Consider the following 129827-nt stretch of genomic DNA (forward strand, 5'->3'; position numbering starts at 1 on the left):
ATGATATTAATTTGGATTAACCTTTCCCGCACAACAGTCAAGAGCTAAAGGTTAACAAAATACATAGAAATAAAGAGCAGTAAAATATTAACAGGCTCCAGCCGGCCCGAGTAACCATTTTCCTGAGGAATGGATAGCACCATAGAGTCATAGAGTCATAGAGGTTTACAGCATGGAAACAGGCCCTTTGACCCAACTTATCCATGCTGTCCTTTTTTTCAAACCCTGAAGCTAGTCCCAATTGCCCGCATTTGGCTCATACCCCTCTATACCCATCAGACCCATGTAACTTTCTAAATGCTTTTCAAAACACAAAATTGTACCCGCGTCTACTAATACCTCTGGCAGCTTGTTCCAGACACTCACCACCCTCTGTGTGAAAAAATTGCCCCTCTGGACACTTTTGTACGTCTCCCTCTCACCTTAAACCTATGCCTCTAGCTTTAGACTCCCCCACCATTGGGAAAAGATATTGACTATCTAGCTGATCTACCCCTCATTATTTTATAGACCTATGTAAGATCACCCCTCAGCCTTCGACGCTCCAGAGAAAAAAAGTCCCAGTCTATCCAGCCTCTCCTTACAACTCAAACCATCAAGTCCCGGTAGCATCCTAGTAAATATTGTCTCCACTCTTTCTAGTTTAATAATATCCTTTCTATAATAGGGTGACCAGAAATGTACACAATATTCCAAGCGTGGCCTTACCAATGTCTTCTACAACTTCAAAAAGACTTCCTAACTACTGTATTCAATGCTCTAACCAATGAAACCAAGCATGCCGAATGCCGTCTTCACCACTCTGTCCACCCGTGACTTTACTTTCAAGGAGCGATGAACATGTACCCCGAGATGTCTTTGTTCTGTAACTCTCCCCAACGCCCTACCATTAACTGAGTAAGTCCTGCCCTGGTTCAATCTACCAAAATGCATCACCTCGCATTCATCTAAACTAAATTCCATCTGCCATTCGTCAGCCCACTGGTCAATTGATCAAGATCCCGTTGCAATCCGAGAAAACTTTCTTCACTGTGTACTATGCCACCAATCTTGGTGTCATCTGGAAACTTACTAACCATGCCTCCTATATTCTCATCCAAATCATTAATATAAATGACAAATAACAGCGGACCCAGTACTGATCCCTAAGGCAAACCTCTGGTCACAGGCCTCCAGTTTGAAAAACAACCCTCGACAACTACCCTCTGGCTTCTGTCATCAACCCAATTTTGTATCCATTTAGCTACATCACCCTGGATCCCATGAGATTTAACCTTATGCAACAACCTGCCATGCGGTACCTTGTGAAAAGCCTTGCTAAAGTCCATGTGGACAACATCAACTGCACTGCCTTCATCTACCTTCTTGGTTACCCCTTCAAAAAGCTCAATCAAATTTGCGAGACATGACTTTTCACTCACAAAGCCATGCTGACTGTCCCAAATCAGTCCCTGCGTCTCTAAATTCCTGTAGATCTTGTCTCTCAAAATACCTTACAACAACTTACCCACCACAGGTATGAGGCTCACTGGCCTGTAGTTCCCAGGCTTTTCCCTGCAGCCCTTTTAAAACAAAGGCACAACATTTGCCTCCCTCAAATCTTCAGGCACCTCACCTGTGACTGTCGATGATTCAAATATTTCTGCTGGGGGACTCGCAATTTCCTCCCTAGCCTCCTACAATGTCCTGGGATACATTTCATCAGATCCCGGGGATTTATCCACCTTGATGCGCTTTAAGACTTCCAACACCTCCTTCTCAGTAATATGTACACTCCTCAAGACATCACTATTTATTTCCCCAAGGCCCCGAACATCTATGCTTTTCTCAACAATAAATACTTCGAACATCTATGCTTTTCTCAACAATAAATAATTATAGACCGGTTAGTCTTACTTCGGTGGTTGGTAAATTGATGGAAAGGGTCCTTAGGGATGGGATTTACGACCATTTAGAAAGATGCGGATTAATCCGAGATAGTCAGCATGGATTTGTGAAGGGCAAGTCGTGCCTCACAAATTTGATAGAATTTTTTGAGGAGGTAACTAAGTGTGTTGATGAAGGTAGGGCAGTTGATGTCATATACATGGATTTTAGTAAGGCGTTTGATAAGGTCCCCCATGGTCGGCTTATGATGAAAGTGAGGAGGTGTGGGATAGAGGGAAAGTTGGCCGATTGGATAGGTAACTGGCTGTCTGACCGAAGACAGAGGGTGGTGGTCGATGGAAAATTTTCGGATTGGAGGCAGGTTGCTAGCGGTGTGCCGCAGGGATCAGTGCTTGGTCCTCTGCTCTTTGTGATTTTTATTAATGACTTAGAGGAGGGGGCTGAAGGGTGGATCAGTAAATTTGCTGATGACACCAAGATTGGTGGAGTAGTGGATGAGGTGGAGGGCTGTTTAGGCTGCAAAGAGACATAGATAGGATGCAAAGCTGGGCTGAAAAATGGCAAATGGAGTTTAACCCTGATAAATGTGAGGTGATTCATTTTGGTAGGACTAATTTAAATGTGGATTACAGGGTCAAAGGTAGGGTTCTGAAGACTGTGGAGGAACAGAGAGATCTTGGGGTCCATATCCACAGATCTCTAAAGGTTGCCAGTCAAGTGGATAGAGCTGTGAAGAAGGCCTATAGTGTGTTAGCTTTTATTAACAGGGGGTTGGAGTTTAAGAGCCGTGGGGTTATGCTGCAACTGTACAGGACCTTGGTGAGACCACATTTGGAATATTGTGTGCAGTTCTGGTCACCTCACTATAAGAAGGATGTGGAAGCGCTGGAAAGAGTGCAGAGGAGATTTACCAGGATGCTGCCTGGTTTGGAGGGTAGGTCATATGAGGAAAGGTTGAGGGAGCTAGGGCTGTTCTCTCTGGAGCGGAGGAGGCTGAGGGGAGACTTAATAGAGGTGTATAAAATGATGAAGGGGATAGATAGAGTGAACGTTCAAAGACTATTTCCTCGGGTGGATGGAGCTATTACAAGGGGGCATAACTATAGGGTTCGTGGTGGGAGATACAGGACGGATATCAGAGGTAGGTTCTTTACGCAGAGAGTGGTTGGGGTGTGGAATGGACTGCCTGCAGTGATAGTGGAGTCAGGCACTTTAGAAACATTTAAGCGGTTATTGGATAGGCACATGGAGCACACCAGGATGATAGGGAGTGGGATAGCTTGATCTTGGTTTCAGATAAAGCTCGGCACATCATCGTGGGCCGAAGGGCCTGTTCTGTGCTGTACTGTTCTATGTTCTATGTTCTACTTATAAGAAATATTCATTTAGGATCTGACCCAGCTGTTGTGGATCCGCACATCGATGACCTAGTTGATCCTTAACAGACCCTACTCTCTTCCTTGTTACTCTTTTGCCTTTTATGTATTTGTAGAAGCTCTTTGTATTCACCAGTAGTTCACAATGTAGTCAACTTACTGAAGGGAGCAGTGACAGCTGTGAGGATTGTGAACTCGCAAACTGGGACGTTGTGCTTTTTTCCAAAAGAAAACTTATTCATAAAGTATCTGAAAGAACATTACAAAATACTTCAAAATGGCCATAACAGCAAGTGCAATAACATTCAAGGTTTCGACAATAAAGCTATTGCACTCTGTGTATAATTAAAGGAACATTACAGAATTTTTCAGAACGGTTTTTACAGAAAGTGCAATAACGTTTAGGTTTCGGACACAGATAATTTTGCACTCTGACGCGCTTCAACGCATTCAATGAAACATTACAGAACGTTGCAAAATGGTCATTTCAGAAAGTGCAGTGATACTGAAGTTTTCTGCAAAGATAATGTTGCACATTGAAGAGCTTCAGTGCAATCAATGGAACATAATACATATTTCAAGATCGTCAATACAGGAGGGGCGATGTTATTTAGGTTGTCTACATTGAACAAGTTACACTCTCAGGTGCTTCAGTAGAATTGCGAGACATGTAATATTCACTGCATTCATTCAATATGAGTCCAACAGCACGGGGCGTTCATATAGAGTTCTGCTCCCCTCAGATCACAATGGCCGAAAGGTCGCAGTTTTCCCCATTGCGCCTTTGCAGCAACTGCCCCAAGGTTTAGTGCGTCCCTCAATCGGTAGCCCTGTGCCCTGGAATGTGTTGTCTGCAACACTCGATCGAGGACAATTCTTTGCACATGAAGATCAACTGGTTTCGGGAAGGCAAATAGTGTATTTTACCGAGTTGAAAATTCTCCAACAGCAATTGGTGCTTGTCTCGGTTTGTCCCTGGGAACAGCCCGTAGACATGATGAGGAGATGCCGGCGTTGGACTGGGGTGAACACAGTAAGAAGTCTCACAACACCAGGTTAAAGTCCAACAGGTTTATTTGGCAGCAAATACCATAAGCTTTCGGAGCGCTGCTCCTTCGTCAGATGGAGTGGAAAGCACAGAGTCCTTCGTCACGGAGTTGCTTAGGATGAACCTCGACCAATAAAAAAAGCTTCTCATCACCTCGGGATATAAATGGATAGTTTATCTGCTACGTTCGGGTTTTGTGTCTGACTCACTGACACAGTAACACACCCCAGCGCCTGATACCGATGTGCTGTCTCCATTAGGACTGGACAAAGGTCTTATTGAGTGAATGAAGAGTTTGAAGAGTCTGTGGTGTTTCTGCTAACAGATGAAATGACAAATTTCAGGCCACGGTTCTGTTGCATGCTGAACGAGCGGATGCTCTCAGGGCATCAGGTGATTGTATTTCATTGGATTTCAATCGATTGACACTTTTGTGTTAATATGTGCTGTGATTGAGAGATCGCAGACACTCCACCGATAATTGTCCATGCAAAAGAAAGTTGTTTTTTATGGTCAACACTCTCCTTCAAAAATTGCTCGCTTAAAATCAAAACGTGAAGCTGCAATTCCACTAATTGCCGTTTCCTGGTTTCTGCATTCTCTCGATCCAGAATATTAAAGGAGAATGACGTCAATGGAGGTTTAATGGAATACGTAATCATATATATTACTTCCATGGTAAATATCTTTCATATCGTCACCGAGGACAAAGAAGAAATGCAACACTGATGTGTGGTTTTCGATAAGTTGCCTTGGGACAGAATTTTCATATATCCTTTTCAGTAAAAGGCAGAATTATCTCCTTTGCTCAGCCAACTCGGAGTTTCAAAGTCGCAAATGTTTAGCTCAGTTTCTCTCTCCACAGAGTCTTTCCAGCAATTTTCTGTTTTTATTTCAGATCTCCCCTATCATATGTACACCTAGACATCCATTATTTCATATTGGCACCGAGAACATTCCTGTCGGTTTAATGTTGCAATTCCTCCTGTGTTTCGTTATATCCAAGGAAATGACTAATAACGGCATTTGGTGTGGAAACTAATATTTGATATTAATGCGGGAGTGTTTGACATGTCTGTCGATATGTTGGGCGTTGGATATACATGATTTGTACTATGTGTATTGGCTGCAAGTTGTTGATTAATCTCACTCCTTACAACAGCAACATGCATCACATTCTGGAGTACTTCCATGGAGTGGAATGTAAAATGACCACTGGGATTTTTTCAAAGTATCAAAATATTACGATGGACCTGAGCACCAGCTGATGGTCCATTATGCGGGATATCTGTTATTGAAACCTGTAAGGGAGAGACAAGGGAGAAATGTAGGTGGAGATATGGGAAGAAAACAAGAGGGATTGAATAATTGGAATTGGAGGCGAGACCTGGAGTTAAGCAGAGCAAGAACCGGTGATATAAATGAATGAATCAGGAATAGATTTAGAGGAAGATACAATCAGAGAAACAGCTGCAGCAAAACAGACAAATACGAACTAAAACATGGGGAATATTTGTTCCAAGTGTTATTTTCACTCCCAGATATTTGATGCATTCTGTGTTTTGTTGCAGAAATAGTGATGATTCTGAATGATCAATCTGAATTAAGGGTTCTCCAAGCACAGAGCATAATGCTGGATTGTAAATACTCTCCCTACTCTGTTCCTGTATCCCAGCGAAACTCCGAGGTATTTAATGAGGATTTATAGCGCGGAGGATGTGGAAAAATATTGCCTACTTTGTACAAGGGAACACTGTTCCTCAAATGTCACCAGGACGCTTCTCTCCGATACCGCCTTGTGTTTCTGGTGCAGAGATCGAGCGGATCATCGCACTGATAGTTCCAGTTAGTGATCAGCAGAGGGCGCGCTCACCCGAGAAACAGGAATAATAAGTGAGAGTAACAGAAATGTATTATAATTCCGAGCGAAGGCACTCACCAAAGTGAGTTAGTGGTGCGTCAGCTGACATTTTGTCTTTGGTGTTATTTCCTAGTCTGTATCAATTATTGGCCAGCCCTTTCCCATCTCCCCTTTCCGTTTCTCGGTCCATTTGATCACAGTCGGTACACAGCGTGCTTTGTGAATGCTTTTTTGCGAATATTACTGAATTTCCCCACAATGCCACTGTCATTTCGGGCGTAATTTTCGAGCTTTGTTGTTTCCTGACACCTTTTACGGACCAGAATCTCTGCCTTACCATAACTAGATCAGGATTTTCTTCTGATGTGAATATCACCAAAGGACACCTTGCCCCGATAAGGACATTAATTATATCCCAGTTCAGTGTTCTTCCATTTACTCGCAGTCACCTCACCAGACTGGGAATTGTGGACAAAACATGTCGCACATTTTCTCTCTGTTCGCAAGCATGGTTTGAATCACAAATTTAAACTCACTACCGTCCTGTTTCCTTTTTTCGGGTTTGAACCTTGGAGATTTTGTCATTCAGCCACTGTCCTTTGATGTTATCAGTGATCGTTGGATATGTACGTCGAGATCTCTCTGCTTATCAATACTCCTAAGGGTTCTACCTTTCCGATATAATCCCGACATGCTTTGGACCTTCCAAAATGCATTATCTCACACTTGTCCAGATTAAACTCCATCTGCCATTTTTCCGCCCCAGTCTCCAACCGGTTTATCTTTTGCTGTCGCTGTATCCTCTGACAATCCTCTTCACTCTCGGCAGCTCCACAAATTTTTGTGTCGTCTGTGAACTTACAATTATACCAGCTACATTTTCCTCCAAATCATTTACATATACTACGAACAGCAAAGGTTCCGGAACTGATCCCTGTGGATCATGGCTAGTCACAGCCTTCCAGTCAGAAAATCACCCCTCTACCGCTACCCTCTGTCCTCTTTTTTTTAGGTCAAACCAAACCAAATAAACAAACTCAGATTAAATCAGGACAAAGTAAAAGGGGCAGCTCCCCAAAAAGGAGGGGGAACAGCCCGAACAGAAATCAAAGTACAAAGGAAACTTAAAAACATCAAATTAAAATGTGATTATTAGGGTCAATAATGCACCCCAACCCCTGCCGTGCCCAGCGGGCGCGGAAAGCGTCAACCTCGCCCGTGGACACCGCATGCTCCCTCTCCAGGGACACCTGGCCGCGAACGTAGCCGCGGTAGAGGGGAAGACAGTCAGGATGGACGGCCCCCTCGATCGCCCGCAGCCTGGACCGGTAAATGGTGCGTTTCGCCAGGCCCAGGAGCAGGTTCACGAGGAGGTCGCCATCCCGACCCTCCCCTCTCCGCACCGGGTGTCCGTAGATCAGGAGCGTGGGACTGAAGTGCAGACAAAACATCAACAAAAGGTTCTTCAGGAAAACATAAAGGGAGTGCAGCCGAAGACACTCAACATAGACATGGTCCACGGACTCCACAAGGCTGCAGAAAGGGCAGTCTTCGGAGCCCGTGAACCAGTGAACCCTACGGTTGTGCGGAACTGCTGCATGCATCACCCTCCACCCCAGGTCCCCGACGTAATTGGGGGAGATCCCTCCGTAGAGGGACCTCCAGCGGGGACCTCCGCTGCCCGGCGGCAACAAGGCCCGCCAAGGTGTATCCGGGCGACAGGCGAGGAGGCGGTAGTGGAAGGTGTGCAGCAGCAGCCCGCACAGGAAACGCCTCCGCGCGGTAGAAAAAGGCACGGAGGGCATTTCCGCGAGGCGGCTCAGGCTGTGGGGCACCTCACCCAGGGAGGGGGGCTGAGGCTTTGGGCCAATGTGGAATTCCGCCCGACCTCTTTTTAGGTCAAACCAAACCAAGTAAACAAACTCAGATTAAATCAGGACAAAGTAAAAGGGGCAGCTCCCCAAAAAGAAGGGGGAACAGCCCGAACAGAAATCAAAATACAAAGGAAACTTAAAAACATCAAATTAAAATGTGATTATTAGGGTCAATAATGCACCCCAACCCCTGCCGTGCCCAGCGGGTGCGGAAAGCGTCAACCTCGCCCGTGGACACCACATGCTCCCTCTCCAGGGACACCTGGCCGCGAACGTAGCCGCGGTAGAGGGGAAGACAGTCAGGATGGACGGCCCCCTCGATCGCCCGCTGCCTGGACTGGTAAATGGCGCGTTTCGCCAGGCCCAGGAGCAGGTTCACGAGGAGGTCGCCATCCCGACCCTCCCCTCTCCGCACCGGGTGTCCGTAGATCAGGAGCGTGGGACTGAAGTGCAAACAGAGCATCAATAAAAGGTTCTTCAGGAAAACATAAAGGGAGTGCAGCCTAAGACACTCAACATAGACATGGTCCACGGCCTCCACAAGGCCGCAGAAAGGGCAGTCTTCGGAGCCCGTGAACCAGTGAATCCTACGGTTGTGCGGAACTCCTGCATGCATCACCCTCCACCCCAGGTCCCCGACGTAATTGGGGGAGATCCCTCCGTAGAGGGACCTCCAGCGGGGACCTCCGCCACCCGGCGGCAACAAGGCCCGCCAAGGTGTATCCGGGCGACAGGCGAGGAGGCGGTAGTGGAGGGTGTGCAGCAGCAGCCCGCACAGGAAACGCCTCCGCGCGGTAGAAAAAGACACGGAGGGCATTTCCGCGAGGCGGCTCAGGCTGTGGGGCACCTCACCCAGGGGAGGGGGCTGAGGCTTTGGGCCAATGTGGAATTCCGCCCGAACAGGGGAACGCTCGGGCGGGATCCCACCGCACGCCTGCGCCGTCTCAAGTTTGCGTGCAGTTTCGGGGCCGAGCACGACCGTCCTAAGGTCTAGGATGGCTTTGGTCGCGGCATCTTCCATATTAAATTAATAATTGTATTTTTATTTACATATAAATCACCTCCCGGTGGCCTGTCTGGTTCAGAATTTCAGTCACTTTCTCCATTTCTGAATAGTCGTTTTTTTTCTTAAAATAAACGGCGGGTGTCGGGGCTGGTGGTGACGTCACTGGAATAGGACGGCCAGTCCTTCCCCACCACTGGCTCCTGATGTTCCGCCAAAGAGCTGCAGCTGGTCCAGGGTACGGCCAAGATGTGACATTGTGAGGAGCAGCAGCAGCAGCTGCAGGGAGTGTCCCAGTGACCCCTGGCGCCAGGAGGGGAAACAGCAGCAAGCACAGTCTCTGCCCAATGACTTCCCCCAGGTCACCCCCATCCATCCCTCCATCCATTGCTCCCTCCCTCGATCGGTCCCTCGATCCGTCCATCCCTTCCTCCCTCCATCCGTCCCTACATGTGTCCCTCCATTCACACAACAAGAACTATTCAGTCTGCACAGCAGCTTCAGTCTCATTCCCCAAGTTTGTTTTCCACCCTTTATCACTCCAATTCTTCTCCCACATGTTTCACATCATTACATTATAATACAAACTTGATAACCTCTCCAATTTGACATTTGTTCAGGAGTACAGACAGCAGATAAATGATCAACTACAACCCCACCCTGGGCTATGGTGATACATTTATACATTATCTCATCACACAATAAAACCCACACACCGGTTTTAAGTTTGCTTCCGTTACCCAGCAGGTTGAGTAAACTGAAATTGACATCAACACTTTATGGTCTCTGTCTGTCTCTGTGTTTGTGAGACTGTCCGTAATAGTGTGTATGTCTGTGTGTGTGTGTCTCTGTGTGTTCTTCTGAGAGTATATGTTTTTGATTTTGTTGTATTTGATTTATTATTGTCAAGTGTATTAGTATCCAGTGAAAAGTATTGTTTCTTGCGCGCTATACAAAAAACCCATACCGCACATAGAGAACAGTAAGAAGGCTCAAAACGCCAGGTTAAGGTTTATTTGGAATCACGAGCTTTCGGAGCGCTGCTCCTTCATTACGTGAGTGGAAAAGTAGGTTTCAAAAACACGGCATTACACGCACATAGAGAAGGAAAGGAGAGATTGCAGAATGTAATGTTACAGTCATAGCTAGGGGGTAGAGAAAGGTCAATTTAATTAAAACATTGTTATCGATTTCAAAAGAATTAGAATAGAGTTTTAGAAGCAAAGACCGAGAGTAAAAGATAGCATTAGAGAGATGCGGGGCACAGCATGCAATAAGTCGCTATGGTCCGACGCCATCTTGATTTATTTTGGTTTGTCTCTGTGTTTATCTGAGAGTGTGTGTGTGTTTGCTTTTGTCTGAGTATTTATTAGTATGTGTCCGTATGTGCGACTTTGCTTGTGTCTATTTCTCTGAGATCGTGACTGTTGTTTCCTGAGTCTGTGTATGCGTGTGCTTGTGTCTGTTTGCTTGTCTGTTCATGTGTGTGTCTGTGTGTGTATTATGCTGAAAGTGTGGGTCTGTGAGTTTACAACCTTGCCTATGTTGCTTGACTGAGATCATATGTGTGCCTATGTTGGACTGTGTGCGTGTGTTTCTGTGTACGTGACTGTGTTTGCCTGGGTGTTTGTGTGTGTGTGTTGGTGCCTATGTGCTTTTCTGTGATTGTATGTATGCCTGAGTGCTGACTGAGTGCTTATGTGTTTGTCTCTAAGTGTGTGTGTTTTGTGTGAGAGATTGTGTGTATCTGTGTGTTTGCATCAGAGTGAATTTGTATGTGTGTGCCTGTGTGTTCGTTTGATAGTACAGCTGTGTGTGGGTCTGTGTGTGTATATTTGCCAGCGAGTGTGTCTGTGTGTGTGCATGCATGTCTGAGAGTGTATGTTTTCTTTGTCTGTTTGTCTGAGTTTTTCTCTATATATTTCTGTGTGCAAGCGTTTGCTTGTGTGTGTTTGTCTGAGTGTGTTCTTGTGATTGTATCTTTGTCTGTGACTGTGTGCCTGTGTTTTTCAGAGAGTGTCTCTGTGTTTGCGAGTTGTCCTGTGTCTGTCCGTCTAAGAAATACGTGTGCCTGCATTTGCCTGTGTGTTTGCGTGTATGTTTTCTGTACTTGTCTAAATGCGTGTGTGTGTTTGTGTCTGTGTGGTTGTCTGTGTGTGTGTGCATGTATTTGTCTGACAGCGTGTCTGCGTGTCTGAAAGAGAGAGAAAGTATGTGTGTGCGTGTGCGTGCGTGTGTTTGTCTGAGCGTGTATATCCGTGTATGGGCCTGTGTGTGCGAATTTGCCTGTATCGGTTTTTGTGAGATCCTGTGTGTGTGTTTCTGTGTGTGCGTGCTCGTGACTGTTTCATAGAAATCATAGAAACCCTTCAGTACAGAAAGAGGCCATTCGGCCCATCGAGTCTGCACCGATCACAATCCCACCCAGGCCCTGCCCCCACATCCCTACATATTTACCCACTAATCCCTCTAACCGACGCATCTCAGGACACTAAGGGGCAATTTTTAGCATGGCCAATTAACCTAACCCGCATATCTTTGGACTGTGGGAGGAAACTGGAGCACCCGGAGGAAACCCACGCAGACACGTGGAGAATGTGCAAACTCCACACAGACAGTGACCCAAGCCGGGAATCGAACCCAGGTCCCTGGAGCTGTGAAGCAGCAGTGCTTCCCATTTGTCTGTTTGTGTGTGTGTGTTTTTCAGAGGTGCGTGTGTCTGTGTGTATGCGTTTGCGAGTTTGCTTGTGTCTGCTTGTCTCAGATCTTGTGTGTTTTTCTGAATGTGTGTGTGTGTTGTGCATGTGTGTTGGTCTCGGAATGTGTGTGTGTGTGTGTGAACATTTGAAAAAAAGGATGATGTTGTTGCGCAGAAATATATCAAAATGTATGATATACTTGGCATTATGGTGACATGGCTCCAAGGTTAGCAAGGATGGGAACTAAACATTGAGGGCCATTCGATGTTGAGGAAGGACAGACAGAAAGCAAAAAAAATGGAGTACATTGTTTCTTAAAGCGGGGCGGCACGGTGGCAGAGTGGTTAGCACTGCTGCTTCAGTGACAGGGTCCCGCGTACAATTCCGACCTCGGATCACTGTGTGGAGTTGGCACATTCTCCCCGTGTCTGCTTGGGTTTCCTCCGGGTGCCTCGGTTTCCTCCCACAGTCCAAAGATGTGTGGGTTAGCTTGATTGGCCATGCGAAATTGACCCTCGTGTCAGGGGATTGACAGGGTAAATAATTTGGGTTCCGGAAATAGGGTCTGGGATTGTGGCCGGTGCAGACTCAATAATCCGAATGGCCTCCTTCTGCACTGTAGGGATCGTATGTGATATTGAAGAAAGATATTAGCACAGAGGATGTGGAAGACTGGTAAGGGAACTGTGGCCAAGCCATCGCTTACAAGGGAAGAAGAAACATACAAATTGGCAAATAAATACATAGACCTGAGAAATTGGAGCAGTTTCAATTCAGCACAAAAGGACCCAGGAATTGATTAGGAAGGGAAAAAATAGAGTATGAAAGTAAGAAGGCGGGAAACATAACAAATAGCTGATCCATTTGTGGGCATTTTCGAAAAAATATTTAGACTCTAAACTGGTCCCTACAGATTGGAGGGTTGCTAATATACGCCCGTCATTCAAAAAGGGAGGTAGAGAGAAATAGGGTGAACCATAAGGCAAAGAGCCGAACATTAGAACTAGGAAATTGCTCGAATCAATTATTAAGGATTTCATAACTCAGCATTTGGAAGGCAGTGGTAAAATCAGACAAAGTCAACATGGATTTGCAAAGGGGAAATCATGCTTGGCAAATCTATTGGAATTGTGTGAGAATGTAACTAGTAGAGGTGACCAAGGAAAACTGGTGGGCATGGGTTATTTAGACTTTAAAGGGCTTTCGGCAAGGTCTCATAGAGCGTACGACCATAAAAGTGGCCTGGATAGTGTCTTGAGCTGGATAGAACGCTGCTTAGCAGGTAGGAAGCAAAGAGTTGGCAGAAATGAGTGTTTTTCCAATTGGCTGGTAGTGACCAGTGGGGTACCGCAGGGATCCATGCTAGGTGCCCAACTGTTCATGTTATGCATAATTGATTTCAAAGAGGGAACTAAATGTGTTTTCTCCAATTTGCAGGTGACGCAAAGTTAGGTGAGAGGCTGAGCTCTGAGAAGGATGCAGCGATGCTTCAGCGTGATTTAAACAGGCAGAGTGGATGGGCATATGCATAGAAGATGCAGTATAATGTGGGCAAATGCGAGATCATCCACTTCGGTGGCAACAATAGGACGGCAGATTATTATTTGAATAAACTGAGAGGTGAATATTCAGCGACAGCTTGGCATCCACGTGTATTGGCGCTGAAAGAAAGCACCACAGGTTCAGCAGGCGGTAAAGAAGGCAAGTGGTATGCTGGCCTTCATAACGACAGCATTTGAGTATAAGGATAGGTATATTTTACTGCAATTTTATAGGGCGTTGGTGAGCCCACAACTGGAGTATTGTGTGCAGTGTTGGTGTCCTTATCTGAGGAAGGATGTCCTTACTGCAGAGCGAGGGCAGTGAAGATTTACCAGACTGATTCCTGGTCTGTCGTGTGAGGAGAGACGAAGTCAGTTAGGATTATATTATTTGGAGTTTAGAAGAGTGAGAGGGAATCTCATAGAGACTGATAAAATTCTAAATGTATTAGACAGGGTAAATTCAGAAAGAATATCCCAGACGGCTGGGGAGTCGAGAACTAGGGGGGTCATAGTTTGAGGATAAGGGGTAAAACCTTTCGAACTGAGGTGAAGAGAAACTTCATCACCCAGACAGCGGTGAATCTGTGGAATTCACTACCACAGGAAGTGATTATGACCAAAACGTTGCGGGATTTCAAGAAGAAATAGAACATAGAACATAGAACATAGAAAGCCACAGCACAAACAGGCCCTTCGGCCCACAAGTTGCGCCGATCACATCCCCACCTCTAGGCCTATCTATAGCCCTCAATCCCATTAAATCCCATGTACTCATCCAGAAGTCTCTTAAAAGACCCCAACGAGTTTGCCTCCACCACCACCGACGTCAGCCGATTCCACTCACCCACCACCCTCTGAGTGAAAAACTTACCCCTGACATCTCCTCTGTACCTACCCCCCAGCACCTTAAACCTGTGTCCTCTCGTAGCAACCATTTCAGCCCTTGGAAATAGCCTCTGAGAGTCTACCCTATCCAGACCTCTCAACATCTTGTAAACCTCTATCAGGTCACCTCTCATCCTTCGTCTCTCCAGGGAGAAGAGACCAAGCTCCCTCAACCTATCCTCATAAGGCATGCCCCCCAATCCAGGCAACATCCTTGTAAATCTCCTCTGCACCCTTTCAATGGCTTCAACATCTTTCCTGTAATGAGGTGACCAGAACTGCGCGCAGTACTCCAAGTGGGGTCTAACCAGGGTCCTATAAAGCTGCAGCATTATCTCCCGACTCCTAAACTCAATCCCTCGATTAATGAAGGCCAGTACGCCGTACGCCTTCTTGACCGCATCCTCCACCTGCGAGGCCGATTTAAGAGTCCTATGGACCCGGACCCCAAGGTCCTTCTGATCCTCTACAGTGCTAAGAATGGTACCCTTCATATTATACTGCTGCTTCATCCCATTGGATCTGCCAAAATGGATCACCACACGCTTATCCGGGTTGAAGTCCATCTGCCACTTCTCCGCCCAGTCTTGCATTCTATCTATGTCTCGCTGCAACTTCTGACATCCCTCCAAACTATCCACAACACCACCTACCTTGGTGTCGTCAGCAAACTTACCAACCCATCCCTCCACTTCCTCATCCAGGTCATTTATGAAAATGACAAACAGCAAGGGTCCCAGAACAGATCCCTGGGGCACTCCACTGGTCACTTACCTCCATGCAGAGAAAGACCCCTCCACAGCCACTCTCTGCCTTCTGCAGGCAAGCCAGTTCTGGATCCACAAGGCAACAGCCCCTTGGATCCCATGCCCTCTCACTTTCTCAAGAAGTCTTGCATGGGGGACCTTATCGAACGCCTTGCTGAAGTCCATATAGACCACATCCACCGCTCTTCCTTCGTCAATGTGTTTGGTCACATTTTCAAAGAACTCAACCAGGCTCGTAAGGCACGACCTGCCCTTGACAAAGCCGTGCTGACTACTTTTGATCATACTAAACTTCTCTAGATGATCATAAATCCTGTCTCTCAGGATCCTCTCCATCAACTTACCAACCACTGAGGTTAGACTCACCGGTCGGTAATTTCCCGGGCTGTCCCTGTTCCCTTTCTTGAATATAGGGACCAGATCTGCAATCCTCCAATCCTCCGGAACCTCTCCCGTCTCCATCGACGATGCAAAGATCATCGCCAAAGGCTCCGCAATCTCCTCCCTCACCTCCCACAGTAACCTGGGGTACATCCCATCCGGTCCCGGCGACTTACCAACCTTGATGCCGTTCAATAGTTCCAACACATCCTCTTCCTTTATGTCCACATGCTCGATCCTTTCTGTCCACCGCAAACCAGCAGTACAACCACCCAGATCCCTTTCCACCGTGAATACCGAGGTAAAGTATTCATTAAGCAGCTCCGCCATTTCTAACGGTTCCGCACAAACTTTTCCCCCTTCACCTTTTAAGGGTCCTATGCCTTCACATCTCATCATTTTACTCTTGACATATTTGTAGAAAGCCTTGGGATTCTCCTTAATCTTACCCGCCAAGGCCTTCTCATGACCCCTTCTCGCTCTCCTAATTTCCTTCTTAAGCTCCTTCCTACATCCCGTATACTCCTCTAAATCCTTAACACCTCCTAGCTCTCTGAACCTTCTGTACGCCTCTCTTTACTTATTCACCAGGTTCATCACAACCTTCGTGCACCACGGTTCCCGTACCCTACCAACACCCCCCTGTCTCATCGGAACGTTGTCATGCAGAGCTCCAGACAAACATTAGAAATTAGACATAGCTCTTGGGGCTAAAGGGATCAAGGGATTTGGAGGGAAGGCACGATCAGGACATTCAATTTGATGATCATCCATGATCATAACGAGTGGCGAAGAAGGCTCGAAAGGCCGAAAGGTCTTTTCCGGTTTCTTTTTTTTCTGTTTCTGTGTGTGTGGGTCTGTGTATGTTTTTTGTTTTCCCTGAGCAACAGTGTATATCTTTCTCTGCATGTTCTTTTGATACTGCATGTGTGTGTCTGTCTGGGGCTCTGTGCGGGTGTATCCGTGCGTATGATTTCTGAGATTCTGTTTGTGTGTGTCTGTGTTTGTCTGAGTGTGTGTATTTAGCTGAGAGGCAGCGTGTGTGTATGTGTGTCTGAGTTTGTCTGAGCATTTGTGTCTGCTCTATGAGAGTGTGTGTGTTTCTTTGTGCTTGTTTGAGTGTGTGTATATTTGTGCTGTCTGAGAGTGTGTTTGTGTTTGCTTGTCAATGTGTGTGTGCGTGCCTGTGTGTGTGTTTATCTGACAGTGTGTGCATCTATGCGTGTGCTTGTGTGCATGTATGTATCTGTGTGTGTGCGTGTGTATATGTGTGTGTTATTTTGCCTGAGGTAATCTGTGTGTCTTTGTCTACGTCTGTGATTGTGTGTGTGTCAGCTGTTGTCTCAGAGAGTTTGCATTTCTGTCTGAGTGTGTGTGTATGCCTATGGGTGTGTGTTTGTGTGCGTGTATTTGTCTGAGCGTTTGGGTGCGTGTTTGTATGTGTGTTTGTTTCTGATTGTCTGAGTGTGTGTGCGCGTTTACCTGAGTGTGTGTGCATGTCTGAGTGTGCGTTTTCCTGTGTGCGTGTTTATTTGCGTGTGTGTATGTGCGTGTGTGAGAGTATGTGTGCGTGAGAGAGAGTGAGAGAGAGAGAGAGAGAGAGAGAGAGTGAGATTCCTCACTATACTCCATGACTGCAAGGTTCTGGTCTTACTGATGGGGCTCCCTTGCACTGAAGCACTTACAGTAGCTCCTGCTCATCGCATGCTCACTTTTCGATTTACTCTTTCAGCGCTGAGCAGTTAGGTTCAAATCGACAGCACACATAAGAACAGATTAATTTCCATGTCCTGAAAGCGTCGAAACAGCCCAGAATGTGCCTTTCTTTCTGCTTTTGGACTCTGCAGTTGTACTTTTGGTTCTTGCCGTTTGCAGCCTAATGTTTGAGTTGTATTATTTTCTGCACCTCTGGTCATCCAGAGGAAAGACAGAGAGAATCGTGGCATCCGCCTGTTCCCGCTGTGCAATGGACAGTCAGCAGGGGGCGGACGTAGGGCGCATCTGGACACTGAAACAGAAATGTTCATGCATTCATATAGGTTGCTCAATAATTAATTCAAATCTGAATAACATATTTGGAAGGTGCAGATCGTAGGACAATGACCATGTCACTGGAGAGTCCCAGACTAATATTCTGGGCACACGGATTCAATCCAATTCCCCACCCAGCACCCTCAGTGCACCGAATGCAATTTGAATTTTTGCATTCAACAATAACTTTTAAGTTTATTTATTTGTGTCACAGGTAGGCTTACATTAATACTGCAATAATGTCACTGTGAAAATCCTCTAGTCGTCACAGTCCGGTGCCTGTTCCAGTACATTGATGTAGAATTTAGCTTGGTCAATGCACCTAACCAGTACATCTTTCAGACTGTGGGAGGAAACCGGAGCACCCGGAGAAAACCTAAGCAGACACGGGGACAACATGCACATTCCGCACAGACAGTGACCCAAGCCAGGAATCGAACCCGGGTCCCTGGTGCTATGATGCAGCAGTGCTAACCACTATGTCAATGTCCCGCCAATCTGGGTTTAGATAGGAAGGCGAGAAAGAACATACTTGTTATAGATGGGGTGCACCAAAAGTTCACCAGACTGATACTTGGGATGTAAGCATTGTCCTTTGAGGAGAGATTGAGGTGTGCATTCAATTAAATTCTGAAGAGGGGGATAGAATATAAAAGCAGGGATGTCTTGATGCACCTGTACAGGGCATTGGTGAGGCCGTAGCTGGAATACTGTGTGCAGTATTGGTCCCCTTATATGAGGAAGGATATATTGGCATTGGAGGGAGTGCAGAGAAGGTTCACCAGGTTGATACCGGAGATGAGGGGTTTGGATTATGAGGAGAGGCTGAGGAGATTGGGTTTGTACTCGTTGGAGTTTAGAAGGATGAGGGGGGATCTTATGGAGACTTATAAGATAATGCGGGGGCTGGATAGGGTGGAGGCGGAGAGATTCTTTCCACTTAGTAAGGAAGTTAAAACTAGAGGACACAGCCTCAAAATAAAGGGGGTCGGTTTAAGACAGAGTTGAGGAGGAACTTCTTCTCCCAGAGGGTGGTGAATCTCTGGAATTCTCTGCCCACTGAGGTGGTGGAGGCTACCTCACTGAATATGTTTAAAGCGCGGATGGATGGATTCCTGATCGGTAAGGGAATTAAGGGTTATGGGGATCAGGCGGGTAAGTGGTATTGATCCACGTCAGATCAGCCATGATCTTATTGAATGGCGGGGCAGGCTCGAGGGGCTAGATGGCCTACTCCTGCTCCTATTTCTTATGTTCTTAAGAATGGGAGATCTCATTGAAAGATATAAAATTCTGACAATTCCAGGATTATGACCTAGCAGTACTGAAGGAACTGCCGATATATTTCCAAGTCGGGATGGTGAGTGACTTGGAGGCTGAATTTCCTTTTGATGGTGTCCTCAGGTATCTGCTGCCCTTGTGATTTTATCGCGGTAATGGCTGTGGCTCGTGGAAGTATTGTCTGGTGCTCTGGAAACACGAGTTCAAATCCCACCAACGGTAACAGGTGGAATTTAAAATTAATTAATAAAAATGTAGAATTGAAAATTCGGCTGAATAATAGAGAACTTAAGAAAACTGCCATCCGTTGTTGCAGAAGCACATTCTGCGCACCAATGTTGTACCAATGCCCATTGGAGTTTGGAAGAAAATGGGGGTTCTTATAGAAACGCATACAATTATGAAAGGAATAGATAAGATAGAAGCAAGGAGGTTGTTTCCATGGCAAATGAAATTAGAACTAAGGGACAAGACCTCAAAATAAAGATGAGGAGATTTTGGACTGTGTTGAGGAGGAACCTCTTCACCTAAATGGGTGAATGTGTATAAATTCCTGCCCAGTGAAGCAGTTGAGGCTACATCGTTAAGCGTTTTTAAGGTAAAGATAGATTTTTGAGCAGTAAAGGAATTCAGGGTTATGGTGAGCGGGCGGGTAAGCGGAGCTGAGCCCATGAAAAAATCAGCCATGATCTTATTGAATGGCGGATCAGGCTCGGAGGGCCAGATGGCCTATTCCTGCTTCTAGTTTTTATGTTCTTTCAGAAAGGAAATCTGCCTACAACCTGGACTATGTGTGAGACAAGACCTAGAGAAATGTGGCCGACATTTAGCTATCTTCTGAAATGTTTAGTGAGACAAGCGGCGAGAGGCTGCAGCAACCACATAGGGCGGAAGAATAAAAATAACTCGTCATCTCTTACATCTTCCAGCCCTCATGCAAAGACATCAATCTGAAACCTTAACTCGGTTTCTCACTTGCACAGTTACTGGCTGGCATGATGCAAGCAGCGTTTCCTGTTTTTGTCTGAAATGCTGCACTTTGGCCTCTTACGTTCACGCTGGTTTCTTCCCTGAAAAGAAATGTGTGGCTCATTTCGAGAATTCCAACGCGCAGCCTGTTTTCATCTTCACTCTTCCTGCCTACGAGTCCCTCCTTAGCCTGCTGCAATGCTCCAGTGAAGCCCCAAGGGCACTCTTTAAAAATAAGGGGTCGCACGTTTAGGAGAGGAAGAGTGGGGAGGTTTTCGTCTCAGAGGGTCATGTGTCGCTGGAAGTCCCTTCCTCAGAAGGCAGTGGAAGCAGTCTTTCAATATTTTTAAAGGCAGAAGGAGCTAGATTCTTAGTAAACAAGGAGGGTGAAAGGTGATCAGTGTTGGCAGAAGCTTATAATAAGATCAGCCATAATCTTATTTACTGCAGAGCAGGCCGGAAGTGACCAACTCCTACTTCTCAGTAGCCTGTATGTTACTGTATACATATTAAAATTTCGCGGTGGCTTGGTAAGGTGCACGTGTAAGAGACGTAGCAAGAACTGTTCCTGGAATCGAAGATGAGCAAGTCGGGTTTACATTGCCAATTGTTAGGGTTTGGGATTCATTGTCTCAAAGACCAGAGTAAACATTTTCCGTGGTGATTTTCAAAAGAGAATGATTACAAAATCCAAAGTATAACATGTCGAGGGACATGTGCCAACGGCAAATGCAGTGGGTTTTTTTTTAGCTCATTGAGATAGCAAGCATGCGCTCGTTAGGCCGAATTGCCTCGTTCTTTAATGTATGAACCGGATGAGTGACATGATTGACTGGAGTGCAACACTTTCATTTGATTCACTAATAGTTGCTGCCTGAAGAATCGGTTAAACAGATACTTGTTAATTCTTGGATTCTTTCTCAATAATTTTCATTCATTGGGCGATGAGTATTATTCGCAAGGCCAAAAATTGTTGCGAGTCCGAAACGCAAATTACTGCGGATTCTATAATCCAAAACAAAAACAAAACATTCTGGAATATCTCAGTGGGTGTGACAGCATCTGCGGAGAGAGAATAGAGCCGAAGTTTCGAGTCTCGATGACGATTCGTCAGGGCCATCCGGACTCGAAACGCTAACACTATTCTCTCTTCACTGATGATGTCAGAGCTGCAGAGCTTTTCCAGTATTTTCTGGTTTTGTGTTGCTCTTGCTAATTGCCCTTGAACAGTACAGTTTGCTAATGGCCATCTCAGATGATAGTTCACAGTCAACCAGGGGAGGGAATGGCGAGTGATATTATCGCTGGAGTATCAATCCAAAACCTCAGCTAATGTTCTGGGGTCCCGTGTTTGAAACACAATCCAATAAAATTATCTGAAATTTCGAATCTACTGATGACAGTAAAATCATTGCCAATTGTCAGAAAAAACAGTTGGGTCACTATGTCCTTTGGGGAAGGAAATCTGCCGTGCTTACCTGGTTTGGCCAACACGTGAGTCTAGAGCCACATCAATGTGGTTGACTGTCAACTGCCCTCCAAGGGCAACTGGAGATGGGCAATAAACGCCCATGTTCCATGAATGAATAAACAATACTGCGTGTCAGGAGTCTCATGAAAGCCAGACGGCGTAAAGACCGCAGATTTTCTTTCTTAAGGCGGGGAAGCTCGACTGAATTGGGGAGTTGGAATGGGGTTATACGAGGAAAGATCGGACAGAGTCCATTGGAGTGCAGAAGATTGAGTGATGATTTTTTGAAACACATATGATCTTTTTTGGGCGGGGGGGGGGGGCGGTTGTTGTGGGGAGGTGGGGGTTCGGAGGGGTAATGGGGCCAGCGGTGTGAGGGTGGAAGCTGACGGAATGTTTAACCTTTGCGGGACAGATAGGAAAGAGGGCGAAGAAAATAATTGTTTCTTCTCTCAGATGCCTGTATGCCTTTGGAACTGTCGTCTGCAGAAATCTACTGCAGCTTCAGTCGCTGGGAAAGTCTCTGAAAAGATTCATGCTTGTCGACAGTTGGCAACATCTGGCCTCTCACCCCTCCCCCCGCACTGCCTAACTGCCACCTCGCTGCTGGAGTTTCCAGTCCCGGGTGATTAAACCACACGTTCTGGTCTTTGAGTAAACTGAGAGGCTCAGCGACCTCTTGACTGAAACCGCACACTCGGCCCACTTCCTGCTGCCGTTGGTCGCCTTGTCAACCAGACCCTGGTTCCCCCAATCAGCAGTGAACGCATGTATCATTTTATCTCAACAGTTTCTATCAAAATAAGCAAGCCAAAGTCGATTAACCCCCCTACTGCCGAGAAGCAAAAGAAAATCAACACCTGATAGGAAATTCAGAGCATGGACTTCGAGACTGAGAAGTGTAATTTGTGCCATTCCTGTTAGAGAGCTGGATCATTCCTCTTAAAATATCAAGTACAGGTTGAGAAGTCACACGAAAGTTTTATGGGTTTGTTGCTCGGGGGAGCGGTCTCTGGGCAAGTCATCCAGAGTCCTCGGCACAGTGGTTAGCTCTGCAGTGCCAGAGGTACGGGTTCGATTCCAGCCTTGGGTGGCTGCCTGTGTTGAGTTTGCACGTTCTCGCCGTGTCTGCGTGGGTTTCATCCGGGTGCTCTGGTCTCCCTCAGTCCAAGGATGTGCAGATTGGGTAGATTGGCCATGGCAAAATGCACCTTTGTGCCCACAGATGTGCAGGTTAGGTGGATTGACCGTGGGCAGAGGGGAGGGTCTGGGTTGATTTCTCTTTCGGAGAATCAGTGCAGACTCGATGGGCCGAACGGCCACTTTCTGCAGTGTATGGTTTTTACGATTCTATTATTATATTCTATGGTGAACACGGGCACAAAACCCATCATGATCAATTGTTCCTCCCTCCCCCTTCAGGGGTGTTGTAACGGCATGACGATGAATCCAGAAAGCCAGGGCTAAAGCTTTGGACACACATGAGGATTGCATTCCTGCCATGGCAGTTGGAGAAATCTGAATTCAATAAAAGCAACCTGGAATTCAACAATCGAACCATGAGTCAATTGTTGTTAAAACCCATCTGGTTCACTGCATGAGACTTCAAGTACAACACCATGGTCAATGCAAGCCACGCGGTTCAATGGTGATTCGGGATGGGAAATACATTCTGGCCCTGCCGGAAATGCACGTACCGCTGGGTGAAGCAACAAATACGTTGTGTGTGGGAGTCTCTGGCCTGGCTAACGTTTATAGCCCATTCCAAATGGCCCTAATCACTGCTGCAGCCAATGTAGTCAAACCAGGCACAGGAGCAGCGTTTCGCTTTGGGTATTGGGAACATTTTTGGGTTCTTCTCGCTTCCAGGTGACCAGTTAGCTCTTCAATTCGTTATTCCGATCAGGAATTACCTTAACTTGCATTGTTTTTCGTTGTTATATTTTTCGGCGGGTTGGGGAGGGGGGTGGGGCGGGTGGGGGTGGGGGAGGATGTGAGTGGGGGGACGGCATTATAATGGTTAGACCACCAAAATAAAAGCGTTTCTGAATGGAGGGCTGTGACAAGTGGCGTTCCTCAGGGATCAGTGCTGGGATTTTGCTGTTTGTAATATATATAAATGATTTGGAAGAAAATGTAACTGGATTGATTAGTAAGTTTGCAGACGAAACAAAGGTTGGTAGATTTGCGGATTGGTAGACCTGCAGATAGCGATGAGGACCATCTGAGGATGCAGCAGGATATAGTTCGGTTACAGGCTTGGGCGGAGAGATGGCAGATGGAGCTCAATCCGGACAAATGTGAGGTAATGCATTTTGGAAGGTATAATGCAGATAGGAAATATACAGTAAAGGGCAGAACCCTGAAGAGTATTGATAGCAGAGGGATCAGGTGTAAAGGTCATTGAAAGTGGCAACCCAGGTGGAAAAGGTAGTCAAGAAGGCATACGGCATGCTTGCCTTCATCAGCCGGGGCATTGAATTTAAAAATTGGCAAGTCATGTTGCAGCTTATAGAACCTTAGTTAGGCCGCACTTGGAATATAGTGTTCAATTCTGGTCGCTACACTACCAGAAAGATGTGGAGGCTTTGGAGAGGGTACATAAAAGATTTACCGGGATGGTGCCTGGTATGGAGGGCATTAGTTATGAGGGGAGGTTGGAGAAACTTGCGCTGTTCTCACTGGAACGACGGAGGTTGAGGGGTGACCTGATAAAAATGTGCAAGATTATGAGGGGCATTGACAGAGTGGGTAGTCAGAAGCTTTTTTCAACAAAGAACAAAGAACAATACAGTACAGGAAGAGGCCCTTCGGCCCTCCAAGCCCGCGCCGCTCCCTGGTCCAAACTAGACCATTCTTTTGTATCCCTCCATACCCACTCCGTTCATGTGGCTATCGAGATAAGTCTTCAACGTTCCCAGTGTGCCCACCTCCACCACCTTGCCTGGCAGCGCATTCCAGGCCCCCACCACCCTCTGTGTAAAATATGTCCTTCTGATATCCATGTTAAACCTCCCCCCCGCCTCTCACCTTGAACCTATGACCCCTCGTGAACGTCACCACCGGCCTGGGAAAAAGCTTCCCACCGTTCACCCTATCTATGTCTTTCATAATTTTATACACCTCTATTAGGTCTCCCCTCATCCTCCGTCTTTCCAGTGAGAACAACCCCAGTTTACTCAATCTCTCCTCATAACTAAGCCCCTCCAAACCAGGCAACATCCTGGTAAACCTCCTCTGCACTCTCTCTAAAGCCTCCAAGTCCTTCTGGTAGTGTGGCGACCAGAACTGGATGCAGTATTCCAAATGCGGCCGAACCAACGTTCTATGCATCTGCAACATCAGATCCCAACCTTTATACTCTATACCCCGTCCTATAAAGGCTAGCATGCCATATGCCTTTTTCACCACCTTCTCCACCTGTGACGTCACCTTCAAGGATCTGTGGAATTGCACACCCAGGTCCCTCTGCGTATCTACACCCTTTATGGTTCGGCCATTTATCGCATTGCTCCCCCCTACATTAGCTCTACCAAAATGCATCACTTCGCATTGATCTGGTTTGAACTCCATCTGCCATTTCTTTGCCCAAATTTCCAGCCGATCTATATCCATCTGTAGTCTCTGACAATGTTCCTCACTATCGCCAGTTCCAGCCAATTTCGTGTCGTCCGCAAACTTACTGATCACCCCAGTTACATCTTCTTCCAGATCGTTTATGTAAATCACAAACAGCAGAGGTCCCAATACAGAGCCCTGCGGAACACCACTCGTCACAGGCCTCCAGCCGGTAAAAGACCCTTCCACTCCCACCCTCTGTCTTCTGTGACCAAGCCAGTTCCTCACCCATCTAGCCACCTCCCCCTTTATCCCATGAGATCCAACCTTTTGCACCAGCCTACCATGAGGGACTTTGTCAAACGCTTTACTAATGTCCATAGAGACGACATCCACGGCCCTTCCCTCGTCAACCATTCTAGTCACTTCTTCAAAAAACTCCACCAGGTTAGTGAGGCATGACCTCCCTCTCACAAAACCATGCTGACTATCGTTAATGAGTTTATTCCTTTCTAAATGTGCATACATCCTATCTCTAAGAATTCTCTCCAACAACTTCCCTACCATGGACGTCAAGCTCACCGACCTATAATTACCCGGGTTATCTTTCCTACCCTTCTTAAATAACGGGACCACATTAGCTATCCTCCAATCCTCTGGGACCTCACCTGTGTCCAGTGATGAGATAAAGATTTGCGTCAGAGGCCCAGCGATTTCATCTCTCGTCTCCCTGAGCAGCCTTGGATAGATTCCATCAGGCCCTGGGGACTTGTCAGTCTTTATATTCTCTAACAAACCTAACACTTCCTCCCTTGTAATGGAGATTTTCTCCAATGGTTCAACACTCCCCTCCGAGACACTCCCAGTCAACACATCCCTCTCCTTTGTGAATACCAACGCAAAGTATTCATTTAGGATCTCCCCTACTTCTTTGGGCTCTGAGCATAATTCCCCACTTTTGTCCCTGAGAGGTCTGATTTTTTCCCTGACACCCCTTTTGTTCCTAACGTATGAATAAAATGCCTTGGGATTCTCCTTAATCCTGTCTGCCAAGAACATTTCGTGACCCCTTTTTGCCCTTCTAATTCCTCTTTTGAGTTCTTTCCTACTTTCTTTGTATTCCTCCAGAGCTCCCTCCGTTTTTAACTGCCTGGACCTAACGTACGCCTCCCTTTTCTTTTTGACCAGTCCCTCAATTTCCCTGTTTATCCATGGTTCTCGAATCCTACCCTTCCTATCCTTCTTTTTTACAGGCACATGCCTGTCCTGCAGCCCTAACAACTGTTCCTTAAAAGACTCCCACATGCCAGTTGTGGATTTACCCTCAAACAGCCTCTCCCAATCAACAACTGCCAATTTCTGCCTAATCCCACTAAAGTTAGCCTTCCCCCAATTCAACACCTTACCCTTGGGACACCACTCATCCTTTTCCATCGCTATCCTAAAGCTAACAGAATTGTGGTCACTATTTGCCACATGTTCCCCTACTGAAACTTTGAAGACCTGACCGGGCTCATTCCCCAGTACTAGGTCCAGTATAGCCCCCTCTCTAGTCGGGCTATCTACATATTGTTCCAAAGAACCTTCCAGTACGCATTTTACAAATTCCTCCCCATTCAGAGTCCCAGCTCTAAGCGATTTCCATTCTATACCAGGGAAATTGAAGTCTCCCACTGCAACAACCCTATTTTTTCCTGCACCTATCCAGTATCTCCTGACATATCCGTTCTTCCACTTCCCTTGGGCTGTTGGGGGGCCTGTAGTATATCCCCAACATAGTGACTGCGCCCTTCCTGTTTCTGAGCTCCACCCACAGTGACTCGTTACTCGACCCCTCTGAATTGTCCTCCCTCTGCACCGCTGTAATATGTTCTCTAACTAATACTGCTACTCCCCCACCTCTTTTGGCCCCTCCTCTGTCTCGCCTAAAACACTTGTACCCCGGAATATTCAGCTGCCAGTCCTGTCTCTCTTTCAACCAAGTCTCTGTCACCGCAACTACATCCACATTCTTCGTAAGCATTAAGGCCCTAAGTTCGTCTGTCTTACCTGCTACGCTCCTTGCTTTGAAGTAGATGCACTCCAGACCTCCAGGCCCAGTGAGTTCATCCTCCCCCAGAGTGCTCTTCTTCTTTGCCAGCCTTGTCCTGGCCCCAAGCTCGTCCCCAGCCTCTACACTTGTAGACCTAATTTTTTGGTCCCCACCCCCCTGCCATATTAGTTTAAACCCACCCGAACTGCACGAGCAAAACTCCCAGCCAGGATATTCGTGCCCTTCCAATTTAATTGTGACCCATCCTTCTTGTACAGGTGCCATCCTCTCTTGAAAACTTCCCAATGATCCAGGAAAATGAAGCCCTCCCTCCTGGACCAGTCCTTTAGCCAAGCGTTCAATTGTATTAACTCCCTATTCCTAGCCTCACTGGCACGAGACATTGGGAGCAGCCCAGCTATTGCCACCCTGGAGGCCCTACCTTTTCGCTTATTTCCCAACTCCCTGAATTGCTCTCGTACGATCCCCCTGCTCTTCCTATCTACGTCATTTGCACCAATGTGTACAACGACATCCGTTTCTTTATCTTCCCCTTTTAATATGCCTCCTATCCGCTCGGAGACATCCAGTACCCCAACACCAGGTAGGCAGACTACCATCCTGGAGTCCCGTTCGCACCCACAGAATCGCCTGTCCATGCCTCGAACCGACGCATCCCCCACCACTATTGCTCTCCGAATTCCTCTCTTTCCTTTCCGGGCCACAGAACCTGATTCTGTGCCAGTGACCTGGTCACTGTGGCTTACTCCTGGAGAGTCATCCTCCTCCACACTATCCAAAGCAATATACTTGTTTTGGAGGGGGACAACCACAGGTGACCCCTCCATTAATTGCTCACTAAGAGCCAAGCCTTTCCTGCTATGAGAGACTTTAAAAAATAAATTGGCTCCAATTGGCGGGATCTGCCATGGGGAGTTGGTATCCTCATGATGGGCTCAGTGGCCTCCATTTGTGCTGCGCGACTACAAGAGCTCTCTGTCAACCAAACCAAATGCATGTCTTGCCATCGCTTTAACAAAGAAGCAGAAGACACCCTTCATTAAAGACTGCAAATTTATTCAATATTATAAGCGATGCATATGAAAAAATAACAAGGTGACAGATATGCACAAAGGTGTGATTAACGAACCAGAAGAGCATAAGACGGAGGAGTAGAAGTAGACCATTCGGCCCACAGGAGCTGCTTCGCCTTTCAATGAAATCATGGTTGGTTTGATATTATCCTCAACTCCACTTTACCACCTTAGCCCCATAACTCTCGCTTCCCCTGACTAACCGGATGATCTTAAATGTGTACGAATGTCCCATCTGTAAAATAACTTGAGAGCAATAACCTGATTTTAGGCTAAGCTCATGGCGAGATGTTCAAAAACTCTTGTTCATCTTACTAGTGAAATGCCGTGTCATGATAAAGCTCTGCACGGTGGCAAGTGGTTGCTCGATTATCTCTAAGGGTCCAGATGTACAGGCTGGGGTTTGGTGCCTCCGTGGCACTGGGAGGAAAATCTGGAGTCCAAGATTAAGTACAGGAGAAAGAATATCACCTTGGCAACAATCTAAAAGTTTGATGAAAATCCGATCAGACCCTTGCTGATTTAATGTATCTTACGCTCTTAAATTGCATGCATTAAAATGCAATGTTTAAAATAACTACCAGAGTAAAACAACCAAAAGGAACATGTGACGTGCCATTACCTAGATTGCCCTGTAAAAGGGCTGCCATTGTCACTATGGGCTGATTGGCTGCTTTCTCTGGAATAGGATTCTACTATTCTAAGCAAAGAATATAAAAATCGAAGTTCTATACGTCCTAAAATTGAAAATGCTGTTTTCAAAAATGTCTCCGACACTAATGCAGGCAGAAACCATATAAATGTTAGCTCCACGCTGTTGCTGAAATGCATAATTGAAATGTTTATGTAGCATAAGCAGTAGAATTCACGCAGAACCGCGAGTTTCAAATCAAAATAACAGTGGAAAAAAGTTACCGAAATGAGGGTCTTTTAAAGTTAAGTCGCCATTTAAAACAAGCGAGATTGAATTGCTTGAAGCGGAACTTCTGATCAGGAAGCCTCTGGATTTTGATGCCCCAGTCAATGAGTTCACACCTGAATCTATTTCATCGTCCAATGCAGTTCTGTTTGGAATGGAAGGAGCAACAGTAGTAGCACATCAAAGAGTCAGCAAGCAAAGAACACTTTGTATCTTTAGGGTCTCCATTAACATTCTCCAATAATATTCTCAGAAGCCACTGCAATTGCACAAGAACCCCGACAGTGCAGAAGGATGCGATTTGGTCCATAGAGTCTGCACCGACTCTCCGAAAGAGCCACACAGCTCAAGACCAAGGGATGGGCGTAAAACGTTAGGCTAGTCAGTGACACCCATAATTAAACAAAAATCTGCAGAGGTTTAAGAAGTCAAGGCTGCGATTGGGAGCGGGGATTGGCAGGTGGGGGCAGGGGGGGGGGAGGTGGTGCGGTGGCAAGGGAGGGATGAAAAGCGATGAGGATGGGGCACTGGAGTAAGAGTTCGTTTGTCTAAATGCATCCAAGTTTATGCTCACTCCACGGGTTAGTTTCAGCGTCTGCCTTAACAGTGGCCTCGCGAGATCCCGTCAATGGTCATTGTTCATCACAGTTTGTCTTTCTTGGCATGCATTCAGGTGACCGACCTTACCTCAAAATAGCCACACCCTGGCCGTCATCATGACATTGAAGACAATGCTCTTGAAAAACAAAATTCTTAGCCCCATCACCGTCAAAGACAGAAAGTTCACCCTCAGTCGATCTGCCAAATAAGAGAAACAAATGATAGATCTGGTTTAATGGATATATGATTTTGAATTGAAAAACAACTGTATACCTCTAATGTGATATTTTTTCCATTATCTAACAGCTTGGCTTTCGTCCGTCTGTCCATCCCTGTCCTTCCGTCCGTCTGTCCATCTCTGTCTGTCCGTCCGCCCGTCTGCCTGCCTGTCTATCTATCTTCACCTCTCTTTCACTCTGAATTTCTCTCTCTCTCTCCCCGCCTCTCCTCCTCTCTCGCTTTCCCCCTCGATTTATATATCTCTCTCCCTCACTCTGTGTGACAATCTATATTTCTCCCCATCTCACTATATGTCTATCATTCGATCTCCGGGTCTGTATCCGTGCCTATTTGTCCACTTATCAATCTGTCTATTTGCAAGTATTTTACTTTGATAAATGTTGAATAAAGCACATACCGTTTTCCGTGTCAGTTGATTCTGTCAAGGGATCATTTCGACCTGTAGGGCATTTAGGTTTACCTGGAAGGGCAAAAAAGACATTTGACTTATTAAGCAAGCAAGTGACATTACTGTAACCATGTTTGTTCTCAATGTCATTTTGAATAATGTTGTTGTCATAACCAAAAGCCACGAAGAAAGTAAGAATCAAACAGCACGATTGGACTTGTTCACTTGATTATTCACAACGGAGAAACATTGGTAGCTCTGCCGTTTAGTTCGGCCCAGATCTGAGTTCAAAGAGTGCAGGATCGATTCCCCATCAGGGATTAAAACCCAGGATCCAGGGCCGTTCCATCAGTGCAGTATTTCACTGTCTTCCGAAAAAGTCGTGAAACGGAGGCCTGATTTGAGCTCTGCAGTGGATTAAATGATATCAGGGCATTTCTCCAGAGGAGCGGGGTTCTCCAGTACCCTGGTTAGTATTTAATACTTCCCTAAACTCGGTGATGCACCAGTAGCTGCGGCTCCTGGACACTGCCCTGAATTATAATAGTTAGCTCTTATTATTTTTATTCATTTACGGAATGTGGACATCGCTGGCAGGTCAGCATTTATTGCCAATCCCTAATTGCCCCATTCAGAAGGTGGTTGTGAGTCTCCTGCTTGAACCTCTGCAGTCTGTCAGGTGTACGTACACACACAGTGCTGTTAGGGAAGAAGTTCCACCATTTTGACGCAGCGACAGTGAAGGAAATGCCGAAACATTTCCAAGTCAGGATGCTGAGTGACATGGAGGGTAACGTCCAGATGATGGTGTTCCCAGGTATCTGCTGCCCTTGTCCTCCGAGATGATAACGGTCGTGAGTTTGGAAGATTCAGCGGAAGGAGACTTGGAGAGTTACTGCTGTGTATATTGTGGATGGCACACACTGCTGCCACTGTGCATCGGTGGTGGAAGAAGTGGATGTTTGTGAATGGAGTACTTAATGCTAGAACGGCACAGTGGCACAGTGGTTAGTACTGCTGCAACCCCCCTCACCCCCTCCCCGCCCGCCGCCACTCCCCCACCCCACCCCCCCACCTCCCCGCCCACAGCGTCAGGGACCTGTGTTCGATTCCCGGCTTGGGTGATTGTCTGTGCAGAGTCTGCACGTTTTCCCCGTGTCAGCGTGGGTTTGATCCGGGTGCTCCGGTTTCCTCCCACAGTCCGAAAGACGTGCTGATTAGATGCATTGGCCGTGCTAAATTCCCCCTCAGTGTACCCGAACAGGCACAGAGTGTGGCGACTATGGGATTTTCACAATAACTTCATTGCAGTTTTAATGTAAGCCTACTTGTGACACTAATAAACAAACTGTTAATCAAGCGGAGCTGCTTTGTCCTGGGTCGTGTCAAATTTCTGAGTGTTGTTGGAGCTGCATTCATCGAGGCAAGTTGCGAATACACTACCACAGTCATGATTATGTCTTGTGGATGGTGCAGAGAATTTGGGGGATGAGGAGATACGTTACTCACCACAGGATTCCCAATCTCCGACATTCTCTTGCAGCCACAGCACTTATATGGATAGTCCAGTTCAGTTTCTGAGCAACGTTAACCATCAGGATGTTGATAGTGGGGGTTGACCTGATAGAAGTCTACAGGATTATGAGAGGCATGGACAGAGTGGATAGTCAGAAGCTTTTTCCCAGGGTGGAAGAGTCAATTACTCGGGGGCATAGGTTTAAGGTGCGAGGGGCGAGGTTTACAGGAGACGTACAAGGCAGATTTGTTACACAGAAGGTGGTGCGTGCCTGGAACTCGCTGCCGGGTGAGGTAGTGGAAGGAGATACGATCGTGAGTTTTAAGGGACACCTGGACAAATACATGAATAAGATGGGAATAGAGCGATATGGTCCCCGGAAGGGAAAGGGGTTTTAGTTAAGTCGGGCAGCATAGTCGGTGCAGGCTTGGAGGGCCGAAGGGCCTGTTCCTGTGCTGTAATTTTCTTTGTTCTTTGTTCATTGTTTCAGTCATGGTAATGCCATTACATGTCAAGAGCCGGTTGTTAGCTTCTTTCCTGTTGGAGTTGGTCATTGCCTGGAACATGTGTGGCGCAAATGTTACTTGCAGCTTGTCAGTCAAAGCCTAGGTATTGTCCAGCTATTGGTGCATTTGTAATGCACTACTTCAAGATCTGAGGTGTCATGAATGGTGCTGAAAATTGTTCAGTCATCAGCGAACATCCCAACTTCTGACCTTACAATGGATTGAAGGTGATTGATGAAGCAAATGAAGCTGGTTAGGCCTGAGACACTGAGGAACTCCTGCAGTGAAATCCCCAGACTAGGATAATTGACAGTCAATCATTAGTCAGCTAACCTTTCAAGAAGACTACACTTTGAGTGACGATGACACCGAGAGTCCTTCGGTCGTTAAGAGGATGGATAATATTTAGTGCAAGTTCTTCCTGTCATAAAACATTCTCAGAGGAGGCAGTGGCGCAGTGGCATTGTCACTGGACTGGTAATCCAACGACCCAGAATGCTGACCTGGGGATGGCAGCTGCGAAATTTGAACATTTTTTAAAAAATTGGAATTAAAAGTTTCATGATGACCCTGAAACCATTGTCGATTATCGTTAAAACTCACTGGTTCACTAACTTCCTTTAGCGAACGAAATCTGCCGTCCTTACATGGTCTGGCCGGCAAGTGACTCTTAAATGTCCTCTGCTGAAGGGCAATTTAGGACGGGCAATAAATGTTGGCCAAGCCAACGACACCCACATCACGTGAACGAAAATAAAATAAACTTACCAATTTCAGCTGTGGGCGGGATGTTTACTGAGTAATTTCGATTATCGTGAAATGCCTTGCACGTGATGTTTGGCGATTCCTCGGATTGGGTGAAAGAGAGAAAACCCGAGCTCCTGTAATTCCCGCCCTCCAATAGGACACTGGGTCTTGTCACATTGACCTCCTGGCCCGATCCCGTGTACAGGGAGAGCTTGATTGTCTTGGGCGAGAAGTCCGAGGCCAAGCAAACTGCAGCTGTGTCGATGCCGGTGGCTCCCCGTGGCACTGGCGGGTAAAAGACGCTCAATTTTGGTTCTACCAGGCCTTTCGCCTCTGAAAATTTAATAAATAAAAGGAAATAATCAGAATCCAACAGAGTGACCTCCTCAAACCTGCTGAGCCATTCGATTAGACCCGCATTTTTTCTGTGTCTTAACCCTATGTGAGTTTCTCCATGAATTTACCGAATGCTGAGACTGGATAATTAGGGCTTTTTCGCTTGGCACAGAGAAGGCTGAGGAGTGACGCCTCTCTTTCTCTCTCCCTCTCTCTCTCTCTCTCTCACACACACACACACACACACACATTCACACACTCACATGCACACGCACACATGCCCAGGCATATAAGCAGATAGACGGACATGCATAGACACATATGCACACAAACGCACACACACATACACACACACGCGCGCGCACACATATACATACACACACACACACACACACGGGTGAACATAGAAACATAGGTCAGTACAGCACAGAACAGGCCCTTCGGCCCGCGATGTTGTGCCGAGCTTTATCTGAAACCAAGATCAAGCTATCCCACTCCCTATCATCCTGGTGTGCTCCATGTGCCTATCCAATAACCGCTTAAATGTTCCTAAAGTGTCTGACTCCACTATCACTGCAGGCAGTCCATTCCACACCCCAACCACTCTCTGCGTAAAGAACCTACCTCTGATATCCTTCCTATATCTCCCACCACGAACCCTATAGTTATGCCCCCTTGTAATAGCTCCATCCACCCGAGAAAATAGTCTTTGAACGTTCACTCTATCTATCCCCTTCATCATTTTATAAACCTCTATTAAGTCTCCCCTCAGCCTCCTCCGCTCCAGAGAGAACAGCCCTAGCTCCCTCAACCTTTCCTCATAAGACCTACCCTCCAAACCAGGCAGCATCCTGGTAAATCTCCTCTGCACTCTTTCCAGCGCTTCCACATCCTTCTTATAGTGAGGTGACCAGAACTGCACACAATATTCCAAATGTGGTCTCACCAAGGTCCTGTACAGTTGCAGCATAACCCCACGGCTCTTAAACTCCACACACTATAGGCCTTCTTCACAGCTCTATCCACTTGAGTGGCAACCTTTAGAGATCTGTGGATATGGACCCCAAGATCTCTCTGTTCCTCCACAGTCTTCAGAACCGTACCTTTGACCCCGTAATCCACATTTAAATTAGTCCTACCAAAATGAATCACCTCACATTTATCAGGGGAGATCCTAAATGAATATTTCTCATCAGTCTTTACTGTTGAGAAAAGCATGTTTGTTAGGGAACTTGGGGAAATAAATAGTGATGTCTTAAGGAGTGTACATATAACAGAGAAAGAGGTGCTGGAAGTCTTAAAGCGCATTGAGGTAGATAAATCCCCGGGAACTGATGAAGTGTATCCCAGGATATTGTGGGAGGCTAGGGAGGAATTTGCGGGTTCCCGAGCAGAGATATTTAAATCATTGTTAGTCATAGGTGAGGTGCCTGAAGATTGGAGGGTGGCAAATGTTGTGCCTTTGTTTAAAAAGGGCTGCAGGGAAAAGCCTGGGAACTACAGGCCAGTGAGTCTCACATCTGTGGTGGGTAAGTTGTTGGAAGGTATTTTGAGAGACAGGATCTACAGGCATTTAGAAATGCAAGGACTGATTCGGGACAGTCAGCATGGCCTTGTGAGTTTGAGTTTTTGAAGGGATAGCCAAGAAGGCAGTTGATGTTGTCTCCATGGAAGTTGGCAAGGCCTTTGACAAGTTTCCTCATGGTAGGTTGATTGTAAGGTTAAATCTCACAGGATCCAGCGTGAGGAAGCCAAATGGATACAAAATTGGCTTGATCACAGAAGCCAGAGGGTGGTTGTAGATGTTGTTTTTCAAACTGGAGGCCTGTGACCAGCGGAGTGCCTCAGGGATCAGTGTTGGGTCCAATGTTATTTGTCATCTATATTAATGATTTGGATGAAAATATAGGAGGCATGGTTGGTAAGTTTGCAGGTGACACCAAGATTTGTGGCATAGTGGACAGTGCGGAAGGTTATTTCGGTTTGCAATGGGATCTTGATCAATTGGGCCAGTGGGCTGACGAGTGGCAGACAGAGTTTTATTCAGACAAATGCGAGGTGAGGCATTTTGGTAGATTGAACCAGGGCAGGACTCACTCAGTTAATGGTAGGGCGTTGGGGAGACATACAGAACAAAGAGATCTAGGGGTGCACGTTCATAGCTCCTTGAAAGTGGTGTCACAGGTGGACAGATTGGTGAAGACGGCATTCAGCATGCTTGATTTCAATGGATATCGGAGTTGGGACGTCTTGTTGAAGTTGTACAAGACATTGTTAAGGCCACACTTTGAATACTGTGTACAGTTCTGATCACCCTATTATACAAATGATATGATTAAACTAGAAAGAGTGCAGAAAAGATTTTCCAGGATGCTACTGGGACTTGATGGTTTGAGTTATAAGGAGAGGCTGGATAGACTGGGACTTTTTTCTCTGAGGGGGCTGAGAGGTGATCTCATAGAGGTCTATAAAATAATGAGGGGCATAGATCAGTCAGATAGTCAAAGGTAGGGGAGTCTGCAACTAGAGGGCATAGGTTTAAGGTGAGAGGGAGAGATACAAAAGTGTCCACAGGGGCATTTCTTTCACACAGAGGGTGGTGAGTGTCCGGAACAAGCTGCCAGAGGTAGTAGTAGAGGCAGGTACAATTTTGTCTTTTAAAAAGCATTTGGACAGTTACATGGGTACGATGGGTTTAGAGGGATATGGGCCAAATGCAGGCAATTGGGGCGAGCTTAGGGTTTATGAAAAAGGCGCCATGAAAAAGTTGGGCCAAAGGGCCTGTTTCCAAGTTGTAAACCTCTATGATTCTATGACGCTATGACACACACATGCATCTGGAAGCATGCATACCCCCGCCCCGCCCCCCCCCCCCCCCCCACACACACACACACACTGAGACATTGAGAGACACACACACCCAGCACCACACACAAACACAGAGAGACTGGATTTGGGGACCAAATAAAATATTTCCAATCTTGCTGATGAGCACAACTAATGGTGAGGAGGATACAAGGAGGACTTGAAGGGAATTGGGATAGGCTGAGTAAATGGGCAAGAACATGGCAGATGAAATAAAACTGAATATGTGTGAAGTTATCCATTCTGGCAGAAAGAAAAGACATCAGAAAGGCAGAGTATTTCCTAAACAGTGCGAGATTGGACAGGGTTGTTGCCAGAGAGAGCTGGATGTCCTTGTTCATGGGTCAGTAAAAATTAGCATGTAGGCACAGCAAGACATGTGGAAGGCAAATGCTACATATTTGTGGAATCAAATAGGAGCGCGAGAGCGCGAGAGCGTGTGTGTGTGTGTGTGTGTGTGTGTGTACCATGATCTGTTTGAAAGTTGGAGCATTATTTTTGGGCCAAATGGCCGACTCCTGCTCTTATGTTCCTTTGAGACTGAAATACTTTTGCACGCCGCAGACACACACAGGCAAGCATGGACGTACAGGCACACAGGCGTACACACACCCACACACACACATACAAACACACACACGCACAGATCGAGAGACAATCAGACGGAGGTATTGAGAGACAGACATGCCCAGAAACAAACACAGTGACTGGAACACACCCAGAAACTTGATGTGGGGACCAAATAAAATAGGTAAAACCTTGCTGATGGCACAGACATAATGGAGAGGAGGATGCAATGGGGGCTTCAAGGACATTTGGACAGGCTGAGTGAATGCGCAAAGACATGGCAGATGGAATAAAAAGTAACTAAGTATGAAGTTATCCACTATGGTTGGGGGGAAAAAAAACAGAAATACAGAATATGTCCCACATGGTGCGAGGTTGAAAAGAGTTAACTTCCAGAGAGACCTGTTCACTAAAAGCTAGCATTCAGGTACAGCTAACAATGAGGAAGACAAATGCTACGTTTATGTGTCACAAAATATTAATGTGAGTGTGCGTGTGCTTGTGTGTGTGTTTGTGTGCATCTGTGTGAGTGTTTCTGTGTGCTTTTGTATGGGTGGGTGCGTGTGTGCACGTCTGTGAACGTGTGTGAATGTGCCATGATCAGTTTGAATGTTCGATCAGTATTGATGGACCAAATGGCCTATACCTGCTCCTATGTTGATTCGAGATTTGAATACATACACACGCCGCAGACACTCACACAGACAGGTATGGACATACAGACGTACAAACACACTCACACATAAACGCACACACACACGCACACGCACGCACGCACAAATACGCACGCACATATATATCTATACAGAATGATATGCAGTGTAGTCGTGTTTATTAAGACAATGTGATAAAATGTGATAGAATGCTGAATATGCAAATGACACAATAAACAGCATTGTAAGCAGCGTAGCTGGAAGCATCAAATTGCAAAGAAATATTAATATTTTGTGAATGGATAAAACTAATGGATGTTTTCAGTGCAGGGAAATGTAAGTTAACGCACCTTAGAATTAAAAATCAATGAACCATGTTGTTTATAATTGTCCATATGCTAAGACTAAGCATTGATCAACGAATGTCTTTATTCAAATTCTTTAGACAGGTAAAGAAGACAGAATGCATAAACACTGAGAGACCGAAAAATATATTCGGAGCTTAATATTCATGTTTGAATGTGAAGATCTGAGATCAGGATTGAAATAAAGAAGAGTCCGCAATCAGAACCGGCAACATTTTTGTTCTGGTTTTCATAAAATTAAAAATCAGCATTTAAGAATTCCTTGAACAGAGCAGGAGGAGAAGAAATTTTACTCTGTAAGCTGTATGTATGTTCAGAGTACCCGATTAACAGTGTAGATGATGTTTAACTCTAAAACGTTGGAATTTAGTTAAGGAGTGACTTAATCATTCCCAAACGGAGAGGGTTGATAAACAGGAACATTTGCTGCTGGTTGGGGAGTTCAAGATTCAAGCAAATTGGATTTTAGACGATGTTTAATGTTTAAGACTTTCAGGAGCGAAATCAGGAAACATTTTTCAACTTAATACCTCACTTTCCTCCATTAAGACATTTCCTAAATCCAATCCTTTTTTGATGAAATCTAATATCGTGTGCAGTTTTGGTCCCCTTTCGAAGAAAAAATACACTTGCAATAGAAAGAGTGCAGAAAAAGTACACCAGACTGATTATTAGGATGGCAGGATTGTCGTTTTAGGAGAGGCGACTGCATCTGTATTCACTTGGAGTTTAGAACATGAGAGGCGATGTCATTGAAATATACAGAATTTTAGCAGGTATGAGCAGACTGGATGCAGGGCTGTTGTATCCTTTGGCGGGGTGGGGTCCAGAAAAAAGGAGCAAAGTTTCAGTGTTCAGGGTTGGACATTTAATTCTGAGATGAGGACATTTTTTCTTGACTCAGAGGCTGGTAAAACTGTAATTCTCTACCACAGAAGTTTGTGGATGCGAAATCAGTGAATATATTTTAAAATGATATATATTTCTATACTCTAAAGGTGTCAAGAATTATGAGGAGAGGGCTAGTATGGTGTTGAGTTACAGGGTCAGCCACGTTCGTGTCGAATGGCAGAGCAGGGTTTAAGTGTCGACTGGTCCACTCGTGCTCCTATTTCCTATCTTTCTCTATATTATATATGTCCATGAAGGAAAGTGCTGGGTGATAGCGCTGAATATTAATTCTTTCATAAAACTCACAAGACGAAATTAATCACAGTGATATCTGACTCTGTAACAAGCTTTTGATTAAAACTATCACTAAACATTCTTCATGCAACATTGTGGGATGGTTGCAGCGAAATGGCAATGTCATTGGATTAGTAGCGCAGAACCCCGGGCTAATTTCTCTGAAGGAATGGGTTCAATTCCCACCCCACCACTCGGAGTAATTTCAAATAAATTGATCGAAGTGTAGCCTCCAGTAAAAACTCCGGCAACTATCGACGATTGCCGTAAAAAAACATTGCCGTTCAATGGTTGGCATCTTATCTTTGCAGAAAAAAGCTTTGAATAAGATCTCGGCCAGAGGGCTAATTCAGAGTTTATGCGTTTTGGGGTAATATATTCGCATGGAAAGAGGATTCGCCAATCGATAGGATACAGAGAGTTGGGATAAGAGGAGCATTTTCAGGATGACAATCTGTTACAAGTGGAGTGCCTCAGCGATCAATGCTCGGGCCTCAATTATTTACAATATACATAATGACTTGGACGAGGGAAGTGAATTTATTATTGCCAAGTTTGCGAATGAAAACAGGACTTCTGCCATGGGTTGTAAATGCCCATTTAGATCAACAATGTCCTTTAGAGAAGGAAATATGTCGTCCAGTGGTTTGGATCCAAGAAGCGATGTCATGGAACCTGAAATTGCCCAGAGGGCAATTCGGATTTGATTTGATTTGATTTGATTTAATGCCCACATCCAAGAAGTAAAAGTAAAATTATGATATTTTTAGTCCAATATGACATTACTAAGGACTGGAGCTAAAAAAAGACTGGACACTGCAATTTAGGACGAGCTGAGGTGGATATTCAGCTGCGCAAATTCATTATATCAGTGCAATGTCCTCAATTACCTTCCCACATGATGCTGGCTCCCTGTCTATCACACAGCAGATAATGACATTAAGTAAGCTTATCCTTACTGGTCACATATTTCACTGCTGAATGTGGGTGTCTCACTGTGATTAATAAATATGCAGGAAGAATTTCCAAGACAGAAACTTCGCGTTGCAGCAGCTGAGTCATATTTACCTCACAGAGGACAGAAGAAAGACATTTAATTTGCATTATTTCGGGAGCGCTGTATACAAATTTCACACAAAGTCAAGCCAAGGATGCACACATGTTTTTCGTGTGAGGTTAAGTGTCACTGACTTGCAAAGATTACAGGACGATATGGGCGAGCTGGTCAGACAGGTAGAGCAGTGCCAAACGGAATTTAAACCTGAAAAGTGTGAGGTGATGCATTTTGCGAGGGGTAAGAAGGCACGGGAATACGCCATGAACTGCAGGACGCGAGAAAGTGCAGAGGACCAGAGGGACCTTGGCATGCAAGTCCAAAGATCATTTATGCCGTAGCATTCAAGGCTACAACCAAGTGCTGAAAAATGCGATTGGAATAGATATGGTTATAATGGCTGGAGCAGGCACAATGGGCCGCAGGACCTCTTCCTGTTCTGTAAAATTCAATGACGATGATTCTACTGTCCCCAAAGCAAGAGCGATGGGCTTAATGGTCTCCTCCATCGTTGCAGGAGTCTAATAATTTGCTGTTTGTAAATTCTAACACAGAGTTGTCAGAGGAAGTTTTAATTTTTCACTCCACCCTCTCGCCTCCTGCTCCTCCTAATCAACTCAACAGCAGCAATTACAGGATAAAGATTCTTTACAGGTGTATGAGAATCGGACATTACTTTCGTAAACTATAACCAGACACAAAATGCAGAGAATAGTTTCACTTACTGGGTTCTACAGTGAGTTTGGTTCCACTGCCAAAGATAAGCTTTCTGGTTGCATAGTTTGCACAGTGATTCCAGATGGTACAAAATCGACATAACCCACATGAATAGCAATGTAAGGATTGCTTTTCATGCTAAGGTTTTTGAGATTCGATTTGCTTCCACAGCTGGTTCATTATTTCGTCCAGAAAAAAATGCAAAACAACATCCAAGAAAGGATGTTCTGGCTAAAGAGGGAGTGCACCGAAGGTTCACCGGACAGATAATGGAGTGGCAGGACTGACATATGAGGGGAGATTGAGTCGGCTAGGATTTTATTGTCTGGGGTTCAGAAGAAGGGAGGCAGGAGCAGAAGATCTCATTAAAGCCCATAATGCAGGATTAGACACGGTAAATGCAGGATGGCAGCAGGGTCCAGAACCGGGGTTCATAGTCAAAGAATATGGGACTGATATGAGGAGAATTTATTTTTCAACAAGAAAATGAAAAGCCTGTGTCATTCACAATTACAAAGGTTTAAACAGAACAATGGTACTTATTCGTCTCCCCTCTTTCTTTTCGATCAACTCTCTGGATGGAATCTTCCTATCCCACTAACAGTACACAAATCTGCTTCTCAGTTCAATACCATATTACTGAGGCGTGCAGTCCCAACTCCTGTCCCATGTACCTCTAATGACTGGGTAAGCTGAGCTGGATCAAAACTGACTCAAAACTGTGCAATCTCTTCGCCTGCATGCCACATATTATATTGGCACTCTGCCCAACTTGACTAGCCTACTAACAACAGAAAACTAGATCACAGAGGAGATGTGGAGTGAAAGAATAGAAACACACTGACTTCACACTCACTTGGTACAACTGTCACCTGGGTGCCGCTGCCGAACGTTAGCTTTGCGTAGCACAGTAACAATTGCTCAGACAGAAACCTTCTATTGAGATAGCTGTTTCAGATTTCAGACAATTCACGGCAAAGAAAAAGCTGGAACAGTCACTGATTCGCTGCAGGTAACAGACATTGCATATCTGCCCCTTCCCCACCATCACAGGCTAAATGGGCCGAAGAGCCTCCTTGGATGCTCTCAGATTCTATCAAAGTGAAGAATTTCTGAGCCAAGGTAGCCACTGGTCAAATATAACAACAAATATATTTTGACTCTGAAACTTTGCGAGTTAACATAGGAACAAGGGAAGGCTATTCAGCCCTTTGCGCCTGCTCTGCCAATCTCTGAAATGGCTTAACAGAAATTTGCAACATGGCCCTGCCAGTGACGCCTCAACACCTGGCAGAAAAGAAATACAATTCAACAGATTTAATTTGTCAGCTAAGCTTTCTCTCCTTACAGATGCTGCCTGACCTGCTGTGATTTTTCCCACCATTATCTGTTCGCATTGTCATAATCCTGTTATATTTCGAAGAGGTAAACAGACATGTTGAGTCTGAAAGATGCGTTTATGTTTACTTGAATCAACAGTTACTCGAGCTCATTTTCCAAAAGAGAGATATATTTTATCCATTCGTGGGACATGGGCACCGTTGGCTGGCCAGAGTTTATTATCCATTCCCAATTGCCCTTGAGTGTCAACCAAATTGCACATGTTGGCCAGATCTAATAAGAATGGCAGATTTCTTTCTCTAAAGGACATTACTCAACGAGATGGGTTTTTCCAATAGCGGTTTTCATCGTCAACAGTAGATTCTTAATTCCAGATTATTGAATTCAAATTCCACCATCTGCCGTGGCGGGATTTGAATACAGGGTCCCCAGAACACTAGTTGATTTCCTGGATTAATAATCTAGCGATAACGCCACTAGGCTATCGTCTACCCCCAGTTTCACCACCTCACAATACTGCAAGGTCACCCAATGAAACTAATATGCCAGGTGGTTGGGAAATTATGTAAGGAGTCAGAGAAGGAGGGAACAAGGATAAAATCAAGAGGTGGAAAAGGGAATACGAAAAATGATATACAGAGAAACCAAGGCCAAAATTCAAAAACGAGACAATTAATGTTAAAAAGATAAGCTGAAAGGCTCTGTGCCTTAATGCGCAGAGCATTTGCAATAGAGTGGATGAACTAATCTTGCAGATAGATATAAATGGGCATGCTATAATTGGAATTACGGAGACATGGCTGCAGGGTTCCCAAGAATGGGAACTGACTGTTCCAGGGTATTCAGTATTTAGGATGGACAGGCATAAAGGAAAAAGTGGTGGAGCGGCACTGCTGGTTAAAGAGGAAATTAACTGGTGAGAAACTATATTAGCTCTGATAATGTGGAGTCTATATGGGTAGAGTTGAGAGATACCAAGGGGCAGAAAACATCAGTGGGTGTCATATACAGACCGCGAAACTGCAGTGGTGATGTTGGAAATGGCATTGAACACGAAATTAGAGATACATGTGATCAAGGGTGATTTTAATCCGCACGTTGATTGAGTAAATCAAATTAGCCACAATGCTGTAGAGAAGGATTTCCTGGACCGGATACGGGATAGTTTCCTTGACCAATATGTGAAGGAACCAACGAGGGAGCAGGTCACCTTAGACTAGGTACTGTGTCGTGAGAAGGTAATAATTGCCAATCTAGCTGTGCAAGACCCCTTGGGGATGAGTGAACATAACATGAGAGAATTTTTTATCAAGGTGGAGAGTGAAGTAGTTGACTCGGAGACTACTGTGCTGAATCTTAATCAAGGAGACTATGAAGATATGAGGCGTGATTTGGCCTTCATAGATTAGGGAGACTTACTTAAAGGGATGACAATGGATCTCATAGAGACTTATAAAATTCGAACAGGACAAGGCATAGTAGATGAAGAGAGGATATTCCCGATGGTGCGGGCGTCCAGAACCAGGGATCTGAGGATTCCGGGTAGACCATTTAGGACGGAGGTGAGGAGACATTTCTTAACCCAAAGAGTGGTGAGCCTGTGAAATTTATTACCACAGGAAGTAGTTGTTGCCAAAAGATTGAATGTATTCAAGAAGCGGCTGGATATAGCACTTGGAGCGAATGGGATCAAAGGTTATGGGGAGAAAGCAGGCTTAGGCTATTGAGTGGCTGATCAACCATGATCATAATAAATGGCAGATCATGCTTGAAAGGCCAAACGTCCCTTCCTGCTCCCATTTTCAATGTTCCTATGTTTCCTTCCCGAGAGGAAATTTATGAACCAGATGGGTTTTTCCGACAATCGACAATGGTTTTCCTGGTCACCAGTAGATTCTTAATTCCAGATTATTGAATTCAAATTCCACCATCTGCCGTGATGGGATTCGAACCCAGGTCCCTCACATATTCGCTGAGTTTCGGAGTTAATAATTTTGCGGTAATACGAGCAGGACATCGCTTCCCTCCAGTTACATAACTTCACCAGGATGCACGGTCACCCAGTGAGTCGCACATCCATGTCTGTCACATTGCTGAGGCCCAGAGATTGGTCTGCCACCTGCGGCATGTCTAACTAAGCATTGAGATCTGAGCTCGCTATCCATCTATCGAGGGTAACGACTAGGGATTGACAAGGGTAAGATTAGGGCCAGTCAAGGACAGTAATGGGAAGTTGTGCGTGGAGCCTGAAGAGATAGGAGAGGCGCTAAATGAATATTTTTCGTCAGTATTCACGCAGCAAAAAGACAATGTTGTCGAGGAGAATACTGAGATACAGGCTATTGGACTAGACGGGATTGAGGTTAATAAGGAGGAGGCGTTAGCAATTCTGGGCAGTGTGAAAATAGACAAGTCCCCTGGGCCGGATGGGATTTATCCCAGGATTCTCTGGGAGGCTAGGGAGGAGATTGCAGAGACTTTGGCTTTGACCTTTATGTCGTCATTGACTACAGGAATAGTGCCAGAAGACTGGAGGACAGCAAATGTTGTCCCCTTGTTCAAGAATATAGAACATAGAGCATTACAGTGCAGTACAGGCCCTTCGGCCCTCGATGTTGCGCCGACCAGTGGTACCAATCTAAAGCCGCTCTAATCTACACTATTCCAATATCATCCATATGTTTATCCACTAACCACTTGAACGCTCTCAACGTTGACGAGTCCACCACTGCTGCAGGCAGGGCATTCCACGCCCTTACTACTCTCTGAGTAAAGAACCTACCTCTAACATCTGTCCTATATCTCTCACCCCTCAATTTAAAGCCATGTCCCCTCGTGCTAGCCAACACCATCCGAGGAAAAAGGCTCTCACTATCCACCCTATTTAATCCTCTGATCATCTTGTATGCCTCTATTAAGTCACCTCTTAACCTTCTTCCCTCGAACGAAAACAACCTCAAGCCCCTCAGCCTTTCCTCATACGATTTTCCCACCATACCAGGCAACATCCTGGTAAATCTCCTCTGCACCCTTTCCAACACTTCCACATCTTTCCTATAATACGGGCGGTACGGTAGCACAGTGGTTAGCACTGCTGCTGCACAGCTCCAGGGTCCTGGGTTCGATTCCCGGCTCAGGTCACTGTCTGTGTGGAGTTTGCACATTCTCCTCGTGTCTGCGTGGGTTTCCTCCGGGTGCTCCGGTTTCCTCCCACAGTCCAAAGATGTGCGGGTTAGGTTGATTGGCCAGGTTAAAAAAAATTGCCCCTTAGAGTCCTGGGATTAGCGGGTAAAATATGTGGGGGTCGGGCCTGGGTGGGATTGTGGTCGGTGCAGACTCGATGGGCCGAATGGCCTCCTTCTGCACTGTAGGGTTTCTAAAAAAAAAAAAATATGGCGACCAGAACTGTACGCAATACTCCAAATGCGGCCGCACCAGAGTTTTGTACAGTTGCAACATGAGCTCCTGGCTCCGAAACTCAATCCCTCTACCAATAAAAGCTAACACACCGTACGCCTTCTTAACAACCCTATCAACGTGGGTGCCAACATTCAGGGATCTATGCACATGGACACCCAGATCCCTCTGTTCATCCACACTACCAAGTATCTTACCATTAGCCCAGTACTCTGTATTCCTGTTACTCCTTCCAAAGTGAATCACCTCACACTTTTCCGCATTAAACTCCATTTGCCACCTCTCAGCCCAGCTCTGCAGCTTATCTATGTCCCTCTGTAACCTGCCACTTCCCTCCGCACTGTCTACAACTCCACCGACTTTAGTGTCATCCGCAAATTTACTAATCCATCCTTCCACGCCCTCTTCCAAGTCATTAATAAAAATGACAAACAGCAGTGGCCCCAAAACAGATCCTTGCGGTACACTAGTAACTGAACTCCAGGATGAATATTTCCCATCAACCACCACCCTCTGTTTTCTTACAGCTAGCCAATTCCTGATCCAAACCACTCAATCACCCTCAATCCCATGTGTCCGTATTTTCTGCAAAAGCTTACTACGGGGAACCTTATCAAACGCTTTGCTGAAATCCATATACACCACATCAAGAAGGGGAGTAGAGGCAACCCTGGTAATTATAGACCAGTGAGCCTTACTTCTGTTGTGGGCAAAGTTTTGGAAAGGATTATAAGAGATAGGATTTATAATAATCTAGAAAGGAATAATTTGATTAGGGATAGTCAACACGGTTTTATGAAGGGTAGGTCGTGCCTCACAAACCTTACTGAGTTCTTTGAGAAGGTGACCAAAGAGGTGGATGAGGGTAAAGCAATTGATGTGGTGTATATGGATTTAAGTAAAGCGTTTGATAAGGTTCCCCACGGTAAGCTATTGCAGAAGATACGGAGGCATGGGATTGAGGGTGATTTAGCAGTTTGGATCAGGAATTGGCTAGTTGTAAGAAGACAGAGGGTGGTCGTTGATGGGAAATGTTTATCCTGGAGTTCAGTTACTAGTGGTGTACCGCAAGGATCTGTTTTGGGGCCACTGCTGTTTGTCATTTTTATAAATGACCTGGATGAGGGCGTAGAAGGATGGGTTAGTAAATTTGCGGATGACACTAAAGTCAGTGGAGTTGTGGACAGTGCAGAAGGTTGTTGCAGGTTACAGAGGGACATAGATAAGCTGCAGTGCTGGGCTGAGAGGTGGCAAATGGAGTTCAATGCGGAAAAGTGTGAGGTGATTCACTTTGGAAGGAGTAACAGGATTACAGAGTACTGGGCTAATGGTAAATACTTGGTAGTGTGGATGAGAAGAGAAATCTCGGTGTGCTTGTGCATAGATCCCTGAAAGTTGGCACCCAGGTTGATAGGGTTGTTAAGGAGGTGTACAGAGTGTTCGCTTTTATTGGTAGAGGGATTGAGTTTCGTAGCCAGGAGGTCATGTTGCAGCTGTACAAAACTCTGGTGCGTCCGCACTTGGAGTACTGCGTACAGTTCTGGTCGCCGCATTGTAGGAGGGATGTGGAAGCATTGGAAAGGGTGCAGAGGAGATTTACCAGGATGTTGCCTGGTATGGTGGGAAGGTCTTATGAGGAAAGGCTGAGGGACTTGAGGTTGTATTCGTTAGAGAGAAGAAGGTTAAGAGGTGACTTAATAGAGGCATACAAAATGATCAGAGGATTCGATAGGGTGGATAGTGAGAGCCTTTTTCCTCGGATGGTGATAGCTAGCACGAGGGCACATAGCTTTAAATTGAGTGGTGATAGATTTAGGACAGATGTCAGAGGTAGGTTCTTCACTCAGAGATTAGTGAGGGCATGGAATGCCCTGCCTGCAGCAGTAGTGGACTCGCCAACATAAAGGCATTTAAATGGTCATTGGATAAACATATGGATGATTTTGGAATAGTGGAGGTTAGATGGGCTTTAGATTGGTTTCACTGGTCGGCGCAACATCGAAGGCCGAAGGGCCTGTACTGCGATGTAATGTTCCATGTTCTATCTTTCTGAAGTACATTTTACGGACAGAATGCCTTCACTTGTATTTCATGTAATACTTTGTATCGTTGCCCCGGTTGCTATTTGTCAGACACAATATAGCGAAAAAATAATCGACATGAAACATAATGAGAGTAACTTCCAATCGTACTCACTTGGCACAACTGTCAACTGGGTGCCGCAGCTTCACAGTATAGTCATAATGTATAGTATAAAGGGCACAGACATAGACCTTCCATTGGAGTGAAGTTGCAGATGTCGTTTAGTAATGATGAAGCATACTCATTAATTCGGAGGCAGGGGAATATACAAAGTTCACATGAGGGTGAGCCCTTGAGAACCTTTAAGGAAAGGTCAATTACTTATGTTCCAACCAGATCCAAACTGACGTTTTCAAATGTCTTATTGGGTCGTAAAGTGAATCTGTTGCCTCTGCCAAAGACAAGTTACAAAGTTCTGGTGCCAGCAGATCTGTACACAATGGGACAAAAAACTAAACCCAACCACATGAGCAGAAGAATGATGTATTTATATTATATTTCTCCTAAGTTTGAGTTTGAATTCAATTTCAGATTTTGCTGACTTCAATAGCCAGGGCAGGTTATATCCACGTAAAAATATAAATGTCTCCCCCCTCACTTCCCACCCATTTGAACGTAATAGGTCAATAAATTATTTACTTGCATCGTGTAAAAAGGAACTTTGAGGGAAAGAATGGTCAGAAACTTAATGCACTTGCTAACTTCAAGTAGCCATTGGCCACCACACTCCCCACAATCTCTGCACAGAATGGAAATGTTTTGTCGGCAGGAATGGAATAATACACACAACACATGGACCAGTGCAGCAGGTTCAAGCAGGCAGCTCACCACTGCCTTCCACATTGAGGGACAGGCTATGTAAGTGCTGGCCTAGCCAGCAATGCCCATTTCCTACGCAATAAAAAAACGAGGTAACTTCAGTTACTCACACTCTAACCAGGTCCAAACTGAAAATTTAAAACGACTTATTGGGTTGCGCAGTGAATTTGTTTCCTCTGCCAAAGATAAGATTCAAAGTTCTGGTGCTAGTACAAAATGCGGCAAAAAGTACAAACACCTGAGCAGAAATATAAGATTTATTTATATTTTATTTATCCTGAGTTTGAGTTTTGAGTTCAATTTCAGATTCTGCTGACTTCAAAAGCCAGGGCAGGTTATATCCTGAAATAAATATGTTCCCCCCATCCACCAATTTACATTTAATTCCCACTCCTTGCCTGTTAGCTCCATATGTCATATATTTCTATCCACTTTACAATCTCAGCAAATATGGTTCAGATTTTCTGTAAATGCAGGGTGAGACCATTGCACGTTGTGAGGATGCATGCGAGGTTCCACAGTGAGTTTTGTTCAAGTACCAAGGATCGGACTTTCAGTTGTGGGGATGACACAATCATAGAGTCATAGAGTCATAGAGGATTACAGCATGGAAACAGGCCCTTCGGCCTAACTTGTCTATGAAGCCTTTTTTTAAACCCCTAAGCTAATCACAATTGCCTGCATTTGGCCCATATCCCTCTATACCCATCTTACCAATATAACTGTCTAAATGCTTTCTAAAAGACAAAATTGTACCTACCTCTGGCAGCTTGTTCCAGACATTCACCACCCTCTGCGTGAAATAATTGCCGCTCTGGACACATTTGTATCTCGCCCCTCTCACCATAAACCTATGCCGTCTAGTTTTAGACGTCCCTACCTTTGGGGAAAGATACTGACTATCGAGCTGATCTATACCCCTCATTATTTTATAAACCGCTAAAGATCACACCTCAATCTTCTACACTCCAGATAAAAAAGTCCCAGTCGATCCAGCCTCAAACGATCAAGTCCCGGTCGCATCCTAGTAAATCTTTTCTGCACTCTTTCTAGTTTAATAATATCCTTTCTATAATCGGGTGACCAGAATTGTACACAGTATTCCAAATGTGGCCTTACCAATGTCTTGTACAATTTCAACAAACCGTCCCAACTCCTGTATTCAATGTTCTGGCCAATCATGGAAGATGCTACACAAACCCGTAACTCCCGTGCTGACAGTATTGCAAGAGGTTGTTTTTGACCTGCTTGACCTGGTGATTTGACCATAGATTGGGATTCAAATTGTAATGCCAGGTGATCTCCAAAGCAAAAATGCAACTATTCCTCTCCCTGAAATCCATCCCCATTTAACCCTTTTGCTTTATTTGCTTTACTCTATTTCAAAAAGTACAAGACATAGCTAGCAGTTTAACTTTCCTTCCATGCAGTTTCAATTAACTTCTGTATATTCCCTGGCCCTGTTGTTCCTCCCAAAATACATCAGCTTACACTTTTTAGAGTTAAATTTCAATTTTCCACTGCTCTGCCCATTTGACCAGTCCTTCAATATCGACCTGTAATGTAAGGCTTTCCTCCTCGCTATTTACCACACCACCAATTTGTATATCATCTACGAATTTACTGATTATATCCTCTGGATCTCTATCGTTATAATTAATTATCTAATGATACATAAATCCATCGAACAGCTTGTTTTTAATTTTAAGCGTTACTTTCCCTCTTTGTCACCATTCGCCAGACATGGATTCTGCAGAAATATCCATCGAAGGGTAAAGAGAAATCACCTGGCACTTAGTTGGCACAACATTCAGTTGTTTCCCGTAGCCAAAGATGAGTTTATAAGTACCGTCATAGTAATGAGCACCGTGAATAGTGGCCAGCAGAAAGCTACCAGTGCATCAGCTCATTCAGATTCCATCCAGTATACACAGCAACACTGGCATAATCACTGATGTCAGTGGGAGCCTCGACAACTGCCATGGTGTGCGAATGGTAAATCTTAAAAATTATCTATCGCCAAGAGATGAACAATGCATCTGATAACATTCTACAAAGCTAAGCACATCCAAGGCCAAATTTAAAGCCAAGTTACCTCTCTGCACCGACTGGTGCATTTAGGCAGAATTCTTCTGCCTTCAGTGATAGCTATTTCTGGAACACGTCGCTCGACTTTTGTGAAGGGCTTAGAGCTTGAGAGAGCCATACTACATATCAAGCGTTGCTGAGCAGGAGTCTCCCTCTCACTCCCAATCTTTGGCAGCGTTGCTTTCTCACCTTCCTTGTTCATCAAGTCCAAGGGTAGGGACTCGGACCCGGCGTTTCTAGCTCAGAGGTAGGGATTCTAGCCCATTGCACCACAAGACCTCCCCAAGTTATGAATGGCCATTATATTGCATCTCCTCCCTTTAAGCCTGTACTGATTTTTTTTAAAAACACGACTTGGTGATATGTTTGGAACTGTAAATATTGATTGTCATCCTACTGTAAATAGATCATGGTGGAAGATAGTTGAGGACTTACTGGGCTCCACAGTGAGTTTGGTCCCTTTGCCAAAGGCAAGCTTCTCAGTTCAGTAGTAACAGCTACTACAAAATATAGACCCAGCCATATGAACACAGGGCTAGCTCACATTCAGTTTGTATCATGTCACTTCTTTTAATTAGCTTCTCTCCTGAACCAAATATAACCGTTCCCTCCCTCTCCCTCACACTTAGCTCCCACTGTTTTTTTGACTATATCAGGGAACAATATTTGGATAATGAATTGACTGTGTTTCACAATTTCCATCTTCACCGGTACTTCTCCCTGAACACCCAGGAGACACAAATCCTAGGAAAATAGTTTGACATCAACACATACGAACATGCAAAGTGGGAGCCGGAGTAAGGCACTGGGCCACTCCAGCCTAACCGCTATTCAGTAAGATCATGACTGATCTGATTGTAACCTCACCCCCAGATTCCTGCCTACCCCCGATAACCGTTTATCCCTTGTTAATCAAGAATCTATCGAGCTGTCTTTAAAATAATCAAAGGCCCTGTTCCCCCTGATGTTTGAAGAAGAGAGATGACGAGACTCACTACTCTTTAAGAGAGAAATAAGTCTCCTCATATCTGTCTTTAAAGGAGTGACCCTTTAATTTGAACTATAACACCTCGTTCAAAACATTAACTTGTTGTTGATAATCGTTGACCAACACTTCACTTTGAGGCCTCATTTCAAGCGTGCATTCGTGTCAGCGGTTTAACAAATACCGGAGACCATAGGACGACGGGGCAGACGGATGCCATTTGGCCCATCGGTCATTCAATGAGATCATGAATTATCTGATGTGATAATTCTGAATACCTCTTTCCTGTTGTATCCTCGTAACCCTCGATTGCCCTGTGGGTTAAAAATCTGAACATTCAACCTGTACAGCGCTCTGCGGCAAATGATTCCACAGATTCACTGCTGGCTTGAAAGAAGAAAATCTTCATTATATAAATGGGCAACCCCATACTTTGGGATTATGACCTCTGGTCCTACAAGAGGTAATAACGTCTCAGCATCTAACCTTGTCATGTCCCCTGAGAATCCAATAAGTCTCAATAAGGTCACATCGCATGCTTCTAAACTCCACTAAGTACAGGCCCAACATACTCAAACTCTCCGAAAAAACATATCCATACCTGGGATCAAAGTAGTGGCCTTCCCTGAACTGCCTCCAATGCCAGTATAGATTTCCTAATGTTAGGGAACAGTGTTCCAGATGTGGTCTAAATCGTACCTTGTATAGTTTTAGCAAGATTATTAGTTTTAACAAAGACAAGCTTGAAAATGAAATATATGTAGATAATTATTCAAATCAGTGGGCATTTGACTCAACCTGCTAAATGGGCATTTTCTATCCTATTTGTAACCCAATTTCAGTTCGATGTCACATCACTGATGCCTAATGTTTCAACTGGTGTTGATGACACGGCTTAATAAACAGTGAGCTGAACTCGATACTCGGTGCCTAATAGCTTAATTGATTGGTGCAATGGCTTCTCCTTCATTTCAAGCACTGCCTTGGCTCTTTATCGGCCTTTCACCCGACACCATTCAGCAGAAATCTGTATCTAATAGGAGGAGATGAAGGTGGACTCGCACTTACTTGGCACAACCTGCAGTCGGGTGCCGCTGCCGAATATCAGTTTTTCAGTATCAGCATTATACACACAGTGACTATTGCCCAAGCAGAAAGCTTCCACTGGGGCAGGCCACAGAGACTTCAGCTATTTCAAAACCCTGGGGAGTACATGCTCACTTAGCATAATTTTATGACCGATCTGCCCTCAAAACAGATGCAACCGATTAAATAGCAAATTAGAAAGAGACAATTCTGGATAAACTGTGTACGTGTGGCAGCACGTGTAGAGAGAGAAACAAAGCTAATAATCCTGCGATCCCGGGAATCAGTCTGGCATTAGGAAATATTGTTTTCTTTTTTTTAAAAGTTGGATCACTATTCTTTGAAGTATTGTGGTATCAATAGTTGGTACGTGTGAGATACTTAGTTGTGTGAGGAACTTCTTTATGTGCAAGTGGAAAAGGACACATTCCTTCATCATTGTATAATTCATCAGGTTCGTTTGTCACAATGGCAAATTTTCTCCCCACTTTTGCAATGAGGCCAAAAACTTCTGAGTGCAAAATGAATCTTCTCAAATTCATAGATCATAGAATCCCTACAGTGTAGAAGGAGGCCATTCGGCCCATCGAGTCTGCACTGACAACAATCCCACCCCAGGACCTATCCCCACAAATTTATCCCACTAATCCCTCTAACCTACATATTCCCTGACACTAATGGGCAATTCAGCATGACCAATAAACATAGCCCGCACATCTTTGGACTGTGAGAGGAACCAGAGAATCTGGCGGAAACCCACGCAGACACGGGGAGAACGTGCAACCTCCACACAGACAGTAACCCAAGCCTGGATTCGAACCTGGATTGCTGGAGCTGTGACGCAGCAGTGCTAACCACTGTGTCACCGTGTCACCCGTAATTGATGCCAATAGATTCTACTCACTTGGCTCCACGCTCAATTTGGTTCCACCACCGCATATTAATGGTCTGTAAGAAGCACGAGCGTACACTACGATTACTCTCCATGTCAGAACCCAAAGACAGGGAGCATGCATGCCAAAATTCAAAAAGGGCTTTAGTCATTGCTCAGGGCAGTTAAGCAGGTCTCGCTACAGAATACTATTTCCTGCAGTTTGTTTGGATCAAAAGTTAATCAGAAACTTTTACAATCTTCCAAGTCATCCATCTCTTAATTTCCCAGGAAAATAAGTCAGAGCGTGACTGGCTGGGAGTTCTCAATGTACACATCCAAGCGCGGTAACACGTGTCGAGAATTCCATGGCTCACTTTCGAACGGAATTTTCAAATCCATACAAAAATGCTGCTTTTGGGATTTCGTTCAGAATTGGAACTAAAGGAAATCTACACCATTGAGCCCCAACCCACCCCCTCCCCTCAATCCCAACTCACCCCACCTTTATAAGTGTAACTTAGAACTGTGATTTTGATGCCAGAAGGCTGCATAGATGATTGTAGTCCTAATTCTGGGTTCCATTGAAATAGGTAACACAAACATGACTTTGCATTTCAGACAGGTTCCCTACCACTAGAATTCATACACAATAATGGATTCATTTGCACACTGAAGTGATATTTGAAATATTCTTTATTCATAGTCTGAGGGCAAAGATTCATAAAGTCAGAGAAGTCCACTGCACAGAAAACGCCTTTCGGCCTATCATGTCTCCGCCAGTCAAAGACAAACCAAATAACTATTCTAATCCCATTTTCCAGCACTTGGCCCATTGCCGTGTATGATATGACATCACAAATGTATATCTAAATACTTCTTAAATGTTGTGAGGGTCTCGGCCTCCATCACCATTTCAGGCAGTGAGTCCCAGACGCTCATCACCCTTTGGGTCAAAATGTTTTCTTCACATCCCCTCTAAATCTCCTGCCCCTACCTTAAATCTATGCCCCTGGCTGCTCTCTGCTCACTCAACTAAAGGGAAAATTATCTTCCTGTCTTCTCTATCTATGCCCCTCATTATGCTGAAGGGCTTTTTCCAGTGCTGTCTCCTTCTATGACCCTATGACTCTATCGTGGTGAGTATCTTCCAGATATCTATCGAGGTGCCACTTACTTGTACTACACACAGCCAGATCATTGACATATCTCCCTGTTGGCAGCACACTTGTGTTGTCATGATAGAGGCCAGTTAAATGTTTAAAGAAAATACTTCGGAAAATCTCAATGCCCAGTCAAGCTACGCTTCAAATTCCCAAAGATCCCTGCTCATCCATAAAACAACAATGATCATTAAAATAATTGTATGTCTCAATTAAGTCACAGGGGGCAAAATAACATGAAGAGAGAACATTATCCAGGATTAGTTACTTACTGGGTTCCACAATCAGCCTGGTCCCGTTGCCAAAGATGAGCTTAGCCTTTTCATATGTTGCACAGAGTTTGATCCCGTAACAAGATCCACTGGGGTCCCGTTCACCACTCTCTCTCTCTGTCCTGTGTCTGACTGATTTGATTAGGGCTGGGTCAGACCAGTAATAGGATAAACTCGGTCAACATCACGGTGGGGTTGGGAGTCAGCGGCGGGGAGTGGGCTGAGAGGGGTGCTATTGAGAGAGGTTGGTGAACTCCTGTGAGGCTGGGAGGTTATTGTACGGGCGTTGAGGGAGATTCAGCTACTGTGGTCCCACGTAGCCCACCACAGTGATACATGCCAGAACAAAAACTCGTCAGCAGCTGTTGCTGCTGCTACTGTCAGATGTATAACTTCAGCTGCTAGAGCAGAATCTCGCTGATAAATGCAGCTATCAATTCCACTCCGATAAAGCCCGAGTAAAACGGTCCATGGGATTTCACACGAGCGCTGGCGAAAAATATGTTTTGCACAGAAAAACTGTGGGGTTAGATGACCAGCAGGATGTGCTGAAGGTGAGGTAAGTTTTCAGGAACATTATTAAAGGAATGGAGGTAGGTAAACAGAGTGGGTGGACGGGGGCGGCGGTGAGTGGTTAACGTAGAGAATTCTCCAGCTCAGGAACAAGGCTCTTAAAGGCACGCTCGCGGATTGAGGGGGCCAAAGGAATTTGGGGCACTTTCAAAAGGCCAAAACTGGAGCAACAACAGACTGAAAGGCATACAGGTTGGAGAAGGTTACAAAGATGGAGAAAAGAGCAACTATGAGAATGACGGGAACTCTGATGTTTACCCAGAAGCCAATATAGTTTTGTTTTTACTTAGTATGACATCCCTAATTGCACTGAACTGAATGGATTCGAACTACAAAGGTCCGTGAACGAAGCCCAGTCGGACAAGCAAACCAGCCTCCCATCCATTGAAACACTTCCCGCTGCTTCGAAAAAGCAGCCAGCAAAAATCAAGAACCCCACACACCCCGGATGTACACTCTTCCAATTTCTTCCGTCGGGAAAAAAATTCAAAAGTTTGAGGACACATACCAACAGACTCAAGAACAGCTTCTTTCCTGCCACCATCAGACTTTTGAATGGACTTACCTCGCACTAAGTTGAACTTTCTTTCCACCCTAGCTATGACTGTAACAATACATTCTGCACTGTCTCCTTTCCTTCTCTATGAACTGTATGCTTTGTTTGCATATGATGCATGAAACAATACTTTTCACTGTGTACTAATATCTGTGACAATAATAAAGCAAATTAAATCAAATCAAATCGGATTGTTACGTCAATCCAGAGGTCTGTCCATTGCTGTCGATGTGCAGTCAGACCACGTAAGGTTGGTAGATAACGTTAAAAGGAATAATTGAACCAGATTCACAGTGAACATGACTGAGTACAAAACCTTCCCTTCCAAGTTTATGACTTGAGTTGCAATTCAAATAACTTGCCATGGTGAGATTTGAACCCACTTGCAGAGAGCCCGTGGCTCTGGCTAATCGCTAATACAGCAACCTGACCGTGACACTACGGCACCTCTTGCCCGAGATCAGCCAGACTTGGAGGGAGTGAAGTTCTGGATATTATAGTTTGGACCAACTGAAGTTAATGCAGTGAGGAATGTGGGATATAAAACTTGAAAGGCGAACCCATAGGTAACAAAGGCATGGGGATATCTCCACACACAAATGAAGTTGAATAGCGGACAAAATAGAGGATTGTTAAAAATCTCTTTGTACACGTAATGTGACAAACCGATGCAAAATTGATTTTTGCCATCCCCTTCGAGATACTGGGGATGCAGAAATTCTAAATGCAAGATGTGCTACTTCCTGTCCTACTTTCCATTGAAAATTCCCTTCGTCATAATTAAATGGATACTTGCGATATAAAAGCGTCACAGTAGAATTACACTTAACACCCGGCTGAGGAGCTACATAACCCACCAATAGATTTCACAATGACAGAGTCTGACTCCATGAATCTTTGCCGCCAGGTTATAGAACATAGAACATAGAAAGCCACAGCACAAACAGGCCCTTCGGCCCACAGGTTGCGCCGATCACATCCCCACCTCTAGGCCTATCTATAGCCCTCAATCCCATTAAATCCCATGTACTCATCCAGAAGTCTCTTAAAAGACCCCAACGAGTTTGCCTCCACCACCACCGACGTCAGCCGATTCCACTCACCCACCACCCTCTGAGTGAAAAACTTACCCCTGACATCTCCTCTGTACCTACCCCCAGCACCTTAAACCTGTGTCCTCTCGTAGCAACCATTTCAGCCCTTGGAAATAGCCTCTGAGAGTCTACCCTATCCAGACCTCTCAACATCTTGTAAACCTCTATCAGGTCACGACCAGAGAATATTTAAAGTATTACTTCAGTGTGCAAATGAATCCATTGCTGTGTTCTATTCGAATGTTAGGAACCTGTCTGAAATGCAAAGTCATGTTTGTGTTACCTATTTCAGTGGAACCCAGAATCTAGACTACAAAAATCTACAAGTTACAAGTTCACTTAAATACATTGTACTTTCCAGACAATTGCATAAATTGTACATGACATTCGAACTAGCTGATCCATATCATTGTTAAAGGCCAACGGACATTTCTGAACCTCCTTCATCCAACCGTCCAACACAACGTTATATTTGTCTCTTTCTTACTCATGCAGCTATTGAAACTCCTCTTAAAGAATGAAGGGGGAAAGGGAGGAAACAGGGAACTACTGTACAACTTTTTTCCTTCAGCTACACGTCAGCCGGCTGGAAAGAGCTGCAATCTGTTATTGAGGCAGTCTTAATAAAGCACCTCGAAAATCATAGATTGGTCCATCAGGTTTTACGAAAAGAAATTCACTTTGAGGAACGCATTAATACCTTTGAGTTTGCAAGTCGCAAAATAGATCAAGTGGAGGCAGTAGACTTGAATTTCCAAAAATACATTCAATAAACAAGCAAACACGATGTCAATAGGCAAGACAAGTGACAGTACAGTTGGCAGCCAAATATTAGCACGGCGAGGGTAATGGGCAGAATCAGAGCATGGATATTTTTAACTCATTAATGGAATGTGGACGTCGCTGTCTGGGCTAACATTTATTGCCCATCACCTGTTGCTCCCCCCCCCCTCCCTTTTAACAGGATGCCTTTCAAGACCCTGTCGGGGCATTTTTTGGAGTCCCATGTTGCCCAAGCGATGGAAGGATGTCAGATACTCTTCTCTAAAATGCAGATTGCTTTTTTTTAAAAAAAGGAAATCAACAATGCTTTCATGGTCATCATTAAACTTCTAATTCCAGATTTTTATTGAACTGAAATTTCGCCATCTGCTTCCATGTTGAGGCTCGAACCCAAGTCCCCTGAGAATGATCTGGGGTCCCAGGATTATTAAACCAGTAACTTTACCGCGACGTGTCCACCTCCCCTTGAACGGGAGATGTTAACATTGGTCATTGCTGCCAGTCAGTGTGCATTAAGGCTCATGGCTAAGTCTATTTGCATTCTCCATCAATGAGCTACACGAAAAGCGAGATGATAATATATCTGGGTTTGTACATTTTACAAGGACAGATGGGAATACAAGCTGTGAGGGGGGCACATAGAAGCTAGAAGGGGATGTACAGCGCTTTCTACTGTCCACCGCCAGGGAACTATGCCTGTTCAGTTGTTGAATGCATTTGAAACGTAAATCAATGTGTTTTAGGTGGATTCAGAGATATAGTAACGAACAGGGCGGTAGATTTGAAGTCACGGATCAACCACACTCATGTTAAATGGCGCAGCAGCCTCGACGCGCTGAAAGGGTAAGTGCAGGTGCTAAATATTATGCTGCTGTCGATGCCCCACAAGAGCCGCTTCTCTCCCGCCTTTCTCTCACACCTATATCATTCTAATCGTCACTTGCCCTTCTGTGCTTCTTACTTCCCCATGAATATATTCATGGAATTGGCCAAAATTACGTTTTGTGAGAGGAAGTTCCACGTTTTCAACACTCGTTGTGCAATATAGTTTCTCCTGAAAAACTCTCTGGATTTCTTACCTGTTACCCATCACTTCAAATAAATGTTTTGCGAGGCTATTCCAGAGTCAATCACTTGCTGTGGATATTGAGTCACGAGCAGGATAAACCAAGCAGAGATAGCAGGTCTCCTTCCCCACAGGGTCATCAGTGAAAGTGGTGGGTTTTGGTAGCAATCAAATTGGGTCACCATTAGATTTAATTTTCTGATGTTTACACCCACAGTGCTGTTAGGGAGAGAATTCCAGGATTTTCGTCCCGCGACAGTTAAGAAACAGTGATATATTTAGAAGTTGGAATGGTGACCGATTTGGAGGGGAACAAGTAACGATACTGTGCCTTTAAGAAATTAATTTCTATCATGTTTCTTGTAAGAGGTATGTTTAAAATTCAACTCTGTTTTACGGGGGCCGATTTGTCTGCACAAAGAACAAATAACAAACGACAGTACAGCACAGCAATCGGCCCTTCGGCCCTCTGAGCCTGTGCCGATCATGTTGTCTTATCTAGACCAACCGCTTATATCGTTCTGTTCCCCGTTTCTTCATATGCCTATCAAGATATGTCTCAAATGTTATTAAAGTGACTGCCTCAATCACCTCACATGGCAATGCATTCCAGACCCCCACCGCCCTCTGTGTAAGAAACTTCCTCCACGCATCTGCACTGAACCTTTCCCCCCTTATCTTGCACTTGCTGCCCCCTTGTAATTGTCATTTCTGCCCTGGGAAAAAGCTTCCAACTGTTCACTCTATCTATAGCTTCCATAACTTTATAAACTTCTATCAGATCGCCCCTCAGCCTGCGTCTTTCCAGGGAGAACAATCCCAGTTTATTCAATCTCTCCTCATAGCTAATACCCTCCATACCAGGCAACATCCTGGTAAACCTTTTCTGCACTCCCTCCAAAGCCTCCAAATCCTTCTGGTAGTGTGGTGACCAGAATTGGACACACTATTCAAAATGTGGCCGAACCAAAGTTTCATCCAACTGTAACATAATTTGCCAACTTTTATACTCGATGCCCCGTCCGATGAAGGCAAGCATGCCATATGCTTTCTTTACCACCTTTTCCACCTGTACTCCCACTTCTAAGGATCTGTGGACCTTACTCTCAAATCTGTCTGTGTGTCTATGCTCCTGATGGTTCTGCCATTTATTTCATGGCTCCCACCTCAATTGGATCAACCAAAATGCATCACCTCGCATTTGTTCAGGTTAAATTCCATCTGCCAGATCGCCACCCATTTTTCCAGGTTGTCTATATCCTGTGGTGTTCCCTGACAATCTTCATCACTATCCACAACTCTGCCAATCTTAGTATCATCCGCAAATTTGCTAATCAGAGCAGCTACGTTTACTTCCAAGCCATTTAGATATATATTACGAACAGCAGAGGTCCCAGCACTGATCACTGCAGAACACCACTAGCTACAGACCTCCATTCGGAAAGAAACACCCTTCCACCGCTATCCTCGCTCTTCTATGGCCAACCCAGAGAATACTGTTAATGCAGGCAAATGATTCATTTTAGCTAAGTATGTGTTTATTTTAATCTGAGTTAATGCATTTTTGTTTATTTTGGTTTTTCCCCTGTGGTTTCAGAGTAGGGCTTTGATTGGGTTGATTGGCAGAGGCAGGGTCATGTGAATGGGCTTGCAAGGAAAAGACAATGCTTTATTTTATTTTTAAACAGTCAGTTTCTGCTTGGTCCTGAAAGAAGAAAGAGGTCTTTCCCTCTCTGTCTATCTCTCTCTCTCTCTGAAGGCTGCTGTGTGGGGCTGGCAGAAGACAGGAGTCTCTCTGTCTGCCTCTCTCTCCAGAGGTGTTTTAGGACTTTTAACAAGTCCAAGCGCATAAGCAGGGGATTGTTACTGATTTTGAAGAGGAGTCCAAGTCGATCAGAGGAATATTGCTTGAATTTGAACTGATAGGGATGAATTAGCGGCTATGAATTGCATGTTGTTAAGCTAAGCATTTCAATTGGGAAAAGTGAAACTAATTCGTTCGTTATGGTCAAACTGTACTGTTAAATGAAGTTAGTTTTGATAAGCGCTTCCTTGTGTGTCAATGGAATCAGACCTGGAGCGAAACACCTTATCCTCACACTAATGTCAAAATTGAAACACGGTTGAGGTCTAGTCATAACCTAACATATGGGATTCGTAACATACTTGTTTTGTTTTCTCTGACACCTTAACAACTTCCAGGCGATGGTGATTCCAATGTGGCTGCTGGCCCTGGCCTTCAAGAAGGTAGAGCTCGTGGGATTTAAAATACTGTCGAGGGAGGTTTGAGAAGTGGCGACAATGCATGTTTTTCTGTACACATGGCAGGTTTCAGCTGTCTTCTGTCTCAGTAATGATCAACTTCCGCACCTCATTTCTCCTGGTTAATTTTGTGTAAGGTTATCATCTCGAAATCGTTGGGGATTCCAGCCCAATCCCACTGCTCCAATGACAAAACTGAGGAACTTATACAATCTCACACATCCACTTTTGGATATGATACAAAATAGTTTGTCTTCTCTGTTAGTCTAACCTCAGTGGTTGGTAAGTTGATGGAGAGGATCCTGAGAGACAGGATTTATGATCATCTAGAGAAGTTTAGTATGATCAAAAGTAGTCAGCACGGCTTTGTCAAGGGCAGGTCGTGCCTTACGAGCCTGGTTGAGTTCTTTGAAAATGTGACCAAACACATTGACGAAGGAAGAGCGGTGGATGTGGTCTATATGGACTTCAGCAAGGCGTTCGATAAGGTCCCCCATGCAAGACTTCTTGAGAAAGCGAGAGGGCATGGGATCCAAGGGGCTGTTGCCTTGTGGATCCAGAACTGGCTTGCCTGCAGAAGGCAGAGAGTGGCTGTGGAGGGGTCTTTCTCTGCATGGAGGTCAGTGACCAGTGGAGTGCCCCAGGGATCTGTTCTGGGACCCTTGCTGTTTGTCATTTTCATAAATGACCTGGATGAGGAAGTGGAGGGATGGGTTGGTAAGTTTGCTGACGACACCAAGGTAGGTGGTGTTGTGGATAGTTTGGAGGGATGTCAGAAGTTGCAGCGAGACATAGATAGAATGCAAGACTGGGCGGAGAAGTGGCAGATGGACTTCAACCCGGATAAGTGTGTAGTGATCCATTTTGGCAGATCCAATGGGATGAAGCAGCAGTATAATATGAAGGGTACCATTCTTAGCAGTGTAGAGGATCAGAAGGACCTTGGGGTCCGGGTCCATAGGACTCTTAAATCGGCCTCGCAGGTGGAGGATGCGGTCAAGAAGGCGTACGGCGTACTGGCCTTCATTAATCGAGGGATTGAGTTTAGGAGTCGGGAGATAATGCTGCAGCTTTATAGGACCCTGGTTAGACCCCACTTGGAGTACTGCGCGCAGTTCTGGTCACCTCATTACAGGAAAGATGTTGAAGCCATTGAAAGGGTGCAGAGGAGATTTACAAGGATGTTGCCTGGATTGGGGGGCATGCCTTATGAGGATAGGTTGAGGGAGCTTGGTCTCTTCTCCCTGGAGAGACGAAGGATGAGAGGTGACCTGATAGAGGTTTACAAGATGTTGAGAGGTCTGGATAGGGTAGACTCTCAGAGGCTATTTCCAAGGGCTGAAATGGTTGCTACAAGAGGATACAGGTTTAAGGTGCTGGGGGGTAGGTACAGAGGAGATGTCAGGGGTAAGTTTTTCACTCAGAGGGTGGTGGGTGAGTGGAATCGGCTGACGTCGGTGGTGGTGGAGGCAAACGCGTTGGGGTCTTTTACGAGACTTCTGGATGAGTACATGGGATTTAATGGGATTGAGGGCTATAGATAGGCCTCGAGGTAGGGATATGATCAGCGCAACTTGTGGGCCGAAGGGCCTGTTTGTGCTGTGGCTTTCTATGTTCTATGTTCTATGTTAGGCGTTTAATGTCCCATGGCCGAATTGAAAGGGGAGCTGGTGAGTTAGTCATTAGGCCATGGAATTTTACAGCCCTTCATCCATTTTTGTCTGTCTTCGCCATCAAACAGCTACGTGTTCCAGCACTTGGTCCATTGCCTTGTATATAAAAGATTTGAAGAGTTCATCTAGATGCTTCTAAAATGCTGCTTTCATACCTGAAAAATTCTGAGTGTTGCCATTGACCAGAAACATTGCAGTTTCAACCACATTACTCTGTATCTTGAGTCACGTCTATGCCAGGCCAGGTAAGGACGGCACATTTCCTTCCGCAAAGCCGCATTAATGAACAAGATGGGGTTTTAGAGCCATCGACAATGGTCGTCATTAGATTTTATTTTATTGTTTTCAAATTTCACCAACTGCCTTGATCAGATTTGACATTTCTTCCCCGAATCAGTAACCTGGGTCTTTAAATTATTGATCCAGTGACAATACAGTGGGCCACCATCTCCCCATAGTCCAGCATCGACTTCCGTCAACCACTAATAATTCAACATATACTGTTCGAGCAGGATAGGAGCGACCATGGAGAAGAAGTCCGATGTCGTGATAATCCTATAAACCTTCTGTTTTACCTAGTTGGGAGATTTTATCAGTCAAAGTCTTTCCCGACTTGTTCCCACCTTCCCACAATTGGCACAAAGCATTTACAATGTAGACATTGCCAACACTGAACTGTCTCTCCTTTGAAAATCACTATGGAACCAGTTCCCCCGCCCTAATTAATGGGCAGCTCCTGAAACATTGCAACTTGCCAGGTAACACTGACGCTACTCCGGGGCCACTCTAAACTGGAGCAAATCATCTTAAACCTGAGCCATTTAAACATTTTTCTTCCCGCCAATACAACTGCCTCTCCTTGGATATTTTATATCAATGATATCCAGGGTAATCCGAAAGGCAAGTCTGGATGGGTGCTGGATGCATTCTGAGTGATAACTTCCGTTGAGGATGGAATAGACGGTTTCAGCGGGAACATAAATGTATTTAGAACATAGAACATAGAAAAACTACAGCACAAATAGGCCCTTCGGCCCACAAGTTGCGCCGGTCATGTCCCTACCTACCTTGGCCTATATATAGGCTTACCTACAACCCTCAATCCTATTAAGTCCCATGTACTCATCCAGAAGTCTCTTAAAAGACCCTATCGAGCTTGCCTCCACCACCATTGACGGCAGCCGATTCCACTCACCCACCATCCTCTGAGTGAAAAACTTACCCCTGACATCTCCTCTGTACCTGCTCCCCAGCAGCTTAAACCTGTGTCCTCTCGTAGCAGCCATTTCAGCCCTGGGAAAAAGCCTCTGAGAATCCACCCGATCTATACCTCTCAACATCTTGTACACCTTTATCAGGTCACCTCTCATCCTTCGTCTCTCCAACGAGAAAATACCGAGCTCTCTCCACCTATCCTCATAAGGCATGCCACCCAATCCAGGCAACATCCTTGTAAATCTTCTGCGCACCCTTTCAATAATTTCTACATCTGACGAGGGTCTTATAAAACTGCATCATTATCTCCCGTCTCCTAAACTCAATCCCTCAAGTGATGTAGGCCAGCACACCATACGCCTTCTTAACCACCTCCTCTACCTGTGAGGCCGATTTAAGAGCCCTATGGACCCGGACTCCAAGGTCCTTCTGAGCCTCTACACTGCTAAGAGTCTTACCCTTGATATTATACTCCTTCATTCCATTTGACCTGCCAAAGTGTACCAATACACATTTATCCGGGTTGAAGTCCATCTGCCACTTCTCCGCCCAGTCTTGCATCCTATCTATGTCACACTGCAGCTTCTGACGTCCCTCCAAACTATCCACAACACCACCAACCTTCGTGTCGTCGGCAAACTTACCAACCCATCCCTCCACTTCCTCATCCAGGTCATTTATGAAAATGACAAACAGCAAGGGTCCCAGAACAGATCTCTGGGGCACTCCACTGGTGACCGACCTCCATTCAGAAAAAGACCTATCTACAACCACTCTCTGCCTTCTGCAGGCAAGCCAGTTCTGGATCCACAAGGCAACAGCCCCTTGGATCCCATGCCCTCTCACTTTCTCAAGAAGTCTTGCATGGGGGACCTTATCGAACGCCTTGCTGAAGTCCATGTAAACTACATCTACCGCTTTTCCTTCGTCAACGTGTTTAGTCACATTTTCAAAGAACTCCACCAGGCTCGTAAGGCACGATTTGCCTTTGCCAAAGCCGTGCTGACTACTTCTGAGCATACTAAACTTCTCTAAATGTTCATAAATCCTGTCCCTCAGGATCTTCTCCATCAACTTACCAAACACTGAGGTTAGACTCGCCGGTCGGTAATTTCGTGGTCTATCCCTATTCCCTTTCTTGAATATAGGAACCACATCTACAATCCTCCAATCCTCCGGAACCTCTCGCGTCTCCATCGACGACGCAAAGATCATCGACAGAGGCTCTGCAATCTCTTCCCTCGCCTCCCACGGTAACCTGGGGTACATCCCATCCGGTCCCGGCGACTTATCTAACTTGATTTTATTCAAAATTTCCAACACATCTTCTTTCTTAATGTCGACAAACTCAATCTTCTCAGTCCGCCGCAATCCTGTAGTACAACCACCCAGGTCTTTTTCCACCGTGAATACCGAGGTAAAGCATTCATTAAGCACCTCTGCTATTTCTTCCGGTTCCATACAGACTTTCTCACCTTCAGCTTTTATAGGTTCTATTCCTTCACATCTCATCCTTTAACTCTTCACATATTTATAGAACGCCTTAAGGTTCTCCTTAATCTTACCTGCCAAGGCCTTCTCGTGACCCCTTCTGGCTCTCCTAATTTCCTTCTTCAGTCCCTTCCTACAAGCCGTATACTCATCTAGATCCCCATCATCGCCAACTCTCTGAACCTATTGTACGCTTTCCTTTTCCTTTTGACTAGGTTCAGCATAGCTTTCGTGCACCACGGTTCCCGTAACCTACCAAAATCTCCCTGTCTCATCGGAACGTTGTGATGTCGAACTCCAGACAAACATTCCTTGAAAATCTGCCACCTTACTTCGGTACTTTCCCTCGAGAGTACCTCCTTCAAATTTATGTCGCTTATCTCCTGCCTGATGGCTTCATATTTCCCCTTACTCCAAATAAACACTTTCCTAGCTTGCCTGATCCTATCTCTTTCCAATGTTAGCATAAAGGAGATAGAGTTATGATCACTATCCCCAAGATGCTCCCCCACTGAGAGATCCGACACCTGTCCAGGCTCATTAGCCAGTACCAGATCGAGTACAGCCTCTCCTCTTGTAGGCTTATCCACATGCTGTGTCAGGAAACCCTCCTGTACACAACTCACAAACTCCTCCCCATCCAAGCCCCTTACCCTAGGGATATTCCAATCAATGTTTGGGAAATTAAACTCTCCCAACACGACAACCGTTATTCCTACATCTCTCCAGGATCTGTTTCCCTATCTGCTCCTCAGCAGCCCTGTCACTATTGGGCGGCCTATAGAAAACATCCAGCAAAGTTATCGACCCCTTCCCGCTCCGAACTTCCACCCACAGAGACTCCGTAGACAACCCCTCCACGGCGTCCACCTTCTCTACAGCTGTGACAATATCCCTGATCAGCAGTGCCACTCCCCCCGCTCTTCTGCCTCCCTCTCTGCCCTTTCTGAAACATCTGAAACCCGGCACCTGAAGTGTCCAGTCCTGTCCCTGTCCCCAAGTCTCCGTAATGGCCACCACATCACACTTCCAAGCATCGATCCACACTCTAAGCTCATCCACTTTATTTACTACACTGCTGGCATTAAAATAGACATATCTCAAACCATTGGTCTGAGCTCTCCCGTTCTCTATCACCCGTCTATTCTCCCTCTTCCGCTGTCTACAATCCCTCTCTATTTGTGGGATACCCTCCTCGCTCCCAGTCACCTCATCTCGATTCCCTCCCCCAACCTTTCTAGTTTAATGTCTCTCCAGTAGCCTTAGCCAACCTTCCTGCCAGGATATTGGTCCCCCTGGGATTCAAGTGCCACCCGTCTTTTTTATACAGGTCACACCTGCCCCTAAAGAGGTCCCAATGATCCAGGAACCCGAATCCCTGCCCCCTGCTCTAATCCCTCAGCCACGCATTCATCCTCCACCTCACTCCATTCCTGCTCTCACTTTCCCGTGGCACAGGCAGTAATCCTCAGATTACTACCTTTGCGTTCTTCCTTCTCAATTGTCTACCTAACTCACTATATTCTCTTTTCATGACCCCTTCCCTCTTCCTACCTATGTCAGCGGTACCAATATGTACCACGACCTCTGGCTCCTCTCCCTCCCTCCTCAGGATTTCTGGGACGTGACCAGAGACATCGCGGATCCCGGCACCCGGGAGGCAGACCATCATCCGAGACTCCAGTCAGCCTCCGCAAAAACGCCTGTCCGACCCTCTTACTGTTGAGTCCCCGATTAATACTGCCTTCCTTCTCCTTTCTTTAGCCCTCTGAGTTACAGGGCCGGACCCTGCTCCAGAGACACAGCCACTGCTGCTTCCCCCAGGTGGGCTGTCCCCCACAGCAGTATTCAGACAGGAGTACGTATTGTGAAGGGGCACATCCACCGGGGTGCTCTCTATCACCTGAGCTTTCCTCCTCCTGGCCGTTACCCACTTGCCTGCCTCCCATGGCCCTGGTGTGACCACCTGATGATAGCTCCTGTCTATCACCTCCTCATTTTCCCTAACCAGACGAAGATCCTCGAGCTGCACTTCCAGTTCTCTAACACGGTCCCTTCGGAACCACAGCTCAACACACCCATCACAGATATGGACGTCCGGGAGACCAGGAGCCTCCAGGACCTCCCACATCCTACCTTGGGAACAACAGACGTATTCCACAAATCTACAGGATTTGTGGAGTAAGTGGGGCAGTGAGACCATTTGGATTGTTCTCAATCGAATCAGTGGTTTCAATGGAATGTGATGGATATAACTCTACAATCGTATCTGATTAAAACATACTCAAAAATCATCCTGGGTATCAGTCACCGATTGGCATTTATGCTGGGGACAGTATTGTTAACGTCATAAAAGTATACTGAGTAAAAGCATCTGAAAACTCCCCGGTTCTTTGTTCAGTGAATGACCAGGAATCTGGTTTGTGTCTAAATCAACACAGGCTCCTGGAGAATATTTTCAATGGTATCTCTTGGATATGTTTGCTGCTTTCAGATCCTGTAAGAAACTCGACAGTTTCAGAAGTTTTGCAAAGTCTCCATCTCGGTGTTCCCCCTCCCTGGTGAAATTGGTGGAACTGGATTCAACGCCCCCCCCCCCCTCTCCATAATCAGTGCTTCTTCACTTTTCCAGATGTTCAGTCGGGGGTGGTGTTCCACGTAAGAACATAGATAAATGGAATAACTACTGAGCAAAGGGGACTCGAATCCCACAAAGATTGTTACTGAACTTTGAATGAAGTAAAAATGTGGAATCAAAAATCTAATGACTACCATTGCAAAGCAGATTATGGATAGGTGTGGAGGTCACAGGTTAGTTGTCATGGGTGACTTTAACTTTCCAAATATTGATTGGAACCTTTATAGGTCGAATAGTTCGGATGGGGCAGTTTTTGTACAGAGTGTGCAGGAGGGGTTCCTGACACAATATGTGGATAGGCCGACAAGAGGTGTGGCCACGTTGGACTTGGTACTGGGTAATGAACCGGGCCAAGTATTAGATTTGTTTGTGGGAGAGCACTTTGAAGATAGTGACCACAATTCGGTGTATTTCCTTATTGCAATGGAGAGGGATAGGACCATACGGCAGGGCAAGGTTTATAATTGGGGGAGGGGTAATTATGATGCGATTAGGCAAGAATTAGGGAGCATATGATGGGTACAGAAACTGTCAGGGAAAGGCACAAATGAAAATTGGAGCTTGTTCAAGGAACAAATATTGCGTGTCCTTGATAGGTATGTCCCTGTCAGGCATGGAGGAAATGGCCGAGTGAGGGAACCATGGTTCACAAAAGAGGTTGAATGTCTTGTCAAGAGGAAAAAGGAAGCGGATGTAAGATGAGAAAACAAGGTTCAGTTGGGTCGCTTGAGGGTTACAAGGTAGCAAGGAATTAGCTAAAAAAGGGCTTAGGAGAGCTAGGAGGGGGCATGAGAAGTCCTTGGCGGGTCGGATCAAGGAAAACCCCAAGGCTTTTTACTCTTATGTAAGAAATAAAAGAATGACCAAGGTGAGGTTAGGGCCGGTCAAGGATAGTAGTGGGAACTTGTGCATGGAGTCAGAAGAAATAGGAGAGGTGATGAATGAATACTTTTTTCAGTGTTCACCACGGAGAGGGGCCATGTTTTTGAAGATGAGGGTGGGATACAGACTGATAGGCTGGAGGAGGTAGATGTTCTGAGGGAAGATGTATTCGCAATTTTGAAAAACCTGAGGGTCGATAAGTCCCCTGGGCCAGATGGGATATATCGTAGGATTCTTTGGGAGGAAGGGATGAGATTGCAGAGTCTTTGGCTTTGATCTTTGGGTTCTCACTGTCCACGGGGATAGTGCCAGAGGACTGGAGAGTGGCGAATGTTGTTCCTCTGTTCAAGAAAGGGAATAGAAATGACCCTGGTAATTATAGACCGGTTAGTCTTACTTCGGTGTTTGGTAAGTTAATGGAAAAGGTCCTGAGGGATAGGATTTACGACCATTTGGAAGGATGCCGCTTAATCCGGGATAGTCAGCACGGATCCGTGAAGGGTAAGTCTTGCCTCACAAATTTGATTGAATTCTTTGAGGAGTTCACTAAGTAAGTAGATGAAGGTAGAACAGTTGGTGTCGTATACATGGATTATCGTAAGGCGTTTGATAAGGCTCCCTAAGGTCGGCTCATGAAGAAAGTAAGGGAGGTGTGGATAGAGGGAAATTTGGCCAATTGGATAAGTAACTGGTTATCTCATAGAAAGAAGTTTAACAACAGCAGGTCAAAGTCCAACAGGCTTATTTGGTAGCAAAAGCCACAGGCTTTCGGAGCCTTAAGCTCCTTCTTCAGGTGAGTGGGAATTCTAATCACAAAAGGGCATATAAAGACACAAACTCAATTTACAGAATAATGGTTGGAATGCGAATACTTACAGCTAATCATGTCTTAAAGGTACAAACAATGTGAGTGGAGAGAGCATTAAGACAGGTTAAAGAAATGTGTATTGTCTCCAGACAGGACAGCCAGTGAGACACTGCGAGTCCAGGCAAGCTGTGGGGATTACAGATAGTGTGATATGAACCCAATATCCCGGTTGAGGCTGTCCTCATGTGTGCGGAACTTGGCTATCAGTTTCTGCTCAGCGACTCTGCGCCGTCGTGTGTCGTGAAGGCCGTTCAGTGCTGTGTCCTCTGCTATTTGTAATTTTTATCAATGACTTGGAGGAGGGGGCTGAAAGGTGGGTCAGTAAGTTTGCTGATGACACCAAGATTGGTGGAGTAGTGGATGAGGTGGAGGGCTGATGTAGGCTGCAAAGCAGAGCTGGGCCGAAAAATGGCAGATGGAGTTTAACCCTAATCAGTGCGAGGTGATTCATTTTGGTAGGACAAATTTGAATGCGGAGTACAGAGTCAACGGCAGGGTTCTGAGGAACGTGGAGGAACAGAGAGATCTTGGGTTCATATCCACAGATCTCTGAAGGTTGCCACTCAAGTGGATAGAGCCGTGAAGAAGGCCTATAGTGTGTTAGCGTTTATTAACAGGGGGTTTGAGTTTAAGAGCCATGGGCTTATGCTGCAACTGTACAGGACCTTGGTGAGACCTCATTTGGAATATTGTATGCAGTTCTGGTCACCTCACTATAAGAAGGATGTGGAAGCATTGGAGAGAGTGCACAGGAAATTTACCAGGATGCTGCCTGGTTTGGAGGGTAGGTATTATGAGGAAAGGTTGAGGGAGCTAGGGCTTTTTCTCATTAGAGCGGAGGAGGATGAGAGGCGACTTAATAGAGGTTGATCAGATGATGAGGGGGATAGATAGAGTGGACGGTCAAAGACTATTTCCTTGGGTGGATGTAGCTGTTACTGGGGGGCATAACTGTAAGGTTCACGGTGGGAGATATAGGAGGGATATCAGAGGTAGGTTCTTTACTCAGAGAGTGGTTGGGGTGTGGAATGGACTGCCTGCTGTGAAAGTGGAGTCGGAAACTTTAGGAACTTTCAAGCGGTGATTTGATATGCACATGGAGCACACCAGAATGATAGCGAGTGGGAGAGCTTGTTCTTGGTTTCGGACAAAGCTCGGCACCACATCGAGGGCCAAAGGGCCTCTACTGTGCTGTACTGCTCTATGTTCTATGAAACAATTGTCGATTGTTGTAAAGACTGATCTGATTCACGGATACCCTTTAAGGAAAGAAATCTACCTTCCTTACTTGACCTGGCCTACCTGTGACGACATATCCACACAACAATGCGGTTGACTCTCAAACACCATTTGATATGGCCGAACAAACCATTTAATTCAAGGAAAATTAAGGGTGGACATCCAAAGAATGAAAATGAAAGCAGGGAAATGGCTGCAATTCCTCTTGTGGGTTTGTGTACAGGGCTGGGTGTGATCTATATCACTGTGCCCTTGTGCACAGTGATACGTAGAGCTGTCTCCCATTGTTAAAGTCCTAATAGAGAGCACGAATACACTGTTGGAAAGGTATTTGGTTGCAGTGATTCGTTCACCAAACTCCGGATTGTAATTCTTGCTATTTTCATTGTAGTACCAAAGGAGCCAGCCCGGTCCCTTCCCGAGACTGTGTCGGTACCAAGCATGGTGTATCTCCAAAGATCAAATCCACTGGTTTTACAGGTTAGGGTCAGGGTTTGCCCTACTATCCCCGTTTCTGCCTCTGGCTGGGTCAACACCACATCCGACTGGACGCCTGCTAACCGAAAGAAACAATAATTATGGTGAGGTGAATCCAGTTTGTGTCACGCCACAGGGAATGATTAATGTTAAACAGAGACTATGGGAACTTTCTGAGAATATCCAACTACTCACAGGATAAGAAGCCAATAAACAGACCGAGAGATATTGCTAGCGCCATGCTCATGGAGCTTGTGTTAACTTAGACACCCTCCTCCCGGGACTCCCTCCAGTCATTCACTGAACAGAGCACTGGCTGATCTTTAACTTCTGATCGTTAGTCACAACGGATTGTATACAAGGGCAGGGGAGGGTTTTGACAAGCCACCAATTAGAATAGAAGACACTGTCAACACGTGACAATATATCCATATCAATACAGAATGGGCGCCAACGAATTTGCATTGTTAAATAAAGCTGCAAAGATTCATTGTTACTCAGGGCGAATTGAATCATATTCCTCATGTTTCCGTTAACAGTACCGTCTGGAACATTATTTTCATTAGGGGACTGATTCCATGTTGCTTTAGCAGAATGATTTAATAAGGTAGGCTCTTAGCATGACCGTCACATGCTGTCCAAACTGCCCATTCAATTCACTGACATAACAACACCGATAATCTCCCCTGTACATTCCACAGATCGCTTCATATTCCAATTCAAGCAATATATCCAATGCTCAAGGAAATTTGTTGTTGAATCTTCATCCAGACAATGCATTCCAGATCCCAGCTGTGTCAAGAATAATCCATTATTCTGTAGTTACGTGTGTAGTCTGGAGAATCTTTCCCAGTTTGGATGGGAGTGATTTGGAGGTGAACCTCCAGGTCGTGGTGGTCCCAGGTATCTGCTGCTCTTATCCCCTAGACGGCAGTGTTTGTAGGTTTGGAAAGTGCTGCCTAAAGAGCCTTAGCGAGTTCCTGCATGTCTAAATGTTTGCCACTGTGCCACGTCTGCCAATGTGTGTATTTGTGGAATTGGTTGCCATCAACTGAATTGCTTTGTCCTAAATAGTGTCGAGCTTCTTGAGTGTTGTTGGAGCTTCATTCATTCAGTCAACGGGCCGCAGTAGCACAGTGGCATCTGGTCCGTCGTCTTGGAGGTTAGAGAACATCCGGTGCAGATCCAGGTAGCTTTTATAGGCGATTAAGCCTAATATCTTGGATCATGATAATATGTTCCATGCTGTGGCTGTACACTTTCCAATAGTACTTGTTAAAGCACCACATGGTCGACTTTTTAGCATTGAATCACAGAAAATAGGAGCGGGAATAGATCATTCGGCCCTTAGAGCCTGCTCCATCATTCATTATGATCACGGCTGATCTTCTATTGCAATACTCCTTTCTCCCTACAACCCTTCACACTTTAGAGTCTAGAAATCTATCTATTTCATTTTTAAATATATTCAGATACTTGGCCTCCGCAACTTCCTGAGGTGGAGAGTTACACAGCTTCTGAGTGAAGACATTTCTCATAAATGACCTATCACATATTTTGAAACGCTGACACTCTGTTCTAGACGCTCCACTCCCCCCCCCCCCCCCTCCGTCCACCGCCCCCCCCCCCCTCCCCAAACCCCGGAGCTAGAGGAAGCAACATTCCTGAATCCAGTCTGACCAGCCCTGTCAGGATTTGAAAAGTTTGAGTGATATTACAAAAATTTCATTCCACTTAGCAAACTTAAACCACATGAGATTTATGAGGAAGTGACTGTCCGGGTGTGATATTATCCGTACATTAGATGGATGGCCTTATTCTGTGTGGTAGAGTAACACTATGGTTCCATGGATTGTTGTCAGCAATGAATCTATTGGAGTTTGATGAAGGGGACAAACTGTGTGCAGTTCCTCTAGTTTGGGTTTCTTTTACAAATCTGGGGCTGACCCGCCTCACTGTGTTAACTGTGTACTCTAATAAGTAGCTGTTTCCTCCATCGTCAGAAACCTGACATCCAAAGCAAATATATTGTGTGCAAGCTCTTTGGAAACAGTGAATCGTCCTCGAGTCTCCCCACAGTATCAATGGAAGTCTTCATCATAGTAGGAAACTAGCCAGTCTGGCCTCTTTCAGGGACCATGACAGTACCAGTACAGCCAATAGCCACTGAAGTCGAAGCCGCTGGTATTGCAGGTCAGGGACAGGGACTACACTGGGAACCACTTCTCTGCCTCTGGCTGCGTCAGAACTACTTCCGACTGGACACCTGTTAAAGTCAAAAAGACATCCATTATTGTGATGGGCGGATCGGTGGCACAGTGGTTTTTATTCCAGGCCTGAGTACTATCTGTGTGGAGTTTAGACGTTCTCCCCGTGCCTGCGTGGGTTTCCTTTGAATGCTCCAATTTCCTTCCACAGTCCAAAGATATGCACGCTAGGTGGATTTATCATGCTAACGTGTTCCTAAATATCGGTAGATGTCTCGATTAGGTGATTAGCAGGGGTTACGGGGACATGGCAGAGTGGGCCTGAGTGCAAACTCAATGGTGAAATAGCCTCCTTCTCACTGTAGGGATTCTATGATGATTCCTTCCCCTGTAACACACCATTGAAAGGTGAGGTTCTGCAAACACACACAGCAGGAATTTGGGGAAATGTCAAGCAGCTCACTGCAGAAGGAACCCTCCAATAGTCCGAGTAACATTGTTAACCTCATGGTCAAGAACAGGAGGAACAAGCTGCATTTCAAACTGCTTGCTGTCGCTGCAAGTTGCTTTCAGTTATTGGTGTGTTGGGACACCAAGGTCCCTTTGCACAACAATAGCAGTTTCTGCAAGAACATACCCAGAATTTGCAACCGATAACACATTCATTAGAGCCAATAATAATTGTGTCTTTTTCTTAAAGCAGCAAGGGCCAAATATTGAATAATTCCAATGTCACAAATGTTCATTTTTGCAGCAAATTGTGATTACTGTCTCATTCATCTCGAGATTCGCCCCTTTCCTTAGCAATAGTGTCACTCAGTTAGAACAATAATATTCTAAGGGACAAAGTGCAACCGAATGCACTAGCCCTGGTGAAATCAGAAAGGCTCTGGTCCTGGTGTGAGAGACCCCAAACACATTGGCTGCAGCTGGACTGTGAGCACAAGTGGAAATGGACAATGGTCCAATTTCCCAGCACTTGGTCCGTAGCCTTGCATGCTATAGCGTTTCAAATGCTCATCTGAATGCTTCCTAAATGTGTTGAGGGGTTACCGCCTGTACCACCCTTTCAAGCAGTCAGTTCCAGATTCCCACCACCCACTGGGTGAAAGTGTTTTGATCCCAAATCCACTCTAAATCTGCTGACCATTACCTTAAATTTATGTCGCCTTGTTATTGACCTCTCCACGAAGGGGAAATGTCCCTTCCTATTCACAATATCTATATCCCTCCTAATTTTGTACACCTCAATCAGTTCCACCCCCCTCCTCATTTTCTCTGCTGTAAGGAAAGTACCTCCAGACTAACCAGCCTCTCTTCATCGCTGAAACGCTCCAGCCCAGGCAGCATCCTTGTCAGCCTCCTCTGCACCCTCTCTGGTGTAATCACATCCTTCAAAGTCTCTCTTCATGTATAAAAGTCAGCGTGTACCCATCTCTTGTTCAGAACTGATCACACTGTGCCTTCCTGCTTATTTATTCATAAAGTTTATTTGTTAGTGTCACAAGTAGGCTTACATTAACACTGCAATGAAGTTACTATGAAAATCCCCTAGTTGCCACATTGCGGCGCCTGTCCCGGGCACACTGAGGGAGAAGTTAGCATGGTCAAAGCACCCAACCAGTATGTCTTCTGGACAGTGGATGTAAACTGGAGCATCACGAGGAAACCCATGCAGACACGATAGGAACGTGCAAACTCTGCACAGACTGTGACCCCAAGCCGTCCATCACCTGTAAATCAGTCTCTGGTAACCATACATCCACTTTGCGTGCTAGTCCAGCAGTTGATGTGGCTGCTAATCTATCTAACTCTCTGGTGTCCATATATCTTTGTGTGTTAGTCAATCTGTCGATGAAACTATCCACTAAACTGTCCAGTGACCATATATTTGTCTTCTTTAATTCATCAGTTCGCGTGTCTATAACTCTATCTACCTAACTGTCCAGTGACCATATATCTGCTTTGTATGTGAATGCATCAATTCCTGTGTTTACCACTCTATTTATCTAGCTGTCTAGTGGCCATATATCTGTTTTGTGTGTTACTGAATCAGCTGATGTGTCTAAGAATCTAATTCACATCTGTCTGCCTGTCCATCCCTGTGTTGGTGCTGCAATTCTACAACACCGACATTGGACAATGGGGCTACAAATCATGCCCAGCGTTCCCATTGCCTGGGAGAGGAACCTACAGTTTACGTAGAGGCTACTGCCTGGAATGTGCGAGTGTGTGTGTTTAAGATGCAGAAGTATTTCCTGGAGTCCTCAGCTGTCACCGGTGCAACTGTCAGACTGATGATTCTGTAAGTTTTGCTCAGGGAGGAGGAAAAGCGACGCCTGGAAAATGTGGCGCTGTCACTGAAACCATCGGTGCAGCGGACGACAATATACTCGGGACTTCCCCCCATGGCTGGGTGGAGAGGTTCCCGGTACCAGACCAAGCAAGCTCTCTCCACCTCTGTGTATGAGCAGGTGATTGTCGTGGTGGCTCCCTGTTGGACCCTCACCTCTGCCTCCGGCTGGTGGATGACTGCGGATGCAGCCAGGCTACCTGAAGGATAGAGAAAATTAGAATTAAGTGGAGGTTCCAGGCACTCTATCGATTTGAAACTGGGGAGCTGCGGGGGAGGGGGAGGATGGGGTGTGCCCAATGGAGGTTGGCCCCAGTTCCCACTGCCTTTTCTCACTACTGAAGCTTTTAAATAACTATTTGTAAAATTCCAATCATTAAATAAACTCAGTCACCAGTAATATTGCTGTGTACTTATCTCGAAAGATCAACATTAAATATAAGAATATAAAATAATTTATTGAAAGGAAATCAATGAGAATAACTAAATTAAGTTGATTTATCAGTGTCACAAGTGGGCTTACATTAACACTGCAATGAAGTTACTGTCGCCACGCTCCAGCGCCTGTTCTATTACACTGAGGGAGAGAATAGCACGGCCAATGCACCTAATCAGCACATGTTTCGGACTGCAGGAGGAAAACATAGCACCCAGAGGAAACTCACGCAGACATGGGGGGAACGTGCAGACTCTGCACAGTGACCCAAGCCGGTAATCGAATCCGGGTCCCTGGCGCTGTGAGGCAGCAGTGCTAAACATTGTGCCAAAATGCCGCCCCTAATAATTAATTAAATCCAACCACTGCGAATATTGCTCTACTTTTTCTCTAAAAGCAACATTAAATGTGGAAGAATAAAAGGCTTTCTTGAGAGGTAATCAATGCGAATGTGAAGTGTAACTCACCTGATATGATTGCTGCTAGAATGAAAGCTTTTAACCCTCGTGGGTGATCCATCTGCAAGTTGTATTTGCAATGGGTAGAATAGTACAATATATCTTGACTCGCTTCTTTATAGTGAGGAACAGGCCTGAAGAGGAAGTGCAGTTATTAGGCTTCCACCGAAATAGGAACTATGAAGCCAGCTTGTTTGTACACGATGTATTACCAAAACATCTGTAACAAGAGTGGAGTCAATGGAGAATGCGACAATTAGGAGCAGCGTCTTAGACTGCGTTGTCACTGTGTCCACTGTAATGAAAGTGAGACCGAACACATTGATACAGGTATTGGAATTGAGAGATAAGAGTGTGATAGAGGACAGTGAAACAGAGACACCAAGAGGTGGGGGGTGGACATTTTGTTGGCTTTCCTGCCACCTGATGGAAGAAATAAGAATTTCTCCATCAGCGATCTCCTGCTTTGCTTTGGAACACAGTAGTTACTTCTGAAATCTTTTCAGAAGGGCGTTGCAGAAACACGGCTGTGATCATTAAATAGCGGCACGGTGTAAAAGATTAATTGCAGCGAAAAGGCAAGACTCGCAAGAAGGCAGTCATACCCAAACACAAGCACACAGACACAGATACACACAGAGTCTCTCACTTCCAGCAATCTCCCTCTGTTGGACCCTCTCTTTATTTCAAACAGACACACACTTCCAGCAATCTCCCTCTGTTGGACTCTCTTCTTATTTCACCTACATACTCACACACACACTCGGACGCACGCACGCACACACACACTATCTTGCATTTCAAGGTATGGTACCTTAACAAATGCTCTCTGAAAGTATAGATATACCATATCTACAGGATCCCCAGTGTCCACTTTGCTTGTTACATCTTCGAAGAACTCTAGCAAATTAGTCAAAACGATTTGCCCTTCGTAAAAGCATGCTGACCCTAATGGAATGCATTTTGGCATTCTAATTGTCCCGTTACTACAATCTTAAAAATGGATTCTAATAACTTTAGAACGACAGGTGTCAAACTAGCTGGCGTCTGGTTTTATCCCTTATGTCTCCTTCCCGCTTTGAATATGGGCATTATATTATCTTTTTTCCAACCCACTGGAACCGTTCCCACATCCAGGAAATTTTGGACGATTATAACCAATGTGCCTACTATCACTTTCTTTAAGACCATAAGCTGTAGGCGATTCGGCCCTGGGGACTTGACTGTCTTCAATCCCAACTGTTTGCTTAACACTTTTTCACTATTGATCATGATTTTTCTCAGTTCCTTCCTTTCTATTACCTCTGCATTTCCTGTTGCTATTGCGATGGTGCTCGATTTGCCCAGCGTGATAACTGAGGCAAGCTATTGATTGAGAGTTTCCACCATTTCTATTTCCCCCACGATTAATTCCCTAGTCGAATCCTCCAAGGGTCCAACAATCACATTCGCTCCACTCTTCACTTTTAGATATTTAAGATGCTTTTGCAGTACTTCTTTAAATGTTGTGCGTGTTTTCTTTCATAATTTACCTTGGATCTTTTTGTTACTTTTCAGTAACCCATTGTTGATCATTACAAGTTTCCCAATCCTCCAGTCTGCCACAGGCCTTTGCAATATGATATGCATTGGCTTTTCTTTTCATGCTATCTTTAGTTTCCTTGCTGAGCCATGGATATTTCTCCCCCTCTTACTGTCTGTATTCCTCATGGGAATGTATTTTAGTTGGGAGGAATTAATTGTCCCCTTCAGCATTTGCCACTGATCATCAACTGTCCTGCCTTTTAGTCTTCTTTCCCAGTCCACTCGGGCCAATTTTGTCCTCATGTCTTCGTAGTTCCCTGTGTTTAGCTGCAGAAGTCTAGTGTGGGACTCGAGTTTCTCGTCCTCAAACTGAATTTGGAATTCTATCTAACTATGATCACTCTTGGCTAGAGGATCCTTAACTATTAGATCATTATTTAATCCCTGCTGATTACACAATGCCAAATCCAGAATAGTCTGCTCCCTATAGTAAAAAAATACTGCTGATGCTGGGATCTGAAAGAAACACAGAAAATGCTGCAAAACTCTCAGCAGATCTTACAGCATCTGTGGAGGGAGAATCGAACCAATATTTCGAGTCAGGGTGACCCTTCCTCAGAGCAGAAGACAAGGAAAGTTGGACAAGATGTATACTGTGAGTCTGGGTTTTTTCTGGGGGTGGGGAACTATAATTGAAACAAATAGCATAGACAGAACGACAAAGGGAATGTAAATGGTGATGATCAAGGCTGAGAATGTTGCTAAGAGCGTCCATTAAGAGATTGGAATGTGTAAATGGCAGAACTGAAAGTGCACAGTCTATGAATGTGGCAGTTGTCCGTAGTGGAATGGGGAGAGGGATGGGTAGATGAAGTAAAATGAAAAGCGATATTTTAGATGTTGATAAATAGAAGTAAAAGTAGAAAATGATAAAAAATGGACGAATGCGATGAAAAGAAGATGGCGTGGAGGTGGAGTAGAGAGTTCATGCTCTGAAATTGTTGAACTCAATCCTCAGTCCAGAAGGCTGTAATTTGTCTAATCTGAAGATGAAGTGCTGTTCCTTCATTTTACGTTGGGCTTCACTGGAACATTGGAAGAGGGCAAGGATAGACGTGTGGATAGGAGAGCAGGGTGGTGTGTCGAAGCTGCAGGAAGATCTGGGTCCTGCTTGCGGACAGACCAGAATTATTCTGCAAATCACTCTGCATTGTTCTCTACAATGTAGATTAGGCAGCATCGCGAGCAGCGAATGCCATAGACGAGATTAAAGAAGGTGCACGTGAAGCGCTCCTACACCGGGAAAGAGATTTTGGGGCCTAAGATGCTGAGGAGGGAGCAGAAGAAGGGGCAGGTATAGCATTTTCTATGGTAGCATGGAAAAGCGCCACTGGCGGTGGGTGAGTTGCTAGGTGTGATGAAGAAGTGGAAAAGGGTGCCCCAGAGGGAATGATCCCTGTGAAATACTGGCAGGGGGGGGGGGGGGGGTTGAGGGGAAATTGGGTTGAAAGGTAACATTATGCAGGTGTTGGCAGAAATGGCGGAGGATGATTCTTTTAATGCGGAGGCGTGTGAGCTGGAAAGTGAGTATAAAGCGGATCCTATCCTGGTTTTGGGAGGGAGGAGAGAGTGTGAGAGCAGTAGCCTGGGAGATGTGTGGGACACGGTTGAGAGCCTTGTCCACCACATTGAGTGGAAAATCAAGATTGGTCTGCTCTTTCGTTGGTTCCACAACATATTTCTGCAAGAAGCAATCTCTAATACATTCAATGAACTTTCCCTCGAGGCTACCCTTGCCAATTTGATAAATCCACTCTGCATGCATATTAAAATCATCCATGATTATTGACGTACCTTTCTTACAAGCCCCCAATATTTCCTCATTTATACTATGCTTCACTGCCAAACGGCTGTTTGGGGACCTAAATATTACTGCAGCATCTCATTTCGTTTCTGTCTATCCGTCTGAAATATTAAGTACCCTTGGATATTCAATTCCCAAATCTTGTTTTGCTTGCAACCATGTCTCAGTAATCGCCATGAATTCATACACATTTCTCTAAATTTGTACAATTAACTCATTAATTGTATTCCCAAAGTTTCGTGCAGTGAGGTACAAAGCCTTTAAGTTTGTTCTGTTATCAAATTTCCCTATTCTTGCACGATTTCCTGGTGTCCTATGATGTCCACACGTTCTGTCCCTTCCTTTTATTTTCTGGTAACAATCAGTTTCATCGTTAACCTTCACTCCAACCTTCTCCTTTAACTTCGATATTTTTTAGTATTACATGGAACTGAACACTGATTCCTCCTGACCCCACTATTTAGTTTAAAGCCCTATTTACAGCCCTAGTTATTCGCCAGCATGATTCAGATTGAGTCCGCACCGATGCAACAGCTCCTTCCTGCACAAATACTGGTGCTAATATTCCATGAATTCGAACACATTTCTCCCACATGAAACTATGAGCCACACTGTTGGTTGGTTTTTCGAGGTGGTCAGATACCGTCAGAAATCTCAGACAATACAGGACCGACGAAGCCAGTGTCTCAGTTTAAAGACGTAACCTTTATTTTGACCAGCGGCCACCAAGAGAAATAATTAAAGGGTCAGGGCAGCTCTGATACAGAGCATCTCGCCCTCTCCAATGAAATCTGACGTATGCAATTCAAATCAGGCCAATTATAGTTTTCCTTATTAATTACTCCCGCCTTTCATGAGCTTTAAATCAATCATCTTCAATATACTTAAACCAGCAATAATTTATGTTAGATACCTTTGCCAATCACATCTTACCTTCTGGCAAAATGGCAGTTCCTTCGTCCTTAGAATTCAGATGCAAACTCCTGCCTTGGCTAACCCAGATTTCTGTATCCCATAGTAACCAGACACCAGCCCCAAAGTTCAAAGGGCACGTTCCAATGAGTTCCTCTACAGGTCACTGCCAAACCAGATTAACACTTGACTCCACGTTTGGGCATGCATCCATTTTATCTGGACAGTGAATATACCCTATTCATAAAATTTGTTTAAGTGTTCTGAATGTTCTTTCCATTCGAAGCTCTACTGATGAAACTTGCATATTCTCAAGGTTTTAATATTTTTTTAGAATATGACTTTGCCCTAATGCCCTATAACATAATGCTTCGCAGCATACTGCCTTTGGCTAAAGTGAACAATGATTCTTAAAAATATATTAATACATTCAAATCTTTAAATCATAATCACTTGTTTAAATCTCTTACTGCATTTCATATGTGTGCAAACTGCTTTCGTGTTACTTTATAAATCTGTTTTAAAGTCATTTAACTTAATGCTGGTAGTTCTGTCAGTGTCCTAATTTCTAAATGTCTAAAAATCTTTACGAACATATTAGAATTTTTCCCGGTACACACACGTTTACCTCTTTAATCTCATTAATCGTGTCCCAGTTAGCTCATGGCTCAGATTTTAATCCAGAGATTATTACCTTTTTGGTTGTGATTTTGAGTTTAGAACTTGGCTATTCATCTTCCCTTAGCAGAATGTGTATCCTTGCTCTGCCTATGTCATTCGTACATACGTCAAAAATGACAACTGGATTTTCCCCCTCCCATTCCGAATTTCTCTGCAGTCCAGAGGAGGTGAACCGAAACCTGGCACCAGGGGGCAACACAATCTACAGGACTATCGCTCCTGGTCACAGAGAACATTGTCTATGCCCATAACTATACGATCGCCGATAACGACTAGATTTCTCCTTCCTGCCCCACTTGAATGGCTCCCTGGCCCACGGTATTGTGGCCACTTCGCTCATCTGTCCTACAGTCCTCACCCTCGTCAACAGCAGGAGCAAGAATCTTGAACCTGTTGGACAAGGAGTAGGACAAAGTTTTCAGCACATCTCTCTCCGTGTTCTGTATCACTGTGTCTGTAATCCTCACCATGTTTAGGTTTTTGTGCAGCTCCCTTCGTGTTCTGTATCACTGCGTCTGTAATCCTCACCATGTTTAGGTTTTTGTGCAGCTCTCTCTGTGTTCTGTATCACTGTGTCTGTAATCCTCACCATGTTCAGGTTTTTGTACAGCTCTCTCCGTGTTCTGTATCACTGTGCTATGTGCCGACTCAGTCCACAGTAATAGACAGCCGAGTCGCTTAGTTGCAGTTTGGAGATCTTTAACCGGCTGATTTTCTGGACAGAATCGATAGAAGCAGAAATTCTCTCCCCGGCAGCGTTTTCTTTATTGCCCCCTCCTGAAGTGTGTTTCTGCAGCAAGTATTTCAGAGTCTGCCCTGGGGGCTGACTGTACCAGTGTACTGTGTACTGACAGATTCCTGAATATTCACAGCTTAATGTAACCGTGTCATCGGCAGCAGAGATTTGGAGAGGCGGATTCTTGGATACAAGGGAAGAGAAATCTGCAGGATTAGAAAAAAAAGAGTTTTGTTTAGGTTTTGCCATTTTTTAGTCGGAGATTGTGTCAGTCGCAGGAGTAGCTCAGTTTTATGCGGAGTTATTATTATTTTAATTCTAATGGAACGATATTGACTTACTCTATAAACCAGTGTACAATGAGGTGACATTTTATTTTGCACAAGTTCTAATGATCTGTAACGATGTTATTAAACTGGAGGGAGTGCAGAAGAGATTTACAAGGATGTTGCCAGGACTCAAGGGACTGAGTTATCGGGAGAGTTTGGACTTTTTCCTTTGGTGCGTAGGAGATAGAGGGGTGATCTTATAGAAGTGTATAAGATCATGACAGGCACGGATAGGGCTAATGAACTCAGTCTTATTTCCAGGGTTTGGGAGTCGAGAGCAAGAGGGAATAGGGAAAGAAGTAACCTGCAGAGCAACTTTTTTTTTACACAGAGGGTGATACGTATGTGGAATGAGCTGTCGGAGAAAGTGGTTGAGGCAGGGACATTGTCAACATTTAAAAGGCATTTGGACAGATACATGGATAGGAAAGGTTTAGAGGGATATCGGCCAAATGCAGGCGAATGGCAGAGCTTCGACGGACATTTTGATCGGCATGGATCAGTTTGGATCTGCCGTTAATTCTGTGAATCTATGAATACACTGTCAGCTTAGTAGGAGCTGGTTTAACAATGAATTATGAATGAGCACTGATCACATACCTGAACAGGAAAACAACAGGTTTTGGGGAAATTTCATGGCTCGTGGAAGAATTGGATTTCATTTATAAAGTGGCAGCATCAACCCGAGGGGCCGAATGTCGCCCTTCCACGCTAATTTATTCTATGATATATGTTAGGTTTTAGTTTCTATTTTCCTTTTTGAGAGCGATATCGAAGGGAACATTTTATTATCAGTGACGCAATCCTTTTCTGGCGATGATTGCCAAAGAACAACCCAGCTGCGTCACATCACAGCACACAGCAAGATCCAACAGAGTGATTGTGATTCATCAGCTCCGATGGGGCCGAACCATGTTGACCATCGGTGGCCAAATGTCATTTATTTATTTTAGTTTAGTTTAACACCTCCCGGGAGTCAATGTTTGCTTTTTAATCTATTTGTTTATTTTCTATCTATTGGTATCATTTTTCTCCACTTCTCTTTACATTGAGATATCCAGTCACTTTCATTTCATTTACTTTGTGCTGTTTGGTTTTCCTGAGTCGTGGGAACGCGTCCTAAAGTCTCGTAGTTGTCAGTTGCGTTCATCCTGTTCACTTTCCGCAGTGGTTTTACTGTTACTCACTGGGAACTGCCTCTTTTGGATCTCTCACAATTTCATTTTTTTCTGCTCATTAACTGATTCTCTCCCGGGTTCTCTGGGCAGAGTTTTCTCTAAATTGTACATTGTACAGAAACTCCTGTTCCACATTTCAAAGCTGCTCCATCACTCAGTTATGTTGCAGCTTATTTCCTGTCTCAACAACAAATTCCTGTGTTGTCCACATTTGCCCTGACCATTTTAGTGTACAAATATGTAACAAACGCTGCTTTGAATGCGTTCAACACTAACTATCCACGGCTCTCTGTGGTCTGGAATTCGCAGATTCACCACAATGGCTTTGACTGAAGAAATGTCTCCTCTCCGCAGTCCAAATTGCTGAACCGTCATTCTGAAAATGTGACCCCAAATTATAGACTTCCCAGATTGGAAAAACTACCACCCAGAATCTGCCTTTCAAGTCCTTTGAGAATATAATAAATTCTACTGAGATCACTCCTCACTCCTCTAATATCAGTCGACGGAAAATAGGCAATGGGTCTTCAATCACTTCTCAAAGGACAATCATTTTATCCCAAGACTCTGTTTAGTGAATATTAGTTAAATTCCCTCCGAAGTATGTACATCCTTCCAAACTAAAGGAGATCAAATCTCACATAGTATTCCAGTTCAGTTCGAATCTCCGCAAATCTCGTTTTCAATCCTTGAGTTTTATTGTATTTTCAGTATTCTCCAGAAATAATAATCCAATCTTTCTCTCCATGTCGATTAATTCTCTATCGATTGTTCTAAATGGATATTCCCTTCACAATTGTTCCCGGCACGGTAGCACAGTGGTTAGCACTGCTGCTTCACATCTCCAGGGTCCCGGGTTCGATGCTCGGGTCACTGTCTGTGTGGAGTTTGCACATTCTCCTCATGTCTGCGTGGGTTTCCTCCGGGTGCTCCGGTTTCCTCCCACAGTCCAAAGATGTGCGGGTTAGGTTGATTGGCCAGGTTAAAAATTGCCCCATAGATGCATAGGTTAGAGGGATTAGTGGGTAAAAATATGTGGGGGTAGGGCCTGGGTGGGATTGTGGTCGGTGCAGACTCGATGGGCCGAATGGCCTCCTTCTGCACTGTAGGGGTTCTATGATTCTTTCTATGATTCTTTCTATTGTTCCTGTTCTCCTTGATACAATTACCACATCATCCTCCACTCTTACTGCACTGTGTGATTTCAGTTAACACTGATCAGGGCTACAAATACATTACAGCAATCACCCACAAACAACCATCACAAATCCGGAATGTCCTGTCCCATTGGCAGGACAGACTCAGTAGAGCTGGCGGCATGATATTGTCGGGAGCGACTTGCCCTGGGAATCCACAATACCGCCTCTGGACCGCATGAAGCCTCATGACATCAGGTCAGACATGGGCAAGGAAGCGGTCTGCTGATTACCATGTGCCTCTGCTGACATATCTACACTCCTCCATGTTGAACAACATCTGGATGAAGCACTGAGGATGTCAAACGTGCATAACGTATCCTGGTTAGGGGGCTTCAATATAAATCACCACGACTGGCTCGGTAGCACATAGCTGGACATAACTGCCAGACTGGGACTGCGGTAGGTAGCGAGGAAACTACCAATAGGGAATAAAGTATATTTGACCTCAGCCTCAGCAACCTTACTGCCGCAGATGCATCACCACAGAAGTATCAGTAGGAGTGACCACATGCAGTCCATGTGGACACAATTTATTGTCTTCACATTGAGCTTCACTCCATCGTGTAGTTTTTCCCAGTCGCCGTGCTAAATCGTGCTAAGTCCCCTGCATTGACATTAGCAAACGAGGGATTAACACTGGTTCAATGAAGACTGCAGGAGGCAATGCCGGCAGCAACACCAGACATCCCTATAACTGATTTGTCAATCCGGTGAAGATAAAGCTGAAGCCTTGGCAAGAATCCTCATCCAGAGATATCGAGTGGATGATCCATCTCAATCTCCTCCGGAGGTCCCCAGCATCACTGATGTCAATTTTCATCCAATTTGATTCACTCCACGTGACTTCAGGACCGGCTGAAGGCACAGGATACTGCAAAGGCTATGGGCTCTGGAAGTATCCCAGCAATTTACTGAAGACCTGTGCTCCAGAATTAACCACTAACGGTGGAAAATGAGAAAAAGTTATTGTTTATAAGGAGGATATTTAAAGAAATATCAGGCACAATGTCACTAATTTCAGCCACTGATTTCTTTATTACAAAATTCCTTTGGACCTACAACAAGATCCCTTATACCTGAAGCCCGTTGTTTAATTTTCTGTTTGTCTCCCGGGTCAGGTATTGAGTGAGTCACTGCGGTTAAATGGACTGGCCGCAGTGACATCGATCTCATTCACCCGGTACCTTATTGACATTGCACGGCTAGGACTGCAATCTACTGCCCAGGAGAGAGCTCTGAGACCCCGCTGCCGGGTTGTAAGCGAGAGACAAACCTCTCCCAGTCACATATCACATCCAGAGTGGATTCCGGGGTGTTGTCAATTTGAGTTTGTTAAAAAAAAACTCCCAGGAGTGTCAGAGTTCTTGATGTTGATGTGCCTCTTAAAACAATCGCCCAGATTCTGTCAACTCTCACAGAACACTGAACCGCACCCAGCGCCTCACCACCACCCCCACCCACAAGCCTCAGCCCACTATCCCTGCCCCGCTGACCGCCGACTCCATCAGGCCACACAGACACTTTCCCCGGGACTGACCTGGACCCGACTCCAGAATCACATCCTGCTCCCAACTCGAAATCTGTAACGGATGATTTTGCATAGGAAGATTCGATTGGATTGAAACGAGACAGATCACAATGATAAAGTGATGGGGAACATTAAACGAGACAGTCTGTAACACGGCGGGGTTTGGAGTCACTTACCGGCTGTGACAGTCACCACCGTCCCGGATCCATCCACATTATCATATTCCCATGCAGTACACAGTGGCACCTCTCTCAGTCTCCCCGGTACAAGAACCACCGACATCTCAATCTGCCGAGAAACCATCACCAATCAATCGGAAGTGTCCAATTATTCGGGGGATTTAAAATTAATAAACAATATTCAACGTTTCACCGTCTCTGTCGGTTCAAATTGTACTTTGTGAGGCCCAAGGTCTCAGTAAATGGCTGCAGGGAGGAAATATTAACTTCATATATAGCAAAAAAAATCAAAGAAAGATGTGAGTGGTGGAGATTACAATAGAAGTAATCCAGATTACAGCGATAATATCGTCAAACCAATGATTCACTGTCTGGGCCCTGAGAATTTATATTGTAATTGTGCACAGGTATTTGCTCAGCTTCCTTCCACTGTGACTTTCCAATCAACACAGTGGTACAATTCAGCATCAAAACCTTGTGTACTGGGTGGGATGTTGGAACATGAATTAAACCGCGCGGAATGTGGCTGCCAGCTCCGGCTGTGAGCCCAGGATCCCATCTGGTGTGTGGGTTTGTAACTGGAATCAGTCATTTCCATTCTCCATTCACGGACAACACTCCCAGAAATGACACCGCCATCCACTCACACTCCATATTTATGAAACTGAAATTGTTAACGGGAGTGATCAGGTCTCATTAAAAACGAGAGTGCGGCACCGAGAGTCTGAGGTGCAACTGTGGGGATTGGCGGGGGGCGGGTGGGAGGGGGTGGGGGTGGCGGTATTCAGGGCCGATGAACTCCGGTTTTTCATTTGATTCCGTGAGAATCTGCAGGGAGAGTTTTTGTATCGCTGGAAGCCGAGGCCCATCACGGTGTGCCGTACCGGTACTGAGCTTTACAGTAATAGGTGGCGGTGTCTTCAACTGTCACATCCCGAATTTCCAGCGAAAATGTCTTTTTTGCTTTGTTCACAGACACAACAAATCTCCCTCCGCTGGAGATCCGCTCCCACTCCGTCCCGGTCTGGGTTTGTTTGAAGAAATGTCCATTTTCTAAGTAATAGTAATAACCATGTAAAACGCAGGTGATGGTGAGAGACTGACATTCCTTCCTGGTCACCGCTTCCGGGCTCTGTGTCACTGACTGACTGAAAGACCCTGGAAATTAAACACAGAGAGTTTATTGGACCATCAGAGCTGAACCACACAACGAGGCTAAAACCCCAGTGTTTGTAATTGGGATGGACTGGGGCAGCTTTATATTCAATCCACACAATGTGGGTTAGTGCGATTAGTACTCACGGGGTAAACAGACACACAGGCTGAAAACAAGAAGGATTCCCATCGCTCTGCTGCCCGGAGCTGATGGTTTAAATGACGGGGAGCTGGAGACTGCAGAGCTGGACTGCTCTGGGACACTGGATCTCAGCTGAACTGAAATATTTCAGACCCGAATGTCGTCAATTTAGGCCACGCCCATTGTTTAAAATAAATCTCGAGAATCTAAAGGTGACAGAAAGCTGTGAACATTCAGTTGAGGCTCCACAGTTATCGCTGCCTCGGAGCTCCCGACCCCAGAATCTCGTTCCGCGACCCCTCTGGGTGTTGTTTGTGAATCTCCCTCTTTGTCAAAAGCAAGTAAGATTCTTATTCTTTTCTTTTTTTCAGTGTCCAAGTGCAGAGATGGCAGTAACGACAATGATATGCTCCTCCTGCCAGATGTGGGAGATTAGGGAAATTTCTCGTGTCCCTGAGTCTATGTCTGCTGGAAGTGTGACCAGCTGCAGCTCCTCACAGACCGCATGATTCGGTTGGAGCAGCAGCTGGAAACACTCTCACGGGATCCAGAGTGAGGTAGCTAAATGGATACAAAATTGGCTTGATGACAGAAGACAGAGGGTGGTTGTAGAAGGTTGTTTTTCAAACAAGAGGCCTGTGACCAGTGGTGTGCCTCAGGGCTGGGTCCATTGTTATTTGTCACGTATATTAATGATTTGGATGAGAATTTAGGTGGCATGGTTGATAAGTTTGCAGATGACACCAGGATTGGAGGCATAGTGGACAGTGAAGATGGTTATCAAGGATTGCAACGGGATCATAGTCAATTGGGCCAGTGGACTGATGAATGGAAGGTGGAGTTTTATTCAGATGAATGCAAGGTGATCCATTTTGGTCGATCGAACCAGGACAGGACTTAATCATTCAATGGGAGGGTGTTGCGGAGAGTTACAGAACAAAGACATCTGAGGGTACATGTTCATAGCTCCTTGAAAGTGGAGTCACAGGTGGACAGAGTGGTGAAGAAGGCATTCAGCATGCTTGGTTTCATTGGTCAGAACATTGAATACAGGAGTTGGGACGTCTTGTTCAAGTTGCACAAGACATTGGTAAGGCCACATTTGGAATACAGTGCACAGTTCTTGTCAACTTATTATAGAAAGGATATTATTAAACGAGAAAGAGTGCAGAAAAGATTGACTAGGATGCTACTAGGACTTGATGGTTTGAGTTATAAGTAGAAACTGGATATACAGGGACATTTTTCCTTGGATGGTATCAGACTTAAGGGTGAACTTATAGAGATCTATAAAATAATGAGGGGCATAGTCAGTTTGATGGTCAACATCTTTTCCAGAAGGTCGGGGAGTCTACAACTAGAGTGCGTAAGTTTAAGGTGAGAGGGGAGAGCTACAAGAGGGTACAGAAGGGCAATTCTTCCACACAGAGGGTGGTGAATGCCTGGGACAAGCTGCCAGAGGTAGTAGTAGAGGCGGATACAATTTTGTCTTCGAAAAAGATTTTGGACAGTTACATGTGTAAAATGAGTATGGAGGGATATGGGCCAAACATAGGCATTTGGGAATAGCTTAGTGGTTATTAAAAGGGCGACATGGACAAGTTGGGTCAAAGGGTCTGTTTCCATGCTGCAAACCTCTATGACTCTATGACGGTGGAGTATACAGGGGGAAGTAAGTGTGATGGAGAGTGTGATAGTTATCTTTTAAAAAACATTTAGATAGTTACATGTGTACGATGGGTATAGAGGGATATGGGCCAAATGCGGGCAATTGGGATTAGCTGAAGGGCTTTTAAAAAAAGGGACGGCATGCCAATTTGGGCCGAAGGGCCCGTTTCCATGCTGTAAACCTTTATGACCAGATGACTCTATAGAGACTAGCTTCAAGAAGGTGTCAAACCACAAGTCCTGACAGATAGATGGGTGACTGCCAGGTCAGGCAGGTATGTAATGCAGGAGTCTCCTGTGGCGATTCCCCTCTCAAACAGGTATACCATTTTGGATACTGTTGCGGGGGGTGGGGGGGGGGGGTTGAAAGAGCCGCTCAGGGGAAAATACCAGCAGCAACCAGGCCTGTGGCACCACGACTGGTTCTGCTGGAGAGCAAGGTCGAGCTAAATCCAAGACGGAGGCGGGACCAACCGCCATATTATCATTCTAATTTCTATGGAACATTCCTTCCTCTCTCATTCCCCAAAGCTGTAAATCTCCATCCCACACACTCTCCCTCCATTCTCACTCTGCTGTATCTAATATTCACCCTCCCAATTCTCCTGAAGGTGCTGATTGAGGCTGATTGACAGATCCATGCTCACTGCTTCCTGTCCTGGACACAGAGAGACCTGCAAATCTCCATGCAGGCGGCCAGACAGATATATGTCTACATTACTGGAGGAAAAATGTGTGGAATATACAGACCGAATTCACTTCATTCCCTTCAGATGGTGCAAGTCCCCAATTTCCCCCAGAATGAGAAAAGAAATGGAAAGGGGGAAACATTGATTTCCTCCCAGATGTTGCCCTCTTTTTAGGCCAAATCAAATAAACAAACTCAGATTAAGTCAGGACAAAGTAAAAGGGGCAGCTCCCCAAAAGGAGGGGGAACAGCCCGAACAGAAATCAAAGTACAAAGGAAACTTAAAAAGATCAAATTAAAATGTGATTATTAGGGTCGATAACGCACCCCAACCCCTGCGGTGCCCAACGGGCGTGGAAGGCATCAACCGCGCCCATGGACACCGCATGCTCCCTCTCCATGGAGACCTGGATGCGAACGTAGCCGCGGTAGAGGGGAAGACAGTCAGGATGGACGGCCCCCTCGATCGCCCGCTGCCTGGACCGGTAAATGGCGCGTTTCGCCAGGCTTAGGAGCAGGTTCACAAGGAGGTCACCATCCCGACCCTCCCCTCTCCGCACCGGGTGTCCGTGGATCAGGAGCATGGGACTGAAGTGCAGACTAAACATCAACAAAAGGTTCTTTAGGAAAACATAAAGGGAGTGCAGCCTAAGACACACAACATAGACATGGTCCACGGACTCCACAAGGCCACAGAAAGGGCAGTCTTCGGAGCCCGTGAATCAGTGAATCCTACGGGGGTGCGGCACTGCTGCATGCATCACCCTCCACCCCAGGTCCCCGACGTAATTGGGGGAGATCCCTCCGTAGAGGGACCTCCAGCGGGGATCTCCACCGCCCGGCGGCAACAAGGCCCGCCAAGGTGTATCCGGGTGACAGGCGAGGAGGTGGCAGCGGCAGCCCGCACAGGAAACGCCTCCGCGTGGTAGAAAAAGGCACGGAGGACATTCCCGCGAGGTGGCTCATGCTGTGGGGCACCTCACCCAGGAAGGGGGTTTGAGGTTTTGTCCAATGTGGAATTCCGTCTGAACAGGGGAACGCTCGGGCAGGATCCCACCGCACACCTGCACCGCCTCGAGTTTGCGTGCAGTTTCGGGGCCGAGCACGACCGTCCTAAGGGCTAGGATGGCTTTGGCCGCGTGCCGGACAGTCGTCCCCGCGCGCTCAGCCAGCACGCGGGGACTCATCCAGCCCGCTCCTCCGCCATCGAGCACGTCCCCGATTCTGGTCACCCCGGCGTCCACAGCCCTCCTCTCCGCCAGCCACCTGAAGTTATACGGCTGGAGGAGCGGATTCCTGAGCAGCGGCTCTCGCACGAGAGCTGCTACTCCTGACAGGGGAGAGCTGCGTCACGAGGCGACCGTGTTCCAGACAGTGAGGAGGTCCTGGTAAAAGACGAGCAACTCCTGCAGGGCGGTCGAAACATGCCCCAGATTGATATGCAGGAGCTGCACGTCATAATTGAGGCCGTGCCACTGGCGGAAGAAATACGTCGCCATGGCACACCACTGTGGAGGGGGCTCAACGTAAAGGTACCTCTGCAGGGCCTGGAGGCGGAAGGTCGCTATCTGAGTGTGGAGGCACACCAGACCTTGTTTGTCCTCCTCAAGCGGGAGATGCAGAACCGCAGCAGGGACCCAGTGCAGTCGATTGCCCCAGAAGAACCGCAGGAGGGTTCTCTGGATATCGGCGACAAAGCCAGGGGAGGGGTCAAAGGGACCAGCCCGTACCACAGCATGGAGGCGACCAGCTGGTTTATGACGTGAACTCATGCCCCATAGGACAGCACACGGAGCAGTCCTGTCCAGCGACTCAGGCGGGCAGAGACTTTGGCCTCCAGCTCCCGCCAGTTCGCCGGCCAGGATTCCTCGGCTGGGCAGAGATGGGCCCCCAAGTAGAGGAGGTTGGTCCTGCTCCAGGTGAAAGGCCTGAGCTCCTCCGGAAGGGGGTCCGTCTCCCAAGGACCGACAAGGAGTCCGGAGCACTTGGCCCAGTTGATCCTGGCGGAGGACGCGGCAGAGTACACCGCCTGGCATTCTCGCATCCTCCGCAGGTCAGCCGGGTCCGTGAACATGAGGAGCACGTCGTCGGCGTAAGCTGACAGGACCACCCCTACGTCCGGTCCGCGCAGGACCAAACCTGACAACCTCCTCCGCAAGAGGCGCAGGAATGGCTCCACGCATACGGAATACAGTTGGCCGGACAAGGGGCAGCCCTGCCGTACTCCTCTCCCGAAGCGAAGGGGCGCCGTCAGGGACCCGTTAACCTTAATCAGACACTCTGCGGCAGAGTACAGTAATCGGATCCGGGCGACAAAATGCGTCCCGAACCCGAATGCCCGCAGAGTCCCGAGTAAATACTCGTGCTCCACCCTGTCGAACGCCTTCTCCTGATCTAATGACAAGAAGGCGCCCGACAGACCAGCCCTCTGGGTGTGATGGATTAGGTCCCGGACCAGGTGGAGATTGTCATGTATGCAACGGCCCGGGACCGTGTAGGACTGGTCAGGGTGGATCAAGTGGTCCAGCACGGATCCAAGGCGTGAAGCCATAGCCCTGGCAAAGATTTTATAATCCGTGCTGAGGAGGGAGACCGGGCGCCAGTTCTTGAGCAGATGGAGATCCCCCTTCTTGGGCAGCAGGGCAATGACAGCCCTGCGCCACGAAAGGGGCATCTCCCCGGTAGCGACGCTCTCCCCCAGGACCCCCGCGTAGTCGCTCCCCAGGACGTCCCAGAACGCCCTGAAGAACTCTACTGTCAGCCCGTCCAGCCCAGGGGCCTTGCCCCGGCTGAGGCCATTTAGGGCGCCGGTCAGCTCGGCCATGGTGGTAGGGGCCTCGAGCCTGCCGACGCCCTCCGGGCCGACCTGCGGCAGGTCCTCCCACAGAAGTCTGCGGGCATCCTCGCTGGATGGATCCGGAGAGAAGAGCGAGGTGTAATACTCCCGGGCAATGGCCCGGATGCCCTCCGGATCCGAGACGGGGGAACCGTCGTCGGCCAGCAGCGTAAGGAGCTGCTGACGGTTAGCCCGCCCTCTTTCCAGCGAGTAGAAGGGGGAGCCGCGGTCCAGGTCCACCTGGAACTGGAGCCGCGACCTCACGTACGCGCCGCGAGACCTGGCAAGCTGCAGGTCCCGCAGCGCGTCCTTCTTCTCCCTGTACTCCGAACGCAGGGCCGGGTCCGCGTCAGGCCGACTGAGACGTGCCTCCAGGTCGAGCACCTCCTTCTCCAACTCCTCGAGCCTGGATTTCCGCCTCTTTGTCGACCCCCTCGCGTACCCCTGACAGAAGGTACGGACGTGAGTCTTGCCCACATCCCACCAGAGCCTCAAGGAGGGGAAGCCTCCCCGCTTCCTTCTCCAGCCGCCCCAGAATCGACGGAACGAGTCCAGGAAGCGCTCGTCCTCCAGCAGCGTGTTGTTAAAGTGCCAGTACGCGGACCCCCGCCGGATGCGAGACGGCGCAAAGTCCGCCCACACCAGGCTGTGGTCCGTGCTCGACACCGGCCGCATGGAGACCGAGGACACGCCGGACACGTGCGCCTTCGAAATGTAAAGGCGGTCGAGCCTGGACGCTCCGACTCCAGGCCTCACGAAAGTGAAGGCGCTGGAGCCAGGATGGAGATGTCTCCAGACGTCCACCAAGTCGTGGGACCCGATCAGGTCCCGCAACTTCACCACCGCCGGAGTGCGCAGCCAGGGGCCGGTGCGGTCCCGTGCCTCGAGTATGCAGTTGAAATCTCCCCCGAGGATAATGCATTCGCCCCCCGCGATGGTGTCGATGTGAGCGGACACTTTCTCGTAGAAAGTCGTTTGCTGCGGTCCAGCGGTCGGGGCGTAGACATTCAGCAAGTGAATGACCACGCCCCCCTCACGGACCGTCAAGTGCAGCAACCGGCCTGGCACCGGCTCCTTGACCCCCAAGATCTCCGGCTTATAACGCGGGGCCAACAAGATAGCCACCCCGCAAGAAGCGAGCGTGAGGTGGCTCATGTAGACCCCCCCTCGCCACTCCAGGAGCCATTGGGCTTCGTCTCCCGGAACGGTGTGGGTTTCCTGCAGGAAACACACCGCATACTTCCCGTCACGGAGGACCGAGAAGTTCTGGAACCTGCGGTGTGGCCCACTGCTGCCGTTGATGTTGAGGCTGGCTATGGTCACCTTCATGTCAGCAGCTTTGTGCCACCGTCACCACTTAACTAGGTGTGTGGGGGGGCGCTGGCGCAATTCTCACCAGTCCACCCCCCACCTTTTCGAGCCTGTGGAGGAACCGCAGTACCCAGCGCCGCTCTATTTTCTCCAGGCCCGCGGAGGCATGCGAGCATGCCTTCACGGACCGGACGAGCTGCGCCAGGTCCGGCCAGTGGCCGAGGGCTAGCCGGATTATGTCGGAGCGACCGGAATGGTTACGGATAAAGACCCTGAGGTCCTTGGAGGGGATGAGGGACGACTCGGTGGGGGGCACGAGGGAGTCCCCCGCCTCGCTCTGGGCAGACTCTGAAAGTGTCCCCGTGCCCTCCACCGAGCCGCTGACCTCCTCAGGGCGGTCGCCCCTCGACTCCGAGTCCCCCGCCGCAGGACGTACGGCGGGCGGCACGGAGCCACCAACTAGCCCTAGCCCCTCCCCGATCCCACCCCCAGGATCGGTGGAGGAGGGGTTCCCCCCGGGCTCACCTTTCCCGGATTGCGGGCCCCCGTGCGACGGCGGCCCAGCCGCCCCCTCCGCCCCAGACGCTTGGACACCCCCCAGGTCCGGTGTATCCTTCGGACTGAGGTTGGGGATGTCCAGCGTCCAAGGTCGGGACGGAGAGGACGAGTGGATCGTCTCTTCGCCGCCGCCGCCGCACGAGGACATGAACATTGGAGTGTCGCCCCAGTCCCCCGACAGACTGAAGAAGAACTCCGGGTTGTAACCGGCCGGGTGGAACGGAACCGTGGGGGTCCCGCTGCCACCCGGCCCCGGAGACTCCTCGCCGGGGGACTGAGGCAACACATGCTTGGATTTACAGGGTGCCTTGCCCCCTTTTTTCTGGGGACAAGGCACAAAGACAGGTGGGGGCACGGCAGGAGATGACTCACAAGGGGGGAGGGGCACGCAGACCTCAAACTCTACGGTGCCCGAGGGGCCCCGCCTCTTTTTGTTAACCTGCCCTCGGGCAGGCGAGGCCCCTCGCCCTCCGCCCCTCTTCGCCTTGCCGCGCCCCCCCTGCTCTCCCGTCACTTCCCCCCGAGGTGGCGGCGTCGCCAGATTTGCCGGCTCGGGGTCGCTTACCCCCCCATGCTCGGGCCCATGATCCCGGGCGCCGGACCCAGCACTAGGCCCCGGAGAGCCCACGGGCCCGGCAGATGGTGGTGGTGGTGGGGGAGGGGGGCGCAGGTGGAGACTGAGGCGGTCCCCGAGCCGGCTGCCGGGGTGGTTGGGGTGTTTTCCCTGGGGGCCGGGGTTCCGGTACCCCCCTTCTTTTTTGTAGGTCCCTTATGGGCCTTTTGGCCGCGCGGGGGCTCCGCTCCCCCCCCGCCGGCAGCTGAGGTGGCAGCTGCTGCCGGCGTGGCCTCCCCTCGCGGGGGGGCAGATGGTACTGGTTTGGGGGGAGAGGGGGCTGCGGTGCCAGCTGCGGCCGCCTTGGGTTGGTGGTCGGCGGCCTTGGAGACGGGGCAGTTTTTTCTCACGTGCCCCGCCTCCTTACAGGCATGGCACCGCACACCGTCCGCGGACCAAAAGACCCGGTACGTGGTCCCCTCGTGGGGGACATTGAACCCTCCCTCCAGTTCCTCCTCCCGGGCCAGGCGGACAAAAACCTGGCGCCGGAAGGAGTATATGTGGCGGAGGGAGGGGTCCCGAAGGCCGAGCGGGATCGGCTGCACCCCGGACCTGACCTCCCCCAGTAGATGGAGGTGGGGGAGGAGGAGCTCACTCGGTAGGAAGGGCGGGACGTTTGATATTACTATCTTGTGGGCGGTGGCCTCCAAAGGGTCCACCGCCAGGAACGTCCCGCCCACCGTGAGCCCCTTTTCCAGGGCGAGGCGAACCGCCCGCTCGGCCTTCAGGAAGAATACGGCCCGGCCGTACATCTTAGAGGCCGCGACAATGGCTGAGGGGCCGACAACCCCAGCCATTGCCTTAACGCAGGCCTCGATAGACATGTCGGGGTGGGCGTAGCACTTCACCCCGAGCTGCCGCGTGATTAAAGAGAATGGCGGCAGGGCCTTGGGAGCGGCGGGGGCTCTGGCAGCCGCCACGCCCGCATAGGTGGGCCGAGAAGGCCCTGCCACCGGCGACGCTGGTGATGACGCCATTGTATCAGGGGAAGTGCTACACCCACCCCGAGACTGCCCAGATGCACGGCAGGGCGTATATGTGGAGGGAAAAATAAGGGAGGGTGGGGTAGGTGGGTAGGGGTGTAGGTGTTCTCTCCCCGGAGTGAGAGAGGGAGAGAGGAGGTCGGAGCAGTGGGAGGGAGATGAGGCACAAGGCTGGTGCCCCAGTCAGGAGGGAAAAAGGGGAGGGTGCACCAATCTTGGGGATAGCAGCAGTGGGTAGGGGAATTAGGAAAAAGGTCTTCACCCCCCCCACTGCAGATGGAGAAGAGACAGTCCAAACGCCTTCGCCCCCCCCCCCCCCCTTCTCCTCCAGTTACTCTGTCCTCTCTTCCTCCCTCCCCCCGGGGAGAGCACACCCTCCAGAGGCCGGATGGCAGGCAAGCAGGCAGTCCAGACGGCAGGCAGCCCAGACGGCAGGCAGGCAGGCAGTCCAGACGGCAGGCAGGCAGGTAGGTAAGCAGGCCAGACGGCAGGCAGGCAGGTAAGCAGGCCAGACGGCAGGCAGGCAGGTAAGCAGGCCAGACGGCAGGCAGGCAGGTAAGCAGGCCAGACGGCAGGCAGGCAGGTAAGCAGGCCAGACGGCAGGCAGGCAGGTAAGCAGGCCAGACGGCAGGCAGGCAGGTAAGCAGGCCAGACGGCAGGCAGGCAGGTAAGCAGGCCAGACGGCAGGCAGGCAGGTAAGCAGGCCAAACGGCAGGCAGGCAGGTAAGCAGGCCAGACGGCAGGCAGGCAGGTAAGCAGGCCAGACGGCAGGCAGGCAGGTAAGCAGGCCAGACGGCAGGCAGGCAGGTAAGCAGGCCAGACGGCAGGCAGGCAGGTAAGCAGGCCAGACGGCAGGCAGGCAGGTAAGCAGGCCAGACGGCAGGCAGGCAGGTAAGCAGGCCAGACGGCAGGCAAGCAGGCCAGACGGCAGGCAGGCAGGTAAGCAGGCCAGACGGCAGGCAGGCAGGTAAGCAGGCCAGACGGCAGGCAGGCAGGTCAGCAGGCCAGACGGCAGGCAGGCAGGTAAGCAGGCCAGACGGCAGGCAGGCAGGTAAGCAGGCCAGACGGCAGGCAGGCAGGTAAGCAGGCCAGACGGCAGGCAGGCAGGTAAGCAGGCCAGACGGCAGGCAGGCAGGTAAGCAGGCCAGACGGCAGGCAAGCAGGCCAGACGGCAGGCAGGCAGGTAAGCAGGCCAGACGGCAGGCAGGCAGGTAAGCAGGCCAGACGGCAGGCAGGCAGGTCAGCAGGCCAGACGGCAGGCAGGCAGGTCAGCAGGCCAGACGGCAGGCAGGCAGGTAAGCAGGCCAGACGGCAGGCAGGCAGGTAAGCAGGCCAGACGGCAGGCAGGCAGGTAAGCAGGCCAGACGGCAGGCAGGCAGGTAAGCAGGCCAGACGGCAGGCAGGCAGGTAAGCAGGCCAGACGGCAGGCAGGCAGGTAAGCAGGCCAGACGGCAGGCAGGCAGGTAAGCAGGCCAGACGGCAGGCAGGCAGGTAAGCAGGCCAGACGGCAGGCAGGCAGGTAAGCAGGCTAGACGGCAGGCAGGCAGGCAACAGGCAGGCCGGGCAAGGCAGGCAGCAGCTCACCTCCCTCCTTCCTCCCCGCAGGGAGCGAAAAACAAACAAACCCAACAAAACAAAAACAAAAACCGGGCGTCTCCGTGAGCAAAAACGAGAGAAAAAAAAAAATAAAGGTACTCACAAAAAAAGAAAAGAAAACAAACCCACAGTTTCCGCCCGGCTCCGACCCGGGGCCCCCCGCTACTCGGGCGAACACGAATCCACCTCACCCCGGAAACAAAACTGGGTGTTGTCCGAGAGGAGGCACGTCTCAGGCCGTCTGAAGCTCAATCTTCATTCAGAGAGACCTCTTTTTAGGTCAAACCAAGTAAACAAACTCAAATTAAATCAGGACAAAGTAAAAGGGGAGCTCCCCAAAAAGGAGGGGGAACAGCCCGAACAGAAATCAAAATGCAAAGGAAACTTAAAAACATCAAATTAAAATGTGGTTATCAGGGTCAATAATGCACCCCAACCCCTGCGGTGCCCAGCGGGCGCGGAAAGCGTCAACCTCGCCCGTGGACACCGCATGCTCCCTCTCCAGGGACACCTGGCCGCGAACGTAGCCGCGGTAGAGGGGAAGACAGTCAGGATGGACGGCCCCCTCGATCGCCCGCTGCCTGGACCGGTAAATGGCGCGTTTCGCCAGGCCCAGGAGCAGGTTCACGAGGAGGTCGCCATCCCGACCCTCCCCTCTCCGCACCGGGTGTCCGTAGATCAGGAGCGTGGGACTGAAGTGCAAACAAAATATCAATAAAAGGTTCTTCAGGAAAACATAAAGGGAGTGCAGCCTAAGACACTCAACATAGACATGGTCCACGGACTCCACAAGGCCACAGAAAGGGCAGTCTTCGGAGCCCGTGAACCAGTGAATCCTACGGTTGTGCGGAACTGCTGCATGCATCACCCTCCACCCCAGGTCCCCGACGTAATTGGGGGAGATCCCTCCGTAGAGGGACCTCCAGCGGGGACCTCCGCCGCCCGGCGGCAACAAGGCCCGCCAAGGTGTATCCGGGCGACAGGCGAGGAGGCGGTAGTGGAGGGTGTGCAGCAGCAGCCCGCACAGGAAACGCCTCCGCGCGGTAGAAAAAGGCACGGAGGGCATTTCCGCGAGGCGGCTCAGGCTGTGGGGCACCTCACCCAGGGGAGGGGGCTGAGGCTTTGGGCCAATGTGGAATTCCGCCCGAACAGGGGAACGCTCGGGCGGGATCCCACCGCACGCCTGCGCCGTCTCAAGTTTGCGTGCAGTTTCGGGGCCGAGCACGACCGTCCTAAGGTCTAGGATGGCTTTGGCCGCGCGCCGGACGGACGTCCCCGCGCGCTCAGCCAGCACGCGGGGACTCATCCAGCCCGCTCCTCCGCCATCGAGCACGTCCCCGATTCTGGTCACCCCGGCGTCCACAGCCCCCCTCTCCGCCAGCCACCTGAAGTTATACGGCTGGAGGAGCGGATTCCTGAGCAGCGGCTCTCGCACGAGAGCCGCTACTCCTGACGGGGGAGAGCTGCGTCGCGAGGCGACCTTGTTCCAGACAGTGAGGAGGTCCTGGTAAAAGACGGGCAACTCCTGCAGGGCGGTCGAAGCACGCCCCAGTTCGATATGCAGGAGCCGCACGTCATAATTGAGACCATGCCACTGGCGGAAGAAATACGTCGCCATGGCACACCACTGTGGAGGGGGCTCAACGTAAAGGTACCTCTACAGGGCCTGGAGACGGAAGGTCGCTATCTGAGTGCGGAGGCACACCAGACCTTGTCCGCCCTCCTCAAGCGGGAGATACAGGACCGCAGCAGGGACCCAGTGCAGTCGATTGTCCCAGAAGAACCGCATGAGGATTCTCTGGATATCGGTGACAAAGCCAGGGGGAGGGGTCAAAGGGACCAGCCGGTACCACAGCATGGAGGCGACCAGCGGGTTTATGATGAGAACTCACCTCTTAACCTTCTTCTCTCGAACGAAAACAGCCTCAAGTCCCTCAGCCTTTGCTCATAAGACCTTCCCACCATACCATGTTCCAGTTGGATTGTATCATCCCCAGCAGTTACACACGACACACACACAGTCCAGAAGAGACACACGTGTGGAAGATGATGCTGTCGGAGGCAGAGGTGCCTCGAGCTGTCCATGCAGCAACGCAGCTCCAGTGCGCTGAAGGCTGTCCTCCTCGGCAGTAATCACCTGCCACCGGCCTGCGCCTTCACAAGACTCTGGACACAATGGGTAAAGAGAGATAGAGAGTGAGAGATGGATTCATATATATACATGATGAGAGAGAGAGAGAGATTGCCCCAATACAAACATCGCTCCCCAACCTCTCTATCCCCCTCCCCAGCAACTATCTGAAGCTCAATTAATGTCACAACATTACTGCCATCTTTTACCCAAAACTTAGCTTCAGACCCTGTCCCTCTATATTTAACCAGCCCGTCTCTGACATCTCCTCCAGTCACACAACCCTGTGAGATGTCTGCACCGCTCTAATTGTGGCATCATGAGCGTTCCACATGCAACATGACTTGCATCGATAAACTCTCATCTCCAACATTTCAATTGAAATTTCAAAGCTCAATGGCTTTGAAGCCGAATGGTCCAGATTGCCATGGCCTTCAATGTGAACAAGTTGTTTGTGATGTCACTACAGAGGTTGTCTAGGAAACAATGACTGAACACAGGGGGTGAATGTGAGAAGCTGAAGTTTCCACTTGAAGACATTCCCAGTGTCTCTGAGCAGCTGAACTGGGGAAGCCTTTGGGCAGAGACTGTGCTGCTGCTATTGCCCTTCCTGGCCACCAGGTGTCGCTGTAACGCTCCCGGGGGCTGCTCCTCCCAGTGTCACCTCTTGCCCACTCCGGCCCATGCTCGTTGGCGGGACAGCAGGGGGGTCTGTCGAGGGGGCGGGGCGACCTGTGCGCATGTGCGGGACGGGAATGCTCCCAGAGGTCAGCGCGCGGGACGCCGCCGCATTGATGCCGTCTCCCCTGGCAACGCAAGATGGTCGCCGCCGCCGTCTCCCTTGGCAACGGAATATGGCCGCTGGCCGTCTCCCTTGGCAACGCAAAATGGCCGCCGGCGGTGGGTGTCATTGCGGCGCACGCGCAGTGAGGTCTGTCTGCAGCCATTGTCCAGGTTGCCCCCAGTGGATGGGGTTGGGATTGTGCAGCAGATGGAGCAACAATCCCAGTTTCAATAGGGGGACAGAAGCTGCAATGCTGCCCCCTGTTGGTCACTTCTCCCAGTCTCAGCATTGCAGAGTGTTTAAACAAGAGTGCATTGTCACAGCAGCACCTTCACCTTCAGTTTCAGTTTATTTATTAGTGTCAGAAGTAGGCTTACATTAACACTGCAATGAAGTTACTGTGAGAATCCCCTAGTCGCCCACACTCCGGCGCCTGTTCGGGTTACACTGAGGGAGAATTTAGCACGGCCAATGCACCCTAACCAGCACATCTTTCAGACTGTGGGAGGAAACCGGAGCACCCGGAGGAAACCCACGCAGACACGGGGAGGGGACAGCCCGGGGGAAAGCTCCATTCCAACTGTCCCTGGAGTGTCAGATTAACCTGGGTCACTCACGCACCCCCCGGCTAAGACTCACCTCCCTCAGACAGTGAGACCCTCCTGTATCACTCACCTTACTGTAGTCAGATACCCTCAGACTCAGCACTGGGCCCTGGGCGTGTTCTTTAAATGCTGCGACCTATCGTGGAGGAAAGAATTGGGAGGATTTTGATTTGATTTGATTTATTATTGTCGCATGTATTGGGATACAGTGAAAAGTATTGTTTCTTGTATGCTGTACAGACAAAACATACCGTTCATAGAGTACATTGGGGAGAAGTAAAAGAGAGGGTGCAGAATGTAGTGTTGCAGTCATAGGTAGGGTGTAGAGAGACATTCCCAAAGCAGCCACAGAAAAGTGACTGGTTATTTTAAACATTGAACCTGAACTATTTGAGCTGATGATTCACTCACATTGTACAGAAATGTTGATCCTGTTTTGATGAGACTGATCAGATTAACATTGTAACATGAAGACAGCCTCCGTACTGAGATTAACCACATTTACAACAATTCCGCAATATCAGATCCATTGCTGTGTGTATTGTGTGAATTCAGCTGTGAAATATCTGGACATTTGGAGCTTCCACTGTTTCTGTCATTTCATCATTTATTAAAGTACGTTGTTCTATCCCTTTTAAATCTAAGTTGTGTCAGTTTACATTTCCCTGCAGCACTGAAACCTCTCCACCAGTTTTGTCCATGTACAAAATATGAATAACTCTTTGCAATGTGATGTTTCCAGCTGCGCTGCTTACAATGCTGTCTAATGTTTTGTGTCATCGGCAAACCAGGATGTGTAGCATTCAGTCACATTAAATGGTCAATAAATATGTCAATACTGTGTATATCTTTCTGTGTGTGTGTGTGTGTGTGTGTGTGTGTGAGCATGCATGTGTGTCAATGTATTTGAATCTCAAATATGTGCAGTTGGAGGCCATTTGACCCATCGAGCCTGCTCCCCCACTCAAACAGATCATGACAAACACACACAAACACACACACACACTCATAGACACACACACACACACAGACGCACTCACAGAGATACAGACACACACACACACTCATAGACACACACACATAGACAAAGAGAGAGACACACAGACACACACGCAGAGAGACACAAACACACACTCACAGACACACATGCACAAAGACCCAGAGAGAGACACACACACAGACACAGACACTCACTCACAGACACACGCAGAGAAACACAATCACACACACAGAAACACACATTGAAATAGACACTTACACACACTTAGAAACTGTCTCTCTCTCTCACAGACACACACACAGAAATACAAAAACATAAGCGCACCGACACTCTTATTCCTATTTCTGTTTTACTCCTCAATCCCCCAACTAAAAAGTACTGGGATCTGAACTTGAAATGCTGGAACTGATCATGGAGGAACGAGTGGGGCCTAATAGACACTGAGAAGTTAACTTGTGTATGAATCATAGAATGGGGACAGCACAGGAGGCCATTCAGCCCGTCAAGCCTGGATCGACACACTGCAAGAGCAGTTTCACTATTCCCAATCAAAGAACAAAGAACAATACAGCACAGGAACAGGCCCTTCGGCCCTCCAAGCCCGCGCCGCTCCCCGGTCCAGGATTGAATCCTGAATCCAGGATCCCCGCCCAATTTTCCAGCCTATCTACATCCTAATATCCTATCCACCGAGCTGTCCCTCACAGCTACGATTCTTTGTTCATCACAACCTATTAACTCACCCCCACCCCCCCATTCCAGACCATGTGATCTCCAGGGAGAGGCGAAAACCCAGAGTGAAAACCCCAGGGCCAATATGGGGAAAAAAAATCTGGGAAATTCCTCTCCGACCCCCTGAGGCGATCGAAACGAGTCCAGGAGATCACACTGGCCCTGATCAGAAACTGCTTCCCAACCCTAGTCATTTCCACTTCTGCTTTACGAACACCATCTGAATTCCCTGCCCCCGAGACAGGTTCCCAACTATCCGCAGTCTCGCTCTGTACTGGCACCAGCAAGATGATCATAGAATGAAGCCTTGAAACGAGAAACAAAGAACAATTAGCCCGCGCCTCTCCCTGGTCCAAACTAGACCACTCTTTTGTATCCCTCCATTCCCACTCCGTTCATATAGCTGTCTAGATAAGTCTTAAACGTTCCCAGTGTGTCCGCCTCCACCACCTTGTCCGGCAACACATTCCAGGCCCCCACCACCCTCTGTGTAAAATATGTCCTTCTGATATCAGTGTTAAACCTTCCCCCCTTCACCTTGAACCTATGACCCCTTGTGAACGTCACCACCGACCCGGGGAAAAGCTTCCCACCGTTCACCCTATCTATGCCTTTCATAATTTTATACACCTCTATTAAGTCTCCCCTCATCCTCCGTCTTTCCAAGGAGAACAACCCCAGTTTCCCCAATCTCTCCTCATAACCAAGCCCCTCCATACCAGGCAACATCCTGGTAAACCTCCTCTGTACTCTCTCCAAAGCCTCCACGTCCTTCTGGGAGTGTGGCGACCAGAACTGGACGCAGTATTCCAAATCCTCCACCCTCTCCCCGTAACCCTGTCAATATTTTCCCTTCAGCTTCCCATTCAATTTCCTCTTGATGGAATCTTCTCCCACCTCTGACTCAGACAGAACATGATGTGGAGATGCCGGCGTTGGACTGGGGTAAACACAGTAAGAAGTTTAACAACACCAGCTTAAAGTCCAACAGCTTTATTTGGGAGCAAAAGCCACACAAGCTTTCGGAGCTTCAATCCCCTTCTTCAGGTGAGTGGGAATTCTGTTCACAAACAGGGCATATAAAGACAGGGCAAACAGGGCATATAAAGAGGTTTGAAGACTGAGTGAATCTCTTCCCACACACACAGCAAGTGAACGGCCTCTCTCCAGTGTGGATTCGCCGATGTTTCAGCAGATGGGATGAGGTAATGAATCCCTTCCCACACTGGGAGCAGGTGAATGGCCTCTCCTCAGTGTGAGTTCTCTGGTGTATATGTAAGCTGTTTGACTGAGTGAATCCCTTCCCACACTGGGAGCAGGTGAATGGTCTCTCCCTGCTGTGACTGCCCCGATGAATCTCCAGCTGGGGTGGGTAATCAAATCCCTTCCCACAGTCCCCACATTTCCACAGCTTCTCCCTGTTGTGACTGCAATTATGTTCCGAAAGCCTGGATGATTGGTTGAAGTCCTGTCCACACACAGAACACGTGTACAGGTTCTCTCCCCTAAAAATGGTGCTTTTTCCTTCCATGTTCAAAACACAATGATATTCAGGTTACAATAAATTGGCTAACTCCAGCAGGTTTCGATATCATATTTGGTTTCAGTTTCCCAACTGCAAATCCTCCTCTTCTAAAACCCTGGGAAATTGAGTTCGAACAGAAAAAAGGAAGTGAGAGAGAACCCACAAAAACACAAAGGCAGATTGTGAAATTGAGCTGAATGAATCTGATCATTTGTGGGGCCGGCGCGAGGAAAAAGTGATCATGAAAACTACTGGATTGTCACAATAATCTGACAGGTTCGGTAATGTCCTTCAGGAAACAGAACCTGCCACCGGCCTGCGCCTTCACAAGACTCTGGACACAATGGGTAAAGAGAGATAGAGAGTGAGAGATGGATTCATATATATACATGATGAGAGAGAGAGAGAGATTGCCCCAATACAAACATCACTCCCCAACCTCTCTATCCCCCTCCCCAGCAACTATCTGAAGCTAAATTAATGTCACAACATTACTGCCATCTTTTACCCAAAACGTAGCTTCAGACCCTGTCCCTCTATATTTAACCACCCCGTCTCTGACATCTCCTCCAGTCACACAACCCTGTGAGATGTCTGCACTGCTCTAATTGTGGCATCATGAGCGTTCCACATGCAACATGACTTGCATCGATAAACTCTCATCTCAAACATTTCAATTGAAATTTCAAAGCTCAATGTCTTTGAAGCCGAATGGTCCAGATTGCCATGGCCTTCAATGTGAACAAGTTGTTTGTGATGTGACTACAGAGGTTGTCTAGGAAACAATGACTGAACACAGGGGGTGAATGTGAGAAGCTGAAGTTTCCACTTGAAGACATTCCCAGTGTCTCTGAGCAGCTGAACTGGGGAAGCCTTTGGGCAGAGACTGTGCTGCTGCTATTGCCCTTCCCGGCCACCAGGCGTCGCTGTGACGCTGCCGGGGGCTGCCTGTGCGCATGTGCGGGACGGGAATGCTCCCAGAGGTCAGCGCGCGGGACGCCGCCGCATTGATGCCGTCTCCCCTGGCAACGCAATATGGCCGCTGGCCGCCTCCCTTGGCAACGCAAAATGGCCGCCGGCGGTGGGTGTCATTGTTGCGCATGCGCAGTGAGGTCTGTCTGCAGCCATTGTCCAGATTGCCCCCAGTGGATGGGGTTGGGATTGTGCAGCAGATGGAGCAACAATCCCAGTTTCAATAGGGGGACAGAAGCTGCAATGCTGCCCCCTGTTGGTCACTTCTCCCAGTCTCAGCATTGCAGAGTGTTTAAACAAGAGTGCATTGTCACAGCAGCACCTTGACCTTCAGTTTCAGTTTATTTATTAGTCTCAGAAGTAGGGTTACATTAACACTACAATGAAGTTACTGTGAGAATCCCCTAGTCGCCCACACTCCGGCGCCTGTTCAGGTTACACTGAGGGAGAATTTAGCATGGCCAATGCACCCTAACCAGCACATCTTTCAGACTGTGGGAGGAAACCGGAGCACCCGGAGGAAACCCACGCAGACACGGGGAGGGGACAGCCCGGGGGAAAGCTCCATTCCAACTGTCCCTGGAGTGTCAGATTAACCTGGGTCACTCACGCACCCCCCGGCTAAGACTCACCTCCCTCAGACAGTGAGACCCTCCTGTATCACTCACCTTACTGTAGTCACATACCCTCAGACTCAGCACTGGGCCCTGGGCGTGTTCTTTAAATGCTGCGACCTATCGTGGAGGAAAGAATTGGGAGGATTTTGATTTGATTTGATTTATTACTGTCGCATGTATTGGGATACAGTGAAAAGTATTGTTTCTTGTATGCTGTACAGACAAAACATACCGTTCATAGAGTACATCGGGGAGAAGTAAAAGAGAGGGTGCAGAATGTAGTGTTACAGTCATAGGTAGGGTGTAGAGAGAGATAAATCTAATATGTAGCAGGTCCATTCAAAAGTCTGAGGGCAGCAGGAAAGTTCTTGAGTCGGTTGGTACGTGATCTCAGACTTTGTATCTTTTTCCTGACGGAAGAAGGTGGAAGAGAGAATGTGTGCATGAGGTCCTTAATTATGCTGGCTGCTTTTCTAAGGCCGCGGGAAGTGTAGACAGAGTCAATGAATGGGAGGCTAGTCTGCGTGATGGACGGGGCTACATTCACGACCTTTTGTAATTTCTTGCAGTCTTGGACAGAGCAGAAACCATACCAAGCCGTGATACAGAAAGGATGCTTCCTATGGTGCATCTGTAGAAGTTGGTGAGAGTCGTAGCTGACATGCCAAATTTCCTCAGCCTCCTGAGAAAGTAGACGTGTTGGTGGGCTTTCTCAATTATAGTGTCGGCATGGGGGGACCAGGACAAGTTGTTGGTGATCTGGACACCTAGAAACTTGAAGTTGAGACCCAAATGACAAGTTGTCATAGTGTCATCGATGTTTACAGCATGGAAACAGGCCCTTTGGCCCAACTTGTCATGCTGCCCTTTTTCTTTTAACCCCTAAGCTGGTCCCAATTCCCCACATTTGGCCCATATCCCTCTACATCTATCTTACCCATGTAACTGTCTAAATGCTTTTTAAAAGATAAATCTGTGTCCGTCTCTACTACTACCTCTGACAGCTTGTTCCAGACGCTCATCACTCTCTGTGTGAAAAGATTGCCCCTCTGGAAACTTTTGTATGTCCCCCCTCTCACCTTAAACCCATGCCCTCGAGTTTGAGACTCCCCTACCTTTGGGAAAAGATATTGACTATCTATTGTGTGTCAACCATAGAATAGCCACAGAATGAAGGAGGCCATTCAGCCCATTCAGCTGCTGTCGACTCTCTGCTAGAGCAATCGAGCCAGCCCCACTGCTCCACCTTGTCCCTGGAGCCCTGCAAATCTTTTCCCATCAGCTTCCCATCCCACTTCCTCCGGAAAGACAGCGAGGAGCAGAGAGGAAAGAGGGACTTGGGGAATGGAAGGTTTCATCTGATGTTCTTGTTGGCAGATGCTCTGTGGCGGATAAAGCTGGCAGCCTCCTCCAGAAAGCAGCACAGAGTGAATGGAAGGGTCAGAATGAGACACGAGAGAGAGAGAGAGGGGTGAAAGCTTTCTGTTTGTCAGCAAAAAGCACAATGGTGGCCCTGTGTCCTTCAGGGAGCGGCCCAGGCCTCGCTCAAAGCCTGCCCTGTCCTCACACTCACTGGGAGACGGCCATTTCTAACATGTTGTCCATGTTTCTGAGCTGACACTGAGACAAACACAACAACAGCAACCACTGTCCGGACAAGTCCTCACGGAGAATGAAATGTCCAAAGCCACTTCAAAGGAAGATTGCGCGGCAGGATTTGTCCCCGAGCTGCAGAGGGAGAGATTTGGATGTATGACCAGAAGCTGGGTCAGTGAGGTTGTGTTTTAGCAATGGAGGTCTAGAGAACAGAAAAGGCCCTTCGGCCCATTGCATCTGTGCCGGTCAAAGACAAATCACCCAACTTGGCTCACGGCCTGGTAAGCCTTGGCATTGCAAATGCATAGCTAAGCACTTCTTAAACGTTCTGAGGGTCTCTGCCTCCACCACCCTTTCAGGCAGAGAGTTCCAGACTCCCACCACCCTCTGGGTGAAAAAGGTTTTCCTCACATCCCCTGTAAACCTCCTGCCCCTTACCCTAAATCTATACCCCCTGGTCATTGATCCCACCACCAAGGGGAAAGCTTTCTCCCCGTCTACTCTATCGATGTCCCTCATAATCTTATCCATCTCCATCATGTTCCCCCTCAGCCTCCTCTGCTCCACGGAAAACAACCCCAGGGTGGAATCTTATCACCGTTCAGGCCGGCAGGATTTTCCCATCCCACTGCAGTGAAAGGAGATTTGGCTGGAAAATTGGGCGGAGAGGTGGCAGATGGAATTTAATCCGGATAAATGCGAAGTGATGCATTTTGGAAGAAATAATGTAGGGAGGAGTTATGCAATAAATGGCAGAGTCATCAGGAGTATAGAAACACAGAGGGACCTAGGTGTGCAAGTCCACAAATCCTTGAAGGTGGCAACACAGGTGGAGAAGGTGGTGAAGAAGGCATATGGTATGCTTGCCTTTATAGGATGGGGTATAGAGTATAAAAGCTGGAGTCTGATGATGCAGCTGTATAGAACGCTGGTTAGGCCGCATTTGGAGTACTGCGTCCAGTTCTGGTCGCCGCACTACCAGAAGGACGTGGAAGCATTGGAGAGAGTGCAGAGAAGGTTTACCAGGATGTTGCCTGGTATGGAGGGTCTTAGCTATGAGGAGAGATTGGGTAGACTGGGGTTGTTCTCCTTGGAAAGACGGAGAATGAGGGGAGATCTAATAGAGGTATACAAGATTATGAAGGGTATAGATAGGGTGAACAGTGGGAAGCTTTTTCCCAGGTCGGAGGTGACGATCACGAGGGGTCACGGGCTCAAGCTGAGAGGGGCGAAGTATAACTCAGACATCAGAGGGACGTTTTTTACACAGAGGGTGGTGGGGGCCTGGAATGCGCTGCCAAGTAGGGTGGTGGAGGCAGGCACGCTGACATCGTTTAAGACTTACCTGGATAGTCACATGAGCAGCCTGGGAATGGAGGGATACAAACGATGGGTCTAGTTGGACCAAGGAGCGGCACAGGCTTGGAGGGCCGAAGGGCCTGTTTCCTGTGCTGTACTGTTCTTTGTTCTTTGGCTGCTCACCAGATTCTCCGACCTCGCTGAGCGGGAGTGTGGCATCAACAGGTGGCAAGATCACACCCTCAGTCTATAAAATCTCTCTTCAGTTCGAGTGGCGGCACGGTAGCACAGTGGTTAGCACTGCTGCCTCACAGCGCCAGGGACCCGGGTTCAATTCCGGCCTCGGGTTACTGTCTGTGTGGAGTTTGCACATTCTCCCCATGTCTGCGTGGGTTTCCTCCGGGTGCATTGTCCATGCAAAATTGCCCTGAGGGTCCCACGATGTATAGGTTAGGGGGATTAGCGGGAAAACACGTGGGTTTACGGGGTAAGCCTGGGTAAGAGTCCGTGCAGATTTGATGGGTCGAATGGCCTCATTCTGGACTGTAGGGATTCTATGATTCTATGCACTAAAACTCTCCAGGCCAGGCAACATCCTGGTGAATCTCCTCTGCACCTTTTCCAGTGCTATCACATCCCTCCTGTCCTGTGCAATCCACAACTGCACAATTTATCGATGAGGGGCGGCACAGTGGTTCACACTGCTGCCTCACAGCGCCAGGGACCCGGGTTTGATTCCTGGCTTGGGTCACTGTCAGTGTGGAGTTTGTACATTCTCCCCGTGTCTGCGTGGGTTTCCACCGGGTGCTGCGGTTTCCTCCCACAGTTCGAAAGACGCGCTGGTTAGGTGTATCAGCCATGCTAAATTCTCCCCAAGTTGCCCAAACAGGTGCAAGAGCATGGCGACTATGGATTTTCCACAGTAACTTCATTGCAGTGTTAATGCAACCCTACTTGTGACACTAATAAAAAAACTTTTAAACCTGATACTCAATTCCCCCATGTTGGCCTTGTTCTGTGATCATTAATGCGGATGTTTAGATTATTCAATAGTTCTTTAAGGACAGCAGACACAGGGGAAAAAAAACATGTGACTCTTTACACAACAGATATATTTCAAGGGGATATTGCAGCCAGTTGTATCTGAGTGGCAGTAATCTTCCCTCAGAATCAGACAGATTGTGAGTTCAGCTCAGAGCCTCAAATACTAGGCCCTTAGCATCGATCAGAGACTCCGAACAGAGAAATACAGAAAGAGAGTTTGGCAAAGTCAGATTTAATTTTCCATTCAATATTTATTTAAAAATTCAGAGAATATTTGACAGGAAAATTGATTTTAAAGTTAACAAAAGTGAATCTGACCTTTGAGCTTCACAATGAGATCTGAACCCCTACGCTCTGAGCTGCCCAATATCTGTACAGCTGTACCAGACACCAGAAAGAGAAAACCAGAGCTCAACATCACGGGAAATGAACAATTGTGAATCAGGAACGAGAAAAGTTATTAATTTATACCTGAGATTTAAACTACAGGAAAACTATTAACTACAATTACATTACAACAAAAGTTACCTTCTACATTTCACACTGAAAACTGAACTACCGCCCACAATTGTCTCAGTGACAGATTCAGAATGATAAACTGAGAGAATTTCACTGTTGGAGTCACCGACAGCAGATATTGTATTTGTGTCAATCAGAAAGCTTAATAATCAGCTGAGGGAAATCTACACCGTCCAAAATTCAACCCATCACTTGATCTGTAAAAGAAAGATACAATAAAGAAGCAGATGTTTAGGATGCGGGACATTAATGTTAGAGTTTTTAATCAATGAATCATTTAGAGATTTTTCAAATCCCTTCTGTCAGTTTGACAATCCACTCTGACACCAGTCACATTTCACACTCTCTGCTCAGTCCTGTGTTGGGGGGGTGTTTAGTGTGGGATCAGTGTTTGCTTTTCTCAAACCGCAGTGATATTCCCAACAAGGACAAGAGGTTTCAGTGTTTAAAAATGTAAAGATTTCAGAACAAAACCAGACAGAGAGTGATGAGGCCTCACACCTTCAATGTAGTGATTCCCCCAATCTTTCCTTTTGTATATTGTTTCCTTCCTCTGTCTGAAGTATTGGAGACGTCGACATCACTGAAACAATACAATCTCTCGGGACAATCACTGTAAACAGCTTCTGGAAACAAATTAACACTTTAATCACCCAAAAAGCTGAATGTCCATTCAAACACCTCCCTCCCCATATCCTTGTAAATGCAAAGATAACTCCCATTTCCCCAAAGCAGGAAGATGTGAAATGGAAACATCTTCAGCTTTTTACACACTGCACTTTTCCACGGACCAAAATGTTTCAAAACATTTGCTGAAGTTTTGTTTTAAACTCTTTATCAATGTCCTTCCAGGTTTACTGTGAAGGTTTGTGTTCCACACTGAGCCCCTCTCAGTCTCCACATGGAGCTTGTGTGTGTGCTGATGCTCCTGTCGTTTTGGATGGATACTGTGTGAAGCTGCATTCTCTCCCAGTGAGTTTCTGATCTACTTCACTCTCTCTGCGGCTGGAGCAATGTCCAGCAGGCAGCAGAGGATGGCAGTGTATCACTGTCAGCACAATAGACAAACAGCCTTTCGCAAGAGAGGCTTTGACCCTTTTTCAAACCAAATCCCCAATTTGATGTTTCCAGCTGTGCTGTTTACAATGCTGCTGAATATTGTGTGTCTTTGGTAAACTGGGATGTGTAGCATTCAGTCACATTAAGTGGTCAATAAATACGTCAACACTGTGTGTATCTTTCTGTGTGTGTGTGTCAGCGTGCATGTGTGTCAATGTATTTAAATCTCAAAGGAAAATAGGAGCAGGTGTAGGCCATTTGGCCCATCGATCCTGCGCCAGCATTCAAACAGATCATGGTGCACGTACGCACACAAAACACGCACACACCAACACACACAAAACACGCACACATACAAAACACGCACACACAAACACACATAAAACACGCACACACAAACACACATAAAACACACACACACACACAAAGCACGCACACACACAACAAACACACATAAAACACACACAAATCACACACACAAACACAATAAACACACACACAAACCAAACACACAGTTAGCACTGCTGCCTCACAGTGCCAGGGACTCGGGTTCGGTTCTCACCTTGGGTCACTGTCTGTGCGGAGTTTGCACGTTCTCCCCGTGTCTGCGTGGGTTTCCTCCGGGTGCTCCGGTTTCCTCCCACAGTCTGAAAGACGTTCTGGTTCGGGTGCATTGGCCGTGCTAAATTGTCCCTTCGCGTCAGGGAGACTAGCTTGGGTAAATGCATGGGGTAATGGGGATAGGGCCTGAGTGGGATTGTGGTCGGTGAAGACTCAATGGGCCAAATGGCCTCCTTCTGCACTGTAGGAGTCTAGGATTCTATGAAAACACACAGAAACAGATGTTCTCACCCAGTAACACTCACACGCACACAGTAATAAACACACACGGAAACATGTCCACACACACACACAAACACGCATGCACACACACACACACAAACATACACACACACAAACACACACACACACACACGAACACACACACAAACACACACACACACACACAAACACACACACACAAACACACACACACAAACACACACACACACAGATTCCTATTTTATTTCACACAATCGATTTGCCTCTTGAACATGCTGAATGATTGGGCTTCCACATCCCCCTGGAATAGAAAATTCCAAAGCTTCACCACCCTCTGAGTGAAGAAATTCCTCCTCATCTCAGTCTTCAATGGTCTGCCCCTGATTCTGAGATTGTGTCCCCTGGTTCTAGTCTCACCAGCCAGGGGAAACATCCAATCTACATCCACCCTGTCACACCCTGTAAGAATTTTAAGTCTGTTTCAATGGGATCGCCTCTCATTCTTCAAGGGTTCAAGGCCGACTTCCGGACATGATGGCCATGGAAGGTGTGCTCATAACGGGGCCAAACAGCTGGATTATCAAACAGTAAATCCTGCCGGGATCATGTATCAGTAATCTCTGCCTGAAACCTCTCTCAGTTATTACAATATGGGCCTTGTATCAGTAAACTCTGCCCGAAACCTCTCTCAGTTATTACAATCTGGGCCTGGTATCAGTAAACTCTGCCCAAAACCACTCTCAGTTATTACAATCTGGGCCTTGTATCAGTAATCCCTGCCCGAAACCTCTCTCAGTTATTACAATCTGGGCCTGGTATCAGTAAACTCTGCCCTAAACCACTCTCAGTTATTGCAATCTGGGCCTTGTATCAGTAATCTCTGCCCTAAACCTCTCTCAGTTATTACAATCTGGGCCTTGTATCAGTAAACTCTGTCCTAGTACACCAGAGACTGAAAGCAAGCATGCAGCTACAGCAAACAGTTAGGAAGGCAAATGATATGTTGGCCTTCATTGCAAGAGAATTTGAGGAAAGGAGCAAGGATGTCTTACTGCAGCTGTACAGGCCCTCGTTGAGACCACACCTGGAATATTGTGTACAGTTATTGTCTCTGAAACTATGAAATGCTGCACTTACCATAGAGGGAGAGCAGCGGAGGCACACCAGACTGATTCCTGGGATGGCAGGATTGTCGTATGAGGAGAGATTGAGTCGACTGGGCCTGTATTCACTGGAGTTCCGAAGAATGAGAGGGGATCGAATTGAAATGTATAAATTCTGACCGGGCTGGACTGACTGAATACAGGGATGTTGTTTCCTCCAGCTGAGGGGCTGAGGGGGTGGGGAGAGGGGCGGGGGGGGCGGGGGGAGAGGCTGGAACAAGGGATCACAGATGGTGAAACTTTGCAATATGTTTAATCTGTAGAAACCTATCCATCTCAGTCTGTGAACGATGACTGAGCCTCCACAGCCCTCTGGGATAGGGAATTCCAAAGATTTACCATCCTGGAAGCACATGGAATTCAGGAAACCTTGGCGAGATGGATCCGAAACTGGTTTAGTAATTGGACACAAAGGGTGGTGTTGGAAGGCTGTTTGAGTGGCTGGAGGCCGGTGTCCAGTGGTGCACCACAAGGCTCCGTGCTGGGGGGCTTATTGTTGTTATACATAAATGAGACAGATGATAATGTGGGGGCAATGATAAGCAAGGTTCCAGATGACACCAAGATTGGTAGGATGGTTAATAGTGAAGAAGGTTGTAGGTTACAGGAAGATATCGCTGGGTTGGTCAGATAGGCAGAGCAGTGGCAGATGGTATTTGACCCTGATAGGTGCGAGGTGATGCACTTTGGAAGCAGTAACAAGGCAAGGGAGTATTTAATGAGTTGCAGGACACTGGGAAGCTCAGAGGAACATATGGATCTTGGGCAATTATTCACAGATCCCTGAAGGCAGCAGAGCAGGTGAATCAAGTGGGAAAGAAGGCAGATGAGACACTTGCTTTTATCAGTCATGGCGCAGAGTAGAAGAGCAAAGAGTTAATGTTGGAGTTGTACAGAGTGTTGGTTAGGCCACAGCTGGAGTACCGTGTGCAGATCTGGTCACCACACCAGAGGAAGGATATGATAGCACTAGAGGGGGTACAGAGGAGGCTCAGCAGCAAGTTGCCTGGGATGGAGTATTTGAGCTATACGGAGAGACTGGAAAGGTTTGGATTGTTTTCTTTAGAGCAGAGAAGGCTGATTGAGGTGTATAAGATTATGAGGGGTATGGACAGGGTGAATAGGAAACAGCTGTTCCCCTTGGTTGAGGGGACATAGTTTTAGGGCAAAGGGCAGGAGATTCAGAGGAGAGTTGAGAAAAACATTCACTCAGAGGGTGATGGGAATCAGGAATGTACTGCCTGGGAAGGCAGTGGAGGTCGGAAACCTTACAACCTTTCAAAAGCATTTGGATGAGCACTTGAAACATCACAACATTCAAAGATATGGTACAAGAGATGGAAAATTGGATTAGCACAACTTTAGTGGTAGTTACTGTTGGTGCAGACTCAATGGGTCGAAGGGCCTTTTCTTCACTGTACCACTCTATGACTCTGAGGGAAGAAATTCCTCCTCACAGGAAGCAGAGAGTCGGAATAAATGGGTGCTTTTCTGGTTGGCGGATGGTAACTAGTGGTGTGCCGCAGGGATCGGTACTGGGGCCTAAACTATTTACCATTTATATAGACGATCTGGAGGAGGGGACTGAGTGTAGGGTAACAAAGTTTGCAGACGACACAAAGATAAGTGGAAAAGTGAATCGTGCGGTGATCAGGAAGGCAAATGGGATGTTGGCCTATATCGCAAGGGGGATAGAATATAAAAGCAGAGACGTCTTGCTGCATCTGTACAGGGCATTGGTGAAGCCGCAGCTGGAATACTGTGTGCAGTATTGGTCCCCTTATTTGCGGAAGGATATATTGGCCTTGGAGGGAGTGCAGAGAAGGTTCACCAGGTTGATACCAGAGATGAGTGGTGTTGATTATCAGGAGAGACTGAGCAGATTGGGTTTGTACTCGTTGGAATTTAGAAGGCTGAGGGGGGATCTTATAGAGACCTATAAGATAATGAAGGGGCTGGATAGGGTAGAGGTGGAGAGATTATTTCCACTTAGAAAGGAAGCTAGAACTAGAGGGCACAGCCTCAAAATAAAGGGGGGTCAGTTGAGGACAGAGTTGAGGAGGAACTTCTTCTCTCAGAGGGTGGTGAATCTCTGGAATTCTCTGCCCACTGAAGTGGTGGAGGCTACCTCGTTGAATATGTTTAAATCACGGAGAGATGGATTCCTGATCGGTAAGGGAATTAGGGGTTATAGGGATCAGGCGGGTAAGTGGAACTGATCCACTTCAGATCAGCCATGATCTTATTGAATGGCGGGGCAGGCTCGAGGGGCTAGTTGGCCTACTCCTGCTCCTATTTCTTATGTTCTTATCTCAGTCCTAAATGTCCTGCCCCCTTACTCTGCGACTATGCCATGGTTCTAGACACCACCCCCCCGCCCCCAGCCGGGGGAAACATCCTTCCTGTATCTACTCAGCTAATGTTTGGGGGTTGGGGAGAGTTATAGAACAAAGAGATCTCGGGGTACAGGTTCATAGCTTCTTGACAGTGGAGTCACAGGTGGACAGAGTGGTGAAGAAGGCATTCAGCATGCTTGGTTTCATTGGTCAGAACATTGAATACAGGAGTTGGGACGTCTTGTTGAAGTTGTACAAGACATTGGTAAGGCCACACTTGGAATACTGTGTACAGTTCTGGTCACCCTATTTTAGAATGGATATTATTAAACTAGAAAGAGTGCAAAAAAGATTTACTAGGATGCTACCGGGACATGATGGTTTGGGTTTTAAGGAGAGGTTGTACAGACTGGGACTTTTTTCCCTGTAGTGTAGAAGACTGAGGGGTGATTTTATAGAGGTCTATAAAATAATGAGGGGCATAGATCAGCTAGATAGTCAATATCTTCTCCCAAAGGTAGAGGAGTCTAAAACTAGAGGGCATAGGTTTAAGGTGAGAGGGGAGAGATACAAAAGGGTCCAGAGGGCAATTCTTTTCACACAGAGGGTGGTGAGTGTCTGGAATGAGCTGCCAGGGGCAGTAGTAGGGGCGGGTACAATTTTATGTTTTAAAAAGCATTTAGACAGTTACATGGGTAAGATTGGTAGAGAGGGATATGGGCGAAACACAGGCAATTGTGATTAGCTTAATGGTAAAAACTGGGCGGCATGGACAAGTTGGGCCAAAGCGCGTTTCCATGCTGTAAACCTCTATGACTCGACCCTGCTGAGCCCTGTAAGAATTGTCCAAGTTTGAATGAGGTCACCTCTCATGCTTCTCAAGTGCATAAAGTAAAAGTCCATTTTCTTTCCTCAGAGGACAATCCCTCCATCCCAGGAATTAATGCAGTGAAATGTCATTGAAGTCCCTCTCGGACAAGAATATCTTTCCTTAGGTAAGAGGATAAAACTGTCCACAACACTCCGTGTGTGGTTTCACCACTAATTCAGCCTCTCCCACATCCCCTTGAAGAGTCTACATCCTCCTCACAACTCACACTTCCACCTGCTTTCATGTCATCTGCAAACTCGGAAATATTACATTTGATCCCAAACGTCCAAATCAATGATATGGATTGTGAATAGCTGGGCTCCCGAGTACTGATCCTTGTGATAAGCCGCTGGTCACAGCCTGCCACCCTGAAAATGACCCATTTGTACCTAAGCTCTGTTTTCTGTCCGTTAACCATTTCTCAATTCATGCCAGTATTATCAGGGTAAATACGTTGCATCACGGGGTAGGGCCTGGGTGGGAATGTTGTCAGCGCAGGCTCGATGGGCTGTATGGCCTCCTTCTGCACTGTAGGGATTCCATGATTCTAATATGTACATACGTCAGTGAAGGTGGCAGGGCACTTTGAGAGAGCAGTAAATGAAGTATATGGTATCCCAGCTTTTATTCATGGAGGGATTGAGGACAAGAGTAAGGAGTTCATATTGAACTTTTATAAGACAATTGTTAGGCCTCATCTGGAGACTGTGCCCAGTTCTGGGCACCGTACTTGAGGAGGGATGTGAAGACATTGGAGAGAGTGCAGAGGAGATTCACAAGAATGATTCCAGGGAATAAGATCCGTAGCTACGAGGGTAGATTGGAGAGGTTGGGACTGTTTTCCTTGGAGGAAAGAAGGCTGAGGTGAGACTTGAGAGAGAGATTCAAGATCCTAAGGGGTATCCACAGGTTAAAGATTGAGAAACTCTTCCCTCTCAAGAGATGGTCATGAACTAGAGGGCACAGATTCTAAATGATGGGGAAATGGATCAGAAGTGAAGTGAGGAAAAGCACTTCATCAAGAGGGTGTTTGGAATCTGGAACAATCTTCCCGAAAGCCTGTTCCAATATTCAATAAGATCCTGGCTGATCTGTGATCGAACTCTCTGTCTCTTAACCCCTTGGACTAAGGAAAATCTATCAACCCCAGATTTAAAATAATAACAAGTGACTGAGCATCAATAGCCATTTGCAGAAGATTGTTTCAAACTAACTCCACACCACATCTGGCAAGGTTTCCATTTCTACAATTCTAAAATTCTAAACTGAGGCTAACATTCAAATATTCCCAAATCCTGGAGTTCCCAGCCAGCAGAAAAACTTGTTCTTTATCAGCCTCTCCCTTTCCCTCATTATTTTCAATGTTTGATTAAATCAGCCCCCAACTTAAATTCCAGCGGTTAAGAATAATGTTTAATCTGCACTCATAGAATCATAGAAACCCTACAGTGCAGAAGGAGGCCATTCGGCCCATCGAGTCTGCACCGACCACAATCCCACCCAGACCCTACCCCCACATATTTACCCGCTAATCCCTCTAACCTACACATCCCAGGACTCTCAGGGGCAATTTTTAACCTGGCCAATCAACCTAACCCGCACATGTTTGGACTGTGGGAGGAAACCGGAGCACCCGGAGGAAACCCACGCAGACACGAGGAGAATGTGCAAACTCCACACAGACAGTGACCCGAGCCGGGAATCGAACCCGGGACCCTGGAGCTGTGAAGCAGCAGTGGTAACCACTGTGCTACCGTGCCGCACTGTTCATCAAATGTTCCCAACACAAATACTGGAATGGGCTAAATACAGAGTAAAATTCCCTCTGCTCTGTCCAAGGAATGTTTCATCACAGATTTTTATTTTGAAGTTTAGGAAAAACAGGAATCAAATTGCTCAGCATCCCAGTGTGGTCCCCTGTTTATTTCAATCAGCCCTTCACATTCAAACATGAAGTTGAAGCTTCGAATACTGTCTGTGGCAGCGTTTGTGGATTCAGTTGTTCTCCTGCTTTTTCACTTGTCTGAAGGATTTGAATTATAGACATTGTTTAATCATTCCTTTCTCTCAGCACATGGAACTTGTGAATCTTCAAGGCAGACAATCTCATGTCATTAACAACAAACGGCATCTTTATTCATCCGTCCATTTCCTATCTCTGAATGGATCACACACATTTCCAGAATGCAGGAAGCTCTCAATGGAAACTGCTTCCAATTATTCCCCAATACAATTGTTCGCACTTTACTGTGAACTACATTCCACTGACATTCCCAAAGCAGCCACAGAAAAGTGACTGGTTATTTTAAACACTGAACCTGAACTATTTGAGCTGATGATTCACTCACATTGTACAGAAATGTTGACCCTGTTTTGATGAGAGTGATCAGATTAACATTGTAACATGAAGACAGCCTCCGTACTGAGATTAACCACATTTACAACAATTCCGCAATATCAGAGTCATTGCTGTGTGTATTGTGCGAATTCAGCTGTGAAATATCTGGACATTTGGAGCTTCCACTGTTTCTGTCATTTCATCATTTATTAAAGTACGTTGTTCTATCCCTTTTAAATCTAAGTTGTGTCAGTTTACATTTCCCTGCACTGAAACCTCTCCACCAGTTTTGTCCATGTACAAAATATGAATAACTCTTTGCAATGTGATGTTTCCAGCTGCGCTGCTTACAATGCTGTCTAATGTTTTGTGTCATCGGCAAACCAGGATGTGTAGCATTCAGTCACATTAAATGGTCAATAAATATGTCAATACTGTGTATATATTTCTCTGCGTGTGTGTCTGTGTCTGTGTCTGTGTGTGTGTGTGTGTGTGAGCATGCATGTGTGTCAATGTATTTGAATCTCAAATATGTGCAGTTGGAGGCCATTTGACCCATCGAGCCTGCTCCCCCACTCAAACAGATCATGACAAACACACACACACACAGACGCACACGCACTCACAGAGATACAGACACACACACACAGACGCACACGCACTCAGAGATACAGACACACACACACACTCATAGACACACATACAGACAAAGAGAGAGACACACAGACACTCACAGACACACACGCAGAGAGACACAAACACACACTCACAGACACACACACGCAGAGAGACACAAACACACACTCACAGACACACATGCACAAAGACACAGAGACACACACACAGACACACACTCACTCACAGACACACGCAGAGAAACACAATCACACACACAGAAACACACATTGAAATAGACACTTGCACACATGTAGAAACTGTCTCTCTCTCTCACACACACACACACACAGAAATACAAAAACATAAGCGCACCGACACTCTCATTCCTATTTCTGTTTTACTCCTCAATCCCCCAACTAAAAAGTACTGGGATCTGAACTTGAAATGCTGGAACTGATCATGGAGGAATGAGTGGGGCCTAATAGACACTGAGAAGTTAACTTGTGTGTGAATCATAGAATGGTGACAGCACAGGAGGCCATTCAGCCGGTCAAGCCTGGATCGACACACTGCAAGAGCAGTTTCACTATTCCCAATCCTCCACCCTCTCCCCGTAACCCTGTCAATATTTTCCCTTCAGCTTCCCATTCAATTTCCTCTTGATGGAATCTTCTCCCACCTCTGACTCAGGCAGAACATGATGTGGAGATGCCGGCGTTGGACTGGGGTAAACACAGTAAGAAGTTTAACAACACCAGGTTAAAGTCCAACAGCTTTATTTGGTAGCAAAAGCCACACAAGCTTTCGGAGCTCCAAGCCCCTTCTTCAGGTGAGTGGGAATTCTGTTCACAACAGGGCATATAAAGACACAGACTCAATTTACATGAATAATGGTTGGAATGTGAATACTTACAGCGAATCAAGGCAGAACATTCCAGATACCAGCAGTCACTACGTTAAAAACATTTCCTCATCACAGATTCATACAGTGCAGAAGAGACCCTTCGGCCCATCGAGTCTGCACCGACACGTGAGGACCACCTAACATACCGACCTCACCCCATTTACCAGCACTTGGCCCATAGCCCTGAATGTGATGATGAGCCAAGTGCTTATCCAGCTACTTTCTAAAGGATGTGAGGCAACTTGCCTCTGCCAACCTCCCAGGCAGCGCATTCCAGACTGTCACCACCCTGTGGGTAAAACAGATTTTCCTCACATCCCCCCCAAACCTCCTGCCCCTCACCTTGAACCTATGTCCCCTCGTGACTGACCCTTCAACTAAGGGGAACAGCTGCTCCCGATCCACACTCTTCATGTCTCTCATAATCTTGTCCACCTCAATCAGGTCGCCCCCCCAGTCTTCTCTGCTCCAATGAATACAACACAAGCCGACTCAACTTCTAATTTTTAATTTTGTTTATTAGTGTCACAAGTAGGCTTGCATTAACACTGTGAAGTTACTGTGATAATTCCCCAGATGCCACACTCTGGTGTTCGGTTACACTGAGAGAAAATTTACCACGGCCAATGCACCCTAACCAGCACATCATTCACACTGTGGGAGGAAACCGCAGCACCCAGAGGAAAGCCACGCAGACTTCCGGGATCGGCGCAGACATGATGGGCCGAATGGCCTCCTGCTGTTCTGTGATTCGAGAACACCCTTTGTGTGAAGAAGTGTTCCTTAATTTCACTTTGAAAGGGTTTCAGAATATTTTTAATATTTCAGACAATGATCCCAGTCCCAGACTCCACAACCAGCAAGAAACCTTTCTCTTTCTCTATCCTATCAGTTTCCATTATTCTCCTGACAACGTTGATCAAATTATCCCTGACACTCCAAACTTCCCGGGAATACAACCCTCGTTTGTGTCTCCATAGCTGCGTCTCTGTCACATTTAAAATACTAATGTTACCTCAGCGAGGAGACAACTCTGTCAGAAATATCTCAGTGCTGCGCTCACATCAAATGGCCACTGGGAAGAAAGGCCAAATGGCTGACTGATATTTGTGGATATTTTTCACAGATTCCCAGGGAGGGAGAGGGAGAGATGGAGAGAGGGACAGAAGACACAGACATAGAGAGTGAGAAAAAGAAATAAACAGAATTACCTTGGGCCCATTTAGTTTCTATTTTCTCTGCTCTCCTCAACTTCTTGTCTGAACTCCACTTGCCTCCTTCTGCCCTGTAACAATTCTGTGATCCTGTGATGGGATAAACAGACCGAGGGAGGAAATATGAAGGTCCGCAGCATCTTTGAGAGTGGATTAATTGCGGGAATGAGGGATGTGAGCTCCAGGGTGAGGTTGGAGAAACGGGGCTTGTTCCCCTTGAGGGGAGATTTGCTCGAGATGTACAAGATTAGGACAGGTTTCGATAAAGTCGATAAAGGAAAGCTGTTGCCGTGAGCTGATTGGGTTCAGGGATGACGGGGAGACACAATTTAAAGTTTCAGGAGAGACGCAGTGAGGGAATGTGAGGAAAAACATCTTTCACACACACACACAGAGCCTGGGAATGTGTTTGGAAGCACGGCCTATGAGGATGGTGGAAGCGGAGATGATGAGTGAATGACAGGGATGGAGAGGTGACACTAGGAGAGGCAATGGCCTAGTGTTATTATCTCCAGACTATTAATCCAGAAACTCAGCCAATGTTCTGGGGACCTGGGTTTGAATCCCACCAATTGGAATTCAATAAAAAGATCTGGAATTAAGAATCTACTGGTGACCATGAAACTATTGTCGATTGTTGGAAAAACCCATCTGGTTCACTAATGTCTTTTAGGGAAGGAAATCTGCCATCCTTACGTGGTCTGGGCTACGTGTGACTCCAGAGCCACAGCAATGCGGTTAACTCTCAACTGCCCGCGAAGAGCAACTCGATGCAATAAATTCTGTTCAGCCAGCGATGCCCATGTCCCACGAAAGAATTAAAGAAAACTTCAATCAACTCACTCCTGAACCTTCTAAATCCCAGGGATACAGAATAAATCTCCATCGAAACTGTCCTGTGACAAAATACACCACAGAGTTAGAAACACAGTCAATGCCTCGACTTTCTCAGAAGATGAAGGAAATTGGGCATGTCAGCTATAACTCTCACTAACTCATTCTTTCTGGTTGTATCACAGCTTGGTCTGGCTCCTGTTCTGCCCAAGACCGCAAGGATCTACAAAAGGTCATGAATGTAGCCCAATCCATCACGCAAACCGGCCTCCCATCCACTGACTGTGTCTACACTTCCCGCTGCCTCGGAAAAGCAGCCAGCATAATGAAGGACCTCACCCACCCCGGACATTCTCTCTTCCACCTTCTTCCGTCGGGAAAAAGATACAAACGTCTGAGGTCACGGACCGACCCACTCAAGAACAGCTTCTTCCTGCTGCTGGCAGACTTTTGAATGGACCGACCCTGCATTAAATTGATCTTTCTCTCCACCCTAGCTATGACTGTAACACTACATTCTGCACTCTCTCGCTTCCTTCTCTATGAACAGTATGCTTTGTATGTATAGCGCGCAAGAAACAAGACTTTTCACTGTATACTAATATGATAATAATAAATCAAATCAAAATAATTAATCAAGTCAAAGTATTTACCCTGCTAATCCCCCTAAGACTATGGGGAAATTTAGCATGGCCAATCCACCGAACCCGCACATCTTTGGGCTGAGAAAAGGAAGAGCGGCACTCGGAGGAAACCCATGCAGATAGTGACCCGAGGCTGGATATGAACTTGTGTCCCTGGTGCTGTGATACAGCAGTGCTAACCACTGGTGCCCCCGTGCTGCCCGCTCCTGTTTGGGAGCTTCACCAGGTTGACAGCTCATTTTTAAGGGATGCCAGGTTGACCCCGTGGCTTGATGGTAATGGTTGAGTGGGGAATGAATCATTCTCTGTTACCTGCAGTGTCCTGGACATTGAGAGAAACTGACACTCAGACACATAAAACAACAACCTGCATTGACATAGCACCTTGAACAGAAACGTCCTCAGATGCTTCACAGGAGCCTGGAGTGAAAAATTAGAAGCCGAGTCACAGGCGAGTTTAGGGACAAAAGAATTGCCCCAAAGCTCTGGTCAAAAAGGGGTTGTTTTTAGGAAATGTCTGAATGGTGGAAAGGGAGGGATGAAGACAGAGTTTTGGGAAGGAATTCCAGAGTTGGAGCCACACAGTTGAACTGCAGACCCCAATGGTGAAAGGATTAAAATGGGGGATGGTCAGGGAGCCAGGATTAAAGGAAAACAGATATCAGAGGATGGTGGGACTGGGGGATATAGGGAGGGCTCATTTACAGAAGACAGTACCAAACTTTAACCACATCTCGTGTGAAGAAGTGCTTCCTAATTTAGCTTTGAAAGAAGTTTAGAAGTTTATTTATTTGTGTCACAAGTCGGCTTACATTAACATGGTAATGAAGTTACTGTGAAAATCCCTTAGTCGCTACACTCCGGCGCCTGTTCGGGTAACACTGAGGGAGAATTTAGCATGGCCAATGCACCCTAAACAGCACGTCTTTCAGACTGAGGGAGGAAACCGGAGCATCCGGAGGAAACCCACGCAGACACAGGGAGAACATGCGGACTCCGCACAGACAGGAATAAATGAATCTTTTTCTAAGCAGCAGGCAGTGACGAGTGGGGTCCCGCAGGGGTCAGTTCTTGGGTCCCAGCTATTCACAAAACACATCAGTGATTTGGATGAGGGAACCAAACGTAATATTCTCAAGTTTGCTGATGAGACGAAACTTGGTGGGAATGTGAGTGATGGGGAGGATGTTAAGAGGCTTCGGGGTGATTTAGACAAGTTGAGTGAGTGGGGAAATACTTGGCAGATGCAGAATAATGTGGATAAATGTGACGTTATCCACTTTGGACGGAGGAAGAGAATGGCAGAGTATTAGCTGAATGGTGATAGATTGGGAAATGTTGTACAAAGGGACCTGGGTATCTGAGAACACCAGTCACTGAAAGCAAGCATGCAGCTACAGCAAGCAGTTAGGAAGACCAATGGGATGTTGGCCTTCATTGCAAGAGGGTTCGAGTAGAAGAGCAAGGATGTCTTACTGCAGCTGGACAGGGCCTCGGTGAGACCACACCTGGAGTCTTGTGTACAGTGTTCCTCTCCTTATCTGAGGAAGGATGTACTTGCCACAGAGGGAGAGCAGTGAATGTTCACCAGACTGATTCCTGGGATGGCAGCATTGATGTCTGAGGGGAGATTGGGTCGGCTGGGCCTGTATTCACTGGAATGTAGAAGAGTGAGCGGGGATCTAATTGAAAGGTATAAAATTCTGACAGTGCTGGACAGGCTGGATACAGGGATATTGTTTCCTCCGGCTGGGGGTGTCTGGAACAAGGGGTCACAGTCTCAGGATACGGGGGAGGCCATTTGGGACTGAGATGAGGGGAAACCTCTTCACTCAGAGGGTGGCGAACCTGTGGAATTCTCTCCCACAGAAAGCTGTGGAGACCAAGTCACTGAATATATTTAAGAAGGAAATAGATAGATTTCTAGACTCTAAAGGTGTCGAGGTGTATGGGGAGAGCGCTGGTGTATGGCATTGAGACAGAGGATCGGCCATGATAGTGTTGAATGGTGGGTCAGGCTCGAAGGGCTGAATGGCCTCCTCCTCCTCCTATTTTCTATGTTGATGTGACCGCCCCAAGTCTCTTTGGGCCTCCACTCTTTCCAGCTTTTCCCCATTCATAAAGCAATCTGTTCTATTCTTTTTAAAGTGGGTGACCACACAATTGTCTCCAATGAAATCCATCTTTCACTCTTTGAACCATTCAGTTAAGACATTTTACTTTAGGGCGGCACGGTGGCACAGTGGTTCGTACTGCTGCCTCACAGCGCCAGGGACCTGGGTTCAATTCCAGCCTCGGGTGACTGTGTGGAGTTTGCACATTCTCCCCGTGTCTGCGTGGGTTTCCTCCGGGTGCTCTGGTTACCTTCCACACTCGCAAGATATATAGGTTAGATGGATTAGCAATGGGGTTATGGGGATAGGGCTGGGTGAGGGCCTGGGTAAGATACTCTGTCATCAAGTCTGTGCAGACTCAATGAGCTGAATGGCCTCTTATGCAGTGGAATACCTCTTTGCCATTTGAAGCTTCTGGTTTCCTTCCACACTCCAAAGATGTGCGGGTTAGGTTGATTGGCTGTGCTCAATTGCCCCTTAGTGTTAGGGGGATTCAGGCCTGGGTGGTATTGTTGTCGGGGGCAGGCTTGATGGGCCAAAGGACCTCCTTCTGCACTTTAGGGATTCTATGATGAACGGCATGGTGGCACAGTGGTTAGCACAGCGCCAGGGACCCAGGTTCAATTCCAGCCTCAGCTCGCTGTCAGTGTAGAGTTCTCCCAGTGTCTGTGTGGGTTTCCTCCGGGTGCTCCAGTTTCCTCCCACACTCCAAACATGTGCGGGTTAGGTGGATTGGCCATGATAAATTGACCCAAGTGTCAGGGGATTAACAGGGTAAATATATGGGGTTACGGGAATAGGGCCTGGGTGGGATTGTGGTCGATGCAGACTCGATGGGCCGAATGGTCTGCCCTTCAGGGATTCTAGGATCTCAAATCATTGATAAATACGATGAAACTGAGACAGACACGGGGGCTTTGCAGCAGCAGAGACAGGATGAGAATCATTGCATCCTGCATGGAGTTTTATTACACAACCAATTTCAGAAAATTCACAAACTAATTCACAACAGCAAAGTGTGGGATTGCAAACTTGGAATTATTAGCACAGGACTAAAGTTTAAAAGCTAAACACTGACATTCGGAAACAGGAGATGGCCTCACATCTTCAATTCTGTGATTGTCCCCCATCTCCTGCTCTGAATATTACAATATCTCTGCCCCCTTCATGCGTCTGCAGACTTTGAAAGTTACTCAGACATCGGTGAAACTAGTCTTTATCTCGGGGCGTTTCCTGTGAAATATGCACCTTCTCCAAAGAGACACAATCTAATTGACGCTTTCTGATACAATCTGAATCTCCTTTCAAACAACCTCCCAACCCCACTGTTCAGGAATGTCACCTTTTGTCACATTCCCCAACACAATTGTTGACATTTTATCAGGTGGGAAAAGTAGATTCAACTGACAGATTCTGAGCCCCAGGTTGAATCTTTAAGATGTAAAACTGAACTGAAAGCCCAGGTCTCTCTGTTCCTGCATCCATTTTAACATTGACCCATTGATTTTAAATTGCTTCTCCCGTATAAAAATATAATCTATCGACCTCAGAGTTAAACATTAATAAGCGACTGAGCATCAACTGCGAATTATAGAAGGTAGTTCCAAACTAATATCACAGCTGGTGTGGCAAAGTGTTTCTGAATTCCACTCCGACAAGTCTAAAATCCTCAACATTGTTTGAAATCCAATGTCCCCAAGTCCTGGACTCCCCAACCAGCAGGAAAAGTTGTTCTTTATCATTCCTCTCCATTCCCCTTATTATCCTGAAGTGTTTGATCCAATCATCCCGTAGCCTAAATTCCAGCATGACAGAGTAACACTTCAACTACACTTTTCAACAAACAATCCCAAACCAAATACAGAACAGGGTTCATAGAATCCTGCAGTGCAGGAGGCCATTCGGCCCATCGAGTCTGCACTGACCACAATCCCACCCAGGCCCCATCCCTATAATCCCATACATTTACCTCAGCTAATCCTCCTGACACTAAGGGACAATTTAGCTTGGCCAATCCACCTAACCTGTACACCTGATAGAAGTCTGCCAGATTATGAGGGGCATGGACAGAGTGGATAGTCAGAAGCTTTTTCCCAGGGTGGAAGAGTTATTACTCGGGGGCAGAGGTTTAAGGTGCGAGGGGCAAGGTTTAAAGGAGATGTGGGAGGAAAGTTTTTTTACACAGAGGGTGGTGGGTGCCTGGAACTCGTTGCCGGTGGAGGTAGTGGAAACGGATACGATAGTGACTTTTCAAGGGCGTCTTGACAAAGACATGAATAAGATGGGAATGGAGGGATATGGTCCCCGGAAGGGGAGGGGGTTTTAGTTCAGTCAGGCAGCATGGTCCGTGCAGGATTGGAGAGCCGAAAGACCTGTTCCCGTGCTGTGATTTTCTTTGTTCTATCTTTGGAGTGTGGGATGAAACCGGAGCACCCGGAGGAAACCCACACAAACACGGGAAGGACGTTCAAACTCCAGTCAGAAAGTGACCCTTGCCGGGAATCGAAGGCGGGTCCCTGGCACTGTGAGGAAGCAGTGCTAACCCCTGCATCACTGTGCCACCCCCATATTGAAAACTTGGGTTCAAATTCAAGACAGCCGCAAATTCACTTTGAGAAAAGTTCCCTCTGCTGTGTCAAAGGAATTTTTAATTGAGGATTTTTATTTCTGGGAAAACTGAACTCACATTGAACAGCATCCCAGTGTGGGATTTAAACTCTAGTTTGTTTCAGTCCTGGGGAGAGAGATGGAGCGAGAGGGAGAGATACAGATACAGAGGCAGAGAGACACAGAAACAGGATGGGATTGTGCTGTACATGTTTCAGAGCTGACACTGAGACACACACGAGATGTACAATTGCAGACCAGAGTGAATCATTCTCTGTTACCTGCAGTGTCCTGGACATGGACAGAAGCTGACACTCAGACACACACAACAACAACTTGCATTTATATAGCACCTTGGACAGTATTATCCCAAGATGCTTCACAGGAGCCTTAATGTGAGAAATTTGACCCCGAGTCACAGGAGAGTTTAGGGTCACATGTCCCAAAGGTTTGGCCAGATGGTTTTTACGAACTATTTTAATTGGTGGAAAAGGAGGTGTTAAAATGGACAAAACCAATCTGCTTCACTAATGTCCTTTATGGAAGGAAATCTGCCGTCCTTACCTGGTCGGGCCTACATGTGACTCCAGCCTCACAGCAATGTGGTTGACTCTTAGATGCTGTTTGAAATGGCCTAGCAAGCCACTCAGTTCATGAGCAATTAGGGACGAGGAGTAAACGCTGGCAGAACCAGCCAGGCCCACATCCCATGGATGTATTTGAGTAAAACGTTCAGGGAAGGAGTTCCAGATTTGGAGCCCACGCAGATGAAGACACAGCTCCCAATGGTGAAACGATTCAAATTGTGGATGGTCACGGAGCCAGAATGAAAGGAAAACAGATATGGGAGGATGGTGGGACTGGAGGAGGTGGATAACCAGCAAGAAACATTTCTCTCTCTCTGTGCTTTCAGCTTCCATTATTCTCCTGACAACTTGGATCAAATTGTCCAAGAGAGAGAGAGAGAGAGACAGAGCGAGAGGGG

The 129827-nt window shown here is 47.0% G+C and overlaps 2 protein-coding genes across 2 annotated transcripts; both read right to left on the bottom strand.

Annotated features, from left to right (window-relative positions):
* Positions 1 to 27725: 27725 nt before the first annotated feature.
* On the bottom strand, positions 27726 to 82265 carry LOC144485391 (uncharacterized). The gene is made up of 8 exons (XM_078203577.1): positions 82145 to 82265; positions 76003 to 76120; positions 73509 to 73626; positions 52220 to 52340; positions 32699 to 33010; positions 29918 to 29980; positions 29368 to 29478; positions 27726 to 28825 (listed from the first exon to the last, which is right to left on the bottom strand). The coding sequence occupies exons 1-7, from the start codon at positions 82263 to 82265 to the stop codon at positions 29369 to 29371; spliced, it is 963 nt and encodes a 320-aa protein (XP_078059703.1). The 3' UTR covers positions 27726 to 28825; position 29368.
* A 158-nt stretch (positions 82266 to 82423) lies between these two features.
* On the bottom strand, positions 82424 to 88339 carry LOC144485392 (uncharacterized). Its single transcript, XM_078203578.1, has 4 exons — positions 88247 to 88339; positions 87818 to 88102; positions 86942 to 86992; positions 82424 to 82737 (listed from the first exon to the last, which is right to left on the bottom strand). The coding sequence occupies exons 1-4, from the start codon at positions 88287 to 88289 to the stop codon at positions 82424 to 82426; spliced, it is 693 nt and encodes a 230-aa protein (XP_078059704.1). The 5' UTR covers positions 88290 to 88339.
* Between the last annotated feature and the right edge of the window lie 41488 nt (positions 88340 to 129827).

This window comes from Mustelus asterias, unplaced genomic scaffold (assembly GCF_964213995.1).
Source record: "Mustelus asterias unplaced genomic scaffold, sMusAst1.hap1.1 HAP1_SCAFFOLD_193, whole genome shotgun sequence".
NCBI lineage: Eukaryota > Metazoa > Chordata > Chondrichthyes > Carcharhiniformes > Triakidae > Mustelus > Mustelus asterias.

Coding starts and splice junctions, on each gene's coding strand:
- LOC144485391 (XM_078203577.1), bottom strand. CDS start 82,265: ATGGTGAGGATTACAGACACAGTGATACAGAACACGGAGAGAGATGTG. Junction 29,981..32,698: donor CCCGCCCACAGCTGAAATTG/GTAAGTTTATTT, acceptor TTGCCCTTCCAG/GTAAACCTAAATGCCCTACA. Junction 29,479..29,917: donor ATCAACTGACACGGAAAACG/GTATGTGCTTTA, acceptor CTTATTTGGCAG/ATCGACTGAGGGTGAACTTT.
- LOC144485392 (XM_078203578.1), bottom strand. CDS start 88,289: ATGGGAATCCTTCTTGTTTTCAGCCTGTGTGTCTGTTTACCCC. Junction 88,103..88,246: donor CCTGTGTGTCTGTTTACCCC/GTGAGTACTAAT, acceptor TTTAATTTCCAG/GGTCTTTCAGTCAGTCAGTG. Junction 82,738..86,941: donor GGTGGTGACTGTCACAGCCG/GTAAGTGACTCC, acceptor CTAATCCTGCAG/ATTTCTCTTCCCTTGTATCC.